The sequence below is a fragment of the Rissa tridactyla genome, chromosome 1 (assembly GCF_028500815.1).
Source record: "Rissa tridactyla isolate bRisTri1 chromosome 1, bRisTri1.patW.cur.20221130, whole genome shotgun sequence".
Classification (NCBI taxonomy): Eukaryota; Metazoa; Chordata; class Aves; order Charadriiformes; family Laridae; genus Rissa; species Rissa tridactyla.
In genome coordinates this window covers 130,595,905-130,721,662 of record NC_071466.1, presented here as the reverse complement: position 1 = coordinate 130,721,662, position 125,758 = coordinate 130,595,905, and the positions used below count along the sequence as shown (strand labels likewise).

The 125,758-nt window shown below is 46.9% G+C and overlaps 3 protein-coding genes across 11 annotated transcripts; 2 read left to right on the top strand and 1 right to left on the bottom strand.

Annotated features, from left to right (window-relative positions):
• Positions 1-4,145: 4,145 nt before the first annotated feature.
• POPDC2 (popeye domain containing 2) lies at positions 4,146-16,462 on the top strand. 2 transcript variants are annotated; one of them, XM_054198069.1, is made up of 4 exons: positions 4,146-5,082; positions 8,397-8,505; positions 11,818-12,184; positions 16,127-16,462. In XM_054198069.1, exons 1-4 carry the CDS (start codon positions 4,538-4,540, stop codon positions 16,210-16,212), a joined length of 1,107 nt encoding a protein of 368 aa, XP_054054044.1. In that variant the 5' UTR covers positions 4,146-4,537; the 3' UTR covers positions 16,213-16,462. The 2 variants fall into 2 exon arrangements, with proteins under 2 accessions (XP_054054044.1, XP_054054033.1); XM_054198058.1 differs by having other exon boundaries at positions 4,148-5,082; positions 11,818-12,322.
• A 1,475-nt stretch (positions 16,463-17,937) lies between these two features.
• On the bottom strand, positions 17,938-44,580 carry PLA1A (phospholipase A1 member A). 4 transcript variants are annotated; one of them, XM_054197969.1, is made up of 13 exons: positions 38,275-38,312; positions 38,092-38,189; positions 37,167-37,368; positions 32,905-33,082; positions 31,318-31,426; positions 27,976-28,077; positions 27,023-27,112; positions 26,003-26,170; positions 25,549-25,764; positions 24,877-24,966; positions 24,257-24,365; positions 20,616-20,780; positions 17,938-19,256 (listed from the first exon to the last, which is right to left on the bottom strand). In XM_054197969.1, exons 1-13 carry the CDS (start codon positions 38,295-38,297, stop codon positions 19,172-19,174), a joined length of 1,635 nt encoding a protein of 544 aa, XP_054053944.1. In that variant the 5' UTR covers positions 38,298-38,312; the 3' UTR covers positions 17,938-19,171. The 4 variants fall into 4 exon arrangements, with proteins under 4 accessions (XP_054053944.1, XP_054053955.1, XP_054053965.1 ...); XM_054197980.1 differs by lacking the exons at positions 38,092-38,189; positions 38,275-38,312 and adding exons at positions 39,162-39,335; positions 44,446-44,580 and having other exon boundaries at positions 17,944-19,256; XM_054197999.1 differs by lacking the exons at positions 25,549-25,764; positions 38,092-38,189; positions 38,275-38,312 and adding exons at positions 39,162-39,335; positions 42,426-42,526; positions 44,446-44,571 and having other exon boundaries at positions 17,951-19,256.
• CD58 (CD58 molecule) lies at positions 44,407-83,121 on the top strand. 5 transcript variants are annotated; one of them, XM_054198031.1, is made up of 10 exons: positions 44,407-44,540; positions 57,539-57,838; positions 58,497-58,748; positions 60,676-60,771; positions 63,096-63,155; positions 63,366-63,422; positions 69,867-69,935; positions 70,108-70,176; positions 70,491-70,559; positions 78,537-83,121. In XM_054198031.1, the coding sequence occupies exons 1-10, from the start codon at positions 44,486-44,488 to the stop codon at positions 78,596-78,598; spliced, it is 1,089 nt and encodes a 362-aa protein (XP_054054006.1). In that variant the 5' UTR covers positions 44,407-44,485; the 3' UTR covers positions 78,599-83,121. The 5 variants fall into 5 exon arrangements, 4 of the variants coding, with proteins under 4 accessions (XP_054054006.1, XP_054054014.1, XP_054054024.1 ...); XM_054198039.1 differs by lacking the exon at positions 70,108-70,176; XM_054198049.1 differs by lacking the exons at positions 63,096-63,155; positions 63,366-63,422.
• The last annotated feature ends 42,637 nt before the right edge of the window (positions 83,122-125,758 follow it).

Here is a 125,758-nt window from a genome sequence, read left to right as displayed (position 1 = left end):
CACTCACAAGTTCTGTGAGGACAGTTTAGACTCTGCTTCTGGGAATATTTCACAAAGGTACTGGAGTCTGAGGAAATGGTCTCTGAAATGCTTGCAGGGGACAAGCTGGGCTGTTAGACTTAACTCTACGCTGCTTGTCTGCTCTCCTGTCCTGAGGTAAGAGTTATGCACATATTGGCTTCCAGCTGAAGAGAAGGGATGCAGATGTAGTTCTGGCAAAGTGTGTTCAAAGCCTTCTGTGGTGCTCTAGCTGGCTGGGGAACAGGACGTGGTGCTCCTCTTGGTCTGTCTTGTTGTCTTGAGGTAAGAAGCCTGAATAAGGTCATTTATTGATGAATGAATGGGCTTGAACTGAAGAGAATGTCAAAAGGTGTACGAGCATGAGCTTTGTGGTAGCATGTTCAGTCTGGGTGAAACTTTGGAAATGGTGCCACAGAGTTAAGAGCAGGGCGGGGGATGGCAGTGGACAAGAATGGAGTGCTATTTAAATCAGGTCAAAAAAATTAAAAAACAGGTCCCCATGCAATTCTTCACAAATTCTAGAAGCTTAAGAAACAACATCTAGGCCTGCATGGAGATAAAAGCATGGTAGATATTTTAGAAAGTTTTTGGAAGGAAGATGAGTGGGATGCTGCAATACCTACGTGCAACAGTGCAGAAGGGGTACTGGACAACTATATACTTCAAGCAGCAATGGAAAAACCTTGTAGTCAAATCACATTTCCTGCCGAGAGGCTTCATTTGTTACTACAGGAGTCCTGTGGAGTGGATTCAAGGCTCGATTCCTGGGGTGGGGGGGGTGTTACTGGCACTGTGTTGCTAGTTACCGATGGAGCTGGTGACAGACACTGCCCTGCACAGGTGTGTCACATGTAGCTGCAAGGGCATGAGACATGGCAGTAGCTGGAAACTTGACTAAACTATATAGCAGTAGTTCAACTAAATACAGTACATGCTGTCCTTGTCGCTTTGTGAGTCACCATTAGCTTGTCTGGAGCAGGCTTTAGACCTAACAGTTGTAAATTGAATGTAACTTGAAACACCAAGTGGATATTCTGTAGCTACAGGGTTTATTAGTGTGTAAGTAACAGTTTTGCAGACTAATGTCAGTGACGCACTATATGATAAATCAAAAAGGAGATGTCTCATTATGCCCTCTTTGACTTTAGGCCATTAAGGTCTTAGTGTCCTCAACACAGGTGACTGAACTAGTTTTCAGCTTATGGGATCAGCAGTGAACCTGTAGACTTCCTGAGGATGGGCAAACTAGCCAGTCGTGTAGCTGCTGTGAGATCCGTGACTGATAATCTCTCAGTACAGGGCTGCTCTCAAGGACAGAGGATTTATTTGCCAAACATAGTGCAGGCTGCACCTGGATTGCATCATCACTTGAGGTTGTATGTTAAATGCTACTGGTTGAATTAATTATAGGTGGAGAAATCAGTGGAGTACCTGTTTACACACTGACAATTTCAGTGTTGAAAAGCTTAATGTGTCTATTTTTCAGAGTCATTTTGTTGTAATGCCTACATGCCTTTTTCGAGGGAAGAGTTTTAATGCTACTTGGGTGTTTTCTATGCACTTGCTCTCTTGATTCCAAATTGCCTTGGGCCTGGGTATCTCCCTTTTAATACTTGCGTGGCTTTTCCCTTTGTATTCCCCAATACAAAAGCAGTATTGGCTTTTGAACACTGCTGTTGGATGAACCCCAGTATCCCTGGATGGAAGGCATGTATTCTAATTCAAGGCAAGGCATGAAAATAAAATTTCTCTTTGGAAAATTAAGAAAGCTTTTTGAACTCTTGCTGGGTGGAAAACTGTAAGCGCTGTGAAGATAGTCTGTATGGCCATGGTACTCTCAAGGGAGAAAGGAAGATTTGAGCCTTGGTGCTTCAGCCATTTTACAGATCTTCCTTTGAAAAAAATGGGCCTGAAACACCTAAATTAATCTCCAGCGTGTGCTCAAGATCTGCCTTTTAAAAGGCTATAGCATTCTCTCTCCAATGTCACGTTCAGCACCAGCAGAAAAGTCGTTTAGTTTCTAATGAGAGCTTTGTGCTGTTACTGCTGTAGCTTGAAAGCTTCCTGTCTGTCTGCTGGGGGGAAGTCACAACGAGCCGTCCTCGCCCACAGTGCTAACCCCAGCAGCGCTGCGACCCCAGCACACGCCCCTGGGGTTACTGCAGCAGCACCACCACTGTCCATGTTCTGAAAGATGCCAGAGGAAGCACCTTCTTCATCCTAACAAGTCGATAACATTGTGTTCCAGACTATCTTCTAGCTCAGGAATTTACCTAACTGAGGAGGGAAACTAATAACTTTTTTTTTTTTGTAATGTTCTTTGATGTTCCTGCAAAAGTTTTTTGGTAGTAAAGAAAGGCGGGAGAAACCGCTGTGTTGCTTCTCAGAATGCTTCCTCTAATGTAGTTCTACATTGCTATTCATAGCAGTTCAGTTTTGTCTCACAGATCTTGCGTGAAGTATCTTTCTCGAAAGTGTTCCCAATCTTGATATCCCAACTCCCCTTTATATCAAATGTCAGCCTATCTTGTAAGGAGGGCCCCTTATAATATTGATTTTTTTGCAGAGGCCTAAAGGTAGACAAGTTGTTGTTGAGATTATCTAGCAAGTGCGTGCCATGGTATGAAAAACAGAAGTTGGCTCCCAGGACTTTTACTGTAGTGCTTTGGTTGTAAGATCATCCTTCCCTCTTTGCAGTGAAGGTCAAGAGAAATGAAGTTCTTCATTTCTCCCCATACCTCCTGCAGCGGAGCCTTGTTCTGCTTCAGTCGGTAGGATTTATTTCTTCACTTTAATAAGGGACCACTGGAGGGAAGGTTCCCTATTTCGCTTAACCCTTAACAGAAAGCATCTTTCTGAGTTGATCGTACTCACCCCCAGTGCAAAGCTGAATTTGTCTTGTTTCCTTCCCACGTGGCAGCCTGCCAAGATCTCACAGCCTTTGCTGCTCTTTGGAGTCGTACCACTTCATGGTCTAATCATTGTGGAGACAGACTGTGCTGTCCAAGACCACGATGAATTCTTTAAGGTTGCCATAAAGCATTGCTTCAGCCTCACCCAGTAGATAGTGGTGTTCCAGAGCACTATTAGTAGAAGAGCCGATTAGTGTGTCTTTAAGTGAGTGGTGCCAATGGGAATGGCATGTTAGGCAGGGCAGCTGCAAGCTCGGCCTGAAACATGACCACCCTTGAAACCCTATCTCTACTCCACTGACCCATGCAGGCTGACTTCATACTGTTGACTGACTGTGCGGGTTGTGTCAATGCCTGAAATGTAACTGCTTCCTGGCAGCAGGGCAGATCCTGCCTGTATGACTGATAACGTGTTACTCGAAGCAGGGAAGAAGTGGCATTTACGCATCTTTTCTGTAGCTGACCGTGGAGGACTGAACTCGGTGGGCCCCTCTCATGACTATGTCCCAGTTACCTGAGTGGAAAGTGTTTGCTTTCCTCTTCGTGACAAATGAAGGGCTGGGAGGTGTTCCAAATAGATATAAAAAATGAAAATGTGAGATCATGTTTCCTAAGAATGCTTACGAACAGAGCCTGTTAGCTGTGGGGTGGAGGAATCCTTCCTCAACTAGGATTTCCCCACAAAACACGCTTCCACGTGTTACACTCCCAAACTCTTATGCAGGATAGTCTCCATGGTAGATGAAGCTGTCTCATTTACTTGAGCTTTATGCCTTGCATTCACAAACCTGTGCCCCTGCAGAACTTTACCTTATGCCCCTTGGTCCAAAACGCCCCAGGAGATGGAGCTGCCTGGCTCAAGGGGAGGTTGTGCTGCAGTGCCTGGAAAGCGCAAGAACTGACCTCTCTTCTTTTGCCACAGCGGGAGAAGGGGGTGACCTTTTTCCTTTTTTGTACTGGGTGAAAGTCACTTTCTTGCAGGAGTGCACAGCGGTGCGGAGCCCCATGTGCGGCTGGAACTCGCTCCGATAAGCTGGTTGTTTTCCCCTCTCCTTTCCCCTTCTGGTGCTGTGCTGGGCTTATCTGGGCGCCTGAGTTATGTTAAGTAGCGAGTGCGTGCCTGCTCTCTGTTCTCCTCGCTGCTTTTGCTCCTTGGATTTCAATTCCAAACATGGTTATCCATTTGGGGTCTCTCTCCTTTCCGCTGCCAAGTGATACACATTCCACATTCAACACCAGCTCCCTCCGCTGCTCTCTCGCAGTCGCTATTTCCAGTTCTGGAGGGCTGGAGAGAAAGGCAGTGCAACGAGATCTCTGTCCCGTCTGCGAGTTTTCCAGCTAATGGCCTCTACTCTTTCTTTGACTGAGCTCTTTTGGCCTCATATTTGCCAGCTCCCCTTCTCACTGATGTCGCAAAGGAGGGGGTGTTTGTGAGCTGCGAAGAGGAGAAACAAACCCTTTGGGGATTTTTACAGGCACAAAAGCATTTGGCGGCACTTTAACATGTTGCTCTGAAGCGCACTGCTGTGGGACCAACTGGCACTCAAGGGGAGGAAAAACTACCCAGCAGCTCTGGTTTCAGACCTCTGCAGCACCCTGTGTGTATGAGAATTCGTTTTGAGCGCAGGACGGCCGGGGAGGGTGGGGAGTGGGCAAGGATGAGCGCAAGCAGCCTCTCGTGGGACCAGGCTGTTCTCCAGCCTCCGGTGTGCGATGCCTGGAAGGACATTATGGAGGGGGCAGCCTACCATCTGGCCAGCTGCATTGTCCTCCTGGGTTACATGGGAGGAAGTGGCATCTTTGGGTCCCTCTATATCTTCGGCTTCTTGGCCCCAGGCTACTTCTGCTATGCTCTGTGGGGCTGGCTGAGTGCCTGTGGGCTTGATATCTTCGTCTGGAACATGCTGCTTGTCCTCATCTGCTTGCTTCAGCTGGCTCACCTGGCTTACCGGCTCCGCAGAGACACCATCCCGGAAGAGTTTGACCTCCTCTACAAGACCATGTACCTGCCCTTGCAGGTGCCCCTGGAAGTCTACAAAGAAATCGTGAAGTGCTGTGAAGAGCAAGTCCAGGCACTAGTCAGAGACCAGAATTATGCCGTGGAGGGCAAGACGCCCATCGACCGCCTCTCCTTGCTGCTGTCGGGCAGGTAAAGGCTCTCCTGTTTCTGAACAAAATCTGAGAGCAAAGCACTGTGGCTTGTTGTATTTTCACCCTCTGTGGAAACTGGGGTGATGATGGTTTCCTTCCTCTGAAAGGGCTTTGAGATATGCATCTGTTTGTTGGGGAAGGGGGTAATTTGCTTTTGGGGGTTGTTTTTGTTTTCGTTTGTTTTTCCAAATTAGACTATTTCACGGAATGGTTTGCAGAATCAAGCTATGTGCAGTGAAGTGTCCAGGTCAGCCTTGCCTGTCATACTGTTGGGGAATCCTTACCTCTTTTTCAGTCATTTTAAGGTGATCTTATTTCTGATGAGAGCAGACTGGCCGTGAGAGACTGTTTCTCATGGCAGGAAGGCAGTGTGTCTGGACCTGTGGTCTCTGGGGGTACCAGACAGACCTCCGTGATGTGAATGGCTGTGCACTGAGTATGCCGAGTCCTTGTTTCACCTGCTTCCCCCTGGCCAGCAGTGTTCAGGGAGGAGTTCCACCCCTGTTCCCAACACCTTGGCACTCAGGGCTCTGAAATTTTTCACTTTGAGGGTCGTTTCATCAAAAGAGAGAATGCTCTCCTGAGGTGGATCCTGCCTCATCAGGCCTCTTTTTTTCCCTGTGCTGTCATGCATTCATGATGTTCCTTTCTTTGATCCACCAAGGAAGACCTCAGGGACCTCTAGATAGTTGCACTGGGGATTTGATTATTGAGTGAACTGTGCTGATGAAGTACTGGCATTTGTTCACCTGAGATCCTATGGCATGCCTTTATGAGCATATCTCTCAGTGATTTGCAAAATCCAAATGCATACAAATAGTAATGATATTGGCTTCCCAGCTGCTGCCAGGCATGTGTCACTGATGTCAAGTGAGAGTGGGAAAGGAAGATCTGTAAATGGGAGCAGTACTGAGCTGTGGGAGGTGTGCCTCAAGGATTTTCCTTTGGGAAGGCAAACCCAACATCACCTAGGGCTTGTGTTTTACTGTGGTGGTCCATCCTCTCTGGTGAGAGGGTGTGTAAAGAAGGAGGGCTGTCCTTCCTTTTTTTGGTGTTTGTCCCTTTTCTAGGATGCATTAAGAGCATCCTGGGACCACTGACCAGTGCTGAATGGCAAAGCACTGGGAGGAAATTAGGTACGTGTGTTTCCATTAGGTGTCTTTCCCCTTACCAAACACTGGTGCTGAACAGCTTGCTCTGAAGTTTACCATATCCACAAATATGTTATCGGGGAAGAGTCTGTGCTGTCTTGCCCTGCACTGGGTAATCTGATGCTGCTCTGTTGGCACGGAAGTGCTGCAATGGACAGTAAGCCAGTGCTGCTGGGGTGATGTTTGCTCTCTTTTGCGGTCGTAAGTATGCATCTCGGCTGGGATAGGATGCTCTATGGAGATGGGATAGGATTTGTGTTTCCTGGTACCCTTTCTCTTGCCTTGGGAGGTCCTTGCTGACCCAGCAGAGCATTGCTACTATTAAGGTGCCCCCTCTTAAACAGAACAATAGCAAGACAAAGGGTGCTTGGAAAGGCAGAATGTGCCAGGATCAGGAAACTTGCCGTGTGATCCCTGACCCTTCCAGGCAGCACTCCCACCTGACTGGAAGTCAACAGTGAACTGAGCCTTGTAACACCTGAACGTTAAAATTGTCTTTGTGCATCATACAACAGGGGAATGTGACAGGGAGGTGATGGGGAGGCAAGAGGCCCCAAATCTGGTGGTGCAGAGCTATGAAGAGAGCTTCAGAGTGGCCTGCCATTGCCCCAGGCCTGTGCAGATCTCCTCCTCTGCTCCCACAGCTGAGCTGGGTGCAAGTTCGACCTTGACATTGGTAGGCAATGGCAGCAAAAGTAGGGGAAAAGGATACTTGGGAGGCCAAGAGAGGTTAAATGATAATGGGCAGCAAACTACGATCTCGCAGCGTGGTGTGTTGGGAATGATAGCCAGTGTGATTTTGGGGGGTTCTGGGTGTAACAGCTTCCCAGCATCGAAGCAGGGAATGCCCTCATGCAACCCTGGGGACAGGAAGATGATGCCACAGGCTGGCTTAAAAGTACCTGAAAAGCAGCAGCAGTCTTGCGGGCTGAGAAGTCCTGGTTTAGGACCAAGCATTGCACCTGTGAGGGCTGACTTTGTAGCAGGAAACAGAAAACAGATGAAATATGGGGAAGTGGCAGCAAATATTGTTTCCCACAGAGAAGGTGGGGACAGCCCCATAGTCTGGAGCATCTGCAGCTGTCCTGGAGAGGGTATGAGACCCACGTGAGATGAGAAGTCCTTTCCTCCCTGGTGGGACTGGCTGCTTGCATGTTGTGTGAGCTCATCAGATTCATTCGGTGACATGGACAGTGGGATTGAGTGCACCCTCAACATCTTTGCTGACAACACCAAGATGTGTGGCACAGTCAACATGCTGGAGGGAAGGGATGCCATCCAGAGGGACCTGGACAGGCTTGAGAGGTGGGCCCATGCAAACCTCGCGAAGTTCAACCAGGCTAAGTGCAAGGTCCTGAATATGGGTCTTGGCAATCCAAAGCACAAATACAGGCTGGGCGGAGAATGGATTGAGTGCAGCCCTGAGGAGAAGGACTTGGCAGTGTTGGTGGATGAGAAGCTCAGCGTGAACCAGCGGTGTGCACTCGCAGCCCAGAAAGCCAACAACATCCTGGGCTGCATCAATAGAAGCATGGCCAGCAGGTTGAGGGAGGTGATTCTACCCCTCTACTGCTCTATTGTGAGACCCCACCTGGCGTACTGCATCCAGCTCTGGAGTCCTCAGCACAAGAAGGACATGGACCTGTTGGAATGGGTGCAGAGGAGGGCCATGAAGATGCTTTGAGGGCTGGAGGACCTCTGCTATGAAGACAGGCTGAGAGAGTTGGGGTTGGAGAAGAGAAGGCTCTGGGGAGACCTTGTAGCAACCTTCCAGTACCTGAAGGGGGCCTACAGGAGAGATGGGGAGGGACTTTTTATCAGGGAGTGTTGCAATAGGACGAGGGGTAACGGTTTTAAACTGAAAGAGGGGAGATTTAGATTAGATATTAGGAAGAAATTCTTTACTGTGAGGGTGGTGAGGCACTGGAACAGGTTGCCCAGAGAAGCTGTGGATGCCCCATCCCTGGAAGTGTTCAAGGCCAGGCTGGATGAGCCTTTGAGCAGCCTGGTGTAGCGGGAGGTGTCCCTGCCCATGGCAGGGGGGTTGGAACTACGTGATCTTTAAGGTCCCTTCCAACCCAAACCATTCTGTGATTCCATGATTCTATGTGACACGTATTTTGTGGCTTAAGCCTGTGCACCTCACCTGTCCTCTCTGCAGGGTCCGAGTGAGCCAGGATGGACAATTCCTTCACTACGTCTTTCCATACCAGTTCCTGGACTCTCCAGAATGGGAGTCGCTGCGACCCTCTGAGGAAGGAACTTTCCAGGTAACACCACACAGCCCTGCAGCAGCCCAGCTTCACTCCTTGCTGCTTCATTGCATGTCTGAAAGGGAATGGAGAGGGGTCATTATGCCATTCAAAGCTAAGTGGGAACACTTTCCTCCCCTTCCTTGTGGTTTAGCCAGTACAGAATGGTGTGATCAGCTGTGTTATCTTTTTTCCTACCTTCCTCAAAACCCTCAGGGTGTGCTCCTACTATCAGCTGATAGCAGGGAGGGTGGAGCGTGGCGCTCCTTCCAGTTTAGCAGGGAGATGAGGTATCGGATTTCTGGCTCTCTCCCATTACAGCATTCTCTAGTACCTGTATTGATGCATTTGCCCTGCACGCTGCTAGCAGGGTGCATTGTTCCAGCATCAGAATGGCGGCCATGGCAATATGAACCAGTGATGTAAATCCATAAATATCCCATTCCTCACAGAAGTTTCTGATGGTGATGTGTTTGGGGTAGAGAAGCAGAAAGGATGATTCACACCCGAATATGGTTCTTTCTGAGCAGAAGAATCCCTTGCTGAGAGGCCAGACCAATTCTTATTTGCAGCAACTGAAAGGATTTTGCTCTTGCTGTCAACACCCCACAGTATTTGTTTGGCTTTCCTTATGGAGGAGATTACTCAAACCCACATCTCTCTGCCTTTAACTCGCATCCCAGGACAGGCTGATCCCTGTTAGGATGTCAATCTAGAATATGTCAGTTAGGGTATATGAGGAGGGATTTTGCCAATCCCGTGGGAGCATGGGACAGTCATGAGAGAATGGTGGTGCTTTCTCATGAGGGCAATCACATTCAGGCTTGGTTAAACCAGGGCAGGTCTCCGAATCTGCTTTCCTTGGGACTGAATTTGGCCCATGCACTGTGCGAATAGGTCACAGCAGTCATTCTTGAAAGCTATGCCATCGCCAGTGATTACGGTCTTGCGAGAGGAACAGTAGCAGGAGATGGCTGACCGTGTGACTGTGGCACAGGGCTACAGCTCATGAGCAGAAATAGGGATGTCGGGCCAATGTGATGGGGTGTGGAGAAGAACAACAGCACGGCTGTGCTGGGGGTATCTCATGATCTCACATTTTGCACAGGGCTTCAGTCCGGCAGCAGACAGCTGCTAGCTCCTGGACTATATTTGCCTAAGAGTCAAGCAGAAACAACAATGGCAGCCTGGTGTTCCTGGCAGTGAAATGGCCATCTGGATGGCATGCAACCTGCAAAGACATCTCCAGCATTTTCTGAGCTAATTTCCGTGGAACTGAATGTTCCCAGGCTGCTTGAGTGTCTTTATCTGTGGTGTGTGAGATAGCTCAGGAGCAAGCTGGTGGCAAGCTGCACCAGCCCTGCCAACGCCACACTCCTGGCCCCTCTCCTGCTCTGCAAGAGAGGGCTGGTCAGGGACGTCAGCTGCGCCTGGCACCAGGATGGGGAGGTGGAGTCCTAGGTGGGGAAAGGCTGCAGCCATGTGCTGGAAATGCCTAAACCCCACATCTGCTTCCTGAGGGGCACAAAGGAGTAGAAGATAAGACTGGCATCTAGCAGGTGAGACTTGACAGGTCCTTGTTCCTAGCAGGACATTATTCTTGATGGCCATGCTTAGCCATGGTGATCTGCTACTTTTGGCAGCTGTTTACACAAGTAAGAGGGACTAGTGAGTTAGTTAATAAAACACTGTGGCACATCTCAGCCTTATTCCCAGCATCACAATCGTTTGGTTGAAAAAGTGCACATTTGACTGGGACTTTGCTGGAGGAGGGAATGGAAGGTTTTCCTTGCCCACATTTTCTGCACAGCTCACTGGATTGAGCAATTTCAATCCTGAGCCCACTGAAAAATAGCAGAAATGCAACTCAGTCTACAAGGAGAGCTCGTTTCCTTGAGCCTTCTGGTTTGGCTGTGTTTTCTCCCCACAGACTGCTGGCTCCCAGTCCCTGAAGGAGTGGGGTTTCAAGGCTGGCACTTTCCCCCAGAAGGCTGAATTATGGGCTCTGCTGATGCCGGAGCACTTGTCTCGAGGGGATTCATGACTGAAATCTGTCCTGCTGCTCTGGTTAGGAGGCAGGTTTTCTTATTACATCTCACTTAACCCTTCATGAGAAGTGGAGGCTTTCGATTGCTGTGCCAGAAGTTGGTTAGGAAAGTGAGATTCTGGTCCATTCAGCTTATGTGTGACCCTTTCTCTTGCTTACCTCAGCCTGCGAAAGTTCTCAGGTTTTATCTCCTACATTTCTTTCATAAGGCAGCTGCTTGCATGGCAGTGGCATTAAATATCAAACCCAAGGACACACACATGGAGCCAAGCCGTGTTCAGCTTCCCAGTGGCCCTCTGCCATGGTGGCTGGCCAAGGAGACCCCTGGATATAGAGTGAAAGGGAGCCCCCAGGACATTTTGGCTCCGGCACTTGTTCACATGCCGGTGTCTCCATTACACTCGGATGTTCTTCTTTGGCCCAAGGCAGTTTGACCCTTCCTGTGTTTCTTACCTTTTATTATTAAATTTATATATTACAATATACATTCATGTATTGTGTGATTTTTTTTTATTTTTAATAGTCTGGTCTTATGGCTAGGGGGAAAAATGGCTCTGTTCGCATTGGCAAAATCCAAAGCAAAACAAAATGTTCTCTAAAATCAACCTAGTAAAACCTCAAGTGAATTCCCTACCTACACACACAGTAAACCCCTTTTATTTCCTCTCTCACTGAGCTGTGCTGTGCACCCTTCAAGGCCATTCAGCCCTACAGCGCCTGGCAGAGCTGATGAGACAGGATGCCCCTCCTGCAGAGGGTGACCAGGCAAGCCTGCCAGGTGGCCCTTCCCTTAACCAGGGCCTCTTGGAGCAGGGTGCGTGTGACCCAGCAGCAGAACAGGGCAGCAGCCTGCTGCAGGGCTACCCACTGGTGACTTGGGCCAGCTGGGCACACAGAAACATCTCCCTCTGTAATGTTTCTGTAGCGGGATAAGGCCATCTGTGCCATGCTGCTCATTTCAGCTATGTTGTTCAGGTGTCAACAGGGAACATCATCTAAAAGAGGGTGAAATGTAGCTAGCTATGTTGCTAGATTAAGCAAGGGCATGCCGTTAATTGCATAGGAACACCTGGTCTCCATCTCCTTGGGGGGAGGAAGCAGAGGTAGGTAAGGATTTATCTGATCATTTGGCTTGGGTGATCTGGTTCTCCAGCCCTGCCATCTCCAAGACGAGCAGGTGTCAAAGGGGCTGGGGGCCTTCACTGGAGAGAAGCACACAGCCCCAAGGTGGGTGATGCCTACCCAGGTTGTAGGGCTTACTCTGCTCCCTCCCTGCCCCACAGGTCACTCTGACAGCCGAGACTGACTGCAGCTTCATCACCTGGCCAAGGAAAAAGCTGTATCTCCTGCTGAGGAAGGACCGCTACATTGCCCGGCTCTTCTCCTCCCACCTCGGCTACGACATCTCAGAGAAGCTCTACTCCCTCAATGAGAAGCTCTTCGCCAAGTTCGGCCTTCGCTTTGACATCCGCTTGCCCAGCCTCTACCACGTCCTCGGGCCAGCCTCCTCCGAGGGGGAGTCAGAGGACTGCGAGGAGCCGCCGCCTGCCTCTGGCCAGGCTGATGCCTCCGAGCCCCCTCCACAGCCACCACCACCACCTCCGACGGCTCCGCGTCCCAGGGCATCCCGGCCTGACAGTGACCTGCTGGGTGAGGACTCCACCAGTCTTATCGTGGAAGATTTTGCTGAGTTGCCGGGGTCTTTTATGGACTATGTGAGCGAAGGGGAGTATATGAAGTGAGGGCACTCCTGGCACGGGCACGCCTCACCCTGTGTGGGACCCCTGCGTAAGTACCCTGTTTGCGGAAGCAAGTCCTTCCCGCGATGCAACTGCCTGGGCAGAGTGACGGTCCCCAGCCTCTCGCCCTCCTTTGCCGTGGGTTTGCTCCTCTGCAGTGTTTTTTTGCCTGCAGCCCCAAGGAATCACAGGAGGTGGGTTGTGCAGGAAGAGCTGCAGGGTAAAGGCTTGACTTCAGGCATCAGCTGCATTGTGGGGTGGAAGGGACAGTAACCCAGCAGTAGGAAGCTCTTCCCTGTCCTGTCCTCTCTCCGTCCCTCAGGGTAGGCAGAGAAACTGAAACAGTGTCCAGGCTGGCAGGTGGTACACTAGTGCCTGCAGAGACCCCACAGGGCTTGGCCTAGCTCGCCATGAGGTAGAGCTATGCCTGGAGATACTCCAGTATTACGCTGAGGAAGATGTCTGCAGGTGATGAGAGAGCAGACAATCCAGGAGAGGCTGACAGAGTTAGAAACGGCTCCAGGGCTTACAGCAGATTGATAGCTGGGAGTTGCTGGAGAGTCCTTCCTCCCCCTGCCCACCACAGCTCATCCCAGCACTCCCTCCATCCTCCCTGTTTCTGATGAGCTTTGGCTCAGCCAGATCAGTAAGGTATTGAGAAGACTGTCCTGTGTGGTATAGCTCTTGCCTTTAGTCACCCTGGGTGGACTGACAGGCTAAGCGTCATTTTAACACAACCCAAACTCTTCTTTCTGGTGAGCGAGAATGAGATCCTCTCTTCCAAAATGCCAACTTCTTACTCTGCAAGGGAAAAATTCCTGGGCCTGGTGGATGTTGGGGCAGAGGAGCAATGCAGGTGAACAGAAATAGACAGGAAGGTGGCTCATGCTTGAAATTTAGATCCAAGTGTCCAAGAGAGAAATTCCACACTGAGTTAAATTTAGCCAGCTGTTGCATGCCAGCTGCAGACCCCGAAATGTGCATTCCTGATGCTGCCCCATAGTAGCTACTTTCTGGCATCCAGTGGCCAGACACCAAGCCTGGGACTGGGATTTCTGTCCTAGAAGTGACCACTGCGTGTGTCCCAGTTGGGTCTGCATGGCAGGGAGAAAGTTGCAGGGCTGGGCTGCAGCTGGGGAGACAGTCTTCCAGTAGGCATCTTTGAACATGCTGCACTGTCGCACCCCGGTCTTCCCTGCACCCTCTTGGGTCTACTATTGGGCTGCAAATGCTCAGGTTGTGGACTCACTGGCAGGGAGCATGAAGTAGGACACACTGACTCCTGGCATGAGCCCTGACAAGTCTGCAGTAATCTTCCCTACCCTGCAGTGCTTGTGCACAAGCCTCACCGCTATGATGGCAAGGGGACCGTCCTTCCTAGGTGCTCTAAATGAAAAGGCTGTCTGGGTCAGACAGCACTTGCTATTCGCAGTAGACCTCTGGTGGAAGAGGCATTTTTCACTGTTTCATCCACTTGACATCCTTAGTTTTTGAAAACAGCGGAACTGGAAGATCTTCCTGTTTTGTACAGTTCTGCTTTGTGTTGAATCATGTGCCTGTTCCTGTCCTGCTTCCATGCCTTCACACTTAAAATCTGGGCTATGAAGAAAATAGCCAGGAAAAGAACAAGTATATCTGTTTTTTTTTCTTGAATCAGATAAAAAGTAAGCAAGAGTTTTGCTTAGTTTAAATAAATAAAAAGAAAAGAAGGCAGAGAGAGAAAAAGAAAAAAAAAATCCACATTTGTTTTCTAGCTTAGAAGTCTTAGGAATGTGAAGTCCCTGGTTTTGCTGGTAGATTGCTGGAGATACGAATTTGCAGCTTTTTCAGTCCTTAATTGGAGAGGCAGGAATACTGAATCACTTGTGAGACAGCCATCCTCCTAACTGTCAGGCATTTCTGTTGAATACATGCAATCAAAAATGAATGCAGTTAGTGTTGTAAATGTGGTGAAGTCACTTTGTCTGTGCTTTGCTTGTTTTTCATCTTCTCAGCAGAAGGATATCCATTCTCAGGTCATTGGCAGAATTCTCCTAGTTGATCAATTGTAATAGAATCAGAATTTCAAATAAAATTGGAAAAGGAAGGAGGCAGAGAGCACTGTTCCTTTTTTTGAATCATTTCCACCCGTATTTGCTAATGAGTCAATACTGTGAACATACACGCAAGAGATGTGTGTGTGTGTGTGTGTTGGGGAAAGCTTGTGCAACAGCACAAAGCTATTCTTTCTTTCACATGGTCCTTTTAAAACATTTTGGAAGCTAGAAGCTTTTGTTTTTCTAGATCTTGTGAATGAGGTAGCATCAAAGTGTGCTGATACTTGCAGTAGAGACCTGTGATAAAGGCCCAAATGTTTCAGAAGCCGGTATTAATGGTGGGAGGATGATCCTCCTTGTCGGCCAGTCTGGAGGCAATAGCCAGTGTGGTATTTTAATTTCTAAGGTACACAAACTCCAGTGAGTATGTCCATAACAGTGGAACAAGCGCTTCCTTGTTACTGTGTTCACCACTTGGGTGTCATAATCATTTCACATCCCAGCAGTACAACAGGAATCATCACACCCGGAGAATATTCCACAGCAACCCAAATGCATAACCACAAAAATTAGTGATACAGAGGGGTTGCGTTTTTCCCTTCTGGACAGGTACTTGTCACAGCTCAGCAGATGATCTGAGCAGGTCTGCCATGGCTCAGGAAAAGCACTTTCATAACTTTTGCCTTAGAAGTGTTGAAAACATCCATAGCAAACAGGGATATTCCCTACAGTGTCATTGTTTGAAGTAAGCGATAGCTGTGGTCCCAGAGATCAGAGCTCCCCTGGGGCTTTCCCCAGGTCTGTTCTCTCGTCTGCTTCCCCAGCAGCTTCCAACCTGGGTAATCACCTTCCAGCTCTCTAAATTCCCCATGCTGAAGTGTTTCTATGGATCAGTTTCCTTTTCATTTTTTGTTGCTGCAATGGCCACCTTGCTATGCCACAGTGCAGGAGGGCAAATCTTGAATGCCCAAAGTACTGTGAAGATCATGTAGAACAAAATATTCCTGGGGCATATATTGGCCTACTATTCTTATCATCTAGTTCCTTGAAAGAGTTTCTAGTCTGCTTATGAGCAAGACTAGAAGTGCTAGCGATATCCCACTGATGACACGTTCTTTCTCTGAGCAGGAGAGATATTTCAACAACTTACAGGCTGCCTGTTTGAAAGAGGCAGGTTCAAAGGTTCTGTTCAAAACTTGCTTTAACAGTGTACTGCTGTATAGCTCAATGCTCCGTAGCAAACTAAGCTTTATTCCTTGCATGAAAATTCAACCAACCAGAAGCCACCTTCTTTTTCCCCTTTTCATGTCGCATTTGCTCTAGTTTGTTGCTATCAAGTGCTTGCAAGATGTGGCATTGTTGCTACCTAGTTTTGTACAGTTACATCTTGGGGCTGGCTTTCCCTTTGGTGGGTGAGGTGGATGGATGAATGCACGTCTGATGGTCTCTAACTTGGTGTCTAAGTTAGTAGGAATCATTTTATGCCTGCTTTGAGAGGAAGATCAAAGGAGCTGTGAGCTGCGTTTCGCTGATATCACAGCAAGGGATTTAGAGGGGTTTGGTTTTGCTGTCTCTGGATGGGTGGTTAACCCCATTTTCTGATTTGTCACGTGTTGAAGAATTACATAGCTTTGCATGCTAATTTAGGAGGGGAGGAGAGAAGGACAGGTAATGGTGGGCTCCATGAGGTTTCTGTCTTGAAGTTTGGAAGTAAGAATTATTCCTGTGATAATAACAGTGCTCTCTTTCTTTGTCTCTTTCTCCCCTCCTCCCCCCCCCGCCCTTTTCCTCCCTCCTCCACTGTTTTCCTTCTGCAGCCTCTGGAAATCTCCTCCGGAGTTCTCCCCACCCTCTCTGCAAAGGACGAGCCCCTCTGGCTCCCACTCAGACTCCCGAACTCTAGGGAACAACGGGATGTTTTGATCTTGAAGCCCCTCCAAGGGAGCGTACGCTCACACACGTTTCTGACCAGAGAGACGCTTTTTAGCAAGCACTGAGATGTCTGCCTGCAGACATGTACACTCGGGAGCACGTGAAGCACACGCGTGAGACTGCGGTGTGGCACTCCAGCACCTCCCACCCCACGGTTGTTCACCAGAGCTGCCTGTCCCAGTGGCCTTCCCCAGTTTGTTTTCTAGTCCTGCCTCTCTGAGGTACCAAGGTACACCGATATCGCTGCAAACAATACCAGCCTGCTCGCAGAATCTGTGTTCCCTTTGATTTAATGATTCCCATTAAAGTCAGAGATGAAACTACTGGTGTTTGAGGCTTTGGAGAGGGAGATAACGCCGTTTGAAAGACTTGGGGTGATCTCAAGGCATGGGGGTGGGGGAAGGGAAGGAGAGGGGAAAGTGGGCTGCCTGATGGCCTTGGTAATGGGCTTGTAATGATATGGAGATTTGGTTTCATGCATCTCACTGGGCTCTAGTAAGACCAGAAATTACTTTTCCAGGGGTTACAATTTCTCATTTATGACAAGCACCACTTTCCAAAGAAGTTAATGACTTCTGGTGAAAGGTTGTTTGTTTTAGTTGATTCATTTGGAGTAAGAAAGGGGAGGAATTTGGACTGGGAGCAGATGTAGGCAAAGAGAGCCTGAAAACGCTTTTTTTTTTTTTTTGGGATCAGTGGGGGATGCCCTCAGAGTGCACACACCAAGTGAAGAAATGAGTGAGTACAAAACACCTCTGGGGAGAGCAGCCACTGGTAAAAAGAAGCGCGATATCTTAGATGGAAGTTGTGTGGAGATGGAAGGCCTCTTCCAATTTCACCTGCAACAGGCTGATGAGTTTCCCCAGCCATTTCCTCTGTCAGGGAACTGGAGATGGCAGTACCAGTGGAGGAATCCTCTGTCCCACAGAGCCTGGTGCAACCAAGTTGGGAGGTGAAGGTGGGAGCCTCTCCAAGGCAGGTATCCGGGGAAGGAGCGAGGAGCATCAGTCCCTCTGTCAGCACGCACAGGGCAAGGTGTTCTTCAGTGCACAGACACACAGGGGCATGGCCATCCTATGTGTAGGTCTGGCTCTGTGTCAGCCCTAGGCTGGTGGAGGCAGCCCTACCTGCCTTGTGCTGCTTACACAGGGGCTGTGGCCAAGAGACCGGTTTGGCATGTTTTGCAAGTCTCAGCTGTTCAAGATCTGCACCCTCAGGATCTGGCACTCTTGCTGAGGTCTGGAGAGGTCTCTGAAGTGGTGGGTCTGTGGGATCCATGGAGTACACTGCTCCTCGTGCTACTTGCCTTTGCCGTTACCCCAGGGCAGGAGAATGGGGCTGCCCCAGGCTTAGGGACCACCCTGCTAAGGGCTGTCACCATGCTCTGTTGCTGCATTCTTGCTTCAGCCTGACCTCACTGCCCTTCACGGCTAGGAAATGCCTCCAGCAAATTTAGCACGAGAGCTGCTGGGGTCCCTTCTGCAAAGGAACTGAAATGCACAATGAAACTGCGTCTGTTGTGGTGCTTTATACACCTCCCTGAAGTAGTGGACTGGGTTGGGCTGAATTACACACACCACCCTTCATAGATGCCTTCTGGCGTTATATTCCAGTCTCCAACAGGAAGCTCCCTGGAAACTCTTCAGTCATGGATCTCTGTCAGTTGTCAGAGCTCAGCTCTGACCCTCTCCTAAGTGTATGCTGAGATGGGGTTTATTAGCTGGCCTTCCAAACAGACACATGTCAGGGCCCAAAAACTTGGGCACGAGCTGAAAGCAGGAGCTAACTCTGCAGTGACACTGTCTAGTGGAGCAGTAGTGACAGCTCATGCGAAGTGACTGAGGCTTCCTCATGAGAGAAATGCCTTTAGCGTGTACCTCTCTCCTGACCGTGATGTTCTTGGTGCACTTCTCTATCATCCAGTGAAGCCAGTCCAGGGAACCAGAGAAAATGGTCTACAGAAGAAGTGGTTTGTGGGCAGAAGTAATGTAAGACTTTCTCCTCTTTAATTTGCATATGCATCAAGGTGGTGGAAAAGTTGTGGATGGGTGAGGGATGTTTCTATGTACTTGTCTCTCATGTTGTAACTTTCACCAATTCTTTCCAAACCTCAGCTGCTTTTCCAGGCCTGAAAGGTTGTTCTGAGTTCCTGGGACTAATGTGTGTTAGGTGACCCTGTGGCATTGATGCTCCATTCTCCTTCCTATTACTTTCTATTCTGGGGAGTTGTTCAAAGCAGTGCAAAATGGGATGCAAGAGCACTGCCATGCTCCCGGTGTCTGTTTCACTTCATGTGAGCTTCAAAGAGGACAAGCCAGCGGCCAGAAGAGCTGCTCCAGGCCTGTCACAGGAAGGAGATTAATTCTGATTACTTAGCAGCGGCGCTAACATGAAATCAATAGGGTCTCACTCTGAAAGCATCTTGTAGATGGAACTAGTGAGTTTCACATTTGAGTGCTGGTTAAGAATGACTCCTTCCTGTGCCAAACCTGAACCATACCCTTTCCCCTTGCTGTGGAAAAATAATACCTCTCACCTTTAATATGAAGATCTCAGGACACTTTAATATAAAACACAAATGAATCATCCCAATACTCCTGTTGTAGGAAGAGTGATATTATCTCCTTCTTTCATACAGATCCAAACCTTGAGATTAAATAACTTGCCTGTCTCACTTTCAGAGCTGGGTACTGAACCCGTGACATAAAAGTCCCAATCCAGTCCTTTAACTGAGACGTCTTGCTGTAAGCCGTCAACCTTGTACTCACCAGTCTGCCACACACTTCTTTTCCTTGACATCCTGGCCCTAATGCAGGAGGTAAATAACCCATCCAGTTTTATGGTGAATGTATTGTCTGTGAGCAGAGAGCAGCAATAGGTTTAGGACTCCTTTCCAGTTTTGGGTATGCCCGCATGCTCCGAAGGCAGTGCTAGGCACAAGCAGTAGGCAGCTTGTAGGAGATGTCTGTGTTGCTGTGGAGGGTGAGGTTCCAGGGCAGGCATGACATTGTCCTGCTGTGGGAAGAGCACAGGAAAGTCAGGCTGTGGATTGGCAGGTGGTGGTTGCTATCCTAACGCAGAGGCAAGCACACTGCAGATGGACCTTGTGCTGCTTTGCATGGGATATGATGAATAGGGTGCTGTGCCCTGGCTGGGATGAATTGGGTGGAGGAGTGCATAGGGGGTTGTGTCCTTCACCTTTCCACTGCCCCCTCCTAGCAGTACCATTGTTGCTCTGAGCACTCCCAGTTTAGTGATAAGAGCATAGCTGTGAACCTATGCAACTCTACAGCTTTCTATCTGCATCACAGCCAGGTCTGGTGCTTCCAGGGGTGGAGGCTTTAAGGCAATGTGCCATGCTGTCCCATTTATAAGTGATAAAAAGCCATGTATCTGCACATCCATCCCAACTTTGGAGTGCTTTGCCCTGCAAAGCACGATAGTGAGGAATAGTCCTTATGCTCAAGGGAGTGCCTGGTATTTACACAGGAATGCCTCTTTATTTCCCTATCTGGGCCTGCTGGATATATTTTTACTGCCTTGTGCTCAAGTCTCCTTGCTGCCCATCAGAACAGAATTTGAATGCGAGCCCAGTTTGCTTTCTGCTTCTGTTTTTCCCTCTTTGGAGTACCCGCTAGCTTGCTTCAGCCTGGAGCCAGCATTAAGAATCAACTCAGAAGCAATGTGGAGAGTTTAACGTGTCAGTAGAGACCCAGCTATTTTGCCCTGCCTGCAAGAACTTTGGATCTGCAAAGCGTCTGGCAAGAATATTGTATTATGGAGAAGACTATTATTTGTTTTGGGATGAGAAGGACTTGGCTGCTTCTACTCTAGATAAGGTAATTATGGCTGAAGGCATATACTCAACAATGCCTGGCCCAGAAAATGCCAAAATGGTTGTCTTTAGCCTCAGTGCTCTATTAACCTCTGCAGTATAAGAAGCAGAAACGTATTACTGGTCTTTTGTTGTCTCATCCTGAAAAATGTGTGTCTGTCATGTTTCAAATGGAGGCCCAACATAGGCAGGAGCAAGACGGAGACATCAAGTGAGGACAAAAGGAGCACATTGTAATTAATACAAGCTTTTGCCATGGTCTGTGACTTAAGCATCTTCAAGGTGATTTGAGTCGCAGGCATTTTCCTTCCATGGCACAACACTTTTACCACAGGGGAAGAATCATAGAAAAAATCCTAGAAAACTACCTTGGAAGTTTTTCTCTCTCACAGGTAGAAAATGATTTATATAGGGACACAGAGGGGGTGGGAGAGACGTCTTTAAGTGTTTATATAAACAGGAGAGAGTATGCATTGTTTCAAACCACAGGCTGCATCCACAGGCTCAGTGGATCCCTGTAAGATATTCCTGTGACTTACTTGCTATCAAGAGGCAGCGGGGCTGCACAGAACTTGCCAACGATGGATGACTCATCCTTCCTCCAAAACTGACTCTTGGGAAGATACTTCAGTGTGACACTGTTTATCTGGCAGAAGGGAACTCTGTGGGCCAGCAGCCGTTTGCCCATCACATGATGCTTAGGTCTGCAAGGCAAGGTGAGAGGTGTGAGGGAGAACATTCAATCAACCTGCAGATGCAGGCTGCATGAAGATGTGTTGAAACACTGCAGAAACCAGGCTATTATTGTGAAGCCCTCACACAATAAAATGGAGTGAGAAGACTCATCTGTCAAAACAAGGCATTGCATGAGAGTCTTACTGGCTGTCTCTCCATGTTTTATTTCTGTAGCCAGGAATATTTCTGAATAAATATCCTTCTTTCCATCTTCCACACAATTACAACTTTTCTTGCTATTGCATATCGATTGAAACACTGCCCAGATTTCTACAGAGAGGTAAGTGGTAGGTAAGGTCAACATCTATGAAATCATGGATGGCATGGATAGGTATCAGTTTTCCACCACTTCTTCCAGTACATGAACTAGGGGTCATCACAGAAAGCTAAGAGGTGGCAAGCTCAAAAAGACTGCTCACTGCACAGAGTAGCATTCTTATTAAGCTGTTAAAATCTTTGCTGTAGGATGTTGTGGATGCTAGAAAGTTTACATGACTGTACAAGTCATGAGAGAGGGACTGGAGAAGTTAGTGGACAACAAATGCATTGGCAGCTAATAAGTACAAAGATCTTACCTTTGGCTCTGAAAGTCCCTGAGATGTAATTAGTTAGATACTAGGAAACTATCTGGAGGGAGCATTGCTATGTGCTCACATTGCATTTTTATTCTCTTCTCTAGGTATTTGCATTTGACCATGTTGAAGGTGGGATGCTTGGATAGAGGAATGTTTGTTTGTCCCTATGCTCTTACCCAGGTAACAAGAACTGAGAAATGACAGAGATTGGGTAAACAGCTAATGATCAGAGCCCAGTTGGTTATGTGCTATGAAGTGGTACTGCCCAGCTGTTTTATGTAGATGGGCTGCCTTCCTTCTGTGGCATCCATCCAATGAGCCTTCTTATGCCCGATCTACTTGGCAACTCTAGGAGTTTGGAGATTATCAATTTCCTTGTGCTCATGAAGAACATGTGTGTTGATGACTCAGCACAATCCCAGAAGCTCCTGGGTAACTGCCTGATCAGAAACGTCACAGTAGGGAAAGGGGAGAGGTGACAAAACGGTCAGGAAGAGGCTACAATTCTGCTAACTGAAGTTGCTCCTGGTAGTGGGCTGACACCTGCACTCGGTGTCTTCCTAGGCCAGAGTGGCCAACCCAAACCAGTACATCCTGTCCTCTCCCTTAGACTGTGGTGGTAGATGCTGGAGTTTTTATGTGTCTGACTGTGTGTGGCTTGAAGCTGCCAAAAATAGGAAGCTTCATTAAATTGTGGCTACAAAGGTGAATAATGGATAGCTAGTGGAAAACAAATAGAGGGGAGACCATCTCTCTAATACATATTGTCCATGGGCAGGATCCAGCCTTGCCCTAGGACAGAGGAACACAGTAAGTTAGGCAGGTTGAAGAAAGTCATTCTTGGGACTGACATTTCATCTAACCCCACGCAACCTTTGGATAGATGTAGGACTCTAGCTGACTTTGGAAATATGTTTTATTGGATGTAGGGGATGTCATGTGATGTGTAAGCAATGGTAATGCAGCTGGGAAGTGTGCCATGTAACAAGCTCCTTACTCTGTCAGCCCTGGGGCAGCTGTGTGGCTTGGGGACATGTCTCTTGAGGCACTCTGAGCAACGTGTGTGTGGTAACGGCATCCTGAGGAGTGAGACTGGAATTGATGTTTGGGAGAGGAGCGGAGAAGGGCAGTGTGAGGCAAGACACAACCATGCGAGTCGCTTGCTGAAGGTATGTGACTGGCTGAACACTCCCAAGTCCCTGTGCACTTCTGGGGAACTGCAGGATGACACGCATGTCGGATCACCTGAAATAAGTCAGTGATCGTTCAGCGTCTGAACTGCGATGTGAGAATCTATGTTTTATATGCCTGTTTGACACTGCGTTGACTGCACTGGAGGGCTGAACTTTGCCTAGAGCGGGGAAATCTCTTTGCTACACTGTGAATTACAAGGGGTATCTTCAATTTTATGCTCTCAAATCGGAAGCTTTATTGCTGTAAGCAAATTTTTCGGTTTAGCCTTGTGCTTCTTAGTAAGGCACTTAAATGAAACGCTGATGCTGTTCTCCCAAGGTATGGGTATTTCTGGATAGGTTACCCTGCTATAACTCTACTGCCTCGTTAAAGCTCGAGGGTACAGCAAAGCCTCGAGATTGCCTGCCCGTCTCTCCTCCCCAGGCAGCCTTTCCCTCCAGTGCTCACATGCCTCCTGCTGGACACCTATCAAACACTGTGTCTGACACTGCAAAAGAAGCGCTGCATGGGCGCTGCGCTTGACCTGGGTGTTACTATTTCCTCTCTCCTGCATCTTTGGAAAAGGCAGATTTGGCTTTTGAGGGGGTTAAACAGTCTGAGCTCCACCAGGCTGGAGTACAAACTCCAAATTACACTGCCTGGCTGGAAATCTGTGACCAAGCAGCTATGTCACGCTGGAGAGCGCCCTGGAGTGGGGCTTCCCCCTCCTTGGTTCTTATCTCTATCTCCTGGTGCCCAGAACCGAAGCAGCAATACAATTAGCTTCGGGTCACAATGTTTTGGTTTAGCAGCAAGGACTGTGTGGGAGCCAGCCGTGGAACCCCTCTGATCTTAGGAGAGCTGGCTGGGGCTCTTTAGTAGACTGTTTTCCTGCTTCTGCATGTCTACATTGTGGTTCCCAGCCCACAGCAGTGGGCAGGAAGGTGTAGGAAGTGAGGAAGACTTCTTCTGGGGAACTTCTCTGTGGTGGGGAGATCCCCCTGAGGCAAGGGCTGCGGAACAGGAGTCTGAGTCTGGTTCTTTAATTCAGATACGGTTTGGAGGGTGGTGCTTTCAAGAGAGATCTGTCTATCTACACATGTGGTCTTGGTTCTCTGCCCCCTGGACTTTTCCCTACAATGGGAGTCTGAGTGCTTTGTTGCATTACTGCAGTGGCAGCAAGCTACATTTCTGACTGTGCAGAGATGCATTTGTCTCCTTTTTGCAACTGCTGTCCTATTGGGCATCAAGAGCAATGTCTAAGACACCAAGTCCATCAGACTGGAACCTCTGGTGGATGGGGTCTTGCTGTGGCCATCTCTGTCTGGCAGAATAGAGATAATAACTATCTGACAGTGACTGTGGTTTGAATCGGCACCAGGCAAGGGTATGTTGTAGAAAAGGAACCAGCATAGCAACACAAAAGTATGCAAATCTGGGGATCCCACAGTGTATCTACTGTTTTGTGCACTTAGTGAAGAGGTGAACCTAGCCAGGGTTACCAAGTACTGGTAGCACAAGAATCACCTTGAGACCATTTAAGGTAAATGTGGAGAGACCCAAGAAGAAAGGCTGTGGTTCATCACCCCATGACTGTGCTCAGGGATATGCTATCTTGTGCCTTTCTTGGACTGATATAAACATCCTTACACAAGGAACGGGGATAAAACAGGCCAGAAGCATGTAGTGTCACTCACATGGTGATCTTCGCTGTGTCCTTGGTGCTGTTGCTGCAGAAAGTGATCTCAATGCTGGTGACTATGTTTCGTTTCTTCTGCAAGCGGAACTCAACCAGGCTGTGATGGACTGAGCAAGAGGTAAGGTATGTGGGAGTGAGGGCAAGTATTATTGGTTGGACTCATTCTCTGGCCCCACCAGCAGAAAGAAAATTAAACAGACATAAGAAAGAAACTAGTCTCTGTGGTATGAGAGGCACAGTGGCAAGGTCTGCCTAGCCCAGTCTAAACAGGCAGGCATTTTCACCACCCTTTACTTCAGTCCTGAAGCCATGTGGCTGTCTTAATCCACAGCTGTGCCCGCAGTAATAAACCTGTTGGAAAGGGCTTTATGGGGGAGATGTGCAGAGTTATTGCTTTTCAGCTGCGTGTCTCAGACCGTCTGGGCCACAGCAGCTAATTCTGGTGGGGATTGTGGGTTGTAACTACCTAGCCTCCCCAGAGAATCTGCCTTATTTGGTCAACACCCTCCTGAGGTGTCCCTGCCCATGGCAGGGGGTTGGAACTAGATGATCTTTAAGGACCCTTCCAACCCAAACCATTCTATGATTCTATGACTCTTTTTTTCTTATGCTACTTACCACAGAATGGGGCTGAGGGGCTAGTCATTAAATAAACTTTCACTTCCTTGGGCAGATTCTTCATGTTGACACCTGCCTGCTTCAGCAGGCCTGCAGGAAGAAATAAAGCCAGTGCAGGGAAAGACATGAATCACCCAGAACAGAAATATAATTGGTCCTGATTCACTTCCACTCACATCACCCAACTCCACTGTTTCAGGTGACAGATTCTTTCTTTATACCAGTGCAAATCAGAGCAAGTTTGTGGTGTCTGTTTGACAGGTTAACATTCCCTCGGAAAATCTATTCCAGCTACCCCGAGTAATCATCATCAGAGTACCTCTCGGTGGCTTTGTTTCATTCCTCTGCTAACAAACTGTCATCAGTTGCACCTGTGCAAAATGAGCAAGACTAAAGACTACCAAGTCAGGAAACTTAGTGCAGACGTAAATGACAATGCAAACACAAGGTGTTGGGAAATTGAACTTATTGGTCAAGTGAGAAGACCACCATAACTTGACTAGCTGACAATGTGGCTTGATGAGATGAGGAAGGGGTGGCTGATCTGAAAGCACCTATACCAAAAGAGGCCTCTCATATTGCTCTGGTGCCAGACTGCAAATACCACCAGACGACACCTCCTCTCCTCATGCCACAGTCCACCTTCAGAAGCCTAAAAGAGGCAATTATTACCTTCTCCCCGTTCAGGGAGTCCATCTTTGGGATGGCCACAGCAGGAATTTATGATAAGGAGATGACCCAGCAACAATAAGTGGTTTGTAGAAGAATGGGACTTGAAGCTTGGGCTAAAATTTCCAGCTACTTCTCGAAACAAGACACTTTTTGAGCTAATTGTCCACTTGTTAGGCAGGTGATTCTGGAGACTCTCTTTCAACTCATTTTTGGGCCCTGTGAAACATTTAAAGACCAGAAATGTTCAAGATTTTGTTGTTCTACCTCAGGCAATATATGAGCTTTTAGAGTTCCTCTAAAGAAGCCTGAAAAAGAAACAGCTTCTCACTGTCCCCAGAGAGATCCAAAGCAAATCCTGCCTAGAGAGATCTGAACTGCCTCCTGTGCTCTGCACTGACACCCATCAGGAATGTATTGTCATCTGCTCCAAGAAGGTCTCATGCTAGTACTGTACCTATTCTGGGACAGGAGAACAGGAAGGGGTCAACGCAGTCCAGGCAATGTCCATTTAAAAAATCTTGATGACTTGCACAAGGGAACGCCACCATCGGACAGGAATGTTTCAAGGCACTGACATAGAGATGTACTGCCCTCATGTGATCACAGATCAGATATTTATAGCCTGCAAGAAAAAATGCACCCAGAGAAAAGCAGTCATGAGCCTTTCCCTTGGCTTCAGTCTTTCTGCATGCTCCCAAGAAACTGAGAGTCAAGAAACACTCTTACTGATTCTGCAGCCATCTCCTTCCCATTAATAACATCTTGCAAAGTGTCTCTGTGACTACAAGCCCAGATCCCACTTTAAGAGAATTTATGCAGGAAGTTAGAAATTTATCTCCCAGACTAACAGAGTGTCCCAGAAGAGAGGGACAACAAGGCTACCATGTGTCCATCAGTGTACCATTGATGAGGCCTCAAGTTCTCTGCAAGGGGGTACAATAGCTTTGACTCCCACCTGCACTGGCACCCCAGCTGTGGAAAGTGAGGTATCATAGGTGTCCCTCAAACATTTTTGAGTATTTATCCACACTATTTGCTGTGTAAAGTCCTATTCTCCAGAAGGAAAAGGCAGTAATCATACAAGCTGTCTCTCTAAGTATAGACACAGCTTGCAGCATGAAAACAAAAAGAAACTTTTGCTAGTAGTATCTAAGAGCCCTTCTAGCAAAAAAATATTTTCTTTGTTGATACAAACTCTATTGATGCTAGGGTTTTGGCTCATACAGTGTCAACAAATTCATGTCTCTTGACAGAGGTGCTGCCAAGACACTTGACCTGTATGTGATTTTAATTTCAGCTGTTTGTTGTACTGCTGAGAGGAAGCATGAGCCATGAATCTCTCCTGCCATGCGTCTTTACAAATATATGTATACATGTCGGCCCTGACTGTAGAAGGAGCTGGTTGCCAAACAGTGTTTTCACAGGCATCTAAATGGCCATGAAAGCCCTTTGCTTGGCCACAAAGTGTTCTCACCTGCAGAGATGAATCGGGGGCATCCTGGCTGATCTTTGCCTCCATTGATGTAATAATCAATGTGGCCTACAGGAATCCGGATCCCGAAATCTGAAAGGAGGTAAAACGTCACGTCATTTATGCTTAGCTCTTCTATAGGCTTTACTCTACATCCTGCTTGACAGGCCGCAATAATAGGCTGAACATTAGTAGTGCCGGACCTAATTCCAGTGCTGGAGACAGCAAGGACAGATTTCCTACACACCTGCATTGTGCAAGTTTGCTGCATGGAGCAGAGAGTGTTCCAAGCCCTGCCATCAAAATGACTGGGAGATGCAGCTTAATCACCACCTCTGTGACTCAGGGTCTTGATTCTGTATAAAGGAGAACAAAACTGACCACAACCTTAATGGGGAATTATGAGGCATGATTGAGAGTTATGTTGATAGAGGTCTTTGTGATCTCCCGGCAAGAGGTGTGCCTCAAAGGCACATTATTCTTCAGCACATATTCTGCCTATGTAGACTCTATGTGCTTTAGAAAAGTTACTCTGTTGTTGCACCAGCTGTTGGTTTGACTCTTACTTTCCACCAGCACTCGCAGTGGCACCCTTCTTAGACCAGGCGGGAGAAAGCAAAGTGAGACTAGACATGTAAATTCCTTCCATGCGGTAAAAGCCACGCTGAGCTGGTTCTGCATAAGCTCACTCTGCTGTAGCAGGGTTAACTAAGAAATAGTTGCTGGAAGATCTCCCTCTGTCTAATCTCCATTTGTCTGTTGCTTGAAGCTCTCTGGGGTACGGGTACCTGCCAATTAATTCATCGTTAAAGCCTATCTAATCAAGAAACTTCCTCTGAGTGAATCTGAACTCATGGTAACCTGGCAAAAAAGGGACAATGACCTACAGACTCCTTAGCAATAAAGATGGCAGGAGGAACAGAAGCACAGGCCAAAGAAGATGGAAACCAGCTTACTGTCAGCATCGGTATGAATGGCCTCCACGAAGAGGGCATCCCCAGGATCCAGGCGTTCCTCAGGGCTGGCTCTGGTGTACTTAGGGCCTGCGGGATCCAGGCCTGTAACAAAATCAAGTGCTTCAACAACAAGTGCTCTTCATTCCCTCTTTTTTTTTCTGGACCAGTTATTTTATCCAAAATTTTAAAAACATTGCTAGGCAAAGTGATAGATTATTCCCTTGTCACACTGATTATGCTCCAGTACGGTTTCTGCCACTGCTAACTTACACTACAGCTTCCTTACCTGTCCTCCAGGGTTCCACTCCCCTTTAGCAGTTTTATACCTGAAGTTTCTAGGCTGTGAAGCCATGACTGAGCTTCAGATAGCTCTGACAGAGTGGCTGCAGAGTGGCTTTTGGATTTTTGGTGAAAGAGAATCAAACTCATAACACCTTCCCTAACTGTACTGTCATCAGGACTAGCACTACAGTCTGAGAAATGTTACTGAAGATCATCAGTTAGGTGATGAATTCATCATCACAGGCAGTAACCAATCCAAGCATTACAAAGGTTTTATACTACCAAACATCCTTAAAACAAAGAGGCTTCTGAGCCCTCTGCCCACAAATAAAATCAAGTCCTTAAGCAGCCATCTACATTTTTGCCAAAAACTTGCTCCTAGATCAACTTCTGGGGAGTCAAAGGAATACAGAAAATTATCCTTGGCAATACCAAGTAACAGGTTAAAGATTATTATTTTTTTGTGTGTTCTGGCTGAAGTTTATCCTATTCACTTTTCGTAGAAAAGTAATCTCACAAGATTTTTTTCACTCCCCGGGCAACAATAATAGTTTAAGAAGCAGCTCTGCTCCACGAGCTACTTAGCCTCAGAGCTGGCCAGTTTCACCACCTTGGACTCAGTCCCATTACTTGTCTATGTAGGAGGCAATATCAACAATATAAACTGATGTGTCTGCATTTGTGAGGGGGGAGGAAAGGGAGAAAAAAGGAAAGAAGGAAAGAAAATTCTTTTATAAATAAAAGCTAATAATGGGACAAGTGGTCAGACGAATTTATGGCTCTAATTTTTCTTCCTTGTTCTTTAATCTTGACACATACAAAAAGCTGAGAGGTTCCCTACCCACTTCTACAGACCAAGTTTTAGTTAAAGGCTTTAAGAGATACTGAAAATTGTTACTCAGTATAGCTTAAGGTTCCTCCTCAGGGAGAAACACCTAATATGAAGAGCAGTCAATTCTAGCACAGCTCCAAGGCAAGCACGTTTCTATTCTCTGTTCTCTATGCCTATCTCCTCCAAGAATAAACTGCATAAACTCCATTGAGACGTACATCCTCAGCAGCTAAGAAACTATTCACTGAAGCTATACTGTATGCAACTGAATTCCATCAGGCTTTTTCATTTCCTCTGCAAGTATTGAGACAAATTGCTCTTCAGCAATTTTGGATATGGGCTGCTCATTCCAGTCCCTGTACCATTTGCTGTCCTGCACAGGGAGGTATCCACAGGAACACGCACGACTTAAGGAAACTCGTGTCATAAAACTAAAGTCTGTGCTCTGATCTCCAAGACTCACTCTGGTTTTGCTCCACAGCTCTTTTTAGGTGATTGAAAACACTTCAGCAAATTATGGCTCTGGGTTCACATTCCTCTGTGTGTGAGGAGGCAGGAGATGCAATTAGACATATTTTGGATCTAATTCCACCTGTCTTTAGACTCCTAAATCTGAACTGGAACCTGCAATGCCCAGTGTACCTATGAAATCACAGGACAATCAGGAGTGTAGAAAAAGGATTGTCTTCCAGCAAAGTTAAAAAATAATGGCATAAATAAACCTACAGAGCTTTTTTATTACATGTAGACAACATAAACGGGAAGAGTCTCTGGCTCTGAAGTTAATTACCACGATTTCCTGGGAAAGTGTCTGCTTCTGCTCATCTGAAGATGTTCTGATCATAAAATCCTGGTGCAGGAGAGTGGTTATTTCAAGTCCCTCCTAATGTAAACTTTGCTTCACAGCTTAAGAAAGGGCCCAGCATGAAACACAGCTCCTATTAAGAAATGCCTGTATTTTATGCAGTGTGGGTAGCTGTGACATGTGAATGCTGAACCAATGTTTCTCTGGAGTGCCCTGCTGAGTGTGCAGTGAGAGCCTCCTTGAGGATGCCTCTGTGAGATAGACCAGCATGGGCTGAGGCAGACTGGGAGATGTGGTCACTCTACTGGAGCTTTTATGTCTGTTCCTTCTTAGTAACATTTTCTCTCCTACCAAAATGCATTTTCATCCCTGGGGATTCCCAGAACTTGACAAGACCCTTGACAACCTGATCTGACTTAGAAGGCACCCCTGCTTTCAGTGGGGGGGTGTGTGGACTAGAGACCTTCCAAGGTCCCTTTTTACCTAAATCATTCTGTCACTTAAGTCAAGCTCCATACCTAGAGGCTGACAAAGCCCTGAGTGAACCAAAAAGCTGTAAATTCCATGATCAGCCTCTAACCATCTTTCTCTGTAATTCCCCCACTGCAACCTCTTCCTCACACCCAGACTCCCGAGTTTCCAGGTCAGCTCTGATTTGGTACAACTGGGTGGCCTTAGACCAGTCTACTGTGAAAACAGTTGACTTGTAGGAGAGAACACCAAGAAGCCTCATCTGGGATCTCACAACATTGGCTCAGGCTCTTGCCTTTGGTCCTTGCCTGAGTTATGTTGTAGGGATGCCACACCCACTCCTGTGTTTTGCTGGGCTTGCTTTTATCTTGCTGGCTTGACTTCCTGTCTCGACCTTGGGCTTGCCTCATCACTACAGAGTTGTCTGATGATCACTGGATTGTGGATGACCCTGGTTATTGTCACTGAACCTGCTCTGCCCTTCTTGACCAGATACAGTAGGACTGTGCCCTTGTCGGTGAGGCCACTGCCCCTGCCTACCTTGCTGTCCCCTTGGCTCTCAGCTTACATTTTCCTGCAGAGCAGCTCACTCTTGCTGCTCCCCCACAATGAAATGCATTGTGGGTTTAATTTTAAGAACCACGGAGATATACGTGCTGTTAAAGTGGAAGCAAAGCATGTGGGTGTTGTGGGTTTTCATTAGTCATGAGGCCTCATATTCTTTTAAGCTGGCACCAATTTGAAGAATGGCGCAGAGGCAAAGGGACCCTTTTGCAAATACATGCATTCTTTTGGTGGTGTGGAGGGGTCTGATGGCTGGAAGACGCCCGTAAGCTTGGATCTAGTGAGCTCTTATGCAATTAAAAGACCACTATAGATGATTCTCCTTCCTTGCTCTTTCATTCTCTCCCTTGAAGAGGAGGTGAGGACCCAAGACTCAGTTTTATGATACCTGTTATCCGTCCCAGCTGACCGCCATGGAAGTGCCCCACCAGGCCACCAACATGCGCACCGAGGCTCACCCCAATGATGTGGATGGATGTCCCTGAAACTCCCAGGGCCTGCAGATTGATGATAATACAAATTAATGTTTCTGTAGCAGAAAGTCGAAATACCCTGTCCCAGCCCACACAGCAGCTCTGTAACTCTTCTAATACAGGATTGCTTTTGAGGTGTATGGAGGAGAACCAAATAGCTGTGGGAATAATGGGTATTGCCCTTTCTGTTTTTCAGAGTCTTTCTTCAGGTCCACAGATGCCCGAGCCTAACCAGGTCAGTCAGATGCTCCTGTTCATAACTACATAGCCTGTAGCTTCTCTTTCCACAGCTTGCTTTAGACTGAATTTCCCTCTCTCAGCTGAGTGACCCACATTCACCATGTGAATAATCTTTTTCTCAGTAAAGCAGAGGAAATTTTTTTTCCATTTTTATACCACCATTGTACCAATATCCTGATTAGTATTTTAAGATTATATTTGCAGAGATTAAGGATTTATCCATGGGCTGAACCACCAGGTAAAGCACAGCCACTTAGACCTGATGTGAGATCACCACATCCACAGGAATTCAGCTGCCTGCAGGCCAGTCTGCACGATGCATGATGGGAGAGCGTACGGTGCACAAGAGTGTCAGGGCAAGATGAAAAAATTCTGACTTTGAAATGTATGAGGCCATATCTTGGAGCAGTACAGAGATTTATGAGAAGAGAATGTAGTCTTCTGTGGTGTAGTGTTGCAGGCGAGGCTGGACAGAAAAAGTCCTTAAGTCGCTGGACTAGAGCTCAGCACAGACATGGAATATGGGGTGGGGACAGTGTTCAGCTCAGCCATTTGTTCACTGTGTGACCTAATCAGTAATGAGGGATGACAGTCCTCTCGCCCCATCCCCCATCCCCATCCTTCTAGTGACAGAGTGGCTCCAAGGGTTGCTGTATTTCTGGATAGGAATATGTGACTGTGCACATGGTGCATACTCAGGAACTCCCATGCTGTGCAGCCTGGGTCTGCAGTGCAAACATTATACGGAGAGTTTACACATAGCTGATTAACACAAAAGATGTATCACCCTCATTGCATAAGTGTTCATCTGTGCCAGAACAAACTGGGACACATCTGGGGATTTCCAGCTACTGGGAAGTATACCTGAAGCCCAAAGCAAATATAAAATAGCCTCAAATCCCACCCCCTCCAGCTCCCTGGACAAAATTTCTGGGAAGAAGAAGAAGACGACTCCTCAGTGAAGCATGGACCTGAGAAAACCCAAGGCATCCTTCAGGTTTGTCCCAGGCTGGAGAGGCAGCTGTTTTTCCAGAAAATGCCAGAACTCAAGAGAAAGAAGCAAAATAGTGGCTTGCTCAAGCCTGGACTGAGAAAGAGGGAAAAAAGAAATCTCTTTAGTGCCCCACAGTGCTCACTCTGGAATAAAAAGCCTGCTTGTCCAGCTCCTGGTGACAGCAGGTTGGGAGCAGCTCTCTGGATTGTTTGCATGAGTGATGTTCTCTGGCCATACTCCCCTGCACTGGAAATGCACAGTAGCTTACCAGGAGCTTGCTGATGAATTGTGAGATGGAGAGGGCCAGCTGTGTGACATTTTCCACTGCGGAGGGATAGGCTCCTGTCGATCCATAAACCCAGTCTACTGCAATCACATTCACCTGGCTTGTGTGCAGTATGGCATGGACAAGCCCTTCAATCCAGGAAGGTTTGGTGCCCAAAGCCCTGTAGAGTCATTAGAAACAAGTATGTTAGGTGTCTTCCAAAGCAGGGCATGTGCCAATATGGTGTTCACTGGTGCTGGAGTTTCACATGTCTCAGAGGAGGCTGCCAGACAATTGCTGAAAGGTTTTTCTGGTGCCAGACACCCTGTCATTTCTTTGTGGTGGTGTTATAACACTTTCCAGAATGGGCAGATTCAGAAGAGAACCAGATATTTTAATGAATGATATAACATTTGCAGAGCTCAGGCTGAGATCTCAGTCTTGCTGTGGTGCTTCAGTTAGCAACCACAGAGCCCATCTGGAGTGAGCGAGCTAACCAGGAACACTTGGATCCTGCTCTGCTACCAACTGGCAGGAAGTCCTTGGTCAAGTCACCTAGCCTTTCATTCCTACATTTCTCATCATTAGACAATTAAAAAAGAAATTCTATACCCAAGAATTCAAGGAAAACTGAGGAGGCTGCGACCTACCCAGCATAGGCAACAAACAGGAGGAGCTGGAAGCCACCATGCTACTAGAAAGCTATGACCTAGTTACCATTACTGAAACTTGGTGGGATGAATCCCATGACTGGAATGCAGCTATCGATGGCTACAGGCTGTTCAGAAGGGACAGGCAAGGAAGGAGGGGCAGAGGTGTTGCCCTCTACATCAAGAAATGCATAGAGTGTGAAGAGCTCTCTCTGAAGAACAGCCACAAGCAATTTGAAAGCCTATGGGTAAGAATAAGAGACCAAGGCAACAAAGGGAACCTTGTGGCTGGTGTCTACTACAGGCTGCCTGATCAAGGTGAGTCTATTGACAAAGCCTTCTTACCCCAACTACGGGAGGCATCGCAGTCGCAGGCTCTGGTCCTGCTGGGGGACTTCAACCTACCCCAACCTCTGCTGGAAAAGTAGCACAGCGAGCTGTAGGCGATCCAGGAGACTCCTGGAATGCATTGAGGATAACTTCTTAAGACAGGTCATGGAGCGGAGGTGCAATACTGCACCTGATGGTCACCAAGACAAGTGAGTTAATCAGTGACATCAAGATTGGAGTCAGCCTGAGCTGCAGTGTTCAGGCACTGGTGGAACTCATGGTCCTGAGGGCTATAGGTCAGTGGAAGAGTAAAGTCAGGAGCCTGAATTTTAGGAAAGCAAAATTCTATCTCTTCGAGGAGTTAGTCAGTAGGACCCCCTGAGAAACTGTCCTCAGGGACAAGGGAGCAGAACAGAGCTGGCAGATCTTTAAGGATGCCTTCCACAGAGTGCAAGAGCTCTCAATCCCCAGAAAAGGAAGTCAAGAGGTTGGTATGGCTGAGTTGAGACCTGCTGGTCAAACTAAAGGGCAAGAAAGAGATGCACAGGCAGTGGAAGCAGGGACAGGTATTCTGGAAATAGTACAGGGATGCTGCCTGGTTGTGTAGGGATGGGGTCAGGAAGGCCAAGGCACATCTGGAGCTGAACTTGTCAAGGAATGCAAAGAATAATAAGGGCTTCTACAGGTATGTCAGCCAGAAAAGGAAGGTCAAAGAATGTGTACCCCCATGATGAGCAAGACTGGCAAACTGATAACAACAGATGAGGAGAAGGCTGAGGAACTCGATGACTTTTTTGCCTTGGTCGTTACTGGCAACCACTCTTCCCACACCTCCCGAGTTGATGGACAGGAAGACAGGGATGAGGGGAGCAAAGCCCATTCCACTGTAAGGTTCATGACCACCTGACGAAACTGAATATACAGAAGTCTATGGGACCTGACGAGATGCATCCCAGAGTCCTGAGGGAATTGGCTGATGTAGTTGCCAAGGCACTCTCCATGATATTTGAAAGTCACGGCAGTCAGGTGAAGTCCCTGGTGGAAGTCCTGGCAAAAGGGAAACATTCCACCCATTTTTAAAAAGGGTAGTAAGGAGGACCCTGGGAACTACCGACTTGTCAGCCTCACCTCTATGCCTAGGAAGATCATGGAACAGAGCCTCCTTGAAGCTACGCTAAGGCACATGGAGGACAGGGAGGTGATTTGAGACAGTCAGCATGGCTTCACCAAGGGCAAGTTCTACCTGACCCATCTAGTGTCCATCTATGACGGAGTGACTACATCAGTGGACAAGGGAAGAGCTATAAATGTTGTCTATCTAGACTACTGTAAGGCCTTTGACAGGGTTCCCCGCAACATCCTTCTCTCTAAGTTAGAGAGGTATGGATTTGCTGGGTAGACTATTCGGTGGAGGAGGAATTGTTTGGATGGTCGCATCCAGAGGGTAGTGGTCAACAGCTCAATGTCCAGATGGAAACTGGTGACAAGTGGTGTCCCTCAGGGGTCTGTATTGGGCCCAGTACTGTTAATATCTTCATCAATGACACATGCAGTGGGATTGAGTGCACCCTCAGCAAGTTTGCAGATGACACCAAGCTGAGTGGTGTGGTTGACACACCTGCCATCCAGAGGGACCTGGACGATCTTGAGAAGTGGGCCTGTGTGAATCTCATGACGTTCAACAAGGCCAAGTGCAGGGTCCTGCACTTGGGTCGGGGCAACCCGAAGTATTACTACAGGCTGGGGGATGAAAGGATTGAGAGAAGATCTGACAAGAAGGGCTTGGGGGTACTGGTGGATGAAAAGCTGGACATGAGTCAGCAATGTGTGCTTGCAGCCCAGAAAGCCAACCACATCAAAAGAGGCATGGCCAGCAGGTCAAGGGAGGTGATTCTGCCCCTCTATTCTGCTCTGGTGAGACCCCACCTGGAGTACTGCATCCAGCTCTGGAGCCCTCAGCACAAGAATGACGTGGACCTGTTAGAGCAGGTCCAGAAGAGGGCCACAAAAATGATCAGAGGGATGGAGCACCTCTCCTATAAGGATAGGCAGAGAGAGTTGGGATTTTTCAGCCTGGAGAAAAGAAGGCTCCGGGGAGACCTTATTGCAGCCTTTCAGTACTTAAAGGGGGTTATAAGAAAGATGGGGACAAACTTTTTAGCAGGGCCTGTTGTGACAGGATAAGGGGTAATGGTTTTAAACTAAAAGAGGGTAAATTTAGACTAGGTATAAGGAAGAAATGTTTTATGCTGAAGGTGGTGAGACACTGGAACAGGTTGCCCAGAGAGGTGGTAGATGCCCCCTCCCTGGAAACATTCAAGGTCAGGTTGGACGGGGCTCTGAGCAACCTGATCTAGTTGAAGATGTCCCGGCTCATTGCAGGGGAAGCTGGACTAGATGACCTTTAAAGGTCCCTTCCAACCCAAACTATTCTATGAGTCTATGATTCTATGATACCCACTTCCCCTAATACCACCTGGTGGGGGGTGTGCTATGTCACATGAGGGCAACATAATGAAAAGACCCTGCAACATCTTCTGTGGTTTCATCCTGATCTTCTATGCACTTTCCATTCAGGCTTTTGCACATCAAAAAAAATGTTATATGGTCACACCTGGCTGAAAAATGGCACAGTAAAATAAGCTTGCAGACTGATAACAGCTTAAAAAAACCCAGATCAAATCCCTACAATTTCAAGAATAGAACTATGTATCTGGCAGGGCTCCTAAATGAATGACTAATCCAGGCTGTTGATAAATCAGGACATGATCTCCCAGGAGACAATTTAAAGGGACAAGAATCTTGAAGAAAATACTTCTTAAATAAAAAGGCTGAAAGAAGGAAAGAAAAGAAAAGACGAAAGGGAGAAGCAAGAGGATGAGCAAAAGAGCAAGTGGAAGGAAGGAAGGAAGGAAGGAAGGAAGGAGGGAAGGTAATTTCCTAACTTTTTTAGGCTCCAAAAAATGTGAAACACATACAAAATAAGCAGCTGGTCACAAACTAAAGGACTCTGAGTTGTGTTGTAATGATAGTGGTCAGCGGCATTTTCCATGCCTCTGGGTGGCCCAACAACAGTCTCCCAGACAATTCCCAGGTCCGGTTGGGGCTGGGCACTCCAGACTCTGTTCTTAGCAGGTGTTTTGCGAGTAGCCACCCTGCTGGGGAGACTAAGAAGGTCACACAAGCAGGGGGTTTCCATGACAACCCCACCCAGTGCTTGGAAATGCCCCAGCAGTGCTTAATTTGCCAGTAAAAACTTAGTCAGAGTGCTCTTCTTTCTCTCACCTGAAGCCATGGATTATGATCTTGGTTTCCAGGCTGCTGTTGAAGCTGGAGTCCTTGATGCCATCATCAGTTAAAATCAGCTCCCCACAGCTGGGGCTTGAGGAGGTGAACAGGAGAAACTGGACCTTAAGTTTACTGCCCCGTAGGAAATTTGCTGTCTGGAAGTCAGTGCAGTGATGCTCCGAGAGTCTGTCTGTATTCCCTGCAATGAGAGGGAGTGAATAGCATATTTAGTCTGCATCTGTGCAATGGAAAAAAAAAAGTCATTCTAATTAATTAGGAAAATGAAGGTAGGAATCTTGCTTCTCTTGATAAATATTAAGAGGATAGAACACAAATTAAAATCAGCCTATTCTGGAAACTTTATCTGTGTGATAAAGTTGTTTCTGTCCTTTGATGGAATTGCAGCACTGGCTGGGGAAGATAACCGTGGAAGTCATGATAGCTTTTACTTCTAAGGGTTGGTTTACCAAGATGTGAATGACATTCTGTTGGATTTTTTTTTCAAATCGGCCACATATGCCAGCTACCAAGTACATTTATGAGCTGGCTATTAGATCTTTAAAAAAAATGGTTACCAACAGATAGTCACCACTGAATGGGGGTATTTCTATTCAAATTCTGGTAGGCTTAGCAGAAGGTACAGGTCTAATTGGCAATTGTATCAAAAATCCAGAAATAGATATAAGAATGCTGATGACAAAATATAAGAATACTGATGACAAAATGTGTCAATGATAATTTCACAATTGATTCATTTACTGGATGCATTTAAAATGCTTTAGGGGAAGGAAAAGGCAAATACTGGAAGGCACTTTGATCTAGACAGAAAAAATATAATCTCAAACCTGTACTAGTAATAAACTGAGCAAATTTAGGCTAGAAAGCAAGCATAGAAGTTTAGCAGTATGTATAGCTGGGTTACCCACAGAAGAGCTGGATTCTCCATCTTTTGTCATTTCAGAGGACTGTCTGCTATTTTGGAAGGCTTGTTGAAGGTACGATGTTGGATTTACTGAAGAGCTACTGGGGTGAAATTTATTGACATGCGATGAGCAGGAAGCCAAATAATTGATTAAATGATCCCTTCTGACCTAAAAAGCATTACTTTTTGAACTGGCATAGTTGCATCCTGCTGCAGTGACAATGCATGCACCTTCCCTTTTCTGGATTGAAGGAAGTGAAACAGCCTTGAATCTGTACGTACAATAAAATAAAAATAAAGAAAAAAAATTTTAAAAAATCATCAACCAGCTTCCTAACTGCTGTCCCTATAAAAGATACTTTACACTAGCAGGCAGAACATGGCCTAAAGGTCAGCACAAAGAACTGAGATTCGACATTCAGATTCCCCCTTGTGGGATGTGACCATCCCTTATTGTTGTTTATTTTGGTCTTCGTGTGTACTGAAGGCAACAGAAAAAGACATGTTCTCTGAGATCAGTTTGGAAAAAACAGCTCGTAAGCCAGCTTAACTAGCAAGGGCAGGTTCACTGCAAGCATGGTGCGTGTCAGAAATGGCATTAAGATGAAGGGGATTGTAAGCAAAGGTAAGGCAGGAGGTGAGCTGCTGTGAAGCTGCAGGTGATGTGGGACTGTAGTGATGGTCACAAAAGCAATTTTCATTGACAATTAAATGAATTGTACAATTAAAGAAAGAAATGGAAGTGTGGCGTCTGTTTATTTTCTTACACTTGCTAAGCTTTCAAAGCAGGAGATTCCTGTGCAGAGGTCAGGAGTCCCTTTTCCGCTTCCTTACACTTCAGGGTAAACCTGGATCATTCTTTTAAATCGGGTTAGTGGAATGTAATCACTGAGACTGGTTGAATCAAAGCATGGGAGAAGAAAGGTCCATTCTTGCACTACCCTTTCTGCTGGCATCTCACTAGATTATAGCAAGAACCTCTTGACACACAGGTTGTTTAGGGAGAATCGAATTCAGATCCTTCTATGTAAAACTTTCAACCCCTTGCCAGGCACCCTTGTCTTTCTTACCTGCTTGTGCTGAGCTGAGCAGCAAGAGGACAGCAAGAACAATGAGCAGCTTTCTCTTCGGATCCTCGGCCATCTTCCTGTTAGTCCACTACAAGTACAAGGATTGTCCAGGGAAAAACAGCCGTGGTGGGTTGCTCGATCAGCTTGGCTCTGTTAATGATCAGCCAGCCTGTGCTGTTTGGGGAAAAAAGGGTAGGGGCAATCACCTCTGCTCTTGTTTGACCATTAGCCAAAGTCTGTGTCAGCGAGGGCTTCACTGACATTTTGGTTAAAAAAGATGCTGACCCCCCTTTACTCCCTTACTTCTCACTGCAGAAATCAGCTAGTGAAACCAGTCACAGCAAGCGACAGAGTTACCGTACCTTATCCTTGCCACCTAGACCTATCTGCCAAATCGTGACTGGGGACACTGATTTGTCACAAGGCTTCATAGTAAGTCCATGCCAGGAAGATTCATACCAGCCTTGCATTTTCCTATTGCATTGCTGTCTCTTTCCTCTATTTCTACTTTTGGTCAGATTCCCGTAACTGACAAAGAAGGCAAGGCAACAGATGATTGCTTCTGAAATTGAGGGGAAAGACAGGCTAAATGTAGCGGCCACAGAGTGGCCATATTGCTGTGATACACTCTGACTGTACATTTCTTAGGGCAGGGACACTCCTCCTTTGGAGACTGTATTTCAGATACTACAGGAAATAGAAGGATATCTTAGTAATTAAACAGTATCATAAGCATGCAAATACTTCAAACGGATCTTTGAATAGAAAACTTTACTGCTTTGGTGTAAACAGATGGAGAAACATAAGCACACAACCAAACGTGTAACTAGGAGTTTGTCACGCCACATTCATGAGGTGGTGGTACCGTATCCCTGGCTGTGTTAGACTTTCAAACATGCACCTGTTTCCTAAGTTGCATTGGTGCATGTCAGTCCTTCTTGCAGAAGAAGAAGGCAGCTTTGCCTTTGACTGTGTTAAATGGTAAGAAGTGTAAGGAGCAAAGGAGTGTTCCCTGTCCAGGCACTATTCTACAGCTGCTTTATTTGAACAACAAAATGAAGAAATTGCTTCAGTCTGATCTGAAATATGACTAAATACCTTTCCAAAAGCACCAGACATTATTTTCCTTTACAGTTAGTGGCAATAGCAATCATTTCCTTACCCCAGTTTGCTCCAGCCAAAGCCTTTGGGGCTGTTTTAAGCAAAAGATCTTTTTTATTTCCAAGTCACTGCTTAGAGAAATTTCTTCAGTTCTTACGGGGAAGTTAGGCAGCATCAGCTGCCTGGCCTGGAGGGCTACTGAGGCCCTGCCCCATCTACATCCTCCCATGGACACATACACTGATACATTCTAATCCTGAAATACTTGGCTCCGCCATCAAGCTGGCTTATTGTCAGAGAAGTAGGTTCTTAGTGTCTCTTCAAATATGCAACTGAGTTTGTCAACCCAATCAATTTTCCAAGATTGAAAGCTGCGATACAAATAGCCAACCCCTGGCTTCCAGCCCACTTTTCATCTTTCCAACGCTAGCGCTAGACTCACGTTGATTCACAGATTGTACAACAAAAACTGGTAGGCTGCAACAGGCCCTCTCCTTCATGACATCCACAAATTCCAGTGATCTGGATAATCTCTCAATCAAGAAAGAAGGAAATAAACTTGTGAAATCATACCAATAGGCAGTGACATTTCCATACAAGCCTCCAGAGCAACAGCATAATTGTGAAAATGACAAATTTCTTCAACTTAAACAAATTGTAGCACCGAAAGAAAACCAGCGAACACTTCTTTCTGTTTTTTATTTCAAATCATGGTAATAAGCTCTACTCTTTGTAGTAGGATGCAACTGTTACTCTTTGCCAAGTTCTATGGAAATTTTGAAATGCCATATAATATAAGGCAGGCACCAGTATTACAGTCTTAAAGTAAAACAAACCCGCGGTCAAGATGTGCAGATTTGATTTATTTTTGCACTGCTCTGTGTATTTGCAGAGCTGTTAAAATAACATCCTGTTATGCTAAAAAAAAAAAAAACTTCATGAAATTGAAAATTCTGTTTCCTGAGCATTTTTTTCCTGTAGTCTCAGATTTAGTAATTTCATGAAATTTTTGATTATATCAGCACATTGTGGTGGTCTCTTATGCAAACAGCAAAAGCCACTCAGTTCCTCTGGGCTTAACATGCTTTTACCAGTAAAACTATTTTAGTATGAAAAGTTTTCTTTTTTTTTTGTTTGTGAACTTAATTACTCAGTAACTACAGTTATATTAGTTCAGAAACATAATGTTGGTGCCACTTATTTTACTTACCAATGGGAGTGATTATAATGGCAATAGGAACATCGTTGCAAAGACTTTCAAACCACATTAAATTTCTTTTAACAGTTCCTTACAGCATATGATCACGAAGCACAGCGTGATTCACTTGAGAATAAGTCAGGGATAATGAAAGCAAACAAACTCAATTTTATGCACAAATTCTTTTCATTAAAAAAATTGAAAAAATTGCACTGAAAGTGCCCAACTCAGCTGAAAATGTCACAAAGCAACAGCTGGCAGAGGCTGCAAATGCCCATAGTCAAGTGGAAATCTGATCACAGGAAAATCGTCTTAAACTGGAAAACTGTTCATTGATACCGGAAACAATGCAGTCGGGGCAGCAGTGCAGGACCTTGTGGGAAACAAAGTGTGAGTTAAATAAATGACGACTATTTAAAACCACTCCCTGTGGTCTTTGCATTCGAGGGGGAGCATGAAATACATGCAGAGCTTAGCTCACTGTACATTAAGGCCTAGCTCCACCCTACTGCTGGAATACTTGGTATCACAGCTTCTATATTTTCTGCCCTTTGTCCATGGAGTAGAAACCATGGCTTTATGCTAAGCACCTAAGCTCCTATGTATTGTTCCCAGGATTGACAGTGGAACTGGGTTTAGTTCTCACCTCAACAAAAAGTGATTGAAACTCCTGACATTCAGAAGTGTCCTAACTATAAGATAGTAGGAAGAAAACCTTAAAGCTGACTTGGCAAGTAAGGAAGGGAAAACATGGGCAAGTCAGATTGGGTATTCAGTCAGGAAAGGAGGAAAACCAGTCATTTTCTTGAGTCTTTCATGAGTACTTTATGGGCCTTCTACCTAGTATGACTGTATAAGTATGCACAAGAAGGAAGAATGCATATTCCTGTAGTCTCCCAAAAATAAAGGAGCCTAGGTGAGGGCAGCAGTCACCAGGATCAAGTGTCTCTATCACTTCTTCTCACCTGTGAAGCCCTAATCATCTTCTACAACGTGAAGCAGTTCAGTAGGAAGACCTTAGCCTTTCTTGAGTGTGGTGGTTGACCTCCTTGTGGTTCCTTCCACCCTAAAATAATCCAAGTGAAAGTGTCAGTCCTTGTTTCAGATTTCTCTCTGCTAACCCCAAAGATCTCATAACCTACACGGAAGTTGTAGTGTGCAAGGCGGGAAGTGGCATCCTCCCAGCAGCATGGTTCAATCCAAGGTCTCTGACATCTTGGGAGGACATTTTACCTCAGAAGAGGACTAGTTAGCCGCAGAGAACGGCTGCTCCAACCACCAGGATACAGCAGGGAGATAGCCGCGTTACATTTCTGGTGCGACTTGGAGCCTTTACAGGGTAGGGAGCTCCCTTTGACACTTGACAGAGATTGAGAACAGAGAGGAAAGGTGAACAGAGGGATAGAAAGGTTTATTGTGCGTTTCTTTCACTGAGCAAAAGGAATTTATGGGATGGGCCTGACTCCATTTGGAAGCCAGTTATGTGCCATGTTGTTTCAACATAGCTATGGAGAATGGATCAGTATTATTCTGATGTTGTAAGAACTGAACAAGACAGCATTGCTTAGCGCAAGGTGCAGTGCCATTCTAGCTCATGCTGCAGCCTGCAGTGATGAGGTAAGGGAGCTTACAGTGACTCCTAGAAGGAAAGAAAAAAAAAATTCAGCATTGGAACAACTTCAATGTTGATTTTGGAAGGTCCTCTGGTTACATTCCCCATGGTTGTGAATTCTATTTTTTTTCCCTGAACTGCTACAGGCACTGTTGAGTGAAGAGCAGAGCTGAGGTCGCTCCAAGTGGTGGTGCATAGCCTGAGACAGCTGCTCGGCAGTGAGCGTGTGTGTCAAATGCACAGGGAGAGAGCCAGCTGATGGATAAACCTGTGGTGAGAGCCTTCCCACCCAGCATTAGTGCTTGTGCTGGTGTTCCCCAGGCCAGGCAGTCAAGCTCCTGGGAACTGAGCACGCTTTGGGGCTGTAAGGTCTGCAGATGGACCTGCCGGCAGCTGGATTCTTCTCAGCCAGGATAACGCACTGTGAGTGGGATGCAGGCAAAGGCAGCTGAAGTATCCACTCGCTGTGACTCACTGCCGTAGGAGGAAAGCTGGCTCATGGCTGCTGCTGAAGTATTTGGCGGAGTAGCAATTTTTCAATAGCTGCTGAGTGTTTATGTTTCCCAAACTGTTGGGTATTTTCCCTTTCTTCCTCAAAAACACTCTGTAGTGTCAAGAGGGCAGTCCTCCGTGAAAGGGAATGGAAGTTTGTTTTAGTTTTGTGAATGGCCTTCTGAGCAGCTGGTGTCGAAGGAAACCCCTAGAAGTCAGAGCTGGTTTCTGTTCTATTTTATTTTTTCCATCACTCAGGCCGAACGGTCACCCCCACAGAGGCCAACCCAGCCTTGGCTGACACGAGTGAGCATGGCTAGGCTTAGCCTCAAGCCCACTCTTCAAATGGAGACACTGCCAGCTGTCCCCCTAAGAGAACAGTAGGCATTTTGGGGAGCATAGGTGTCAAACAACGGGCTCTAGGGAGTACTAGGTTTAGATGACCATCAGTTTCCGAGGCGGCATGTTACCTGCTAAAATGCGTCCTCCCCCTCCCCTACGGGGCTCCCACTGCACATAAAATTGATTTAATTTCAGTTTTTCGATTAGCGGAGCCGAAACTTCCCCGCTCTAAGAGCAACGCGACGGTTTCTACCGCCGGTGCCGGCTGGAGCTGCGTCCCGTGGACCAGAAACCCCCGCTTCGCGGCGGCGTCACCCCGCACCCCGGCTCCTCTCAGTCAGCCGCAACCCACCACGGCACACCGGCGGCGGCCGCCGAGCCTGAAATCCCCTCCCCTACCGCAGGCCCGGAGTTTTCAGAGAAGCCCGGTTACTCAGCACGCCGGAGGGGCCGCCCACCACCGGGGCCGCGCTGGGGCGGGGAAGGCGGGCCGCCCGAGGGCTTGTCAGGCCGGGGAGCTGCAGCAGCGACGTCCTCACCTTTCTTTCGCTTTCCCTCGAGTTGCTCGGGAAAGCGGCGATGAGGCTGCCGGCTTGGCTGGGGCGGCTCCTGCTCGTTGCGTCCCTCCTCCTGGGTAAGTCGTAAGGGCGAAGGGGGGCGGCGGGGACCCTTCCCCAGCCCCTCCGCCTGTGTTCCCCTTCCCGGCCGCTTCCCCTCGCCGGTGTCGGGGCGGAGGGAGCGGCGGGCGGGAGCAGGGCGAGCAGCGGCTGTTAACGGCGCCGTCGCGTGGATCGGATCACCTCTAAACCGTCCCTCGTCAGGCGGCCGGGCGGGCAGCGGCCGTTAACGGCGGCGCCGCGGGGAGCGGGGCACCCCTAAACCGCCCCTCCTCAGGCGGTCGGGCGGGCTTGTACCGCCCCGGGGCCGCGGAGCGGCGGCTTCGCGGGCGCCGTTCGGGCCTGGGGAAGCCGCCCTACGGCCGCCGCCGCCGCCCCCGGCTGCCCGCGGGGAATCGGCCGTGGTCCCGTCCATCCCTCAGCCCCGGCCCCGAGCTCCGCGGCGGTGGCTGCCTGCAGCCTGAAGGAAACGGGCTGCCCAGGGAGTCGCCATCCCTGGAGGTATGTAGGAGGCGGGTAGACGTGGTGCTGAGGGACATAGTTTAGTGGTGGTATTTGTCAGTGTTAGGCTGATGGTTGGATTCGATGATCTTAAAGGTCCTAACCTAGGCGATTCTATGAGCCTTGCCGTTTGTTTCCTCTCCTTCTCAATGGCAGAACGAAATAGTCGCCTTCCTTCCCCTCCCGCTCCCCTTCATTTAACACTAGAATTTCTTAGTATCAGCGATCGGTATGTTTAGGATACACCCCAACCCCCGTCCCGTTCGTGGCACGGGTCATAAATAATACTTGGGCCCCGTTTGTCTCAAACTTGTGTAAACGTGAAGAAGGCTGCAGTGGGAAATGGGTGTGATTTTTAAGGTACAGTTAATTTCCTGTCCAAGTGAGGTTTCTCTGCGCTGCGGAGGAAGCCCTCCTCCGCATGCAGGGAGCCTCCTACCCCCAAAGCACGTTTGCCCACGGGTCCTGAAGTGTTAAGGAGTTTAAGAAGCTAGCTTTTATTTAAAAAATATTCTTGTCATCCCTGCCTATGAAAATGCTGTTTGTTTTGTATTCTGTGTTACTTCTTGCTCAAGGAAAAATCATCAGAGTTCTCAACGGTTTTGTTTTGTGGTTTTTGGTTGGTTTGTTTGTTTGTTTTTTAAATGGGTGAGGCTTTTTTGTAGAAGTAATTTATTAATATTCACTTCTGGTGAAATACTAAACAAAGGCCTTCTTACTCCAAATTCCACCTCTGTGTCCAAGGAGCATAGTCCTCATGCCCATAGCCCTTGCACAGGGCTATTAACATGAGAAGTACAAACAAAATTCACTCATTTTTGAAGTTGAAAACAGATGTACGAACTTTCTCATTGTCATCAGAAGTAGCTGCTATTGCTGGATGATACAAGCAGCACAGCTTGCTCTATGTAGATTTTCTTACCATCCCTCTAGTCTAAGGGGTGTCTCAGTGGCTTTTCTGTTGCTTTTGGGAGCTTCCTGGTTGTGCCTAAAATAGGACCTATTGCATCCCCTTTTTTAAAAACAAAGGACGGTCTCCTCTTGTTTTTCCTGAAGGCTTTAAGGAGCTGGTTCTGCTACTGAGTGTACAGAATAACTGCCTGAGATTTCCTCCCATGCTATTCAAGAACCCTTCAGCTTGTTGTGTTTAATTAAGATTGTTAGATCCTGTTCTGCAGATATGTAAAGTGGACCAGTGGAGAAGCTAGGACTGTGCATACCTGTGTGAGTCAGTCTGCTCATGTTCAGCTTTAGATGCAATTTCTTCACCTTACCTGCAATGCTTTTGCAGATCGTTCTAAATGACTGTTAGTAATAGATGATTAATTGAATGTCCTCTTGTGACTTTTTGTGTGTGTGTGAAGGTGCTTTGTTACCTCACCTTACATAAGTTGGCATGCTGCTGCTACTCTGAGCAGGTGCTGTATTCCAGGAATGCGATTTAATAGCACATGCGAATAGCATGTGCTATTATCCAGGAAATGAGATTCCATGTTCTAAACAATGTATAGTTAAAAGGGAGAGATGATGGTAATTGGACAACTGGAGAGGGTAATTGTGGGTGCAAGTATCATAATATCCTCATTTAACAAAAAAATTAACTAGCTCTGTTGTCTTTTCCTCTGTAAAACTTCGATTTTGCAGTGGTTGATTAGGATAGGAGATCAGGAATACAAATACAAACGCTTGTTAGTTGTTCGCTGAACTAAATCAAGATTTCATGCCCTCTTTTTGTTTGTATGCTTGCATTATTGCTATTATGTGTGTTGTTGACGATGTGTAAGTGTTCTTATGGTAATTTTGTCAAGGTAAAATAATCTGTCATCTCCATATGAGAAAATCAAGACTCTGAAAAATCAGACTGATTTGCCCAAGTGCATAAAGTAAATCAGTAGCAGTTTGACTTGGCATACAAGTTTCTAGCCTTGCAAACAGCTGTTGTAAAGACTGGAATGCTGTTGGTAGATCCTCATCCTCTATCAGCCTTCCCCTCCTGAATCCCTGCCTTCCTAGTCTTCCTGCATCTCCACCCAAATTCAAAGCACTGCACCTATCCCAGTCTTATGTCACTGAACATCTGGAGATGCGGGGGCGGGGGTGTGTGTGTGTCCGTGTAGAGAAGCATATAGCATAATCCAGCCTGAAGACATGCTTCTTCATTCTCCTGTGGGGACCTGTGGCACACAGAAGCTGAGGTGTAGCTTTGGCATCAGAATCCCAACTCACCACGTAAAGATAACTTGTTTTCACAGTGCGCTGCTGCGTCAGATTTCTGTGTAATAAAATCTCAGACTTGCAAATACAATTCTTAAAACTGTAAAGGTCACATTGAGGCTATGAAGTAGTTTGATTTTCAACCTACCAAGATCATGTTCCTTCAGTCATTGGAAATTCAAGCCAAAATTGTGTTCAGTTTTGGGATCATGGAGATTGTATGTGGGTGGAAGAAAAAGTCAGTGTAGTATCTGTGGATCAGTTTATTGTAGAAATCCACAGAGAGATCTTTGCACCCTCCCTATATGAGGTGAATAAATTGTTGGCTACCACATCAGCAGGAGGATCTCAGTGCCAGACACATGGTGGGAACATTCTGCGGCACTGCAGATGGCAGCCAAACTTCTAGTGGCTTTAGCAAGAGTCAGGACTTCACCCCGAAAGCAGAGAGGGTATGGGAGGTAAGCCGGATGAGCTAACTAGAGCGCCCAGAAACATTCTGCATCTGTAGTGAGGCTTATCTGAAATCCAGGGAACTCCTTCAGTGTTCTGAACATCAACTCATTTTTAAGCAGTATTACTACCTTCTAGTTCTTGCATATTTTGCTGAGTTCCTTGATGCTTTGTTTCCCTATTCAACTTCTTTTACAAGAATTGAGTTTTATGAACTGAGGGGAGAAAACCTGGTTCACTTAAGAGCAGAAGTTACCATATACAATATGGAGCGTGGGCTGTCAGCATATTGGCTGACAGAAGGGTATTTGTTAGCAATTCTCATGTTTTCTTTCTGACTTCTTCTCAAAGTGACCAACAGAGAAACCAAATTTACCTTAATGTGGCTTTTTATTTATTCACCATTAGACAGCTTAACAGGTTTGGGATGGTTTTTGTTTTGGTTTTAACATTTCCTTCCTTTTTTTCTCTACACGCAGAAATACAAGCTCCTTTCTAAGTTTTTTTGTTCATCACAAAAATATCAGGATTGCTCAATGTTTTTTCCGGTGTCTTTACACTCTATGAGAGATGTCATGGGAACTACATTGCAAGGTATTGGGATGAATGGGGAAAAAGCTGGACTCCTAACAAATTCAGGTTGCTTGTAGAATGTGGTTAGTTCGGTAGGTTGCTAATAGAAATGTTAAACACAGTTTAAAATGATATGAGTTGAAAAATCGGGCATCGGCAATATGAAGCTGATACCTGATTATGTTGTCCTGTTACCTTACTTTTGAATCTTCCTGCATAAACAGAGGAACTTCTGAATTTCTCACAAAGAGGGGAAGAAAAAAAAGAAAAAATCCTCTGCCCCCTGCTTAAGAACTCTTGATAAATCCTTGCCATTGATATTTAACACTACAGGATGAACACAGAGTGAAAACTGTTGCTGCTAGTTTCTTGGATTAATGTGATTAATGGTTTTAGTCCTTAGAAAGCCAGGAACACCTCTGGCTTACATGCACAGACTCCTTTGGTCTTGAGGGTTGACAGTGTGGTTAAAGGTGTTTGCCAAGAAAATAAAGATTTGATTGTGTATATTGATTTGTCTTTTTTTTTTTTTTTTTAATGGGCCTCCTATGAGTTTACAGTTTCATGAGACCATATTGGCCGTGTTGAGGGTGGTGTGGCTATAGGCTGCCTAGATGATAGAGGGTTTGGAAGAGGCATGGGTTGTAGTTTGGAGTACATTTCAGCTGGTGTTGGTGAACTGGTCTTGGTGAACAAGAACAGTTCCTCTCTGTGTCATCCGTTTGTTCCATTCTTTACAAACAAAACAGCAGAGATGATCTGTCTGGAAATTTAACTAGGTTGAGGGAAAAAAATTATTGAGACAGATTATTTTCTCAGTCCTGTTGATCATACAGCAACATAAAAGCTGTGCTGGTACAGCATGGAAGTGCTATCTGGATGTTGGGAATAAGTGGCCAGAGGATTTAAACTGCTTTTTTTCTGGAAGTTCAGGGTACGCTTAAATGCAAGTAGGATCTGTCCCTAAGCAAAGCCCAGAGATCAAAAATAATTAGTATCCTACAGGACACAGTGATCCTCTGGATCCTCTGTGACTCTTAAGTTCACCATTGCCAAAATGGGGAAGCCTAGTTCTCTCCTTCCCTCTCTCTGTTCACACTGCCATGTGTTGGCCTGGGCAGGCATTCACTGGGTTTAACTCATTGTGTTAATGGCAATGTAATTTGTCAAAAAACCCTATAAAGTTAATGAACGGTGTTCTCAGTCCAGGGAGCATGCCAAAGGAGCAGGACCCTGAGACTGCAAAAAGGAGGGCAGAAGCAGGTGGAGGGGAGGGAGAGTGGGATGGCTGCACACACACCACAAATCAATTGTCTGCGGCAGGGGGCACAAGATTTTTAGAACAGGAGTTCTCACATTGCAGCCTGCTCCTGTGTGTGACTGGAAGAAGGGCCTTGTTGGTTATGTTCTTGACAGGAGAACTAGCTGAATCTAGGTTGCCTCAAAGTACAGGCAGTAATAGTCTACTATATAAACCCTTCTGAAGCTGGAGTTAAGTGATTAGGTTATCCTAAGTTTGTATATGCAGAGCACATCATGCTATAACTACAGAACATAAAAATATGATTTTATGTGCTCTCTTCCCACCATTGCCCCATATAGTGCCTCTCAAAGCAAAAGATTTGGAAACCGTGGTCCTGCAGTAACCCCTCCTCTGTATGGTGAATTCCCTGGAGTACTGCTCTGTTAGTGGACTTAGACTTCTGCAGAACAGATGAAGTTTCCCTGCTCTAGAACGGCATGTAAGAACGAGTGTTTTAAGGCAGGTCTAAGTCTTTCTTTGCCTCTTAGAGAATGTCTTGCACTTCCATAGTCTTTCTTAGTAAGATGGGTTAAACCAATGATCAGAGTAACTGTGACTGAATAGTAACAAAGTCATAATGCTGCTCAGAGGTAATTTCTGGGAACTGAGGCTCGGAACTGAGAAGGGCTATACAAAGCTGAAATTCTTGGGTTGTAAGACTGCATTACTCTCTGAGTGATAGGAATGATGGAGGTGAATTCAAGTTTGTGATGGATGGTAAGAAGTTGCATGGCAAACTGGATGTGGTTTGCTTAGCAGAAGTGAAAACTCCTTACTTAACCCACGGTGATGATGAGAGCTGTGAGTACGTGAAGTTTGCTAATAATGTTGTGTGTATCTAGGCTGTTACATCAGAAATTTCCCCTTGCCGTTAATGGAGTGCAACATAACCAAGTATGAGAGAGGTGCAAGTGCAGGATGACCAATGTGTTAGCCACTGTACCACAGTAATTAAAAGGCAGAGATGTGACATTAGCTAAAATACCAGTAGCTTTGTGAAGCTTTTTCTGCTACCTTTAGTGTGGCTCTGGTGACACCGTACACATACCTTTTTCCTGGTATATGAACAGGCAGACTTGCTAGAGATGGAATATTTTTGTTGATGTCTGTTTAGTATGAAATGAATAGTCTTACCTAGAACTAACCTAAGGCAATGCTTTGGCAAAAAGAAAACACATAAATAAAGAAGGTGCCACAAAAATAAGAGCTCATCCATTTACATTCTGAAAGGGGAGCATCCTTTCCAACTTGGAAATACTGCACAGTGGATACTGCTAATACGAAGTTTATTTAGAGGCATTTCCTAGAGTTGCTTTTATATCAAAAGTTTTCATGCTTAAGAAAATTTGCCAGAGCTGCATGATCAGTATGCATGTTGAGATGAGCACTGCACTGGGCTCAGAGCTTCCATTTCAGATCTTTGAAGAAACAGACCTCAGCTGCAAAATTTTGCACTAGACAGATTCTGTCCTTAATTCAGAGGCAAAGACACCAGGATTTCAGGTGCATTGCTGTGAACCAGATCCTCTTGGCTCACAGGAGAGTCAGAGGTGGGTAGAGATCTGGAAGTAAGTTGTGAAGCCCAACCTGGTCACTTGCTTGCCCCCTTTCAGCAGGATGGAGTATGAGAATCAAGAGGGCAAAAGCACGAAAAACTCATGGGTTGAGATGAAGACAATAAGTGAAGGGGGGAAGATAAAGCGGGGGGGGGGAACCAAGTGATGCGAAAGCAATCACTCCTTCCCACCAGTGGACTTCTTTGAGCGGCAGCTACTTTGGAAAAACACCCTCAGTCTCATTGCTGACCATGACATATGGTAGGGAGTATCTCTCTGATCATTTGGGGTCAACTGTCATAGCTGTGTCCCCTCCTAATGTCTTGCTCATCCCCAACCTACTTCTAGGATTGGTCAGAGTGAGAAAGAGAGGTCTTGATGCTGTGCAAGCACTGTTCAGTAATAGCTAAAACATGAACACGGTTTTGGTCACAAATTTAAAACACAGCACCATATGGGCTGCTATGAAGAAAATTAACTCCATCCCAAGCAGTCCTAGTACACAAGTGCATGGTAGCAGTGACCACACCAAGTAGTAGGAAGAGCAGGACTGGGCAAGTAATCAGAGGACAAGGGGAGTGGAAGAGACTTGTGCAGGAAGCGGAGTGGAGGGAGCTAGAGAGATCTGCAAGGTTCTGCAAATGGAAGAGAGATGTAAGTGAGAACAGGGCAGAGGAACTGAAAATTCTGGGTATTGCAAAAAAAGAAAAGAAATCTTTGAAACTAAACTTACAAAAATTGTTGGAGATTTGCACCTTCCCCTCAATTCTGATGTCAGTCAGCTGGTGTCTGACTCTGGTGGCACCTTTGTTTCTGTGGAGCTAATGTTTTCCCCATTCCTCAGCTTCTTTCCTGGAAGTATCCAGAATTGCCTAATCTGCATCATAGCCAAGCTTTTCTGTCTCTTGCTTGTGCCTAAGCTCAGTTGGAATCCACCTAGTCCTCCTGTGAGTCACATAGCAAGGCTTTGATAACCCTGCCATAGGCTTCCCTGAGCTGCGCAGTGGAGCGTGCTTGGTCTTCCTCCTCTTCAGGCTGTGCCAGTGTGCATGAGGGAATTATAATGCAGCGTGGTTAGGACATTAGTGAGAAGGCTTTAGGCTCTCCTTCAATTGACTGTGCATTTTATCTCTTTAATGTAGGAAAAAGTCTTGAACATGTGGTTTGACTAGTGAGTTACTGGAGAAAAGAGAGGCAGTATCTCTGTCTGACGGCCTTATTTGGAAGGTCTTACCTCTGTGCTAGGAAGGTTTAGGGCTGTGAACCCAGAGTGGAGAGAGGTAAGCGCCCTCGGTGAAGGGATTGGATTTAAGGTACAGCTCAGTCCTCATCATTTCCTGCTAGCTATTTTAAGAAATCTGAGCCTGGGGCATGGGTGCGGTCGCTGCACTCTGAGCCAGGCCGGTGCTGCTGGCCAAAGGGATGGTCTTACTCATGTTGTTGTTTCCTCTCCATTCCATGCACAAGCACTCATGTTCCCACAGCAAGTCACATCTGGGAATTAACAATCCTTCTGTGTTTTTTTTGTTTGGAGTGAGGGGTGTGTGTCAGGTTAACTGTCAGAAAGTTGTACTTGCTGCATGACTAATTGCGGGAACAGGCAGACAAAAACAATGGAGAGGGAGGAATGGGTAGGTCATCCGCATACTTGTGGTGAGCAGCATAGCTTTAAAATGACCGGGTAACCTTTGCCTGTTGTGAGGCCTGTGCTGAGGGATGTAATCGGAGGCATGGATTTTGTGGTGGGGAGGGACTTGGACTTGTTGGTGGGTGCCACCCTTAGGACCTGCCTTTGCTCATGTGTAGAGCTCTGTAGATGCAGGCAGCCCCATATTGTCCAGGAGTAGCAACACATATCATAACAAGTGAAAAACTCTGCTTTTGATGTTACATGTCAGATTTGCAGTCATTCCTACCCGAATCCAGTTTGCTCTTGCAACAACCTGGGACACTGCTACAGCTTACTGTCGTCTGCATTCTCTCTTTCCTGGCTGTAGCTTTTGCCCGTGCTTTCATACCTCGGGTCTAAGTGCTTTCTTACTAGAGTTTGGGAAGAGGGTCATGTTTGTGGCCTGTGGGGGAATTAGGAGGACTATGGATGAATATTCTGATAGTCCTTCTGGACTGAACTTTTATTTCAGGATTCTTGGCAAGTGATGGTTCTGAGGGTTAGGAGGGAACCTAACTCTCCGCTGCTTACAGTTGCTGGGGGAATTCAAAATAATAATTAAAAAAAAAAGCCTAAAAAAAGGGGTAGTTGGGAACTTACAAAAAATAGAACAAAAATCCACTATTTAAAAAGCCCAACTCCTGAGGCAGACAGTTCCTTGCTATATGCTAATCTGTAAGGACTTTGCCACCCAGTTTCAGCAGGTGTGCATTTTGAATAGGTACTTGAGACCAGGAAAGATTATAATGATAGCATTAAAAATAAAAAGGGAATTAGCTTACAGAAGTTCTCCGGAATAACTATGCCTCACATCAGCTCCAAGAAAAGTAGTGAAGAAAATAAAATCAGGTATACAAATATGGTAATGAAGCATTTATTGCTGATAAATGGAATATTGAATTCCACTTATCCAGTCTGAACAGAACATGTGGATACCTTTAGCCTGCTTAAATCCTTAAAGAGTCCGAATTATTCAGGTGAATACTAAAACTTGAGTATAGCATGCTAGGTTGTATGAGCGACCTGTTACACTGTGAGTGAAGGACTGTGCCTTGTCTTATGTAGGTTGCAATCCAAGCTCTCCATTCAGAGACATGATTCAGTTAGCATGGAGTTCCAGGTTACATGCATTAGCTGAGTTGTTGTCAAACATGAGAAAATCTGAAATGTTTTCATGTACTGCAGAGCAGGCTAAGATTCGTGGCTTGCTGTTTGCTGCAGGCCAAATCCATGCACCCATACTGTTGTTGCGGTTCAGCTGATGTGTGGTAGGCAGAACACTTCACTGTGGCTCTGAATCCTGCATAGGATGAAAAGACTGTGTAGGTAAAGGTATCTGGCTGCTGGAGAAGTGGGAACAGAAGGTGATGTAGATGAGATGAGGTGGTGGATGTGCAGAATAGGATTTGCTCGCACAATGTTAGCTTCTCTTTATCAGTAACACTTTCACTATGTAATTTGTTTGGAAGGGTAGAACACAAAGGCATGCCATAAGAAGGAATTTGGAGTGGATTGAAGGAGATACAGGAGCAGGTAGTCTGACAGTTTCTGTAGAGGCTACTGGAGGCCTTAGCACAGCACTGCTTTGTTGTGTGAACTTTATCTTGGAATAAATAATAGGGTACAATAAGGAGAGAGGGAGAAAGCAGAAGAATATCGTTCTTATTTCTAGTCTTCCAAAAAGAGTGTATAAGAGTGTTTAGCTGTTACTTCTCTGTCTTTGCTCACAGCAGAGAAGTTAACTGCTGTGGAATGGGAAATCTGTCTCCATATAAAATGAAATAGAGAAGAGGAGGAAGGGTTCCTTAGAAATTTAGAAAGTGTGTGATGACACGTGCATTCATTAGAAGCTCAAAGATACGTGGTGGAGACCTTATGCAATGTTTCTGTATGATGTATAATTTCATTGAAAAAAGGAAGCTGACAGTGTTGAGTGGGATGTTTCTTCATGTTTTCACTGGAGTAGTGAAGCAGGGAAGTAAAAGCATCCAGCCCCTGGTTTTAGACAGGAAATGATGGTTATGCTGAAAGGATAACCTTTTCCCTGTCTTGCTCCTTGGAGTCCTGAGTGTCCTTGGGCAGGAACTCTTCCGTTCCTTGCTGCCAAGTCTTTGTTTCACCAGATGGCAAGAAGAGAGTACGCTGAAGAGGATGGCACTTCCCCAAGATAAGCAGAAAGTGTGGAGGAAAAATGTGTTTTTTAGCTCTGCTTTCTTCCAGTCTCATTTCTGGAAGAAAGCAGAAACAATCTTACCCTCATTACTCCAGGCTAGCTCTTATGACTTAAAGAGAGCAAAGATGCGGAGAGTTTATGCATCAACATGCATCAAGACCCAGGCTTAGGAAGTTATTAGTGGTTGGCAGAGCAGTAGTGGCTGTCCTTGCTCATGTTCTTACTCCCTAGCAAATGGCTGCTTTCCTCCCAGAGAGGGTTATGTTACCTTCCTCTTGTCAACAGCTACTGTGCTTGGCTTATTCATGCTGACGTTAAGCCACCACAGCTTGGTTGTGTCTGTGATCCAAAGTTACTAAGAGGTAGAATTTCACAGTGAGTAGAGCCGGGAGTTTTTCTCCATGCTAGGAATACTATAGGTCTCTGGGCAGTGAGAGATGACTTCTTGAGGAAAACACACTCCTAAAAATTGTCTTTATGAAGTCTCCAACAAGACTGCAAGCTTCATCAAATCAACAGTGTTTTGTCTTGCCCAGCATCCTGCCTTGGACCACAGGGTCTCCAAACACAAATGTTGGAGCTCCTGGGTTCTTCTGTTTTCTGAACATTTTTAATTGAGATGGGTGGAAAGAGATGCTCATACTGCAGCAGTGGGAGCAAGTGAGATGTTTAAATCTGTCTGAACAGGATAGAAGACAAAGATAGGCAGGTGGGTTGTGTTGAAAAGATGTGTGAGAGATAGCCGAGCTGTCTTAAGCATGTTTACTTTTCCAGTTTCTGTGCCTGAAAAAGGCCACAGCATAAGTGCAGACAAGAAGTAGAAACTGTAGTGGCATGAGAAAGAGTACTTTCATGGGTAAATTGCAAAGAAATTGGATAGTCCATGAAAAGTAAGGCATGGAGAAGACCACCTGTGTGTGCAGTTCTGTACTCAAGCACAGAAGTGTGTTTCCCATTGCTTGCTTTCAGTCTCCTGTCTGAGACAGTCTTTGTTTCTATGGTGTGGCACCAGGCAGAAGAGCAGGACACTCAGTATGCTGGTGAGCATTGTTCGTTTCTGATGGGGAACCTGATCTTCTTGATGACTGGCCTGGCTGACCTCCCAACTGCTTTCATATGGAAAGGAGATAGGATGTGAAGCAAGATGGGCTATGGTTTGTTTTCTGGACTCATATACAGTGAAGAAGTGACTTGTTTTGATGTGATAAAGCTGTAGTATCCATGTTGATTTATGAACATTAGTAAGCAAGGGAAGCACAGAATGATATAGGGATTGGTGGGTTCTTGACTTGATGCCATTTAGGAATCAAAAAAAAAAAAAAAATCAAAATGAAAACAAACCCAAAATCGTAGCTGTCACTTGGTAGCAGTTGGCTTGAGGAATAGGCTTCTGAAATATTTCTCTTTCACCATGCACAGCTACTTTTTAAAGGGACGTTTTCCATGGTGCATATTGGGAATCTTGCCTTAATGTGAGACCGCATGTATATCTTAATCATGCCCTTCCTTCAACTTAGTAGTAAAAAGTTACCAGCTACCGTGGAGCAGAATCAAGTCCTTAATGCATGTGTAGCTTGGAACTCAGTATTGGCGTGTTTTTGTCTATGTCCACATACATGTCTGCCATGGCAGTAGTCTTGGGATTTTTCAGAGCCATTCAAAGTTATTCGGAAGTAGGAGATGGTTGCTGAAGACTGAAGCAGGGACACAGAGATGCTATTGGTCTACAGTATCCCTTCCCTACAGCAGAATTTTGTCTCATCTGTTAGATCTGTAGATTTTTTTGCACATGAAGCTGTTTTTAATAAAAACTAGGGAAAATCTCTTATCCGTCTTATTTTCTGTTGTTGTTTGTTTATTTATATTCAAAGTTTAGGCATTTTTAAGCAAAATATTATTGATTCAAAACTGATAGCAGTTAAGGTTTCTGCTCCCATTTCTTGCTTGCAACTCTGCTAGATCTCAAAGGTTGGGATGCTATTTCACATACATTGGCTGTGAAATAAACTTGCTTGAGTGACATTTCCAAGGGAAATCCCTAGTATCCTCATGACTTCAGAGCAGGTGCTTTGAACCACGTAGCAATTTTGTGTCAGAAGTGTGCTTTTTACTAACTCTGTTAATATTCATGCTGGAAGAATTGCAGCTTATTTCCTCAGCAGGAGCTTCAGTCTGGGCATTCTGCAATAAGATTCTGAGATAAGAATTGTTGTCACCAGCAAAATCTCATTTCATCTTTTTCACCAGACCATGGGCAGGAGACTAATTCAAGTGAACGGAGGGAAAGTACTCAGGATAGAGGAGCTTAGGATAGGGAAGAAGATCGTGACAAATGATTCTGTCTGGGACCAGAACATGGAAACTGGATCTCTTGGTGGTGCCTGTCACATGGTTGTGCAGACAGGCTGAGTTTGGGTAATTCTTAATTGACACAAACCTTACTTTGCAACATTGTGATGTGCTTCTAACTTAAATCTGAATGTATCTCATAGCGCATACAGCATTAGTCAAGTAATAGTTTGTAAAGCAATTGTTAAAATAACTTTTTTTTTTTTTTTTTTTTTCCCCTGTAGCACACATCCACTGCGAGGAAGTGTTTGGCATCGTGGGAGAAAATTTTACCTTTCCAGTAAAAATAGACCAAAAACCAGTGGAAATTTTGTGGACAAAAAACAAGGATAAAGTGGCTGAATGGGAGGGGCAAAGCAAAACAACATATTTTACTTCTCTCCGTAACAGAGGCTTGCTTAATGAGGAGAATGGGTGCCTGACTATATTTAACTTGGAGAACAGTGATACTGGCACATATGTGTTAGAATACTTGGATTCTATGAATAAAAAATATAACTTAACCTTTGCACTTGCTGTGTTAGGTAAGTAGTGGAAGAACCGCATAATGAATTTGCACCACTTTATTCACTTTAAGAAGGTTAGAAAGCGGATTGTTTATTTGTCAGGAAAACAAACAGAAAGAGGGCGGGTGTTCTTTGGCTCTATTGTTAAGTTACTTAGGCGCTTTAAACAAATTTTCAAAGGTGGCATCTAATTTGTGTGCCCATCACTACTCACCTTGGAATGTCTTCTAGAGTGTGTGTAGATGGCACACTGTGTACTTTCAGGTAGATAACTAAACTCTTTGAGCAAGCTGACCAAGTTATCCTAGGCATTATGTATCTACTGAAGATGCTCCTGCAGGCATATTATATGTGCTTGAATATCTGTGGCATCATCCTGTGCTGATCTGCGCAGCTTTACTAGTAGTCTTTGGGAAATATATTTGACAGTGTGTATATTAATCTTATTGGTGATGAACCATGAGAAGTCTCCAACTAGTCACTGAAGAACCACAAACAGGGCCACTCTTAGAAATGCATTTCTCTCTCACGCACAAGGTGTGCACACACACGCACCTTACATGTATGCTTTTATCTATGCACTCTCCTGCTGCTTTTGTTGCTCCAGCCCTTGTCCTGTGCTAAAATTCAAGGCAGTTTATAACCAAAGTAATACAGAATGTTTTCTCTCCTTCAGCTCCCCCTCCAGAACCTGAAATAAGTTGCAACATCAGTGGTGGTGACCTTGCGTTAAAATGTACAGGAGATTTCCAGAAGCCTCTGATTTATACTTGGAAGTTCAGTAGCTTACCAGTCACTCATCAGACCCAGGAAGTTTTCATCTCTAAGAATGTTGATGCTTCCGAGAAAGCTACATGTTTCATTAAATTCTCTCAAACGGAAAAGAGCTCTGAAATCTCTTTAACTCAATGCTTTCCAAATAGACAAGGTAATGAATGGGTCAGGTTGTATATGCAAGTCTGAGGGGCTAGGTTGGGAAGCAGCATGGACTTTGACTGTAAGATTTCTACTGACTTCTCAGGAAGTTAAATTTAAAGAGTAAAAAGCATCAGAAGTGATTTGTGTGCTAAAAGTGTGTTTAAGGTTGTTAAAAGGTATGAGGTTGACAGCTTGATCCCCCTGGAAAGATACTTTTTGCATGGATCTCTACAGAATAAAGCCTTCAGCTGTATCTTGAAATGAGTAATAATAAAGAAGGAGACATACTTAGATCTCTTCTAAACCTTCTGGCCTTGTGTAATTAATGCTAATGACTATTGTGCTCTTTGTACTGCTTTCCATGAACTGGAATGAAACTATTAAGTCATTTCAAATAAGTCATCTAGCAGCCATTAGATAAAATAATTTCTCATCTGGCGTGTGAGTGATTCAATGAGCATCCTTCACAGATAAATATAAAAAGGAGAAAAGAGAGTTTTCTGCTATTGCTTATTGCTTTGGGACAGCCTCAGCTGAGCTTCAGGTCAGCTTGAGGCTTGCCTCTTTTTTTTTAAACATAGAACGAGAGCATGTTTGGAACCATCTGGTTTGTAGGGTGCATAAGGCAGTCTGTAACTGACAAAATTTCCCACTTCTGTGCAAAAGTCATTTTCATGGCTTACCAGTACAGAATTCTTCCTTCTTCACTGGAATTATGTGTTGGAGGGATGTGGTGAGTTGACCTTGGCTGGCTGCCAGATGTGCGGCAAGCTCTCGATCAATCCTCCCTCCTCAATGCAACAGGGTGAAGAAAATATGACAGAAGCCTCATGGGTTGAGATAAGGACTGGGAGATCACTCAGCAGTTACCATCACAAGAAAAGCAGACTTGAGTAGAATTAATTTCATTTATTTCCAATCAAAATCAGATCAGAGTAGGATAATGAGAAACGAGAACAAATCTAAAACACCTTCCCCCACTGCCCTTTCTTCCTGGACTCAGCTTCACTCCTGGTTTCTCTACCTGCTCCCCCCAAGTGGCACAGGGGAATAGGGAATGGGGATTGTGGTAAGTTCTTCACATGTTGTCTCTGACACTCCTTCCTCCTTGTGGGGGAGACTTCTCACACTCTTCCTGCACTCCAGCATGCGGTCCCACTCATGGGAGACAGTCCTCCATGAATTTCTCCAGCATGGGTCCTTCCCACGGCCTGCAGTTCTTCAAGAACTGCTCCAGCATGGGGTTCTCAATGAGCTGCAGGTGGATATCTGCTCCACTGTTAACCTCCATGGGCTGCAGGGGAATCTCTGCTTCGGTGTCTGGAGCACGTCCTCCCCCTCCTTCTTCACTGACCTTGGTGTCTGCAGAATTGTTTCACATATTTTCACTCCTTTCTTCCAGCTGCTGTCGTGCAGCAATTTTTACCCTTAAATATGTTATCACAGAGGTGCTACCACCATCATTGATGGGCCCACCTTTTGCTAGCAGCAGGTCCGTTTTGGAGCCGGCTGGCACTATCTCTGTCTGCCATGGGGGCAGCTTCTGGCATCTTCTCAAAGAAGCCACTCTTGCAGCCTCCCTGCTACCAAAACCTTGCCTTGCAAACCCCATGCAAGACATTTGCTGAAATTTCATTTGGCTGAGATCTGGCTCAGCCTTTCATAGGCTGAAAAATGGAATAGCCATCACCTTTCAAGCGGTGATATGCCTTCACTGAACTAAGATACTTACCATGTAACTTTCCTGGAGCTGGCTTAGGGTTTTGCTGATAACCTAAGCAAAGGTTATTAACTTTGTCGCATTAATTTCTTGAGGTTACTTGTTTAAAAGCAAATAGCTATAAAGCCCACTCAGGGTTGTATTTCTACTGAAGAAGTAGTGTATCACATAGTTGCTTTTCAACTAACCAGTCATTATTTCTTTTTTTTTTTTAAAGGAGACAGCTATGACAAAAGAAGCAGAGGCGGCCTTATTGCAGCTTTTGTTCTCTTAATTGTAGTTGTAGGAATACTAGGATTCCTATGCAGAAGAGGTATGTATAGCATGTCCTAATTGAGCTTAACATGCTTCAAGATTATCCTGATTTAAGGTTCTGTAGAATGCATGCAAGTTTCTGGCCATGGTATGTATTGTAAATACAGTAATAGAAACAAGTACAACTTAGGCAAAAACTAGTAGATTTAAAGGAAATAATATATTGAACTTTCCTGTGCTCAGTCACTGGGCTCTGTGTACTGGGAAATGCTCTAGTTTGTACTTGCATATTTCTCCTTCAGACTGTGTGTTTTGTTTACTGTATGCTTCTACTTACCAAGCGTCTGTCCTCTCCCGTTGCTACCTGAGTGTGCTTCCACTGCCTCTTTTGAGAGCATCATAAAGCTGCTCTCAAGATCAGATTTATCGCTGGGACAGACTCTTACTAGGGTCTGTTGAATACCTTATGCTGAGTCTAATCTAACAACTCCGTGTGCTCAACTGATACATAGGGACATCTGTGCCTCCTGTCAGCCTGTGTTGCCATCGTCTTGGAGTTCTAGATTTGCTTCATGGTTCATCCCTACGCTGAATACAAGTATCTCTTGTAAATCTGACGATTTATTTGGAAAAGGTAATTGTAAGCTATCATTGTGTATCTCTCGCTGGCACCTTTTTAGGTTAATGTGTCAGATTGTATTCTGGCTTGAAAAAGAGATGCACACCATCTCTTCTCTTTGTGTTTGAGAGTGTCCCAACCAGGAATACATTGCTTCATCCTAAAGGTGTTCTGCATGGAAGACTCCTGTTGGTTTCCCAGTGGGGTCATCATTTAGGGGTCATTGGAGGTTGAAGAGCGTGGGATGCATCTCCTATCCGGGAAGGGCTGATTGATGATATTCAGGAGGGAGGCTCTGATCAGAGCATACATACGTGTATTTTGCATGTGAAACTTATGCTTTCATGATCATTCTCCATTTAGTTTCTGTTAGCATGAAATCATGAAATAAACTAGATGGGAAGGAATCTCTGGAGGTTTCATTGAACTTGCTGCTCAAAACAGGATCAACTTCAAAGCTAGATCAAGTTGCTCAAGGCCTTGTCCAGTCAAATTTTGAGTATTTCCAAGGATGGAATTTCCACAGTCTCTTTCAGCCTGTGTTCCAGCGCTGAGTCACCCATGTGGGGAAGGATGTTTTCCTTATTTCTCTTAGACATTTCCCTTTTGCAACTTGCAACCATTGCCTCCTGCCCTTTGTTCTGTACTTTTGAGAGGATTTTCCTTTGTTTTCTCTGTAAGTTAGTTGTAGACTGCAATTAGCCTTCTTTTTCTTCAGGCTGAACAAACATGATTCTCTCAGCACCTCCTTGCACAGCTACTGCTCCCTAAACATCTTGATGGAAATTTGCTGAACTACCTTCAGAATGACGATGTTTTTTTATTAATCGAGAGCCCAAAACTAGACATAGTACTCCACATGTGGTGTCACCAATACGGAATAGAGGGGAAGAATTATTTCTGTTGATGTGCTGACTATGCTTCTGCTAACAGAGCCCAGCATTTGTTAGGCTTGTACTGCAAGGGCACATTTCCGACTAATATTCAACTCATCACCCACCAGGGCTTCCAGGTCCTTTTCTGCAGAGCTGTTTTCTAGCCAGGCAGAGATAGGTGTACAGCTCCATGGGATGATTTCAAGAGGTGCAGGACTTTACGTTTGCCTTTGAACATCACGTCTTTTCTGCCAGCACATTCCTCCACGCTGTTGACGTCTCTCTGAGTGGCAGCCCTGCTCTCCAGCATATCCCCTGCTCTCCCCAGTTTGATGTCATCTGCAAACTTTCTGAGAGAGTCTTCTGCGCCCCTTGTTGATGTTGGTGGTGTTAAAGAACACTATGCTTGGTATCAACGCACAAAGAATGTCATTCATAACTGGCCATCAGTTAGACTCAAAACAATTCAGCTACTTCCCTGGAAACAGCAAAGGTTTGACCATGCTAGAAAAGAAAATTGTTATACCTCAGTAGGGTAAGCAATGCACAGGTATAATCAAACAGAAGTTGTGATTTGCTGATTTAAGTATAAGACTCAGAATCATGAATTGGTAAGCTCTGCTTTCATTTGGTTAGATGTGTTCTGATTTGTTGTTGTTGCAGGAGGCCCATTTTGTTGATCTGTCGCTGACTGTCTTTGCCCCAAAACAATATTTCCCTCTTTCTTCTTTCCCAAGTCAAGTATTCAGTTGCATGTCCTCAGTGATTTTTTTTTTTAATTTGGTTTGAGGGGTTGGTGGAATGGATGGAGGCTGTCAGCTAGTTTCCAAAAGCACAAAATGCTATTTCTGTGTAATTTCTCCCGATATTCTATTTGTTTTTGTGCAGGTAGAACTAAACTTGTTAGAGGAATTGCTGCTCAGAACAACAGTCCAGTGTGTGGCTCAGGTAAGAGAGCTAGAGTGTCACAAATGTGTAGAAATCAGACTATTGCTTCAATTTGGTCTAGGCTTGTAAATTTTTCCTCTGTGGCAGTACAGTCTTTTACTGGAGAGGTAAAGGAGTAAGTTTTCTTTCAGGCCTTAGTTGTTTTACAGAGTGTAGTTATTTTTTTCCAGGTCATTAATACATTTCTAAAATAAATACATTTCATTATAGGAGAACATAAGCCACTTTGCTCTGTGGAGAGTCAAGAACAGCTTAACTCAGACAGAGGTAAGAAACCTGTATTGAGGTATAGATGTTTCTAAACATCTACTGTTGGTTGCAGCAAGGAGTCTGATCTGCTCTTCCCTTTTGTTGCAGGGTCTAAGCTTTTGAGTTGGATTTTAGGGTGTGCACATGCAGCCTCAAAGTCTCAGTTGAGGTCCCCTGTGAAATGGAGTCAGGCTGTTTGTCATTATCTCTGGTGGAAGACAGTACTCCATGTGCATCTGTCTTTAACCTCTCTGATATCTGCTGGGAAGGCAACACAGCAATTCAAGCAGTCAGGAAGATTTCTGAGCAGTGTCAGGGCAACTTCTTCACACAGGCTACCAGATGCACCAGCAAGGGCTGATGTGCAGCTGTATCTGCTGCTCAGTAACAGGAAAGGTTTGCATGGCGATGTGGTCACGAATAGCTGCCTTGGCTGTAGTGACCAAGAAACAGCTCCGGACCCTGAGAGGTGTGAGGAAGTTAAGCATCAGAGTACAGGCCCTGTGCTTTCAGAGAGCAAATTTCTGCTTCTTCAGGAAGATGGGAGGCAGCAGGATCTCATGGGAGACAGTTTTGAAAGGCAAAGGAACTCAAGAGAGCCATCATGCCTTTAAGGAGGACTTTCTCCAAGCATAAGCACAGACCATCCTCATGGTCAAGAAAACAGGCAGGCAAATCAGAAGATCAGCTTTGCTAAGCAGGGAGCTCCTGACAGGGTGCCAGTGCAAAAATTGCTTATACTAAATGTGGAGGCAGGGGCAGGCTACAATGGAGGAATTTAGGAACGCTGTCCAGGCAGGTAAGGATGGTGTCAGGAAAGCCAAGGCTCAGGGAGGCTTGAAACCATGAAGGGATGACCAGGACCATGAGAGCAGCTTCTGCTGCTGTGTTATCTGTAGAAGAATAAAAGAGGAAAATGCCAAACAGGGGATTTAGTGATATCTGATGCTGATATAGGCTGTAGTATAGGCTAGATGAGCAGACAGTGAGGTGGACTGAAACCTGAATGTGTTTCTGTTCACAGGAGAAAGATGATGACTGTGAGTAAGCAGGATGGTTTTACTAAGCATAAATCGCAGTTTACCAACTTGACAGCCTTTTTTGGATGAAATTACTAGATCTGTGGATGAGGGGAGAAGAATGAATGTCATACCTTGACTTTAGCAAGACTTTTCATGCAATGTCCCACAGCATTGTTGGAGTCCTAAGTTGGGATGTCCTAGTCTGAATGAATGTCTATCTACATGGGTGGAAAACTTGCTAGATTGTCAGGCCTGCAGGTAGCAGTTAATAGGTTGTATTCCACATGGATGCTGGTCACAGTTGGAGTACTGAAGTGATCTATTTTTTGGTGACCTGGACAAGGGAGATAAAACAATGTCATTGAATTTATAGATGACAAAATTTATAGATGCAAAATGTAGAGTGCAGTCAATCAATATGAGGGCAGGATTGTCATTCAGAGAGAGCTGGAGGGGACTAGGCCTGTGCGAACCTCATGAAATTCTGCAGAGATAATGCAGGGTCCTGCACCTGGATGGACCAACAGCTTAGGGGAACAGGTTGAGGACCCGTGTAAATCAGAGGACCCTCTCCCCTCTTCTCACCAAGCAACAGGAGAGGATCGCAGAGAAGAGGGGGAATGGAAACAGGTCCCTGCTCGAGGAAGCAGGCGAGTCCCCTCCCAACCTCTCCCAGCTTCCCAGTTACCCCTGCAGAACAGGTATGGGGTCCTGCAAGAGGAACTGGCCAATGGAGAGGAGGATGGCACACCAAGACTAGAGAAGACAGAAAGTACACGTCACAGCGGACCCAACTTCACTACTAGCTCCAAAAGGAAAAGGAGAAAGGTCATAGTTGTGGGTGACTCTCTGCTGAGGGGGGCAGAGGGACCAATATGCCGCCCTGACCCGCTACACAGGGAAGTCTGTTGCCTCCCTGGGGCAAGGGTCAGGGATGTGACAAACAAACTCCCAGACCTAGTAAACCCCACTGATTATTACCCCCTGTTAGTATTTCAGGTGGGTAGTGATGAAATGGGTAGGAGGAGGCCGAAATCAATTAAAAGAGATTTTAGAGCCTTAGGGCAGCAGCTCAAGGGGTCAGGAACACAAGTTGTCTTCTCTTCTATCCCACCAGTGGCAACTGTGAATAAAGAAATTGATAGGAAGAGGCAACAGATCAACTTGTGGCTCCGGGACTGGTGTTACAGGCAGGGCTTTGGGTTTTTCGAACATAGGTGGCTATATGAGACACCTGGCATGTCATTGTCAGGTGGGACACAGCTGTCCCAGAGGGGGAAAAGAATTTTGGGGCAGCAGTTAGCAGGGCTCATTGACCAGTCTTTAAACTAGATATGAGGGGGGAAGGGGAGATAACTGGGCCTGTCAAGGTTAAACCTGAGGAAAGCATGCCACAGTTTGAAAGAGACCAAATTAGTGAGGACTCCCACTCTGACATTTCATCAGAGAAAGGTGATAGAAGTTTAGAAATTACTGCTAGAGAACATTGGGAAAACCCTTTCCTAGAAGGGGAAAAGGGTACTAGACTAAGAGTTAACAAAGCTCATGGACAGAGCTTTAAGCCGAAAGTTAAGGGGGAAGGGGATAAAACCAGGCCCACTGGTAATGAACCTGAGTGTCAAGGGCCAAAGATGGGGGTGAAATCAGTAGCCCAGGTTAAGTGCATCTACGCTAATGCACGTAGCGTGGGCAACAAACAGGATGAGCTAGAAGCCATTGTGCGGCAGGACAACTACGACATAGTCGCCATCACGGAAACGTGGTGGGATGATGGTCATGACTGGAATGCTGCAATGAGTGGCTATAAGCTCTTCAGAAGGAATAGGCAAGGAAGAAGGGGGGGGGTGTGTGGCTCTGTACATTAGGGAGCTGTTTGACTCTATAGAGATAGACTCCAGTGATGAAGAAGTTGAGTGTTTATGGGTGAGGGTGAAAGGGAAGGCCAACAGAGGTGATTTTGTGCTGGGAGTCTGCTATAGACCACCCAACCAGGATGAGCAGGTTGATGAGGTATTCTATAAGCGGCTGACTGCAGTCTCGCAAACGCCAGCCCTTGTTCTAGTTGGGGACTTCAACTTACCAGACATCTGCTGGAAATATAACACAGCAGAGAGCAGGCAGGCTAGGAGGTTCCTCGAGTGTATGGAGGATAACTTCCTGACACAAATGGTAGGTGAGCCTACCAGGGGAGGTGCCTTGCTAGACCTACTGTTCACGAACAAAGAAGGGCTAGTGGGGGACGTGGAGGTCGGAGGTCGTCTTGGGCTTAGTGACCATGAAATGGTTAAGTTTTCCATCCATAGTGAGGTAAGGAAGGGGGTTAACAAAACCTCCATCTTGGACTTCCGGTGCGCAGACTTTAGCCTGTTCAGAACCCTGGTTGGGAGAGTCCCATGGGCGGTAGTCCTGAGAGACAAAGGAGCCCAGGAAGGCTGGACGCTCTTCAAGAGGGAAATCCTAAAGGCCCAGGAGCAGGCTGTCCCCATGAGGCGCAAAATTAAAGGGCGGGGAAAATGGCCGGCCTGGATGAACAAAGAGCTCTTGATGGGACTTAAGGAAAAAAGGAAGGTTTACCACCTTTGGAAGAGAGGACAGGCAACTCAGGAGGAGTACAGAGATCGTGTTAGGTCATACAGAGAAAAAATCAGGAAGGCAAAAGCCCAGCTGGAACTCAACCTGGCAATTAACATAAGGGACAACAAAAAAAGTTTCTATAAATACATCAACAAAAAGAGAGTGACAGAGAATGTCCATCCCTTACTGGATGCGGGGGGAAACCTTGCAACCAAGGACGAGGAGAAGGCTGAGATACTTAATGCCTTCTTTGCCTCTGTCTTTAATAGTCAGACCAGCTACCCCCAGGGTGTTCAGCTTCTTGGGCTGGAAGATAAGAATGGAGAACAGGACAACCCCCCTGTAATCCAGGAGGAAGTAGTTAATGATTTGCTTATGCACCTGGACACGCATAAGTCTATGGGGCCGGACGGGATTCACCCAAAGGTTCTCAGGGAGCTGGCAGGAGAGCTCACCAAGCCTCTCTCCATTATCTATCAACAATCCTGGTCAACAGGAGAGGTGTCGGATGACTGGAGGGTGGCCAATGTGACGCCCATCTACAAGAAGGGCCGGAAGGAGGATCCCGGAAACTACAGGCCTGTCAGCCTGACCTCTGTACCGGGAAAGATCATGGAGAGGATCATCCTGAGTGAGCTCTCAAGGCAAGTGCAGGGCAGCCAAGGGATCAGGGCCAGCCAGCATGGGTTTATGAAAGGGAGGTCCTGCCTGACCAACTTGATCTCTTTCTATGACCATGTGACCCGCTTTCTCGATGAGGGGAAGGCTGTGGATGTTGTCTACCTGGACTTTGGTAAGGCCTTTGACACTGTCCCCCACGGCATTCTCCTGGAGAAACTGGAGAATCATGGCATAGACAAGTGTACCCTCCGCTGGATAAAAAACTGGCTGGATGGCCGTGCCCAGCGAGTTGTGATTAATGGAGCAAAATCTGGTTGGCGGCCGGTCACCAGTGGTGTCCCCCAGGGCTCAGTTTTGGGGACAGTCTTGTTCAATATCTTTTTTGATGATCTAGACAAGGGGATTGAATGCACCCTCAGTAAGTTTGCGGATGACACCAAACTAGGTGGGAGTGTTGATCTGCTTGAAGGTAGGAAGGCTCTACAGAGGGACCTGGACAGGTTGGATCAATGGGCCAAGGCCAATGGGATGAGGTTTAATAAGGCCAAGTGCCGGGTCCTTCATTTTGGTCACAACAATCCCGGGCAACGCTACAGGCTTGGGGAAGAGTGGCTCGAAAGCTGCCGGGCAGAAAAGGACCTGGGGGTGCTGGTGGACAGCCGGCTTAACATGAGCCAGCAGTGTGCCCAGGTGGCCAAGAGGGCCAATGGCATCCTGGCTTGTATCAGAAATAGCGTGGCCAGCAGGAGTAGGGAATTGATCGTGCCTCTGTACTCGGCACTGGTGAGGCCTCACCTCGAGTACTGTGTTCAGTTTTGGGCCCCTCACTACAGGAAAGACATTGAAGTGCTGGAGCGTGTCCAGAGGAGAGCCACCAAGCTGGTGAGGGGTCTGGAGAACAAGTCCTATGAGGAGAGGCTGAGGGAGCTGGGCATGTTTAGTTTGGAGAAGAGGAGGCTGAGGGGAGACCTCATTGCCCTCTACAACTACCTGAAAGGAAACTGTAGAGAGGCAGGGGTTGGCCTCTTCTCCCAAGGGAATAACGACAGGACCAGAGGAAATGGTATGAAGCTGCGGCAAGGGAGATTTAGATTAGATATTAGGAAGAATTACTTTACTGAAAGAGTGGTCAGGCACTGGAACAGCCTGCCCAGGGAGGTGGTGGAGTCACCATCCCTGGAGGTATTTAAGAAACGTGTAGACATGGCTCTTCAGGGCATGCTCTAGTGCCCAAGATTATTGTTTGTGGTGGGGTGTTGTGTGTGGGGTTGTGGGTGTGGAGTTTAGTAGGTGGGTGTTGGTGTGGTGTATTTTTTTGTTTTTTGTTTTTTTTGGTTTTTTTTGTGGTTGGACTCGATGATCTCAGAGGACCCTTCCAACCACTAAGATTCTGTGATTCTTGCACTGGTGCAGAATAGGGACTGACTGGCAGGGGAGCAGCTCTGCTGCAAGGTACGTGGGAGTCCTTATGGACAGTACAGTATTAGTCAACAGCACTCCCTGGCAGCAAAGGCAGCTGATAGCATCCTAGAATGTTTCAAGGAGTCCTTAAGCCAGTACATTGAAGCAAGTAGTTATTTTCCGTTACCTGGCACTTGTTAAATGATGTGTAGAGTATTACAACTAGTTTGTGGACACCCAGCGCTGGAAAAGTGCTGATAAATTTGAGCAAGTTCAGCAGAGTGCCACCAATGTGGTCAGAGGCTGGAGCACAATTCATCTGTGGAGACGCTGAAGAAACTGGGCTTGTTCAAGTCCAGAGAAGAGCAGGCTTTCAGGGTACATAACAGCAGCTGCTAATACCTGTGAGGATATTGATAAGAAGACCAAGCCAGGCTGTTTACTTAGGTGTATAGTGGGATATCAAGGTGATGGTCCTAAATTGAAGCAGGGGAGATTCTGTGTGGATATAAAAAAAAAAAGATTTCTGCCTTTTAAGTATGACTAATCACTAGGACAGGCTGCATGGAGTCGTCATGGAGTCTCTGCCCTTGGAGGGTGTTAAGACCTGACTGGAGAAATTCTTGAGCAACCTCTAGAATGTTCCAGGAGCAACCTGGAAATGAATGTTGACCTTTCATTGAGGAGGGGTTGGGTTATAGACCTCCTGGATTCCCCCCCTGGGCAAACCTGAATGATTATTACAATTCTTATGAATTGTAGCTGGTGACTCATCTCTAAGTAATGACTGATACCACTGTGAAGTTATGCAGTGGGATGTAGCTACCCTGTGATCTCTTTTCAGAGCTCTCTACCAAGCAGAACAGCACCCTGATGTCCAAGTGTGCAGATGACCATGGTGTAACCGAGGGAGGTGAGTGCCTGTTCTGTGGTGGAGAGCTGTCTTGGGGGAAAGGTGTTGGCTTTGTGGTGTTAGCTGATGGCAGTATGTTGAGTTGTAGCTAGCAACTCACTTCTATGCAATGGCCAGTACCTTGAAGCTGAGCAAGGCAGGGGACTGTAGTTGTCTTCCGATCTCTCTTCAGACATCTCTAAGGAGGACAACAGCAGCTTGCAGGACAAGCATGCAGATGACGATGGCGTAAATGAGGGAGGTAAGTGCCTGTGGTCTGGAGCAGTCTTTGTTCGTTGTGACTTTTGCCTAAAGCTTCTTGGTGTGAAGTTACGGTGACACTATGAGCGCTCAGTGCCTTCTGCGCTTGGCCTTTGCACGGCCTGGGAGGGAGCGTAAGGACAGTGTATGGAGTCTGGTATGGAGGAGAGAGGGGAGGTGTTGCATGATGGCCCCGGGGGGGGCGGGGGTTGTTGGTCAGGGCTATTATTGATGCTGAACAAATGGCCCAGCTCTCAGTCAGATTACTCTTGATATATATGGGCTGGGAGTGAATATCGCCTGTTGTCCTTGCAGAAGTGACCCGGGGTGCAGAAGGTGGAAATGAGAAGCGCCTGAGCAACTCTTCCAGCTGCAGTAAAGAAGGTATGTGAAGGGGAAGCTCCCTGTGTCTCAGGAGAGTATGCAGACTGTCACAGAGGCTGGCAGTAGCAGTGCTGGTCCAGGCTGTGTATAACCCTGACCCATTTTTCCTCAAGTACAAAAAAGAGTGAGAGTTATTAGGAGGCAGGGGGTGCATGTATGGTGGGCACATGCGTGTGTGATGTGTGCTAGAGAATCGTGTGCTTGTGCTGGAAGTATTTAGAACGCTGGCCAGTTTAGCCAGTTTAAAACTGTAGGATTAAGGGTTACTAATCTTCATTAATAACACACCTCTTGCTTAGGCTTGCATTTTTACTTTATTCCATGCCTTAACAAGTGATAAAGGCTTATAGTGGCTAAGGTGTCAGTAGATTTCTGAACTGCAGTTCTACCTTGTTAATTATGAATGTTGTTGAACATCATATCAAAGTAGAGAGATATTGTGTAACACTGAAGGGTTTTTTTATTGCTTCGGTATGCAGCTCTGTCTTCTTTGGTCACAAAGAATGCAGAGTTTACTTAATTTGTGTTTTGTTTTTTTATTCTTGTGGTTTGTTGTTGTTTTTTAAACCTACATGGACGTGATGGGAAAGCTCTTCTAAATAAACAGACGAGTGGGCCTAGGGAGTGACACATGGAATGAGAAAACTGGTTATTATGCTGTATGGGTGAATATTCATCAACACTACAATTTATGGATATTAGTGAAATTCAGGCTGCAAAAACACAATGTTTCTCTACAGTTGTTTCATATTCCATGAACTAGTTATAACCTTTACACTGTAGTCATCGGTTCTGTGTGCTGTGTGGTCCTGGTTCTGGTGGAGACAGGGTTGATTCTCCCCAGGTTCCAGTAGGGACACAGGTATTCCATCCCATGTGAGCCATGCCCACTCTGAGCTGCTGGGGGAGGGAGCAGGAAGTCGCTGCTTGGAGTGGGCTGGGGCATCATCCTGGGTTGGTTGGTGAGCAGAGGTTCTGTAATTGTGTTTGTATATTCCTCTATCCTTGTTACTGTTGGTGCTTTCTTGTTCCCTTTGCTGTTCTGTTAAACTGCCTTTGTCTCAACCCACGAGTTTTGCCTTTTTCTTCTGATTCTTCCCCGTGTTGAGGGAGCTTGAGAGAGTAGCACGTGGTTCTTTGTTGCCATCTGAGGCCAAACCATGACATGCGTTTGCTATGGGGGCATAACAGGCCTCCATTTATGTATCTCCAAAGATACTTAGCCCTCTCAGTCTTTTTTCTATGGTATGTGTGCAGACCAGAGCATCTGTGAGGTCACACAGCTGCTTCTTGTGGGGGACTTCAACTTCCCAGATGTCTGCTGGAAATACTACACAGCAGAGAGGGAACAGTCCCAGAGGTTCCTGGAGTGTGTGGAAGACAACTTCCTAACACAGCTGGTGAAGGAACCAACTAGGGGAAGTGCCCTACTAGACCTACTGTTTGTTAACAGAGAAGGTCATGTGGGGGATGTAAAGGTTGGAGGTCGTCTTGGGCACAGTGACCATGAAATGGTAGAATTTTCAATTCTTGGTGAAGCAAGGCGGGGAGCCAGCAGAACTGCCACCTTGGATTTCTGAAGGGCAGACTTTAGCCTGTTTAGGAGCATGGTCGAGAGTGTCCCTTGGGAGGCAGTTTTGAAGAGCAAAGGTGCCCAGGAAGGCTGGTCATACTTCAAGCAGGTGCTCTTAGAAGCACAGGAGAAGGCCATCCCCATGTCTCGAAAAACAAGCCGATGGGGAAGAAGACCAGCCTGGCTAAATAGAGAGCTTCAGCTGGACCTCAGGAAAAAAAGGAAAGCTTACATTGTCTGGAAATGGGGTTGGCAACTTATGTGGATTGTCAAGATATAACGAAGTTATGTAGGGGGAAAATTAGAAGGGCCAAAGCTCAATCAGAACTCAGCTTGGCCACTGCAGTTAAAGACAATAAGAGATTCTTTCAGTATATCAATAGAAAGACTAGGGAAAATGTAGGCCCACTGATGAATGAGACGGGTGCCCTAGTGGTGGAAGACACAGAGAAGGCAGAGTTACTGAATGCCTTCTTTTCTTCGGTCTTCACTGCTAAAGGTGTCCCTCACGAATCCCATACCCTGGAGGCAAGGGGGAAGGTCTGGAGAGAGGAAGATTTTCCCTCAGTTGAGGAGGACCATGTCAGAGACCGCTTGGCCAAGCTGGACATTCATAAGTCCATGGGCCCTTATGGGATGCACCCGCGAGTGCTGAGAGAGCTGGCAGATGTTATTGCTAGACCACTCTCCATCGTCTTTGAAAGGTCATGGGGAACAGGAGAGGTGCCTGAGGACTGGAGGAAGGCTAACATCACTCCAATCTTCAAAAAAGGCAAGAAGGAGGACCCAGGGAACTGCAGGCTGGTTAGTCTCACCTCTGTCCCTGGGAAGGTAATGGAGCGACTCATTCTGGATATCATCTCCAAACACGTTGAGGAACAGGAAGTTATTGGAAATGGTCAACATGGATTTACCAAGGGTAAATCATGCTTCACCGATCTGATAGCTTTCTATGATGTTATAACGGGTTGGCTGGATGAGGGGAGAGCCGTAGATGTCATCTACTTTGACTTTAGCAAGGCTTTTGACACTGTCTCCCATAACATCCTCATTAGGAAGCTGAGGAAGTATGGGCTAGACGAGGTGACAGTGAGGTGGATCGAGAGCTGGCTGAGTGACAGAACTCAGAGGGTTGTGATCAGTGGCATAGAGTCTAGTTGGAGGCCTGTAACCAGTGGTGTCCCCCAGGGGTCAATACTTGGACCAATTTTGTTCAGTATATTCATTAATGACCTGGATGATGGGACAGAGTGTATCCTCAGCAAGTTTGCTGATGATACCAAACTGGGAGGGGTGGCCGACACTCCAGAGGGCCGTGCTGCCATCCAGCGTGACCTGGACAGGCTGGAGAGCTGGGCAGAGAAGAACCTAATGAGGTTCAACAAAAGCAAGTGTAAGGTCCTGCACCTGGGGAGGAAGAATGCTAAGCACCAGTATAGGTTAGGGTTGGACCTGCTGGGAAGTAGTTCTGAGGAGAAGGACCTGGGGGTCCTGGTAGACAGTAAATTATCCATGAGCCAACAATGTGCCTTTGTTGCCAAAAAGGCCAATGGAATCCTGGGCTGCGTAGGGAAGAGTGTGGCCAGTAGGTCAAGGGAGGTCATTCTCCCCCTCTACTCTGCACTGGTGAGGCCACAACTGGAATACTGTGTCCAGTTTTGGGCTCCCGAGTTCAAGAGAGACAGGGAACTGCTGGAGAGAGTCCCGCGTAGGGCAACAAAGAGGATTGAGGGATTGGAGCATCTCCCTTATGAGGAAAGGCTGAGAGAGCTGGGACTCTTTAGCCTGGAGAAGAGAAGGCTGAGGGGAGACCTTATTAATGTTTACAAGTATCTAAAGGAGGGTGGGTTGAAGGAGGATGGTGCCAGACTCTTTTCAACGGTTCCCAGTGACAGGACGAGGGGCAATGGGCACAAGTTGGAACATAGGAAGTTCTGTTCAAATACATGGAAAAACTTCTTTACAGTGAGGGTGACAGAGCACTGGAACAGGCTGCCCAGGGAGGTTGTGGAGTCCCCTTCTCTGGAGACTTTCAAGACTTGCCTGGATGCAGTCCTGAGTGATGTGCTGTAGGCAGTCCTGCTTTAGCAGGGGAGTTGGACTATGTGATCTCTAGAGGTCCCTTCCAACTCTGAAGATTCTGTGATTCTTGGAGTGCATCAACATGGAGAATATAAAAATTCAGATTAATCCTGTCCCAAATCTGGTAACAGAAGGTTATAAGGGCTGTGCTTTACTAAACTACACAGGCAAGGGCGTACATTGGTTTGTCATCCATCCAGACGAGAATACTCTTTCTGTAGAATTTTTCTAGAGTAGAGAAAGCCGATGGAACGATAACTGGTTTCGCTCCTTTTACTAATTAGTTTCACACTGTGATTCTCAAGAAGAATTAAAGATCATAGGTTTGCAGCTGAGATCCTTGATCTTTAGTGTATAGTGAAAGTCTTACTGAGACATCTAAATCTGGCAAAGAACACAAAAAAGGTCAAGCCCTTGCCAAGAGAGCAATTACTGCACTCCCAAGTTTGACTTCCAAAGCACCTGGTAGTATTGCAGAAAATCCTGCTGAACACATCTGTAGAAAATCCGAAGTTCCTATCTGTGAAACAGGAAGGTTCCAGGCAGAATAGTTGAAGCCGTACCATAGTACTATATCTCAGAGTCTTTGGTCTTTGTAACAGCCAGGTGATGGAGGTAGAAGTAATTTCCCCAACCTAGCAGATTCAACGGCAGCATGGAGAAGTGAAATGAGCTGCCATTAATAATCATGAATTTCTCAGTTCCTAAGGGATATAGTTGAAGCGCATGACCTGCTTAGAAAGAATTTCACTGGAGTTGTGTAAGATTTTTCAGAAGTAAAACTGTAGGTAAATATGTAATAAAACTTTCTTGTTGCTGGAGTGTCTGTAAAGCTACACAGATTAAGAGGATACTGAGAACTGTTGCTGAACTTTGAATCCAATCAAATGAGGGCAATCAACTTATCTGAGTTTCAGAGACTTGCTGTGACTTACCGTAGTTCAAGCATGCTTTATTCTGACTGTAGCGAGCTCTGTCTTCCCAGTGGATGGGTGAAAATTGTTCCATGTAGACTATAATTTGTGGGATGGCTTGAGCCAATGTGGCCCCTTACTATCACTAAAAGCGGAGGTCATGCTCTTTGGACCACCTCTGATGTTCATCACACCCCTCTGTGAGCCAGTTTAGCTACCTCATGTAGCAGGAAACTGACCCAGCAGAAGAATCTGTATGGTCTTCTGCTGGACTAATAGGTTAAATCTGATCATAAAGGGCCTTGGTAAGCACTGGGCTGACATACTGGAGGGGGTGGGATGCGGGTCAGCAGTGGATTCAAAGGGAAAGAAAGGGCAGGAGATGAGGAAAGGGGTGTGTGGGGGGGTACTGTTGCAGTGATAGCAGGACAAGCTGAGATGTGCGTGTGAAATAAGTGTGGCACGAAACGGTTACTTTCTGACCCATAAAGCTTTGCTGGACTTTGAGCATGCTGTAGAACAGCCGTAGTTTAACTGAGAGTGAGCCTAGTTGCAGAGGGCATGAGCTGGTTTCCCAGAGCTGAAGCCTTTGTCAGTGCTGGCTTTCTACAAGAATGTAGCCAGCTAAAAAGTATTTCACAAATAAAACACTGGTGAAAAAATAAAGTTTTTGGAGGCATGTGAAACTAGGTCAGCTATAGCAAGTAAACTGAGTGAGGAAAGAAAGGAGCGGGTGGAAAAAATTGTTTTGCTGTTTGTGAAATGAAAGGGGTGACCTCATCGCAGTTTACAACTTCCTCAAGTGGGGGCAGGGGAGGGGGAGGTGCTGATCTCCTCTCTCTGGTGACCAGCGATAGGACACAAGGAAATGGAATGAAGCTGCATCAGGGGAAGTTCAGACTGGACACTAGGAAAAGGCTCTTCACTGAGAGGGTGGTCAGTCACTAGAACAGGCTCCCCAGAGAAGTGATCACAGCACCAAGCCTGTCAGAGTTCAGGGGGTGTCTGGATGACGCTCTTAGTCATATGGTTTAGTTTTCGGTAGTCCTGCAAGGAGCAGGAAGTTGGACTCGATGATCCTTATGGGTCCCTTCTAACTTGAGATATTCTATGAAAGGTTTTTGTTTCCAAACTTATTAACTGAGTCACTGGAAACTTCTTGCTTTGAAATTTTGTATCTGACTTAAATTTTTAAAAGAAAATTTAAAAAGCTTTTAAAAATGTGTACTGTAAGCCAGTGTGTATCAAAGCATTTTTGTTTGGTAAGAAATGAAGTTTGCAGATAGTCTGAAAACAATTTCCCTGTCCTCAAAAAGAAAAATGTTGTTTTGTCTGTTGTATAGCCCTTAGTTAAGTGGTGTAAGTATGGGCATTTCGTACTGGTTTCTGCTTTTTGTGTTGTAGATCAGTGGTCTCCAATTTTTTTTTTGATTGTGCACCCCATCAGTAAAATATTTTGAACATACACACCCAATTTATGTATATTTATTTATAAATTATATACACATGCTACTATACTCAAGTAGTAGTACATTATAAAACACGTACAAAGATAGAAATTAAAAAAGGATGATATAAGGATGAAGTAAACAGTATTTATTTTTTTAATTTTGTTAACGGTGTAAAAATATTTTCTTCATGCACCACAATGGATTGCCTTGCACACACCCCACTTTGTAGACCACTGATGCAGATAATCCATTTTAAGATTCTCAAAATGCACAGGAATGTGGAAGCTAGCGGCACCTTAGTGCTACAGTTCTCTATTCTGCCAGGTTTGATTCTTTTGAATTACCAGCCAAGCAATCACATTCAGATTTTTGCTGAAGACAATATTGAAAAGAAAAAAAAAAAAAAAATCTTCGAATGTGAGAAAACATTGATGAGTGGAAGGGTGGGAGGGAGTTAGGACTCAGTATAAGAAACCTGACTCTGGTACAGATGAAGCTGCCAATGAAACTGTCACAAAACAAGGAAACAGACTTGAAACAGGGCTGTATAGCTGGAGAGGAAGCTGTGGTATCTTGTAATAACTGAGTCAGATCCTGTTAGTTGCCAAGGAGCAATACTGAAGACCGAATGAAGTCAGTCATTATTCCTGGCCTATGTGACTGAGCTGCTCTGCAAGAGCTACTTACTCGGTTAAACTGTGTTACTACGTCATGCTTAAAGGTTTAGCATCTGAAATAGTTATGTTGTTATGTCGTGTCAAGGCATCAGGTGTAGCTGTTTTGGTGCTGTTTGCAACCTGTGGGGAGACAGAACCCTGTGCTTAACACCACAGCTATAAAATGAGAGAACACCACTTTCATATTCAGGCCCTCTCACTGCATAGACACAAGCAAATAGCAGCCGCCACCCTTCCAGGCTGGCTTCTCAGTCACGTTCTTTAGTGTTGTCATCAAGCTGGCATAAGTCATCCATAGTAGTAAACCTGCTTGGATTTTAAGGATACAAATCATAAAATTTCTTCAGGCTTATCCAGGAACTTTATGAGAACCAGACTAGGGATGTCTTTCTTTTTCTCATTATCTACGGAGATGAGTGCCATGTGTCACCATATGCTGCTCTCCTAGACTGCCTCCTGGCATTGTATCTTAGGTTGGAGTGATGCTGAGCTAGAGATTAGTGGAAGGGAGGGGTAGTGCTATCAAAATAGGAGCAAAGACTGTATGACACAGGGCCATGACACATCCAGTTGGTTCCCCTTATGCTATTGCTCTCTGTGCACCAAGACGGAAACACCGGTGTAAGTGGGCCTTGTGTATGCTTTATTGGAAATCAGCCTGGTTAGATGTTGATGCATGTTGCTGCAGTGAGTTTGGTTGGGCACGTAGTCTTGAACTTGCTGGATTCTAACTTCCTGCACTATAATGTACCTTTGCCTTCAGTCTCCTTGCGTGTCCAATAAGAACTCTGTTTGCAGTCCTCAAAAGAGAGAACTCCAAAAGCACCTGGCATTGTTGTGTGGAAGAAACAGCAGCAGCATCACATCTGTGTGTGGTGCACAGCTGATACTTAGGTTATAGACCTGAATCTTTGCATAAAAGTGGTGTCTTAAGTGCATAGTTATGTGTTCCAAAGTTGTGGACTCAGAACAGCCTCACAGGTTACCAGCTGCTTAACAGGTGTCTGGCAATAAGTGATATATGTTCTTAACCTGCTCCAGTTGCAGAGGAATGTGTCTAACTTAAACAGATAATTTGGTCAAATGGCTAGCGGCTGTCAGGTACCACAGGTCACGTAGCTGCTGTAATTGGATTGTTTTGGCTCATGTGACAATGCCTTAATTCATCTTCACACTTTCTTAGTATTTAAAGCCTGCAGTATTCTTGTATAACTAGTTCCATTTCTAGAAGAGAAGACATAATAATTTACCTGTGTGCTTTTCTTTTTCTTTTGCTTCAGATCTTAAATCAGAAGCAAAGAATTGCTCTGTGGACCAAACAACAATGGAAGAGAAGCGGTAGAATTCAACAGTGAAGGAGCTGCTATTTTTTCTTTTGGGGGTTTTCCACCAGCACTGAAGTCATCCATAAAGAAGTGCTTTGAAGACCAGCTGAGCTGTTCCCAGTGCCCATTTTTCTTTCTCAGGATGGACAGACTCTTTTTCTAGTGTTATTGCATGAAGATAAATAGGCCAAATCATGCACAAAATGTTTTCTATTGTTTTGTATGCAGTTTTAACAAACAGTGCTCTACTAACACAGAATGTAAGAGCTAAGGACTTTTTTATAATTGGTATTTAGAGCTTAACAAAGTCAGACCCGTTTGCATGAATGCGGATAAATCAAAAACTAATCGGCTTTCTATGGAATTTTGGATCAGTACCTTTTTATAGTCAGAAGAAAGATGGTTCATCCTTCAGCAGTTCCAGATGGATGGAAGTTCGCCTTTGCTAGTCTCACTTCTCCAGCAGGAGCTCAATGCTCCAGACAGATATTCTCCGAGATAGCTATCTCCTGAAATTGGCAGAAGACTGGCAAACTGATCATCTCCTAATGGTGGTTGACTTTGTGATAAAGCTACAATTCAGTTTACTGCTGCATTGAAATGAAGCTGCTGCTGTTAGCAGTGGTTTGGGGGTTTTTTCTTAGAACTTTTGATGTCTTTTGCACTTTTGGGGTTCTTTTTTTATGTCTTAGCTCTGCTTCACATTATTCTAAAAGAATGTCAACCTTATTTCTAAAGAATAATATATTTTAGGTTGCTTGTGACTGGAAAGAAAACTTGAAAACTGAGGTCATAAATACACTGAAGCTCAAAAAGAATCAGAAAAAAGAATACCATGTATTAATTTTTTCAGAACATCAAGCTATGGAGTGTGTTTCATGATTTCTGCATGCTGATTATCTATGAAAGCTGAAAGCCATTTCAGTTGACTGTGAACTTGGTATGTGTAAAGAATCATGAAGGTTTGACAATGATAACCAGAGATCAGAAACTCCTCCTTCATCTTCTTTCTTGTTTCAACTTACGCCCATTATCTCTTGTTCCCCCACCACGCACTACTATGAAGAACGTGTCTCCATCTTCTTGATGATCAGCTTGTAGGTGCAGGAAGGCTGCTGTTAGGTACCCTCCCAAAGCCTACTCTTCTCCAGGCTTGAACAAGTATGGTGCTTTCAGCTTCTCCTCGCAGTTCAGGTGCTCTGACCATCTTGGTAGCCCTCCACTGGACTTACTCTAATTTTATTGATGTCTATCTTCTTGAAGGGGCTCAAAACTTCCTTACCCTGATCTGGTGTCCTGTAGCATGCTCCAACCATGTTGTCATCCCTACTGGCCTTTTCTGGGATCCTGACCCACAAACTCTCAGCCTGTCACCTGCTCTGTATCAGAGCTTCATACACTCAAGCCACTCTTTCACAGTGAACACAGCCTCTCTTCTCTTCCTCCCTCCATTACTTTCCTGTAGAGCTTCTGCCCATCCACTACAATGCTCCAGTCATGCAAGCTAGCTCACCAAGTCTCGGTTATTCCAACAGTGTTGTAGTTCTGTGAACACATGAAGAAATATAATTCTCCCATTATTCTCCCATGCTTGCTTTCCATGCAGCATGTATTTGTGCACGTACCTTTATGCTGCCTTCTGCCATTTTTTTTTTAATTACTGCTGAGGTCTCTTTTGTTCCCATACTTTGGAGCCCTGTCCACTACTACTTAACTGTGGGTTGTGATCTCCCTTCCCATCATGCCTACTTCAGAGCTTTCCTCATGAGGTTGGTGAGCCTGTTGACAAAGATTTTACATTAGGGAGCTCCATAGAACATTAAGCTACTTCCGTGTGCTTTTTCTGGTAGTGAAACCTAACTAACAGTTACTAACAGTTTGAGAAGTATCACAGGTAATTTATGCCCCTGCCCTGTCCTGTTGTAGGAAGTATAGACCCTACAGAAAACTTGAGATCTTTCCTTTATTGTTATACATACTATCTTCTGCTCTTTGCAGCGGCACTGCAGGAGTGTTTAACAGGACCTTTTGTTAGAGGTAGACCATCTTACCTCTACAGCTGTCTGTAAATACTTGCTGATAATTTATTAAAAAAAAAACTTGTTAAGATATAAAAAACTTTGCCATATCCTCATGGTCCTCATGGTGCCTGAGGACTGGAGGAAGGCTAACGTCACTCCAATCTTCAAAAAAGGCAAGAAGGAGGACCCAGGGAACTACAGGCTGGTTAGTCTCACCTCTTTTCCTGGGAAGGTAATGGAGCGACTCATTCTGGATGTCGTCTCCAAACACGTTGAGGAACAGGAAGTTACTGGAAGTGGTCAGCATGGATTTACCAAGGGCAAATCATGCCTGACCAATCTGATAGCTTTCTATGATGTTATAACGGGTTGGCTGGATGAGGGGAGAGCCGTAGATGTCATCTACCTTGGCCTTAGTAAGGCTTTTGACACTGTCTCCCATAACATCCTCATTAGGAAGCTGAGGAAGTATGGGCTAGACGAGGTGACAGTGAGGTGGATCGAGAGCTGGCTGAGTGACAGAACCCAGAGGGTTGTGATCAGCGGCACAGAGTCCAGTTGGAGGCCTGTAACGAGTGGTGTCCCCCAGGGGTCAATACTTGGACCAATTTTGTTCAATATATTCATTAATGACCTAGATGAGGGGACAGAGTGTATCCTCAGCAAGTTTGCTGATGATACCAAACTGGGAGGGGTGGCCGACACTCCAGAGGGCCGTGCTGCCATCCAGCGTGACCTGGACAGGCTGGAGAGCTGGGCAGAGAAGAACCTAATGAGGTTCAACAAAAGCAAGTGTAGGGTCCTGCACCTGGGAAGGAAGAATGCCAAACACCAGTATATGTTAGGGGCGGACATGCTGGGAAGCAGCTCTGAGGAGAAGGACCTGGGGGTCCTGGTAGACAGCAAATTATCCGTGAGCCAGCAGTGTGCCCTTGTTGCCAAGAAGGCCAATGGCATCCTGGGCTGCATAGGGAAGACTGTGGCCAGTAGGTCGAGGGAGGTCATTCTCCCCCTCTACTCTGCACTGGTGAGGCCACAACTGGAGTACTGTGTCCAGTTTTGGGCTCCCCAGTTCAAGAGGGACAGGGAACTACTGGAGCGAGTCCAGCGTAGGGCAACCAAGATGATTATGGGACTGGAGCACCTCCCTTATGAGGAAAGGCTGAGAGAGCTGGGACTCTTTAGCCTGGAGAAGAGAAGGTTGAGGGGGGACCTGATTAATGTTTACAAGTATCTAAAAGGGTGGGTTTAAGGAGGACGGAGCCAGGCTCTTTTCAATGGTTCCCAGCGACAGGACAAGGGGCAATGGGCACAAGCTAGAACATAGGAAGTTCCATTCAAATACACGGAAAAACTTCTTTACAGTGAGGGTGACAGAGCACTGGAACAGGCTGCCCAGGGAGGTTGTGGAGTCCCCTTCTCTGGAGATTTTCAAGACCCGCCTGGATGCAGCCCTGAGGGATGTGCTGTAGGCAGTCCTGCTTTAGCAGGGGAGTTGGACTATGTGATCTCTAGAGGTCCCTTCCAACTCTGAAGATTCCGTGATTCCGTGATCTCTTTGTAACATACACCTACACTTTTTATTTAACCTTAAAAGTCAGTAACAGATCCCAAAGAAAATCTTTAACCCAAAGTGATTTATTTTTATGTATGTATATTTAAGTCACAGCTCCTGAGCCAAGTGTCCTTCTCCATTGCGTCTTCAACAGGTTTATCAGAATGATGCTGTCTACTTCTTAGAAACTTTTTAACAAGTTCCCACACAAAAATGTCCTTTGTCACGTGTATTGTGCTAAGGGTAAATTTGTATGTTGTTTTCTGTTATTAATAGAGAAATAATGGTCCAAAAAATGATTATTTGGAGGAGCTGGCAGAACTTGCTCCCAGAAACTATACCAGTTCATCAAATATATTGCATTCATCCTGTGCAATTTAATACTAAACAGCATGCACAAGTCTCGCATAGGGTGTGGTTTTGAAAATTCCTCGAATCCTGGTATCATCAACTTTGTTTCCAAAGCAAAAAGCAACAACCTTCAAAAATAGTAAGCGGTTGTGGTTAATCAGCCATGGTTGCCAGAAGACTTCAGCATTATTCGTGTAATTTTGGAGCTTTATCAGAAGTAGAAAATCCCACTTACATGGCAGGCTGACATAACACCAAGAACTACAGGCTCTACAGTGTCTTACTGCCTGCTTTCACCCACTCACTTTACACAGTGTGTGCAGTGCATGAGAAACTTCTACGCAGCAGTAGAAGTATAGACTTTGCAGTTCTCAAGGCAAGAGTGAAGCTCAGGGCTTTTGTTATTGGTATTATTGTTTCTTTGGTTTTTATGATCAGTAGATTATTTTTTTTTCCATAGGCATGTGAAGCCAGACATTTGGGAAAATAAATTGACCTGACTTCCTGCCAGTTTTGGTGACAGGATTTGCAGTGCCATTCCCCATATCCCTCTCTCCAAATGTCTCTTGCACAGTAACTAAAGAAGAATAAACTTTTTTTTCTATAAAAAAAATTGTGTTCAGTCTTACTTTGCAGTGAATGCAAAAATAGGCAGTTTTTAATAGCAAAGAGTAGAAGCTCAATTGAGATGGAAGCAGTTACTTCTGGCTTGTGTACGACTTTAGTCCAGGAAATGCTGACTGTATTCCAGGAAGCGAGCCTGCCCTCTGCCACCCCAGAGTCCCAGCTCATGCTGATGTTGAGACCAGATTGTTGCTAATAACAGAAACTCACAGTGAGTAGAAGCTGCTGCTAAGTACTTGTGCTCACAGGACACATCCCAATTGATTCTTTGGTCTTGACTCTCCGTTTCTTTATACTAGCTTTAACCTCCGGAAGCAGTGCCTGCAGGAGAGGTTGCTCCTTGTTTATCCCAGAATAAATGAGATCAGAGCTTGAGTGATGGTATATAACTGATTTTACAGATTTTGGGCATTAAACTCAAACCATGGTTGTCAAGGCATCGTTGTGCTGACGTACACAGGCTAGTTTTCGGTTGTTTGCAAACACGCTGTCCTAGATCTAGCTGTGCTGGTTGAAAAGTAACACCATCCTCACTTTGTCATTGGCTGTGCAACTGTTGGGAACAATCTTTAATAGATTACAGCACGAAAGCAGTCGTGTGAGTTGAGAGAGACTTCATCGCTGCCCAAGAGCCACCTTCATATGAAGCTCCACAGGCAAAGTTGTGAGGACTGGCTTCCAGGAGCAGGATGGCAGCAAAAGCTAGGGACAGCAGGAAGCCTAACAGGCACCATGGTTGTCTTTTGACAAGGCTTGTATCTGTGCCTTAAAACCAGGGGCTGATAACACCTAGCAGACTGCAAGGAGGTGGTGCACATGGTATGTGGCACACTGCTGCTGGAATACAGTTCTCATCAAGCGGTAGCAGGTTAATTTACTAACAAACACCCAAAGCAGCAAAGGGGAGGAGAGCTTGTGTGGTCACACTGTCCATGGGTGCAGTTTGAACTGTGGCGTAGGTACAAGAACATGAAATGTTTCCATGGACCCTAATGATCATGTGAACAAAATTCTGAGGAGCTTTGCCTTAGGATTGACCTCAAGCGGACTTTCCTTCTTAAAAGGTAGTGAGTAGAGTTGACCATGGGGCACCATGTGGGCCACTGTGGCTTAACTAGTGCAGTCATGGGAGAAATCACTGTATCCTATGCCCAAGGACGGATCTAAGTTCCTACTTTGTCAAGTTTTATATGACCCAAATATAAAACTTGGGTATAATACAGCTTCTGCTTCATCCCTGTTGGATATCTGAGGAGGGGCCTGTCAGTTCCAAAACTTGTCAATTTTTTCTAGCAGTTAGAGAGACAAACTGTCTCTCTCTACTTAGAAAAAGTCATTCCTAGCCTTACAAATACCAAGTTTCTTTCCCATTTGGACTGTTTTCCTCTTCTATCATATCTGATGCTTGTTTGCCGTTCCTCTTCATTGGGGGATTCAGTGCTCTTAGAGTATGCATTTTTGATCCTTGTTTGGTTCCTTGGGGAGAGAAGAAAAGAGAGTGGGGAGTTGGACCAGGAAGATGGAACAGAGGGGAACTGAGTGATGAATGGTAAGTGGAGGTAAGTGCAATTAAGGCCCAGAAATTCTGTGTCCAGTACTGCAAAACAGCCTGTTTCTTAGGGCTCCAAGTGTAAATTCATCCCAGAATCATCTCTTGAAATGCTTGCCTTATGCTGCAATAGGTGTGTCTTGCAGTCCTGGCAAGGGAGTTGTCGCGCCTTTCCATTGATATCAGCATTTCCCTGCTAGTTCTGGTTGAGAATTACATATTCAGAGGTTTCACTTCCAGTTGCGAGTTCTCATTTTTAAGTGAATGTTAAGCTAACCTAAATAACGAATTTAACTAAACTAATCGAGGAAAGTCCTTGGTGGTGATAGTGTCTGTCACTCAAGCCAGAGGACTGTCCCAGGTAGAAAACATTTGAAAAAGAGGTGAGAATCTTTAGGTGCCAGAGTGGCAGCCCGAAGTTCTGTGTGCCCCGGTGGTGGTGTTCTGCCCTGGCAGGACTTGCCCCAGGGCAGAACCCAGTAGCCTGGGTTTTTTTCCTGGTTCCCTCTGCTGTGTGGAGAGGGAGGATTTCTAGGGAATGCCATTGATCTGGGGGGAGAGAAAATGGTTCCTGAAGGTGAATCGCTTATGGATTAGCTCTTCTACATTAAGAGCTGTAGGAGGCAGGTTGCTGCCCACTTACTCAGACAAAGGCCTTTTGGCGAGTGGGGGGGTTGCTTACCCTGTGGCATGGTTTGTTGCAGATGTTTTCAAGGGCCAATAATTTTTTTTTGCCTAGAGGAATTAGAAATTGGCAAAGACACGTGATGGTTTTTATTATTTTTAGAACATCAGAAAGAGGGGCCTGGGCCCATGGGGGAAATGATGTCAGCAGCAGCATCATGATTTAGGGTAATGCAAGGCCAGCAGGCAGGATGGGCCAAAGTTTGGATTTGAGAAGGAGAAAACTACAAGAAACTGGCTGTGGAACTGTGAGGTTGAAGGTCTTCATGGCTGAGGGCCAGCCCGTGGGGGTGGGGAACTTGTTCTTTGTAAAAAGGTGGTGTGACCCAGGGAGGCTGTGGATCATGTTTCCCAGGACACTCATGGTGTCCTGGGCTCTGGGGACCCTTCTACTTCCCATCTCCACCGCTTTTCCCCCATCAACAGCGGGAGGAGAAAGATTTTACCAGGGCAGCAGAATTTTACCACTGGGGAGTGGAGCAGGTTCCATGCAGAGTTTTATTGCTCAATGTCCTTGCACAGTTGCTAAATAATGTCTGCTCTGAAGCACGCCAGCGCCCTCAGAAAAGTTTTGCTGGCTTCCAGTGGGTGGGGACCTGGTTGGTTCCTGTGGCCAATCTAACAGGGGAGAAATGAAATAATACCTAATTTGGTACCACCGTTACATGATCCCCAAATATGTCAGTGTTTTTCGGCTCCATCATGGCTCTGAATCATGAGTTTTGCTCAACAGCACCAGATAAATATGAAAGTCCTCTGGTTCAACTGGGCGGTATACCAACCAAAACTCATACGCTTTTTCTAATCACTATGGTGTCACGGTGCTAACAAGCATATGGTGAACTGAAGCACTGGAATCATAAGGAACATGCTCCATATTAATAATTCTTTATTATCTGGTGGTTTTTCAACTCTCTATTTCTGGAGACAAAGAAATTATGACAAGTTCATTCTAGTGGCAAAATCAAATACTGAAAGGTTAGAGAATGCTGAATTCAAGAATTTCGGCAGAATCTTCCGTTATTACCCCTGTACTTAATGTGTTCTAAAAATAGACTGGTATTTTCAGCAGATTCCTATGGCTGGTAGTAAATGGATCCTGTTTCAACATTTCATTTTATTTTTTTGCATTAACTTTGTGTAGCCCCCTGGCTTTCTCCTTTAGGCATAATCCAAGATACACTTTAGAGCAATTCAGCTTCTTTGAGATGTTTCTGAGTTATATTGTTCACACCGTAGCATCTGACCAGTTCACAAACAAATTTTTTACCTTCTAAGGCAGATGATGGTACAGTCCCGTTTTTACACATGGGCAGACTGACACACAGTGAAATTATGATCAAGTCTCTTGATCTTGTTTGATCAAGATGTGTTCGCTGATTAAGGAGCATACATGACTAAGTCTTGGCTTTCCTGCATGCTTGCATGGTCTTGGGGCCTTGGTATGGTTGAGGTAGAGCTCCGTTCACCTTTGATTGCAGCTAGAAGCTACTAGCAAGATCTGTTGTTGCACACATGGGGAAACAGGGAATGCACAAACAGCTTTAGCGTGGCAATCCATGTATGAATCCCGTTTGGGTGAAACTCCGAGTGTTTAGGCAGCAGAGAAGATGGGGTTCCCTGTGCTCTTGTCCTCCCTTTCTGCTAGAAAAAGAAACAGTGCATTCAGGAGGAAAGCTGTTTATAAATGAGCTGTACAAGCTGGTGCTTTGACTTGTTGAGTAAAGACCAATGATGTCCGGAAATCCTGTGCTTCACGTATGTGCAAATGTTTGTGTTCCGTATATATGCATGAATGTGCGTCCATCTGTGTAGTGTGCACTGCTCGTACAGGGGAGAGAAGTATGCTGAAGAGGTACATTATTAGCCTCTTAGTGCGCTGGAGCTTTTAGAGTAGAAAGGGTTAAAGTTACTACAGTATTTGCTACTCAATCAGTGCTTGTGCGGTGTCCATTTTGCCTAGACATAGCAGTCTCCACCGAGTTGTGCTGGAGCAGGTGTGGGGAGAGGGGTGCTTTCTTCTACTGAAACCATAGGATAGTTAAAACTTGTGCAGCTGCTGGGACAACACAGAAATTTGGCCAGTGTCTACCTTAAATATGTATTCAACTGAATGTTTTGGTTTATGTAGAGCCTGGGGGCGTTCAAACAGCAGTACAGATAACATCCAGTTCTTCAGAAAGGCAGTTAACGGCCTTACATTGTTTTTGTCTGCCTGCCCACCTCACATGCCCTGTTTATGCTGGTAATGTAAAATGTCAGCCTGACAGTTCGTGTGTCAAAAATAGCAAACAGAGGTGAATAATGGGAAGTCTCTAGCTGAGGCTGCCTAACGTGGCACCACCTGCCATCAGTGAGAAGACATGGGTCTGTGAGCGTCCAAGAAAGAGTTTGATGTACAGTTTCAGCCCCTGGAAGACCTGTGAAAATGGATGCATCCCTTTGCCATTATTAGTCTTACCCATTTTAAACTGCCTTAGGAGCGAGGAGGGTGTGTGTGGGTGTGTGGATAGGTGTGTGTTGTTACATAGAAGAGCTGTAGGCTCAGGGCACATAATCCAAATCTTTTGACAGAACTCTATTTTCTTTCATACTGTAAATTCCAGAACTACGTGATAAACTACCTATTTTCTTTTGTTCATATCTAAATTGTCTCCAGATACTCAGGCTGAGGACAAAGTCCAGTATAATACAGTGTTATACATCTGCAGAGGTGGCATAAAGAATGCTGCATTTAAATCTCTGAAGATTATTTATTTGGGATTTCATCTTTTTTGTATTCATCATTTTGCGAGCATCCAAGACACTGCCTGTGTGACGAGAGCTGTTTCACCCATAGCATCATTCCTCTCTCCCAGCACATCATAAGGACAGTAAAAGGACAGGAGTTTTGGCACCCGTTGCACCCAGTTTGCATAGCAGTGACATTATTGGCATTTTGAGCGTTTTCTATGTGTAAAAGATATGTGAAATGTCATACCTTTCAAAAGCTCTAAGTGATTTGAGGTGCCTTACGTTCTTAGCATCCACCATTAGACAAGTTAAGGAGCTTGCTGGGATGACACCATCCAGAATCTGAACTTTCACAGGGAGTGGCATTATCAAAACTGCATCATAAGTAATCAAGTATCAAGTAATAAAGTCATCTCTTTCCTTGGGAACGGCTTAAAAATCACAAAACCTTAAAGAATAAAGAAAGATGAGAAACGGCACGGGGCTGGAGGTTCAATAGAAATAAATACCCGACTGATTCACAAAACTGGGACATCTTGTTTGCAGCGGGTGGGAACTTGGAGGCCAGCTCTCTGGCAGAAACACGGCGGGGCCGGACACGCAGCTCTTCCCTAGAAATGTTTTCCTGAACTTGACTGCAAGTTCAGCCTCGGTGGAAACGTTTCCAAGTGCTTCTGATGCGACCGGCCACCAGGCACCGCTCTAGCATCAGCAATCAGTCGGCTGCTGTGGCATCTCTTTGGGAAGCGCTCCTCCCCGTCCCTTCCTGCTCCTTTTTCCAAGGCTATAGCTCAAGGCACCAGTTTGGCCTGAAAAGCTCCGGCACGGCCTGAGGGGGCTGTGAGCTGGGCAGTGAGTGTATTTACCTGCTCCCTGACTGCAGGGAAGGGGTTTCCCCAAGATTTGCGCTTGGTCACTGCAGGCGGTTCTTGGGCTTCCCCTGGGTTTCAGTACACCCGGATGTAGCAATGAACTGGCAGGTAGTTGGTCAGGAGGGAGTTAATTTTAACAGATTATTACTTGATACTCTGTGCTTGGAGGTGTGTGGAGGAGCGGATATTCAAAGAACTGAGAAAATAGATTTCCTAAGGAAAGACTTTTGCTTACTGAAGTGGATTTTAGCCCTCGGAGTGCCTAGTGACTTGCAACCAGGTGCCCTTGTGCAAACACAGTTTGTGTACCCCTCAGCCACATCCAGACGTGACCTGTTCTGGTGTGCTTCTTTCAATACAGCTGCAACCCTCCCACCCCTCCCTCCACCCTCTGGTCATACAGGTTTCCATCCCAGACTATTAAAGCAGTGCAAAGCCTGCATATTGCAGACTAGCTGTAATTAAATCTCCCAGCCACGGAAGTAGTTTAAACAGGTACGGCTGGAACTGACTGAGATTTTTCTTTGCTTCCTCCTGGGCTTAGACCAGAGTGGGGTCCTGCTGCCTCCCTGGAACAGGTAGGGGAGGGACCTGTAAGAAGAGGGCAGAAAAAGACTGTAAAAGGGACAGCTTTGTCAGCTGGAAACCAATTGAGTGACCTTTCTGCTCTCTGGACTGAAGTGGGACAATTTCCTCTGTGTGCTGACATTTGCTCCAGCCCTGTCCTTCTGCCGCTTTCTTCACCTCCGCTTCACTCTGTAATTGCCTTTTGTATTGTTGGTTTACCCCACCCATCCCCGTGCTCCTTCCCTTCAGCATCTCCTCTCCAGGGATTCCTCTGCATGAACTTGGCCAACACAGGAGGCATAAAAAGAACAGTCATTACTCTGCTTTTGTTGCCCAGTCCTTCCCGTTCCTGTAGGTTGGGTCTGTCTTATTTGAGATCTCATGCCACTTACAGCTTCTATTTGAGAAGAAAAAGGTATGAGGATCCTTTTCTTTTTGCAACGTCTTCCCATGCAGATCTCCTGGAGTACTCAGGGCTTGACCTCTACAGCCTGGCTGGAGCTGCAGGAGGTTCAACTCTTAAACAGCACATCATTTCTTACTGCTCTTCTGTGCGTCACTGTGTTTATGCAGTTGTTACTTGCAAATAGCAGTTTGTGAGTTTGACTCGATTTCCCCTCCCCTCTCCTCTCCCCTGCCCCGTTCTTGCTCTCTTGTCTTTCACTTGTTCCTGGTTTTGCATGATCTGGGCTAGACAGACTGGAGACTTTTAGGCTCCTAAAGACCTGCATTTCTAATATAAGAAAACAAGTGGAAAAACACTTAATCTTTTTCCCTTGGACTGAAAAAGGGCATAAGCGGCATTTCTTTTCCTTTGACGGTCATCTTTGGGGGGGGGGGGTGGTGGTGGAAGGGGAGGGACGTGGAGGAAAGACAATTCAGTTGATAAAACAAGAAACCAAGAGGTAGGATTCCTGATTTCTGTTCTCGGAAATCTTCCGGCACTTGCTGGCTGTCTCACTCGGAGCTTCTCGCTTAAATTTGGTGTCAAAGTTTACCTAACTGTTAAAGAATAGCTGTTGCTACATTTTCTCAGGCTCTTGCCTGCAGGGGGTGATTATGGAAAAGGTAACATTTCCCTTAACGGCTGAGCTGCAGCCGATTTAATTTGCAGTTGTTACGAAATGGTAGGTATTGTTTTACCTTCCTTCATCCCCAGGCTGGGGGAATGGCACAGTGAGTTCCAGAGATAAATAGCCAGCCAAATAATTATAGGCCTGGCTCCTAGGGGTGGCTGGAGGATTAACGGCTTTTTGTACAGCACTTGTAGATCCTTAGCTGAAATGTGCTTTTAACTCCGGGGCACCAGGGGCTGGAGGTGACGGGTAACCCCGGGCCCTAGCAGAGGTCAACACTGGGAGGATCTTTTGAAACAGAGACGCAGCTCCAGGGATGTGGCTGTCCAGACACAAGGGGAGGTTTATGTTAGACCTGGGAAACGTTCCTATGTAGGATGGGAAGGTGGGAGGGAGAGCCTGTCCCTTCAGGCTCGTTGTCTTTTTAAACAGACGCGTCTGCATGGAAGAGAGACCTGAGGAATAACATATCCAGTGAATGCTTCTCTAGCTGTCTTTCCATCAAGCAGCACTGTCCCAGCTGGCAAGAAGTCGTCAGTGCTCAGCTGCCATGGATATATGAAGAAAACAGCTTGAATTGCCTTCTGGTGCCAGCCAGAGCCTCCTTGGTCTTTTCCCCTCAGGAACACATGGGTGACCTCCATAGGTTGCATTAAGCCAGCGCACTGCATTTCAAGTGTTTTGGAGCTGATAGGACCACAACTCATCTGGTCTGGGACATTCACTGTCATCACAAGGGAGGAAACTTTTCTGTCAGGTGCCTGCACAGTGTCGGAGTCCCAGCCTGGCTTTTACAGCCCTAGAAGGAAGCGCTGAGTGCGTTGCTTTCTCGTCTCGCTGGAGAGACTTTCAGAGCTGAGGCTGTGCTGTGGGAAGCAGCGTAAGGTATGGATGGATCCAGCCAGTTTGCGCCTGTTTGAATCCACAAGCAGCTGCCAAGGGCCAGGCGCTCGGGGAAAGTTCTCCCTGTCCCATGGGAGGAGCATGTGCGCTTGGAAGGATCCTCGAGCACTGCAGCCGCGGGTGGTGCAGGAGGGGACAGTTTCTCCCTGGGTCTCAGGGGTCCCTTAGGGTGGTGCAGGGAGCAGTCCAGTGCTCCCAGCATCCTCCTAAGCAGCAACTGGTGGTGCTCTGTGATGAGGCTCTCCTGGCACTGAGGTATAGGGACTCTTCAGGGGACTGAGTATGTCAGTAACTGCCGTGACCATGGGGAAATGGGCCAGGTCAGGTTGTGGCTGAGGAGTCCGCACTGTACAGATGCGGTGAATCCATCCCAGATCCTTTGCTAGTCATCCCATAGTGTGGGGGAAGGGAGAACATCTTATCTCCTTCCCTCTTCAGCATGAGGTTTCAGGGGAACATCCAGCATCTCTGAGCTACACAGCATCCTCCTTTCTTTGTTGTCTTCCTGTAAGAGGCGCATTTTAACCTTCTGTCCGTCCAGTGCTCAGCCCACCACACAGCAGTAGCATGTGTATGGTCCTTCATCTGGTAGGACTGTGTTCCTTGTGCTGAATGTCACCTCTTTAGTATCTTCAACCCCCATTTTGGGTTTTGGAGATGCCATCGATCCACACCATAAGTTCCTATCTTGCTAAATCAGTTCTCTCTGCAGTATGCCCAACATCTTCCTGCTAAAAAGCCTTTTAAAATGACTGCCAGTAGTCAGGGACCTCACCAGTGTCAGTCTTGTCCATCTAGTTAGGGAGGATTTGCTGGGGAACAGGCCTGCCATCTGATCTTTGTCAGCCCCCCCCCCCTTTTTTTTTCTCTTTGAAGCTTTGACTCCTGATTACAGGTAATGTGGATAAAAGTGTCCATCCCCACCACCCCTGCCTCTGGAAAGCAGCATGCTGAGAGGAATGAAAGGGCCATGGGAATGCTAAGCATCATTTTATTATCATGACCTTTAAGGAGACAGTGGGAGGACAGAGGAGGAAGGCAAGGAAGACGCTAAGACACGACCACACAGACAGTGCTTAAGGGGGGAAGAGCAAGCCCAAAGGGAGTTCGAGAGACAAACAGATGGGAGGGGAGGAAGAGAGAAAAAAACAGGAGACTGAGCAAGACTGGCAAGAGTGGGCAGAGCCACCTTCTTCTAGTTTATCTGGGGAGTGGTAGGAGCAGACCTGGGGCTCTCCATCCGTGAAAAAACAGCCTTCTGCGAACCATTCTCCCATTTTCCTGAAATCTCTGCTTTTGCTCCTCCAGGCAACCATTAATCTAATATTAAGCCCCTTAACCTCTCTAATTGTTCCCTTTCAGTGTCAGCTGGTTTCCTATTAACCTTTCAATCTCTCAGTAATGCAGTTACTTCTGACTCCAGCCAGCCCCGGCTCTAAAGCTTTACCTCCGGCAGTGAATTTTCCAAGCTTTCACTTTTTTTCCTCTTTCTTTTCTGTAATGATTATTACTGCTGTTAAGGAGCCAGTTTGAACCAGCCTCTAAGTGCACAGGGCTGAACCAGTTGGAGTCTATAAATAGCCCTTCACTAACCTTGCACCTTATTTCATTAAGTTGATTGGCTTCTCTCTCTCCACTTCATTGCATCTCTCTCTCTCCCCTCTCCATTATTGATGCTGGTTCTTTTGTTGTTATCTGAGACACCTGCTTGTTGATAGCAGCATTGATCAGTCCCAGGTTTTTCTCTCCTGAACAAAATAGCGTTGTTGCTGGGGAAGCATCTCTAGAGTTTCATAACAGAGGGAAAGCAGAGGCCTGAAACAGCAAGTCAGAAAATGTCCACGCCATGCAATAGGAAATTGCATAGCTGAGCACCAGTCACAGGGTCAGTTTGCCGCCTATAGGCTGGGTTTCTTCTGTGACACTCAATGTGATTATACTCGAATGCAGTCTCCTGTGCAAACCCCATTGTGCAATATCAAAGCCAAGGCGTCTGCCTAAGGACAAATGGCGCTGCAGTTCAAATTGAGAGCGCTTGCCTAAAGCAGACATGCGGATCTCAGAACGCAATGTGAACTGTCTGCTGCATCTGAGGCAGGTCCTCTGGTGGCTTCAACATCATCAATCAATATACTACTGCTGCTTGACCCTGTAACCTGGCAGAGCATCGTTTGCTTCACTGGTCATTGTCAGGTCGCAGCTCAACAGTATTTTTGTGCTGTGCCTCCTCTAACTCACCTGCTTCTTTTAGTGATGATGCACTTCCTGAGCTCTGCTTAACCCTGGCACCTCTCCCCAAGGCCTGCAAACTGCTCATTTTTTTGTAAAATACGGTGAATGTTTGTAGTGAAGACTGAGTTGGAGCAGTTGCATGAGATGAAATCTCTGGAGTCAGTGTAAATCACAGTTCAACATTACAAGGATCGGTCTGAGTTGCACTTGCCAACTGCTTGTGTGCAGCAATGTAGTGTGGCAAAGCATCTGCCAGTGCTTCACAAGTACTAAAGGGTGTTATTGTAGTACCGTAACAGGTTTTGTTTGATGGACCCAGCAACAGCAATGGCTTCTGCAGGTGGGGAAACACCATCTCATCACATAAGAGTCAGGATCAGGGACCCAGTCATGCCTCTGTTTTGCTGTGTGCTGAGGGGCAAGTTCTTTCCACACGGAGCCTCATTTTTGCCTGAAGAAAGAAGAGAGAGACTCAGAAGAAGCTTTTACGGTCGGTGCTTAGGCTGATGTTTACAGCCTTTTGCTTCAGCTCGGAAGAAGGATTTGTGTGTTTAAAAGCTCCTCTGTTTTTTCTAGCTGTATCATTTGTCTAACACCAGCTGTTACCTTTCCCTGAGAGTCCTGCCTCAAAGTCAACAGCAACTTACCAAAATAATAGGAGCTATTCTCTTCTGCTCTCTGTGCAGCTCTGTGTGTCCCTTCTTGCCCACTTATGCCATTCCTTGTTGTTGGAGGGCAGATTCTGGCAGCAACGAGCCTTTGTCTTTTTTTCTGGCAAACGTCCTCGGCCTGCAATAGGGCAGGAAAAGACAAACAGTGAAGAAATGAGAGCTGTTAAAACTGTGGTTAAAAGAGAAGGTTAACTTCTGGTGGCTTCTTTTTTAACCACGGAGATTGTCAGAGGAAAAGGTTTGTAAAAGCCCCACGTGTGTGGAAAGCCACCCCCTCCCAGGACAGCTGGCACTCGCACCTGTTTAATTATACAGGTTCTTCAGGATGGCTTCCTGCTCCCTTTCCATCACTCACAGCCTCCTTGCCTTCATGTTTATCCTTTTAAATCCTCAGGCTTTGCCTTTGCTCCCCTGCCTTTCAGGTGCCCAAGACCCACCGGGACAAAGTGGGGTGCTGCAGCGGGGCCCCACGGTGGTCGCTGGGGCAGTGCCTGCTTCACGCCTGCCCCTGAGCCCTCCCAGACACCATCTTGGCTGCTGTTAATTATGGAGGGAGCTCAGGAAATTGTTCACATCATGGCTCTGGGTGCCTCCTGGCGAGGGGGGCTGGTGGCTGAGCCAGGCCCTGACCATGCTTACGAAGGGCCGTGTTCAAGCCCGGGATGTTGCCCCTCATTTGTGAGAGAAAGTGGGGCCCAGAGGCTGAACCGTGGGGCAGCAGACGAATGTTGGGTGTTTCCCTTCCCCCTCCTGAGTGGGCCCAATGGGTGCCATCTCAGGGCAGGCGTCATCTTGGGGTGCTCCCCTTGCTCCTGAGATGGTGTCTCTGTGGGGTCTCTGGGCCCGGTGGGGAAGAGGGTCTCCACAAGCTTTGTGGTCTGCCTGCGAAGAAGGGCAGCCATCTTGTATACCCCATCGGTGGGGGAAGGCCCTGTGGGGACCACTGCTGTGGCTGTGGATGAGGTGAAGCCCCTGAGGCCAGTCAGCATCCCCCTAACAGAGCCCCAGAGGAGGACTCGGGGGCTGAGGTGAGCTGGGCACTGCTCTGAGAGCAGGGTTCAGCTCCTCAAGCACCTACGCTGGAGGCAGGAGAGAAAGAAGACTCCCCCCAGGTTACACCAGGAGGTGCCCACTGCAGATGCAAACCAGCGTTTGCTTTAGCACAGCTTGTTTGCTCCCCCCCTTTTCGCCCCCAGGAGGAGAAGGAGATGCAACGATGGCGGAGGGAAGGGTCAGGGAGCATGGCTGGTACCACTCCCCCACCATGCCACTCCCATGTCGGCAGGGTTTGGGGGCTGCAAAGCTTCCTGGCCCGCCTGCCCTTCATAGAGGGTCCCATGCTGCCTATGGGAAAGCCAAAGCCCATGGAGGGCCCATTTGACCCTCTGATGACCATGTTTGCCTTTCTGCAGTGGAGAGAGGGGAGCAGGGCTGACCGGCACTGGTGGGATGGTGTCATGTAGTTGCAGAGTGACACGGACTGCCTCCATGTCTCCCCGTCCTGCCCGCTGAAAACGCTGCCTTGCATTGAAGGTGATCCGGAGTCCTGGGTCAGTGGTGCAGAACAGGTGTTCAGAGGGGATGCCGATGGGAGACGTAACTCAAAGCAAAGCTACCCCTGTTTTTTTCATCTGCATTACGACAGGCGAATGGCATCAGACCACTCCCTTAGCTGCACCCCAGATGCCCATTTTCCCTGGCTTCTATGGTCCGTCCCACCTACTACCCTTCCCTGGGAAGCTTCCTAAATATTTACCCCAGTGATCAATCATATGACCCCACTGTGGCAATGTGATACGGCTTTAGCTGTGCTAATCAGCTTAGCTTGGGCCCCTGACCCCTGTCATCTTATTTTAGTAAAAAACTTTACACAGTGCCTGGTGAAGGCTGTTCAGTCCAGAGGATTTAAATCCAAAGTGAAAAATAGCAACACAGACTTGCTTTTTTATTTTCTAGCCAGAATTCAGCTTACCATTACAGCTTCTGATTTGTCATTCCTCTAGGCAGAGTTGAGCTTTGAATAATACACACAGGTTTCAATTGCATGGTAAAATATTTGCCTCTTGTGACTGTTAACAAAAAAATACCCCAAATAGTAAATGTTGAGCGCTTTGGCTGAAGCGCTTAAGAGATGCTCAGTCATCCAAATGGACTTGGACACTGAATCACTTCCATCCTTTCTCCTCCCAACTTTAAATTATGTCCTTTCAAGCAAAACAGGGTCTTGAGAAAAGAATAGTGTTTGGTGCAGGGGACTGCCAACATTAACCTTGAACCTCAGGGGGTTTGATGGGGGAGACACCAGAGGAGAGATGGGCCTAAAGAAAAACAGATTCTTAGAGTGTTTTTTTCTACACAGAGAGACATCTCTACTCTGAAGCACCAGAGAAAGTCAGAGACGAATGAGCAGTCAAGAGCAGCCAACACCCCAGCTCATCAACTGGTCAGCCAGTTGGGTGTGGGTGGGAGAAATTATGCTGAGAGTTAAGTCTCTTTCTAAGGCTCTATGAGTGTAGTGTGAGCCCCACAGATGCTATAAGAAAATAAGTAATACATCATGTCTGGAGGAGCTTGTCTTATTTTAAGGATGAGTACTAACAACCTTCTCTCTACTGCATAATCTCTGAAGGGAACAGATTGGCTTAGTGGGGGAGAGACAGATGAGGGCAAATTAACTATACTGGGGTAAAAGAATAACTGGAAATATGTTGTTGTGTAAGAGGAGGGTCTGGCAGAAACTGAGCAGCTTCCAAAGCCTGAGAACTACTACCAATGACAGCTTCTGTCATCAGCCCTGCAGGTGAACATGCAGTGTGCTGCCAGGCCAGGAAACATCTCAAGACCCGCCTGAGGGCTTTCCCAGCCCAGCCCAGCCCAGCTGCTGCAGCAGCCTCTGTTCCCAAGCTTCTAAAGCACCATCCAAATGCAACAGGAGGATCTTCAAAATCCCTGTTTGCCACATGTCCAGCCCTTCCCCCTCTCTGTGAGGCATGTCCTTGTGTGAGTTAATGACCCTGCTTTCTCAGCGGATGAAAAGATCCTCGTTTTTAGCATCCCAGGGAGACATGGCAACTGCCCAGGCATAGCAGAAGACTTTGAACATCCTCAAGGTTTTGAACTTGTATTGTCCTCTTGACACCCATGACTTGAATGTAGTCTGGAACTGATTAACTCAGCTGCTTCGATCTCTGTAAGGGAATGTTCTTCCTTCAGTTAAATATTTACTTATCATTGCACATGGACCAGGTATTACAGAGGCTAGGGCTGCATTTGCATTTTCCCTCCATGAACTGAAAGGGGCATCCTCCAGTATTTCAGTGCTTCCACTTCCATCCTTCATGGTAGTCCAGTCATGCCCACTTCAACCTAGCTATTCTGTTAGCTTCAGCTGCATTCCTAAACCTATGGCCATGAGATTTGTAGTTCATGCCATGGGGAGCCCACATTGAACACCCAACAAATATCCCGGTTCCAAAGTGCATCCTCAGACAACAGCAAGAATCGAGCTTCTGAAAATCACGTGTCTCTCACACTTACAAATGCCTTTGCATGACATTGCTTTGGGAGAGGTAGAGATCCCCCCTGCCCAGCCTTCCACCGGCAGAAGGACTTTTATGGTAAAAGTAATTTCTATCTTAGGCAGCACAACAGTGAAGTGGCAAAATATGAAGCACCAATATGGGCTTTTAGAAACACTGGGATATCCCCATCTTCCCTCCAGCTCCTACCTACTGTAAATGCTGGTGTGTGTGCCGTTGACATGCTGATATAGCCAACAGGTGCCTATTACCCTCTTCCACTGCTGCCCAGCATCAGACTGGGAGCCGGGGATTTACACTGCATTCAGAGGAAGAAAAACAGACTGGGCTCCCACAGGTGCTCTAGGGTACTGACTCCTTCCGTGAGAGCAGAGAAAAAGTTGAAGAGCACATGGAGGAAGTAATTGAATTTACAGAGCGCCCCCAACAGCCCTGTCCATGAGGATTGTCCTCCTGGCTGCTCCATCCTGACTGCGGCAGGGCAGAGGGAGCCACTTGCCAGCTCCAGGACCAGGACTGGCCCCCGGACACTAGCAGCTACTGGGTCTGTGGTGGGGAGAGAAGAGAGGCTGGGAGGTGTTTTGGCTGCGTGCAAGGCTGAGCAAACACAGCAGATTTTTGCCTGGGAATAGGTGCAGTCCCTGGCCACAGCGATGACGTCCCTGCTGCTCCTCCTGGCAGAGGGAGTCTCCTCTTTCCTCTGGCTCAGGCAAGGACTCCTTTTTTTTTTTTCTCCCATCTCCATGGCACCCAGCTGTTAGCTTACCATTTCAGGCACCAATGACGGCAACCAAAAAATAATTCCACTGTACTCAGTTAATCCATAGGAAAATCCCACATCGGCACACAAAAGGTGGAGTCGGTGCTCATGCATTTTCCCTAAGGGCCTTGGGCAATGGAAATTTTCTCAAGCTCCATTCATTAACGAAATAGATGAGCAGTTATGTAAGGTCACGTGAGGGAAGTGGTTGGGCTTTGGTCAATGAAAGAGTTAGTCACACATCATCGAGCTTGATGGGCCTGTGAGGAAATATGGAGCCACCCTTTGCTTGTTCAAGGACTGAAGGGGGAGAATTTTAGCCTTAAATACTCATTACCCCCTGAGCTTGGGCACCAGCTTTACAGACTAGGCATTGCAGAAAACATGTGGTGGTGCTAAGCAAAAGCAGGGGGTTGGGATCTGTTGAGATCCTCCCCACTTTCCTCTTCCCAGATCACTCACCCCTCCTCTGGAGGACTTAAGGAACCACCTGATGATTTTGGGGTGCAATTGTGCTGTTGTGCATGCTCCCAGCCAGTCTGCTCTGGAAGCACTCAAGGGGTATGGTACATAATATGATTTAGTGGTCACAGGGCAGATAAAAGCTGCATTAGGGCTTTCAGGAACCACTAGAACATTACTAGGACATTCAGCTGGGGGAGGATTTTCAAGGTTCTCTTCTAAAACTTGCCCATTAGCAAAGTTTTCTCCTGGTTTGGATTGTTGTCTCTCCCAGTTTGAATCAAAGATGATGCCATCATACAGAATTTCCCCGGGACTGACTGTAGGAGAGAAGGCAGGGCACTGATTGGGATCCACATTTCAGTACGCACTTAGACGTGGTCTGGTATAGTATTTTCCCTCCTCTCACTAGCTCTTGTCCTCTCCCCTGGTAGCCCAGCCAGGAGTCCTCCAGTCCCCTGAGTTTGTGTTACCTTGGCCCTTGGCTCTTCTTAGCTTCTGCTTTGGGGCTTGCAGATCTGACTTTTAGACAATGACATCTTGCAGAAGACAGTCAAACCAGCTTTGTTTCCTCTCGTTTGCTCTAATCCCCAGATGCTGAATAACCAGCTTCAACCTGCTTGTGTACATTCACCTTGCAGCCAATCTCTTGAAGGTCATTTCAGACCGTTGGACTAGCAGGGCAGCAAAGGTTGGCTGGCAGCCTCCATGGGACGTGGAGCAGCAGTCACCTGGCACAAGCTATCAGCTGGACTTGTGGCCTGATGAGTGCAGAGGGTGGAGGTCTGGAAAGGAAACTCGTGTGGGGCAGGCAGGGAGGATGTGGGCATCGGCGTGTATCCAAAGTGCTGTTTGATGCTTGAATACTGGGAATAAGTGGGAACTGTGTAAACCAAAGGCTGTCTCATGTTCACTGGTCTGCCCCAAGTGCTGAGGTTGTGAAACCCTAGAAACCTGCTGCAAGGGGGTGCTCACCCTGATGGTGCTTCTCAGGGCGTTTTAACCCACCCAGGAGGGGCTGCATTGCAGTGTGCAGATTCAACCCTCAATAAAAGCCCAGCTGACTCCCTGAGCAGATGGTTTCCAGGAGGAGCCACATTCCTGACCATGAGGAGCTGAAAGGACCGCGTATGGGATATACCTTAAAATAGACAGAGATATAGGAACAGAGTTCAGGTCCCCAGGCAGTGTGGACTTGCTGGCATCTCAGGCGTTTGTTCATAACGGCAAGTGCTGCTAGAACTACAGCTGCCCCAGCCCTGGCTGCAAGTGTCGCTGGAAGCCCTAAGGTCATCTTCACTCAAGTAAAGGATTCTGCGTGAGATTTTCTTTTCCAGCCAGATTCCTTTCTGTTTTGTTGTCTTCTGCTTCTCTAAAAGCCAAGCTGAGTGGGAAATAGATTCCCCCTCTCCCAAATGTTTGAGGTTTTGAGGAAGCATATGTATCTTGACGTGAGAGAAAAAGTTAAAAACTCTACCTTTTCAAAGGATTTATATTGTGCTAGAAAAAAAGCTCTTTTTGAAATATTTTCTCTCAGTGATGTTAAAATGTTTTCTTCTGTTTTTTAAAAACTAAGTGTTGTAAATCCGTGGTGATTTTTTTTTTTCTTTAAAAATGTCTGAATGTTATGACACTTAGAAAAGGAATCCCCTCAGCAATATTTCAAGCTGAGAAATTCTTTGAAAGCAGTTCTTCCCCGGAAATGGTTTGCTTGTGAGGAAATGGCATTAAAATTTGAGAAAAGTTTGGTGAAAAGTTTCCAGCAAATTCTCCCAAAACCTGTATCTTTGAGCTGTAAAGCCGCTCCTGGCAGTTTGCAAACCAAGCAGTGACGGGTTGCACGACAGCGCTTCTTGATGGCAGCTGGAGAAATCAGTGAGATGAATTTCTCTTGGCTTCCTTTCTTACTCTTGCTACATAGGTCGGCTTTGCTCTTTGAAATAGTTGTTATATGCCCCCCATCTAAATAATACACCACAGCATCAGTTGTTTCTGTAGAATACTCAGAGTGTGCAGAGTCTGCAGAATTCAAAGAGCTGTTGGGACATCGCAGGTAGGAAGACCCAAGCATTGGCAGGTCACGGCACAACACTGGTGAGCAGAAGGAGAAATGAGTTTTTCCTTAATGCCCACCTCATGCTTAGCTCTCCAGTCGGCACAGCCCGACTGCCTTGCAGCATCTGCTGGAACGTGTGGTACCAGGCGACTACGTGAGTTAATTATTAAACAAAATGGAGTCATTATTCCCTGTGTCACTGCGGTTCCTCGCATAAATCTACCGCATGGTAGAAAAACGATCCTGTGCGATAGGAACAAAGAGATGTTTTCAGGATGAGCAGACTTTCCTCTGCTGGAGAGCTGCTCCCACTTCATCTCCCTGGAGCTAGAATAGTGATGCATTTGGTGTCCATAAAGGTGGGGTTTGTGAAAGGTGATACTGAGACTCGTGGCACTGATTTCCATGAATAATCTCCCCAGCTGTTAGCCTGGGTCCAGAGCCATTTCCTTATCAGAGAATACATTTCTACTAGCAACATTCCAGAGTCCAGAAGGAAATACTTTAAAGTTACCTTTGGCATTTCAAGGCTAGCACAATTTCCAGTGAGCTTCCCTGGACCTCTAGATAAAATATTAACTCCTGGGTGAGGTGCAGAGGCCCCAGCCAGCTGTCAAGCAGCAGTACAAATAAGGAGACAGACTCTGTGACAGAGATGGTGAGATAGCATCCAGTACTTTAAAATACATTTGTGACTAGTTTCACCTGACAGACACACAGGAAAAACCAAAGGCTTATAGGCGAGTTCCACAGATTCCAGACACCCAGGAAGGGGTCCCCTTCACCAAAACACCTGGTCACCTTAGCTCTGGGAGGCGATAGCAGAGAGCCCGTCTGGTTTCTCTGCTGTGAAGCCTCTCTGAAACTCCTTCTTTCACACTGAGGGGGAAGGTTCTCTCCTCTGTGGCTGCTAAACCTGGCAGGGGTGAAAGGTCCAGGAAGGGCATGTGCTGGGGCAGGAAAGGTGCATGGGCTGAGACCCCTGCAGAGCTCCGGCATGACCCCAGGCTGCAGAGGGGTAGGCAGCTGAGATGCTGGTAGTGGGGTGGGTCAGATCAAGGGACTCAGGCGTTGTTTAGATGTTTGGCTGGTGTCCATAATGTGGCATTCAGGTGCTTAAACCGCTGTGTGGAGATGGACACCTGAGCCTCTGCCTTTCACCACCTGGCAGAGCAGCCCCACGGAAGAAGAGCACTGCAGGGTGGCTGGGAGGAAACAGATGGGCAACATTGTCTATTTCCCTGGGGATTTAATTCCTGAGGATCTGTGCTCCAAGCACTTTGGCAGGAAACCTCTGTACATGACACAGGTGTTAATGCTCTCCCTGTCTTCACCGGCCAGTGCCAAGCTGAGTTGGTCCTTTGCTGTTCTTCTTGAAGGGCACCGACTTCTTGTGGAAGGATCCTCCCCCTTTGCCACATGCTGTAATAGCAGGGAAGCAGAACCACAGAGGTCCTGAGGCCCAGGAAAGGCAAAAAGCAAGGTGACTGGCAAGGCTGACCATGAAAGCCAGGACTCCTGGCTCCTGGGAGCCGGCTGCTGGCTTGTATTGCTTCCCTGAATGTTGTTTAAAGGGACAACACCAAGCACACATTTGCTCCTGCTGGGCTCAGTCAGGTGTGTTTGTGGTTGCTCTTGCTTTACTTCAAGAACTTACCTTGGCTCTTTCCCTGTTGCTTTACTGGCACGCTGTGAAAGGAGTCCAGTGACCCTGGTCGTCCCCTGGATGCAGAAGGAGTGTCTGGAGTAGACTGAGGAGTCGAGAAATGTGCACGCTCCAGGTTGGCTACAGGCTGGCTAGCTGAGCTTGCAGGCCTGCTAATGCCCAGCTATGGCTGAATGTGAGGCATGCGGTGAGGTCCTGTCCCACTCCTTGCACGTATGACATACCACTGCAGCTCTGTGCTGTGGCCACCTTCCTTGCCTGTGACCCCATGGGCTGCACACGGCTGCCCAGCCTGCACTGTAATACCTGGTCTTGCGGGAAGCGTCCCTGCCAATGGCAGGGGGTTGGAAATAGATGATCTTTAAGGTCCCTTCCAACCTAAGCCATTCTATGATTCTATTATTTTATCCCCTGTGTGGTGCTGGGCACTGCAGCATGCCCAGCGCGGCCCCTTTGATGAGGCGCTTGCTTCACTGACTGCTCACGCTGCCAGAGCCCCCCGGCTGTACACACAGCCCCTGTTTCAGGGACACAGACACTGCGTGAGAGGTCTGTAGTAACCTGCAAAGGATGTTCAGAGGGATGCTAAAGGAAAGGAAAGCTGATGAGAAAAGGGGTTGATACCTGCCACTCCAGGGCTGTGTGGTCCATTTTATCACTGACCCTCCTTCACTCTGCTCCCCCATCCCCTTGTCCAGACAGCATCATGGGGAGACGGTATGAAGGGGTCCATATCTGCAAAGACTGGGGAAAGCCTGGACATGAATAAAAGGCATGGCTGAAAAGCTAACCAGCTTCAGGGGCACTGCACTATTTCATTCCTCACCAAAGCAAGCAAGGGCACATCTCTATGGGGAGCGGGGGGGCAAAGCCCATCCCCTTGCCTGTGCTCTGAGCTGGCTGGATGCGAAATACCTCCAGTTTAGGGCAGATGTAGATGCATGAGAGCCGTGGCTGAGTTGTTGTACCCTGCCTCTTGGTGTCTGTACTCTGCATGCTTCCCACTTCCATATGTTCACTGCTGGCATAAGCCGTAAGGGAGCTTTCCTCTCCCTCTTTTTGGTCCTCTATTTTTGAAATCAGCTGACCTCTCTGGCAAAGCCCTCTCTGGTGCCTTCCCCACTGGGAAATCCCAGAAGGCACTGGGATTTCTTGAGAGTTCGGCCGATTGAGGATATAGCGTCAGGCCGATCACTCTCAGGTCATTTTGGACTGGTTCACAGTGACTCCCTGAGCTGCTCTTCTCTCCTCTTCTCCTGCCTCCCTGCTTGTCACAGTTTTATCTAAACTTTGAAGAGGAACAGACACCCCTCTGTAACCAGACAGCCTGTCTTGCCTGCCTAGGACCAGGACCTTGCAACTCAGTGCTATGTGGACTCTCAGCATCTCCACTACTTCATGGGCAGGAGACACGCAAGCAGTTTTCCAGGACAGCTCTGTGTAAAATATTCAGTGTCCCAGCAGGAGCAGGATATCTCCAGTATGTGTCATATCATTTAGGCTCAGCTTAGCCATAAGTCACTGCTTAGAGATGGATTTTGTTTACTTACAAATGCAAGTGAATCTGGTTCATGGATAGAGCCAAGTTACAAAGAAAATACACAAATGTCATGCAGAATTACTCTCAGGATTACTCTCAGCAGAAAGAAGTCCCTTCAGGTGCTTCTTTAGATCTTGGCTAACTTGTGAGGCTGACTGGTCTGCCCGCTAAACTAGAACTAAAATGCTGAGAGAAGTCCTAGAGCTTCATCTTTCCTACCTTTGGAGTTAAAGGTGACTAACGAGATACCAGGGCTCTGGATACTGGTTCCGGGTAGCCAGCACCTTCTTTCTCCTAAAGGGGAACGACAAGCCTTCTTCACTTGTCCCTTGCAAACCTTAGCTTCCTTAGCTCTTGTGATGGGAAAACACACGGAACTAAGTAATTTTGTCTTCCATCCTTCCCAAAGAGCCTTTATTTATTGTTTCCGCTTTACACCTTGACTGGATGTCATTCCTGAATTCAGATGTTAAAGTGTTTTCCCCTGCCTGCAGCCTCCCTGTAACCGTCCAAGCTACGGATTAGGAGCTACGTATCACAGCAAGGGATCTGGCACAGCGTGTGTCTTTCTTCCTCTGCTTGGAAAGAGCAGGGACAAATATTAGTCTGAGATGAAAGTGAATGTCTTCACTTTGTTAGGAACAGGGCACTGATAACAACTCTGCCTCACATGCTTGGCTAGCCTTGTGCCATGCCCTGGGAGGCTGCCAAACTTGTGTTCAGCTGACCCCTCACTATCTGCGAGGGAAGGCAGAGCCAATGCCCACTCAACGGGACTTTGTCCTCCTGATGGCAGGCAGCTTATGAAACGTCAGCCTTTTGCGTGTGCTGGCATGGCAGAAAGGCTCCGGCCCTCACAATAGCGACGTTCTCTGTGGATTCAGCTGGGGAAGGCTGAGCACAAAGTTAAACTTGAGCGCAGGCAGGCTTAGAGCACTTTTCAGCAAGTTCTCATCGGTTATTGGCAGTACCCGAGGCAATGACTGCGGGTGGGATGGGCTTTCCACAGCATGAGCATATGAACGATGGTGTGTGCATGCACATATATATGTCTACACTTGCGTGTACCTTGTGTACTTGTAGACTAAAAGTCACAGACTTTAAGAGCTGTTAATATTCATCCACCACTTTCCATATACTCTGTGTATGGGGGAGAGGGCAGCAGGGAAGGCCCAGTCCTGTCTTACGGAGGACCATACTATCTCCACGCCGTGCCTCAGGCTGCTGCTATCACAGCGCTCTGTGTGTCGCTGCCACAGACCCTGTTTGCACGGAGCATATCTTTGCCAACGCATCTAATTCTTTCCTGTCCAGAGATGCTTTCAAACTGTGAGAAAATCCTGTTCTGGCTTCTGTAGTCCTTTCAAAGTGTGGGCTTAGCTGTTGCGTTGATGCCTTCGTGTTCAGAGCTGCTGCTGGCAGGATCAGGTGCATCTTCTGAGCATGTGTTGGCCCTCTGGCTGTTTATGAGTAAGGGTTAATGAGGAGGTGGGGCTCTACAGAGTGTAGCCTTGTTCCTGCCAAGGTCTGAGCTGGGAGGCTCGCCTCTGAGCGTACTTTGTGCTAGCTGCTTGCAGAGGGAGCTCTGCCTGTGACCCAATTGAGGGAGCAGGATAAGGTGCTCGAGGGAGCTCTCTCTGGCTGGTAGGAAGGTAAATTTTTATTGGAAATCAAACTAGCTGACACAGGCAAGGGGAAATGTTTGTTCAGTTTGAGATCAGAGGCCCTTGTGTTGAAAGCTCAGTTTTATCCTCAGTCCTAACTTCTCTCCGTACAGCATTAATCACTGGTCTGGGAACAGAGGATTTGAACTGTCTCCAGGGCTATACAAGCAAATTTTGGTGGCTCTCAGTAGGGCTCTGTAAATAAGTCCCAGCAGGCAACTGTGTAAGTAAACAGCTTCTTCGCGAGCACCAGTCCCTTTCTCCGCAGGTTACTTAGTCCGGCGGAGGGTGCAACAGAAGGGCTGTGCTGGCTTCTGCAGGGACAGCCTAAGCACCACACAATGACAGGCAGCGACAATCTACAGCCACCAACTGACAGCTTTACCACCCGCTTCGCTGCAGCTCAGCACGAGCAGGATTTCTATCAGGGAGCCAAGAAACCAGCTGTGTTGCAGAAACAGCTGTGCCATGACATCATCTTTGTCCCTTGGTGCGTTATGTGTTTCAACACAGGCTTTAATTACACAAGCGTGAACTCACCTTACCTACAGGGCCAGGTTTCTTGCACAGCAGTTTGTGCCTGCTGGAGGAAAGGCATGGTTTTACGACAAATAAGTGAGGGATGAACTCTTTTAATGCTTCATGGTAGACCTCTAGATCAGGGCATTCTGGTGCAACTGAGAGTAATATATGCCCCGAGACCTTGTCAATATTTTCTTGACTATTCCCCTTAGAAAAATGACCTTTTTTGGACTATTTGCATAGAATATTTCAGAAATTCTTTGTGTGCACATGCGTGTGGTTGAAAAATTAGAGAAAATGAATGCATTTGCCTTTTGAAATGTTAATTTCCATTAAAAAGCTGTTTTTCTGTTAAGTAATACCTGTTGTGTGGGTTTGGTTTTTTTCCAGCTGGACAACATTGACTAGGCCTTGGGGTCCTGGTGCTATCAGGCAAGACTCAAATTACTGAACCACCAAGGATATAAATAAATGCCACTAAATGGTTTGGCTCAATGGTCTTTGCACTTCCTGGGGGATGGAGCTCATCTTCCATCAGAGGAGATTGTGTATTGATTAACTGTCCAGACTAATTTCTCATTATCTGGCAGTAGCTTGTGATCCATGACCTTTTTCCACTGAAGTCAAAGAAGTCCATTTTACTCCCTAGTGGTTGGGTGCCCAAATCCCTCAAGCTCTCGAGGGCCCATGCTAACAGATTTGATAGCTGTGATAATGAGGGTAAATGACCCACAAAGTCTTCTCCAGGAGGCCTCTGGGGCAGAGCTGAAGGCGCTTAGCAGGTGCGGGGAGAAAACCCTGCTACTCCCTTGTCTCTCTGGGGCAAAGCATCCCTAGCGCGCAGACCTTTGCAGAAAAGCACAAAATAGAGCTCGGAGTGCAGGTGTGCACTGCGGCACACACACACAGCTCACGCGTTGGCCGGTGCGTTGCTGAAGAGGCGGCTTAATCACCCTGCCTGGGCATTGTCCGTAAATCGGCGTTTTCCTGCCGGGGCTGGAGCACAGTCAGCTGGGCGTTGCTGCTTTCCCGGGGAGGAACTCGAAGTCCCACGGGCGAGGGAGTGCTGGCGCAGCTGGATGGAGCTGCAGTGTTTCCGGCACAAGGTGTCCTCAAGGCCTCCAGCCCCCAGAGCTGGCACCTCGTGCTGCCTATTGTGTGCGTGGCTGAGGTTTCAGTGCGAGTGTTAACCTGTTCTTGAGCTTCACAACAACACCCAGGCATTGCTGCCTCACTTGGATGGAAATTGCTTTTTCCCAGCAGGGCCTGGCCTTGCGACAAGTGGGATAAGGAGGTGGCATTTGCCAGCTCTATTCCTGTTGCTGCCATGCGGCATGACCTTGAGCAAGGCTGATGGGAGGCGAGTGGAGACGGTCCCGTGATGCTGCCACTGTCCTTTGCTGTGCTGTGGCAGTTTGCTTCTCAGCCCAGCAAGTGGGAGCATCATGCCAGTCGCCCCGGACAACACCGCCCTGTCTGGGATGGAAACCTAAGGGAGGAAACACACGTGCTCCACCTGAGTGATGCTAGCCAACGGTGCTGTGCTACTCAGTGTGGTACCCAGGCCAAGGAGGCAGGGGAGCCGTGGGATGGACTGTGGTTTAGGTGTTAGCAGAGGGGGGTGGGAGGTATGACACTTGGACTAGGGTGCTGAAGATGTGTCCATCATTTCTGCCTCCACCTGAGTTAATTGTCTGGGATGAGGGTGTCTAGGCAACATGGCCAGGTAGACATAATTATACAGAGACATATAATCCAAGTCCCCGACCCCTCTGGAAGCTCTTTCCGTCACTGTGATGTACGATGCATGTAGTAGTAGCTGCCTACCTCCTGGGGAAGTGAGATTCCCAACTCAGATTTGTAACGGGAATTGCTCTCTTGAGGTAAAGGCACACGTTTGCTGCTTTAAGTCAGCATGCCACCTCAGAGCTGATGTCTGGGTAAGGCTAAATTAGCATTACAGCCTCTGTGCAGATGAAATCTCACAGCCCTTTTTGGGAGTTCAGGTTTTCAGTATAGAGAGGGATGCACTCAGGTTACCCCTACCATACCTTCTGAGCAAACATCAGGCAGAGCTTATCAGGCACATTAGCAAGTTCTTCCCTGCTACTGCATCATTTGAAGTTCAAGAAAAAGCTTGTGGACTGGGAATGGGGAGGAAAAGCAACAAGGAGAAAGGAAAAACTAAACTCACCAGAGAATGAAAAGAGAAGACGGGGATAGCTCGAGGTCAGAGGCCAGGGAAGCATGAGTCCAGGAAGTTGCAAAAGAGGAGAGGCTGCTTGAGGAGCTGCAAAGGGCCAGGGAAAGGGACAAAATGAAACTGGACACCCCAAGGAGCATCAGGAAAGAGAAGCCTGTATGAATGGGGACGCTTTAAGACAAATCATCACCCTGTTACAAAGGGGATCTGGAACTGAAAAGGAGCCTGATGGGAAGAGAGAATAATCCACCGATGCCCTGCACATTGAGACAAATAAGGGAGCCAGATTCTCACTGAAATGGAAGAAGGATGGCTGCAGATACTGCTCAAAGCATTTTACATACCTCAGTGACACATGTCCTAAGAGAAGAAGGACAAATCCACGGCCCAGACATTACAGGTGCTTTGGGAACTACTGCCGGCAATGCGTTGTCTCTTTGAAGGCATTCACAGAAAGAGGGCTCTCCTTGGCAGCTTGAGCGTGCATGTGGAGGAACACAGCCTGCTGGGAGCGGGATGGCCGAGACAGGGTTTAGACTAAGGCATGGGGAGGAGGACTTGGGATTTTGTGGGGGCTTTTTAGTCAGGACTTGTGTGGCTTCCTTGTCTGCTTTTGATGTGTAGTTGAAGGAAAAGCATAGATATTAAGATACAACGGTGACTAAACTAAGATATGAGAGCAGGAGTGTTACACTAATTTGAGCAGGAAACTGTTATTCCATCCAAGATTATACAGCCAGTACATATGGGAAACTGGGAGAAACAACCGAAGCACTAAGAGCGTTAAGACAAGGAGCTCATGAGCAATATATAGGTGAAGCCAGAACTCGGGTATGGAACTGCATATGCCAGGGCTTTTGGAGGCAGGATGGGCAGCTGGCATGGCTGGACCACAGACACTGAAGGATTTGTGCTGCTCAGAAGAGCAAAGAAAAGTGGGGTGTGTGGTAGTTTTGTCTGTTCATGGTATTGTTGAGTGCGAAGAAACAAGAAGCAGCAGAGGTGATAAAACAGAATCTGCACGGGCTTAAATCACCTTGAGGAAAAACAACTGTAGTACTGCTGCAGTTTTCCAAGGTTGCATCATGATATTGATGAAGGTGTCTAATATTTTTAGAAACATATACAGTACCAGGGACTGTCGTTAGTACAGGTTTTAACTTCTTATGTGGAGGCTACTAGCATAGGCTGGCCCAGGTATTCCTGGATGCACTGGCTGACATATTTCTTCACTAAAGAGGCAGCAAACTAATCAGAGCTGCTGTTGTGTTTGACCTGGTCTTGGTAACCAGTGAGACATTGCAGAACAATGTGGCAGAAGATAACTTTTAACCTTGACTGGGCACAGACTGATTCTGTTTAAATTAAATGGAAGAGTAAATATCATGGGGCCACAGCTAAGATTTTTTCAGCCTCAAAACAGGAATGATCAGAGAAGCTATGGGACTGAAGTGATGAAGCAATTTGAGCCAAAAGTCACAAGTACCTGTATGTGCAAGTCATTCGGGCTCAGCACTGCAAAAGCTAGCTTGCTTTCCTGAGCAAGAGTGGAAGGAGAGCGTACAGAAAAGGTGTCTCTCTCTGGAGAAAAAATTTCTTCAGTGGAAGATGGGAGTGGTCAGCAATGAAATCTACATTGCAAAGGTCACAAAGTTTAGGAAAAAAGACACGTCAGTCAGCAGGAATTAAGGTGAGATAGAGCTGGCAGAGGAAGTCATGAGTTGATGAAAGTTCTTTGTAAAGGTAAAAAGAACAAGGCAAGAGATCAGACCTCTTTGCAGTGCGGCTAAGATCAAGGTATGCCTCAGAAACCAAAAGTTTTGCCTTGCTGCAGAAAAGACAGTGTAGAAGAAGGGGATTACAAGTTGATGGCTAAAAGTGTCTGGAAATAGAAACAATCCCATCAGAGGTCAAGGAAAAGCTCACAAGGATCATTCAGATCAGAAGGTTCCCAGAGAAACATCAAGTAGTATATCCAATAGTATCAGTGTTCAATCAACCTGTTTGACTGAAGGCTGAATGGGGACCACACAGTTGCATAGTACCAACAATTTGACCTGAATTTAATTATGGAACGAAAAAGGGCTGTAGTTACTTACAGACCCAAGGGCTGAGAACAACTTTTATTTTTATCCTAGAACAAAGTGGGAATTATTAAAGGTATTGAAGTGCGTAGACAAAATGGGACAAAACGCAACATGGCTGCATGAAATGTAAAGTTTTTTCAATTATTTTTACGCTTGGGGGGGAGAATAGATCATTTTAAAAACATTGGTTATGTGGTATAAGAAACGTATCTAGAGTTCACAGAAGGTGGTTGGAAAGTTGTGAAAGCGGGGGAGTACAGCGATTCAGACTTGAACTGAAAAGTGGGTAACGAATTGCTTAATGAAGAGACCCCGAAACACGAAGTAGTAGGCAATTGCTAATGAAATTCCTAAGGGACTGGTTTTGGCACCAGTTAATTTCATATCTTCACTTCACTGACCTTGGAGAAGAAATGTAGGTGTTTGCTGAAGAGACAAAACAAGGAGGCATTGCCAGTACTGAGGAGGAGAAAAGTACCTTCCAGAAGAGCTGGAAAAGGAAAGAGAAAAACTTAACAAGTGCAAAGAACGGCAGTAGAGTGATCTGGGAAAAAAGAGGGAGGTGATGGTAGGAGTCTAGACAGTCTTTGCTTTTTTTAGCCTAGCAAAAGGAATGTTAAGAGGGCATATGATTGCTGCCTATTAATACATCAGATGGGTAAATCCCAGTGAAAGAGAACTGCTATTTCAGCTAAAAGACTGAAGAGTACTGGCATGAGAACACATATGCATCACCTACTTAAAATAGAGGCTAGATACTAAGAGGCCATTTTAACCACAGTAACATAGAGGCTTCCTTCTAGCCACATGTAAACTGTTTTCAGATGTGTACCATAAAAAAAGCTCTGGAGACAAACTCAATCTCTCCCTTGACCAAATTCAAATAAGCTTAAGCCGTTCCCCCTGCTCCGTTGTGGGAAATCTTAGCTAAGCCGTGCTGTAGGTGACTCCTAATTCCTGCTGCAGAAGGTCAATCCCCCCCAGATGTCAGATTCAAGGTCATATGCTTTTGCCCAGCTTCATAAGAGCTATGAAGTACAGTCCCTGGTCTCATTGTTCCTGGGATCTGGCTGCATGGGTGGCTGCTACTAGCATAAAGAAGAAACTTCTTTGCTGACCACCCCAAAATGTGCATATTTGGCACAGCCTTTACTGTTGTGCACTCTCTGATACAAGTGGACATGCTCTGGACAGTAGCCCACAAGGTAAGGGAAATAAAGAGATATAGATTAAGCAAAATGTCTTGCACTACAAAGCATCTTTTATCTTCCCTTTTCATTTTTCTCCTGAACTTACCCTGCATTTATGTGGACTCATCTGGTCCATCCCTACTCTAAAAAACGATTCAGGACCCAAACCCCAGAGGAAACTCTGAGCTCTGTTCCTGGCCTGCCTGTGGAGGCCTCAGGACAGAGGCAGGTCTGTCCTCATACATGTGCACTAGAGCCTGCTGGTCCTGTTGCCTGGCATCAGACGCAGCCCAAAGGGAAAAAATTAACTCTCGAGGAAGTGTAAGGAGAGGGGAGGAGAACATTAGTCATGAGCCCCATGTTTTGACTGATGTGGTCAGTTCCACCTGTTTAACTTCCATTCAGAAATGTTCATCTTTTGTTCAAGGAAGGCCACTCCTTGTAGTTGCACTAGCATGCACAAATGTGAACTGAAGACAAAACTTCCAAAGATAGATTTGGGATTCCTTGACAGCAAGCATCTCCTAGTGGTGTGACCTGTGTGCAGACAAGGTGACCAGTATGTGATGTTCCTGCTCAGGTCTTTGCATGCATCAAAACTATAGTGAAGGCTGTGGCACCTATGTTGGCTCCTCTGTACACTGCCTTTTGCTGCTCTCAGAGGTTAAAAAATTATTTCCCTGTTTTTGGAAAGGGAGACACTGAAACATAAACTTCAGATCTAATGTACCATGCTGCTTTTGTCAGATTCCCTTGGGGGACAATGACACTTAGGATTTCTTGTAGACCACTAAAAGACAGCTGTTTTTCTGTTATTATCTCGGTGTACTATTCTGCTTGTCCATACAAGATCGGTATTTCGCAAGTGGGTCTTTGTGTATATGCCTCCGAATGTGTCTTCTTGTGTGTTAGGACCTGTGTGCATCAGGGCACGGGCCCTATTTTGTGTCTCTGTGCAGGTTCACCCCTCTGTACCAAGAACAGGAGAAATGTCATGAAGGTGAAATGCTTATGCTGCCAAGTTAAAGAGCACCAGAAACGTAGCCGGAATAATCCTGCCACTCTGATAGCTCAGACTAGAGCTGTGCAGAGTGCACAGCCTGGGAATACTGGGATCACATCAAATGGCCTTGCAGGTGCACTCTCAGGTCTTCAGATATTGCTCCACTGTGTGTGCTCTCCATTTACAACATACAGATGCCAGGAAGGGAGACCTTCACTGCCTGGCAGTGGCGTGGCAGAGGGGCTACCTGTCACAGGACAGCTGAATGTGGGAAATGTGTCTTCCAGATGAGTCCCCAGTCTGGGAGAGCTCTGCCACCCACCACAATGCCCTGCAGACTCTCTCCCTCTGCCGGATGCTGGGCACAGCCGCTTGCCAAAGATCACTGGCTGAGAGGCTACATCATCTTGGAAAAGCATGTGCCAGAGGCTGGGATTACACCAGCAGTGGTAACTTGCCCCTTCTCAAGCACTGGCAAAAGCTTCTGAACTCTTTTCTTCCATGCAGACGGAGAAAGAGGTCACCCTGATGAATGCCAGCTAAGACTCACCAACACCACCTCCCTTTCCTCTGCACTTATCTGCCAGGAGAGGCGGGAGAGCAGAGTGCCCAAGTGACAACTTTAGGAGGTGCTGAGCGTAACCAGAGAGATCAACCAGAAAGTGATAGGAGCACCATGCACGCTCCTGGCATCTTGCGGAACTGTCGGCTCAGGGCTTGTGAGCTGCCTGTGGTCATGCTTAGGACCAACAGGCTCCCAGGAGGATGCAGATCCACCAGGTGATAAGGAGATGAGCCTTTGCCTATGCCCCACCACAGGGGGCACCGGTGCACGATAGGAGCACCTCCCAAGGGTCAGGGGTGGCAGAGGTCCTGATAGGACCTGGCCAAGGCATGTCACCCATAGCTGATACAGTCTTAAAACATGCACTGTTCCAACACGCCTATGAACAACTCAAGGGAGGTAAAGGAAAGAAGGGAGCCCTTTGTCACCGCTCTGGGAACAAAGGCTGGTCTGTGAGACCCAGAGTAATACTGACCCAACCAGCATCAGCTGCCGTTGTTTCTTCCGTCACGCTGACAATGCACAGTTGCAGGGTTTCTTTCCCTGTGAGGAGAATGGGATTTAGTGATACCATAAGTTAGTCAAACAGCAGCCAAGATACCAATTCAAGTCCCGTTCAATGGATGCAGCATTTGCTTTGTGTTGTTTTTCTCCCACTTCCTCTGTTTTGCACTAAGACTCATTTCCTCTCTCTCTCTTTCTCTGTAGCACAAGCACCACAAACACGCGCACACTTTCACTCCTCTTGCTTCCATTTACCTTCTATTTTGGAGGAAGCAGCTGTGCATTTATATTGCTAAGGAAATCAAATGTTTTTGCCAGCACAGCCCTCAGAGAAGCAAACAATGTTAACCACTGAAATCAGCATTGGTGTGCACCAGCGGCATCATGTCCACCCAAACGAGTGGGACAGTGCACCTTCCTCTTTCAGGCTGCCTTTGCCAGGTTCTTGAGTAGACACTGGACCAGGGTCTTCCAGTAAGTTTCCTCTGGGCTTTGGAGAGGCGCCACAGCCTGTTCCTGCTGGGGGCTGGCCTCTGGGCAGGGAACGCAGGCAAGGAAGCAAGGCTGTGATGTTGTATGCTGGACGTATGGACACTGAATGGATCTCGAGCGATGTAGCTTGGCTGCTGGCTGATGACCTTGTGTTGTCGCTAGCTAACCCCTGAACAAGAGCCAGCCGGCAGCTCCAGGTGCAGCAGCTAGCCCGGGTGAGCTGTCCCTGCCCTGGCCACCCACCCGCCCTCAGCAAAAGGGTGCCTTCCCCTGTCTGCTGAAAAAGGCTGTCCTGACCATGTGAGTCCCACTAGGCACTCGCAGGGCCCCATGCAGCTGGTGGGGTGGGGGAGGGAGGGGACAGGTCGCAGAGTCATCTGACTGCTGGTGTCCTTGCACCTTGTGGCACCTGGAGCACTTAGTGCCCAGGAGCAGCTACTGAGCTACAGTTTCCCATTTCTCTTGAGCTGTGATCCAGGTGCAAAGAGCACTCTCTAAAGTTTCCTTCTCCATCACAGTTGTGCTTACCATCTGCATGGTCAGGAGGAAGGCATGCAGTCTGGCTAGATTTTGTCTCTGTCTGCAAGCCACCTGCTCAACTGGTCCCCATTGCTACGTATTCCTGTAAAATCAGGACAGTTCTGGCTGACTATCTGAAGTGCTAGAGATTGGCCATAGACAGGGAGATGAGCTGGTATGTGTTCAGGTTGAGCTGGGAAACCTCTCAAGGACATCCCTGGTGCATCTTGTTCATGTATTCAAGGGTGAAGCAGTGTCCAGATCTAAGCCAGGAAAGAATTTTTGTCCTGCTCAGACAGAAAAGAACTGTGGGGATATGATTTCCCCCCCTGGGATTTCACCTAGCAGATCTAGTCCAGCTATTGCAAGGAGCTGGGGACTGGCAGTCCTGTGGCTTCCAGGCTTTTGTATCGAAGGCTTTCCTGCAGTTGTAGGCGCTGGGAAGCATTTCTTAGGACAAAGAAGGGGCAGAGTTTGTGTGTAATAAACAGAAAGGCACCTCCTTATTGAGCACAGGCAGGCCTGTGTCCTGCAAATTAATACCTGAATTATTGAGTAATCTCTGATGATCACACGGTGCCAGACACACAGAGAAAACATCAGTGCAGAAGGATGGGGCATTTAAAGCTCCACTGGAGCTCCGGGGCCATGGGAAGCAGCAGAGCAAGGTCAAAGACTGTTTCACTCGGTGCCTGTACGAGGTGCAAGGAAATAAAAATGCCTCAAGAAATAGCTGTAGTTCTTACACTGGCTGGCTCTGATGTGCTTGATAGGTTTGGTAGCTTTAGGGGAGGAGAAAGGAAAAGAGGAGCATAGCCAACTCCCTTGGAGGAGACCAGCCCATGGCTGGAAATGAAAACAAGAAGGACTGCTGGAGAGCTAGAGCTAACCCCGGCTGTGCCAAGCAACACAGTGCATCCCCTCCAAAAGTGTGGCTACGGTGGGGCGAATAGTGTCCTGAAAATGTATGAAGAGCTAGGAATCCACAGCACCACAAGAAAGGGAGTTGGGACCTGCAGAGAGAGGCGTGTGGGTCAAGGATGACTACACACAGACCCGCGGGCCCTAGGCAAGCCATGCAAGCCACAAAAACACCAACATGGCTGGATATAGCTGATATCTGATGGTGTGATATGATAATGCTTGAGACTGGCTCCAGTTCAGTGTGTCTGTGGTAGAGCAACCTGCACAGAAGAGATTCGGGCTAGTGGCTAACAATACCTATCATTACCAATATAATCAAGGAACGGACAAAATGGAAAATAATCATGCTTATTTTGAAAAAGACCCAAAGGAGGGCCTAAACTGGCTCAGAAACTTTCCATGGAGCGCATCTCCTGGATACCCTGCTATCACAGTTTCAAGAACACTTCTACTGGAAAGTACTGTGGAGAACAAGTTATGTGTGAGTATAGTGTCACGTGTATAAATATAGACAGAGATGACAGAGATATATGTATGTCTGGGCGTACACCTGTATGTTTGTATATGTCTGGATATACACACACTCACAGGCAACGTACGTATAGTATACTTATTAGATATGTTATGTGATGTATATATTATATATGTTACAACAGAGCACTTAATGAAGAGTGCGTTTCTGCCTGCTGACATCACCTTCAACAGAAACCTGAAGAGGAAGACCCTGCTGTCCAAAACATGGGGGATATGAAGCAGTACAAAGAGATAAGGAAACAATAAACACCCCCTGGGATCCCAGATTAGGAAGCAGGAAAGTGCTACAGCTGAAAGAGATCCCTGAGCCCTGCAGGGGCTATGAAATACCCATCTGAGGAAAATATCTGCTCCTGGTGGCAATTGTTAATGTCCTGGAGGAACCCTGCAAGACTGAACACTGGCAGTGGGTGCTGCAGCGTCTCTCAGGAACTGCTCTCCAGGCAGGTTGTTCTGGCTGTTTATAGCGATGCCCTACACTAACAAACTCTGCTGTTGCTCTCCCACTTTGATCTGAAAAGAAGATGTGGGACTGGGCATGGGACCTGACAGATATAGCCCTGACAGTCCAGGCAGGCTGCAGTGCAAGTTGTGCTGCGCAGAAAAAGGCAGATCTGCAGATTTCTGCAAAGAGCCTGAGACCCCAAGCAACCCCAGGATAACTGATAGCCCAAGAGTGCTCAGTACCCCGTGGTGGGTAGCCCACTGCCCTCCTCTGCCCAGCCCCTGCTCCTTCCTTCCCCGAGGGCAGAGCAGCCCAGGGTAGGTTGAAGGTGGAGCTGCCTGGCCAAAATTAACATGCTCCTTGTTGCCTAATATGTGAGGACCCATTCCAGGGAGTCCCAAGAAAGCCTCAACCTGTCACACACAGGAGTGGAGGGCAGAGCAGCACCTTGCTTGCGTTAAACGTACCATCATGTGTTACCCTAGGCAAGGGTGTGCTTTTGTCACCATGATCACTGGGGTGTGATCGCTTACGGGAAAGCTTTCTTATCCCAGAGAACAGAATCTAAAGGGAAACAATTGGATTGCATCCCTGGCTCCAGCACACATAACTGAGCTCCCCAAATATTGCTTTAACAGAGAGTTGGACACAGAGCAGAACAAGGAGGGAGTCTCTCTTGCACGGCACGGTGACACCAAGCCCAGTTTCATGTAGTTCAGTGAAAAGGAAGAACAGCACCAAAAGCATCCTTGAAATTTGGCCAAAATCCGCTCAGGAGGGAGCTTCAGGTGCCACTTCGGCTGGGAGGTCAGGCCAGTGTGTGCAAGGTCAGATTCCTGTCAGAGGCGGCTCCGTTGGCTGCAAGGTGGTCCCTACATTAAATCTGAAATGGTGGGGGGCACCTGATGCACCTCCACCTTGGCCAGCACCATCAAGACTGCAGATGCAGAGTCCCTCTAGAGCTAGGAGCACCCTCAAGCACGGGGATGGCTTTCCTCAGCAGGGAGGGTGGACGGGGGCATCCCTGGAGATTTGGGGGGTCTGGAGCGAGGCACAGCATTTCCCTGCTGCCATGACAATGCCTGATGGCAGCCCCCTGCTCTGGCGGTGCCCTCCTGCCCCAGCTTCAAGGCTGCGTGCCAGACGCACTGGCCCTGCAATTTAAAGTTGGCTTGACCAGCAGGGAACAATCAAAGAGTGTGTCCAGTCTTAAAGAAAAGCAGGAGTGAGTCTGGGTTGTTTGTGGAAGAGGAGGTCAGACTGGACCAGGAGGGTGGAGGAAGGATCTGGTCTGAGGTTCCTCATATTCGTGCAACTCATGCTGGGTCAGAGCCATAAATGTCCAGGGCAGGAAAGAGGTTACGTGAAGAAGGGTGGAAAAGGTAAAGCCACAAATACCCCTGTATGAAGGCCAGGATGGAAACATTCTGCTTAGCTGCTTAGGACAGAGGTTTATGATTTTTTTCCTATGCAGTTCAGTGGTGTTATCCACTGTAAAAAATCATTGGCCGTGAAGATATCTGATAAGAACTGAGCTGGCATCAGTTGGGAGAACAAAATGTCAAGAATGCATCAGGCTGCACCCCCAACTTTTACCAGCAGGCAGCACATTGGGCTGGGAACGTGTTGCTAGCCCTTATCTCTAATTGTCCTCCTGCCTAGCTTCTTTACTGCCTCCCAATGAGTGCAAATATGATGTTTTGAGAGTTGATCTTCTCCTAAGAACTCCTTCTCCTCCTACATCTCACCCTGCGTCCTGTGTTCCCCAATGCATAGCCTTGGCTGGTGGTGGGAAGTTTAAGGAGCTGGCAATGATGTGAGTACAGAGGAGTACCTATAATTTGGCTAGCTCTGCACTCCTAGGCCAAGGGTGACATAGTTTTCCCCATAGCGCAGCAAAAAGTAGCCATTTATAGCAAAATCTGTTGGCTCCCAATTGCTTTACAGCGAAGGAAAGCAAAAATCCCCTCGCTCACTTTTTTGGCAAGAAAGGGCATAGGAACAGTGGGGTGCTGAACAGTCTCAACCTACACCACAGCTCTCCAGGGTGCACCAGAGATGTCCCACCAGTTGTCAGGAACAGACACAAGGAAGAGGAACAGCTTCAAGGGGATCCAGAGGGCCGAGGTGGGGCATGCCGTGCACTTGCTTATGCAGCTGCTGAGGGGCTCAAGGGCTTTTCTTCTCCTGCCAGTGCCACATCCCCTTCCATCAACACTACTCCTCTGACCACAGCCTCCCAGGAGTGTGTGATTCCTGCCTCACCTCTAAAGGACTGGAGAGTTGTGTCCCCACAGTACTCGGTGAGTGCGGAAACTCATCCCACCAACATGTGAAGAGCTGTTTGTCTAACAATAACACAACACAAGGCGTCTGAGGACACTTTTGTCCCTCAGCAAGGTGGGGCAAGCTTTGTTAGGGTTGAATCACAGATGTTAGCTGGAAATTCAGAGGGGGACTGACCTCCCTTTTCCTGCTTGAGGCTTGGTAGAGTGAAGCTGTGAAACACAAGGCTTTTCTGTACCCCTTCCTTCCCCCTAGCTTGCCTCTAGCAAGGTTCCTTTCTCAAACCTTGCTTGGGAGGCTTTGCTTGTGAGAACATCCCTTGTGAGAACATCATATGGCCCCACAAGACACATCCTATGCTGCTCCCCTGTGCTGTTGGCAGTTCAGTTAATTTCCATGAACCCTCCAGCAAAAAACCTGCCTTTCCCAGTGCTTCTGAGGAGAGGGTGCAAGCCCTGTCCCTGGGGGTTGCTGCACCCTTCCCAGGCTGGAGGGTATCCGGAACCATCTCTCTGCTCTCCTTTAGGGCACGGCCGGGATGCTGAGCTGCGGTGGGGGAGGGTGAGCTTCCACTGATACCCTGGGAGCAATAGCATTGCTGTGCTCTCCCTGGATGCCAGGACAAGCCTATTCAAGCCTGAAAGGTGGTCAGGCAGAAGAGTATTTATGTAGCTGTATTTCTACAGCTGTAGCTGTAAGACATCTGTGGTCATGTATTCAAACAACTAGGTCTTGCCTGAGTGTTCAGGTATTAATATTCCACTGATGTGTGTGAAGACAGGGTAATCCTTAAGGATAATTAAGGATCCGATCTAGTTAAAGATGTCCTTGCTTACTGCAGGGGGGTTGGACTAGATGACCTTTAAAGGTCCCTTCCAACCCAACACATTCTGTGATTCTATGATAACACGGACAGAAAAGTCCTCTTATAGCATGGTTGTTACATACCACATGTGTGTGTTCTGGGAAGGTGGGTTCCTGTGTGTTGGCTGAGGATCCAGCCACCATGTGAGCGGAGAGCTTCATGCGAGGGACTAACTCGAGGATGAGGCACAGAGAGGAGGAAGAGATGCTTAGCACTTCTTCCAAATTTGGTAGTAATTTGGGGATTTTGCGCAACTTCATTGATAAAATGGAACCAGCTATGTCATAAAGGCATGAAAGGGGGACTTTGCTGACACCAGTGCAACTTCCTTGATGCCAGTAATGACACATGAGGGTTTAAAGATGTCGATGAGTTCAGACAGCTGGTTAAAAAAAACACACTGAAATCCAGAACGAAAAAGAGGAAGGCCCAGAAAAACTGTAGCTATCTGGCTGCTTCCAGAGGAGGTGGTGAAGATCCTGCCTTCACTGCTCTGTCTGTGACCAAAATAGATCTTCCCCAGCAGATCCTGAGGGTGCTCATGCCAGTATTAAGTTTTCTTTCCTATCATACCTTCATCTTTCAGGGTGATCACACTGTTTCCACCAGCTTGTGCTGGATGCCAGCAGTGCAGCTGAGCTGTTCCTGACCCCTGGTCTGCAGTAATGAGAAGACTTTGCTCGAAGCCTGCAAGCCGTACCTGTTGCTTTGGGAGCAACATTCAATTCAGCCAAGACGGTCATTTTTTCACTGAGGAGGAGAAAGAAGGTCACTCAAAAATATTCTTTTCTCCAAGGAAAATCTCTCTTCATTTCTATTTGAATCTCTCTGGGGACGAATTGCTTCCTAAAAAAACTGGGAGAGCAGACAAATAAGAGCGTGTGGGCAAGCACGTGTGAGAAAGAGGAGGCTGTCGCACTGATTTGCTTTTGGAAAGTATTTTTAAAAGGGAAAAAAAACCAACCAGAAAAAGGAACAGGAAAAAAGTGCCCGGATGGTTAGCTGTAGTCACAGTTGAAAACAACAGGGGAAAATGGCCTAACCAGGGAAAAGAAAACCCAACTGCCTGCTAAGCCTCTTCCACCTCTCCTTTGCCCATGGGCCCAGTTTAGGGCACTGGGACAGCAGCGAGCTGCGGGGAGACTCTTCCCAGCCATTTCAGGTCATAGCTTGACAACGCGGTAAACCTGACTGTAGGGCTCCTGACATCAGATCAAACACACCCCAGCCATGCCATACGTGGGTCAGATGAGTATAAACTTGTTGGTTCAAAACATTTTGCGAATTTTTTGAGACAGTAATTCTTGTGCAGCCAGGCTTCATGCCTGTGCTGCTCTGTTGGTTTTTTTTCTGGATCATATCTGCTGCCCGTCCTTCTGCACGTGGGATGAAGCCATCACGAGCACCATAGGATTGCTCTGGCTCTTTTGATAGAAACCCAGCCCTGTTGCGCTGCCTCGGCCAGATCAGATTTATAGGGATGGGTAATTGCAGGTGGGCATGAGTTGGATGTAAACGATCAGATCCTCACCATCTAATATATATCACCAAATATATGCGTGGATAGACAGGTAGGTGTTGTGCAAATGAAGGGTTTCAGAAGGGTATTTGAAAGCCAGGTTCACCAAGTGGTACCACAGCTTAGTTGGGTTAGTTTGTCTGGGCGAGGGCCCACAACCAGAAGCTCCTTTGGCCAGCGCTGTTGCTGAGAAACTGTGTGGAGCTGTGTCCTCCGTAACAGCGCTTCTTGGCCATCTCCCCATCAGGCCCAGATCTGTTTAGCTGTGAAACCTGAGAGTAGTATCCTATGTCCAGCAGGTATGGAGACCAAGGTAAATAACCCTCAATAGAAACCACACTTATTAGGGAGAGAATGCGTGTTAGATTTCATAATTCACCTTGGGATTCATTCACCAGAGGCTGCTGAGCCCGTTAGTGCCGATGTTTATTTTTAACCCTGATTCCCGTCAGCTGTGGGTCCCAGTTCATGCACATGACACGCTGTCAAGAATCCTTTTTTTTTTTTTTTCCTTTAACATTTAAAAAACTGCTGTGATTTTTTTCTGCCAGCTGTTCAACCTCCTCTCCGCAACAGTACTGGGAGGAGCTGCCTGTGGAGAGTTTTCCCATTCCTCACGGCTGACTGTTTTCAAACCAGCCCTCACTTTCTGGCTTGTTTCTGCACATCGGGAATCCAGTTTGGCGAGCGCACTGGGCATGGGGGGGTGCTGACTGGGCAAGCCTCTGCGGGGGTGACACTAACTTTCCCAGGCATGGTGACCAGAGTCTCGTGCTCCTTAGGAAGTACAGCTTTTTTCCAGCTATAGTAGGAAAGTTCCGGTGGCATTTCACTGGAGAATTTTTTCGGTATCTCCTTCCCGATCAGATCTCCCCTCTGGGCTGTTTGAACTGGCTGTTTGCCTGACAGCAGCACAAGCCTCCCAGAGGCAGAGGGAATTTTTTGTGTACCATGCAGGAAATTTGGGGCCTTTTAAAGTGAAAGGAAGCACAGAAATGCAAGATCCCATTGCTGTTGTTACCAGAGCTGGGCAAACTGGCCCTATTTGCTTTCCAGCCTTCTGAAGAGTCAGAGGGCTCAAAGGTTCACGCAAGTGAAGATGTTACCGTGTTTGGGAAGCCAGATGAAAGAAGCAGGGAGACAGATGATGTCATGGGAGGAAAAATGAGTGTGATGAGAGGGATCTTATGAGGAACGATTGAAGGAGCTGGGACTGTTTAGTTTGAGGAAGAGGAGGCTGAGGGGAGACCTCATCACTCTCTACAACTACTTGAAAGGACATTTTAAAGAGGTTGGTGCTGGTCTCTTCTCACAGGTAATTAGCGAAAGAACAAGAGGCTTCAAGCTGCAGCAGGGTAGGTTTAGACTGGACATTAGGAACAAATTCTTCACAGAAAGAGTGGTCAGACACTGGAATGGGCTGCCCAGGGAGGTGGTGGAGTCACCATCCCTGAATGTGTTTAAGAGTTGTTTAGATGTGGTGTTAGGGGATATGGTGTAAGGGAGAACTTTGTAGAGTGGAGTTGATGGTTGGACTTGGTGCTCCCAACAGGCCTTTCCAACCTAAATGATTCTATGATTCTATGATTTCGATTCCTCCATATGGGAAGTAAAACTTTCCATAGGTACAGACCCTTCACCATACCTTTCATCAGCAAAGCCCAGGGGTCCAGAGGTTCTTGGGGTGGCACATGGAGTAAGGGGGAGAGAGGGAGGAGGGCTGCAGAGGGAGGAGAGGAGAGGAGCGGAGAGGAGCGGAGAGGAGAGGGACAATAATATCTGAAGCAAGTGCAGGTAAGGTCTGGGAAAGCTTGCAGCAGGGAGCTATAGGAAAGTGCAGAAAGGGCCCCAGGTATCAGTTCTGTTTGGGAGCTGACGGCGGGAGCATGAAGCTGCGAGCAGGAGCTATGGGAGGTCCCTGGGAGGTGTGTTCAAAGCCAGGCTCCTGGGGAGCCTATCCAAAATGCTTTCCTGAGTATGTTTGTTTATACATTTCCACCTAATTGGGGTTAATCTGCTTCATGTTTTGGTTAATCGGCTTGTTCAGAGGCCTAATAGGTTGGAGGGGGGTGTTTTGCCCTCCTCCTGTTTTCAGCCCATGGAGTCAGGGGAGAGCGGCTGCTGTGGAGGGGCTCAGAGCTGCCTGCTGTCAGGTCTGGCGGAAAAGTGCTTTATCCCTTGAGGAACGGTGCTGGGTAGCAGGTCCCTGGGAGGGACTGGTGCCTTTCTTCTCCCTAATTAATGGGTCTCATGAAAACGAAGGATTACTGGGGGAAAAAAAAACCACCTCGGCAAGAGCCTGGCACTAAGCGAGGCAACTGCTCTGTAGGGGTCCACGGAGGCTCCCAAATCCTGGTGGGTACCATCCACAGCTGGCCCCATGCCCTGCCCTCACCCTTCTGCCTCAGGGTCCCACCTCGAGCAAAGGAGGTGAGTGGATCAGGCACATGCCTCTGCTGGCCCTCTGTCCCCTGTGACCTTTGTCTTCTGGGAGCCCCTCTGTGCCTGTCTGCTGGGGAGGGGGATGAGTCACGGGCATCTCATGCAAAGTCTTCTGTGTCGCTTTAGGTTAAAGGAAATGCTGTTGTCACCAGAAGCACATCCCACCCTCTGAAGGTGGAAAAAGAGTCAGGAGGATGAGCTCAGCAGTGTAGCAAGAGCCCATTGCACTAAGGGGAAGCTGCTGTAAATGCTGTCCCTCCTGCCAGACCCACGCCTAAAGTGCTGCTACGTGTGAGGTACCCATGGGACATGCCAACGGTGGCTGTTCCACCACTTTGGACCTCCTGAGCTCAAGGCTCAAGGCTTGTCAAACAGATATTTGCCTTAATGCCTTTGTGCTTGCAGGTTGAGGATGGGTCTGACGCCTTCAGCATGCCACATGACGTGGTTTCCAAACTGGTTCCTAAAAAAACCTTTGTTCCCCTAGAGAACCACTGCAACACCCAGCCTGCAAGTCTCTCAAAGGAGACAACACGTAGAGGGTCTCAGAAAGCTCTCGGTTGCTGGGTGGGTAAAAAAAGGGAGCCCAGAGCCTTATTCAGAACTTGTAAGTTGCACAAAACGGGGGAGAACAAAACCCGGTCTGCCTTCTGGGCCGCTTGCACGTGCTCTCCCCAGCACGGTGACAAAACCACAGGCAAAACAATGCCGGCGGTGTGAGGATGCCTGGCTGACTGGCGACAGACACTCAAGGTCCGGTGCTGTTTAATCACGGCAGACGCAACCTTACAGTTACTCAAATCCATCCTTGCGCTAGCTCGCCCCCGGCCGTCCCACAGCCCCCCAGCTCAGCCCTGCCTCCCCTCCCTGCCGGGGGCTGCAGTGGGACCCAGCAGGGACCCTCCATGGGTTTCCCAACCTGCCCGTGTGTCAGTGGGGATGGTGGGGCTCTGCATGCTCTTGCAAAAAGGGCTGCCCCCGAAGCCTAACTCGTCCGGGCTGGGGAAGGAGCCGCTTGCTGAAGCCAAGGTCAGGGGAGCGGAGCTGCTCCAGCTTCCCCCCCGCCCCGTTCTCTTTGTGCAAGGCGCCTGCTGCTCGTGCTTGGCTTGCCAAGCCCCGCAGGGCAGCAATTAAACCTCCATGTCTGGCACCGGTGTAGCAAATTCAGGTGGTTTCCAGTTAGGCTTTTTCACCTCCCTTCTGCTGGCGCAGGCGGAGCGTGCCACTGCCGCAGATATGGCCAGCCCCGTGGCCAGCCCCGTGCCGTGGGGCAGCCAAGCTGGCTTCCCAAAAAAAGCAGGAGGGCTGCGAGGCCTGAGCCGGGCTTTGCAGGCGATGCCTCAGCCTGTGGGCATGGCGGGGGGGGGGGGCCACACGCAGTCGATTTGTCAGGGGCACACGGGAGGGTGGTGACCAGGCAATGCCATCGCCGCTGAAGACACCCGGAGGCAGGTGCTGAGCCCCCTCTGTCACAGGCCACTGAGTCAAAGTCCCGCCTTGCCACCCGCCCACCTCTGCGTGGGGTGACTGAGTGCAGTGGAAATACCCTCCA

What these genes read in the sequence shown, in the direction of transcription:
- POPDC2 (XM_054198058.1), top strand. Translation starts at nt 4,538, where the DNA reads ATGAGAATTCGTTTTGAGCGCAGGACGGCCGGGGAGGGTGGGGAGTGG. An exon ending in TCCTTGCTGCTGTCGGGCAG is followed by an intron (nt 5,083 to 8,396) that starts GTAAAGGCTCTC and finishes TCCTCTCTGCAG; the next exon opens with GGTCCGAGTGAGCCAGGATG. An exon ending in CTGAGGAAGGAACTTTCCAG is followed by an intron (nt 8,506 to 11,817) that starts GTAACACCACAC and finishes CCTGCCCCACAG; the next exon opens with GTCACTCTGACAGCCGAGAC.
- PLA1A (XM_054197969.1), bottom strand. Translation starts at nt 38,297, where the DNA reads ATGCAACTATGCCAGTTCAAAAA. An exon ending in ATCATAATCCATGGCTTCAG is followed by an intron (nt 33,083 to 37,166) that starts GTGAGAGAAAGA and finishes ATGACTCTACAG; the next exon opens with GGCTTTGGGCACCAAACCTT. An exon ending in CCCCTCAGCCCCATTCTGTG is followed by an intron (nt 24,366 to 24,876) that starts GTAAGTAGCATA and finishes CCTCTTGCTCAG; the next exon opens with TCCATCACAGCCTGGTTGAG.
- CD58 (XM_054198020.1), top strand. Translation starts at nt 66,569, where the DNA reads ATGGAGGATAACTTCCTGACACAAATGGTAGGTGAGCCTACCAGGGGA. An exon ending in ATCCTGAGTGAGCTCTCAAG is followed by an intron (nt 67,645 to 69,866) that starts GCAAGTGCAGGG and finishes ATCTCTTTTCAG; the next exon opens with AGCTCTCTACCAAGCAGAAC.